The sequence below is a fragment of the Buteo buteo genome, chromosome 3, assembly GCF_964188355.1.
Source record: "Buteo buteo chromosome 3, bButBut1.hap1.1, whole genome shotgun sequence".
Taxonomy (NCBI): domain Eukaryota; kingdom Metazoa; phylum Chordata; class Aves; order Accipitriformes; family Accipitridae; genus Buteo; species Buteo buteo.
Genome location: NC_134173.1, coordinates 73,288,513 through 73,431,044, shown reverse-complemented (window position 1 = coordinate 73,431,044; position 142,532 = coordinate 73,288,513). Strand labels below are relative to the sequence as shown.

The following is a 142,532-nucleotide window of genomic DNA, read 5'->3' as shown; positions in this document are numbered from 1 at the left end:
CAGCGTGGGTCCCCCGCAGGGTCACAAGTCCTGCCAGAAAACCTGCTCCAGCGTGGGCTCCTCTCTCCACAGATCCACAGGTCCTGCCAGGACCCTGCTCCAGTGTGGGCTTCCCATGGGGTCACAGCCTCCTTTGGGCATCCCCCTGCTCCAGCATGGGGTCCTCCTCGGGCTGCAGGTGGAGATCTGCTCCCCCATGGACCTCCTTGGGCTGCAGGGGGACAGCCTGCCTCACCGTGGTCTTCACCATGGGCTGCAGGGGAATCTCTGCCCCGGCGCCTGGAGCATCTCCTGCCCTCCTTCTGCACTGACCTGGGGTCTGCAGGGCTGGTTCTCTCACATGTTCTCACTCCTGTCTTTGGCTGCAGTTTGTTGCACAGTTTTTTTCCCCTTCTTAAATCTGTTCTCCCAGAGGCACTACCACCGTCACTGATGGGCTCAGCCTTGGCCAGCGGTGGGTCTGTCTTGGAGCCAGCTGGCATTGGCTCTGTCAGACACAGGGGAAGCTTCTAGCAGCTTCTCACAGAAGCCACCCCTGTAGCCGCCCCACTACTAAAACCTTGCCACGCAAACCCAGTACACCAAGCTACCACACTGATGCACTGCCTGCAGTAACAGCTTTGCCTGATAGGGTTTTTTTACTGCCTGTCTGAAGCTTTTAAGGTGTGCGAGAGAGAGTCCAGCTCTTTCCATTTGTGGTGGGAGGTGCCCACAACAGTTTTGGATAGCATTAAAATAATAGATGCCAGACATGATTTTTCCCTGAAGCACGAAGGGAAATGTTGCAAGAAAAACTTCTTCTCAGGAGATGGCCAGCACGACTTCTAGAGGAGAAATGAGTTAAATACCCCAAAACACAGCTGCACTTGGTGTAATGTGGCATGGGTCCACTTAAGTCAAAGGAAGCGCTCAGATTCAAACCAGCTGAGTCTCTGGCCCCTGAGAGACTTCATATGAGCTTCAGCTGAGACTGGTTTTGCACTAAACAAGCCAGCAGTTCATAGTCAGGGTGTCTGATTATTTATTTTTTTTTCACAGAGCAGAATAACATTGAGAAAAAAGCTGTTAACAGTGGCATAGAAAACTCTTGCAGCAGGGAAGGAGCCCAGCGCAGGTTCAGCTACAGCAGGGGATTTTAGGCAATTATTGCATCTTGTGTGAGATCCAAGAGGCTTCAGGAGCATCGCGTGGCCTAGCGTAGGACCTGGGGAAGGTACTGCGGGGAACAGGATGTGCCGACACTTCGGCTCAGTGGAAACATGACAGGAGCAGGATTTCAGCTGCTTGGGTCTTTGAGATTAGTATTAGTCCGTGTCACGGGGTTCTGATGAGATGTGTGAAGTTAGTTGCTGTCAGGGATCCAGAAGTATGCTGGGATCCGTTGAAAAAATCCAAAGCCGTAACTGAGAACCAGAGACAGTATTGCTAGTACTGACTCCTAAATATTAACACAGGAGGGTGAGAGATAAGAAACCAGAGAGTCTCGTTTATTGCTTCTTAAAAGAAAGGCATGTTCAACAAATTTGCTTTTTTTTCTCATTATTCTTTTTTCCTCAAGCCGGAGAAACTGTTTCAAAACTATTTCCCGCAGAATTGCAAGAGCCTGAGAAATGGAGTTGAACAGAGGAGATGGCTGTAATTTCCAGCAAACCCAAGTAAAGAATTGTTATCGACAAGGCTTCTGCCAGACCATTAAAAAACCCAGCAGCCATTTTTTCACCCCTGATATTGTGCGAGATAATGGAGTCGTCGGTAGTACGGACAACTCCTGCCTCATTACTCTGACACTGTGCTCAATAGGTTCAAACAAGTAGCTGCCGGAGATGGGACCAGAGGGTCTGCAGGGACTGACTGATGTGGGGGTCTCAGGCTGGAGACCGGTGCTAGCAGATCTTTTTGGGCAGCCAGAGACCAAAACCACGGCAGGGGTGGGGGTGGAGGGTGTTGCAGTTAAGGGATAAAAATGCCCCCGGCTGTCTCACTGCCGAAGTGACAGAGCTGCTGCTTTCTTCCTTTAAGAAACCAGTTTCTAAACTATGAATGGTCTCGTTCCCTCTAAATAATGGTTTAAACTCTTCATAGCTCTTCTAGTTACTTTAGTGAGCTGAATTCTGTGAAATTTCATACGATGGCTTAAATTCTTTTTAAACCCCAATTTGTTAAGAAAACCAAGGCCTTTGCTAATGTTCTAGAGGGAAACTCCAGTAGGAGACTTTGGTGGAGGATGCGCCTGTGTAAGGACAAGGTTTCTGAGTGATGACCAGGGGGAGAAATGAATCACCTGTGGTCTGTGACCCCACCGCATCTCTGACCACAGAGATTTGATACTGCGCCAACTGCAATTATGGAAAACTCCCATTGCTTTCAGTAAGGTTAGATTAAATCCCTAAGGAGAATGGTTTGGAGGCAGAAGTGTGGCCCACGTGGTCCTTTCCCTTTGATGTCTCATTAGGATTCCTTCGAAAAGAGTCTGACATGGGCATTTCACTTTTAAGCCACAATCTTGGAGACAGTTCAGATCAATGGTGACTGGATTGGTTGCCCTCTCCTGTGTGATCAGAGGGTTTTGAGACAGGGACAGATAGTCTCAGGGCATCTCACTCCTTAGACGTCCACATCCTCCTAACCAGAGCCTTTGTTCTAGGCTCGGGGGTGCAATGAAGATATGGCTGGACCTGCATGCTAAATTATCCTCTCATCCTGCAGGTGATCCAATTAAGCCAAATTTGAAGACAACCAGAGAAGTTCATGCTCTGCCTTGCTGTGCATGAAGTCAGCAAGTTAATAATGGACATTGATCTCTAGGGCTGTCAGTCTGTCTAGGGCTGGGTAGAAGAGATTTCAGATTTTTTTTTTTTTATCACATCATTAGGTTTCATACTGCAAGCAATAAACTCTGTAGCCTGCAGCTGTGAAAACACTAATTTGAAAGCTATTATTTTTTATATTTTTGAGAACTTGCTGCTGTATTTTATATATGTATTTATATATTTTTTTATTTCCCCCCCCCCCAAACGCCAGTAGTTTTTTCAGTTTACTTTTCCCCTTTTCTGATTTTCTGGACTTTCCTATAAATTAGGCTATCTCTTTTCACCCCTTCCCTCTGTTCCCCCTTCTCTTTTTTTTCGTCTCCCTCCCTTTAGTTGCTAGAGCAACAAAAACCTTCAGAGCAAAGGGGATTTACCCAGTACAGACTCTAAATACATGGTGACACCAAAGTTTTGCCCATTACCTATGAATATAATACGAGCCCTTCTCATACCTACCCCTCCTTTTTGGGTATGTTAATCTAGTATCTTCTTCCCCCTTTCTAGGACTGTAATTTCCCAGAGCTGTTGGCTTCATTCCTACACCTTCAGCGTTGTAAGATCAAAAGAAGAGCCCTTGGCTAGGGCTGAATGACACTATCCAGAAAAGGAATCATCACCCTTCAGTGGCATGTTCAAGAGTTTCTCCTCTTTCTTTTGTGCCTTCACCCTGTGTTTACTCCCCAGAGATATCTCTGCATTATTGGTCCCTGAAGCTCCGGAGTCCTGTGATAGTTTGTAAAGGCAATCTTTTCAGGGTAGTTCTCCACCTAATGTATTAGAGGGACATCAGTGCAGAAGCTGACCCTGGGAATAGATGTTTTGAAGGCAACAACAATGTTAAATCTTGACAGCCTGTGTCTTTTGTATTTATGAAGGAAGATGCAATACTTGCCCTTCTGCTGTTGTGGGATGGTTATGGTTAAACATGCTGGCATATAGAGCTGGATGATGAAAAGTCACATTTCTGTCTGACTTAAATACAGGCTTGGAAAATAATAACAGGAGTTAAAGTGTGACTAAGCACTTCCAAGGGCTGTCATGCTTGACACTGAAGGCAGCTGGTCATGCCCTTAAAGCCCTTTTTAATAAGATTACTGTGTTGCTCATTATTCGGACGTCTAGAAAAAGCAATAAATTGTTATGTTCTTATAAAGGTAACTAGCTGCTCGGGTATATCCTCATTCCTCCTGCACCAGAGCTCCTGAAGAGCCCTCTCGGTGATGGCCAGGCTGGACCTATGAAATTTAATTTAGGATGCCAACTTCCTTCTCAGAGTTGCATGTTTTGTAATGAGCCTTTAGTTTACCAAAGTCCTTAGGTTTGTGCCTAAACACTTCCAAAGTCAGTAGCACATGCTTTATGTGTGTGACAAAAGACACACCAGTGCTGCAGAACAGCACCTGGGGAGCTTCCAACACCAATCTTGAACGGCATCATCTAGTCACCCCTGCCCAAGCCAGGGCACGGTCGATAGGAAGGGGTGCTTGATCTGCCACCTTGAATGAACAAAAAGAAATGTCTCCCCATTTAAGTCTATGCTGGGCTGGAGAATGAGCCATACAGGAAACCTAACTTTAATTTCCTTTCCAAGCCCATGTTCAAATCTCCATGACTGTGATTCATTACTGAGAAATTACTCTGTTCTACCTTCGCATGTTGTAACTAGATTAGTATAGCCGTTTCGCATGTATTGGTGATGATGTCCAGTGATTAGCACACCTGGGATTGAATTAAAAGCCTTTAGAGCTAAGAGCATGAGTCATACATACAGGCTGAGCTCAGGAATCAACCTTTGTAGCTGGGGCTGAGAAACACATCTCCTGTGGGTGAAGGAGATGTGAGGCCTCTGTGTCGAGCTGGGTGGTGATCTTGGCCTTACCCCAGTTCTGCCTCGCAGAGGGGAGCTACTGGCTCTGCATCTCCTCCACCAACACTGGCACATTCATGGCACCGGGAGCCCAAGTGTGTGGGGATGCTGGGATTGGGGATACCGACTCCTCCCATCCTCTATCAAGCTTTCTGGAAATTTGATATTGGATGCATGAAAAGGTTTGAAGGGGTATCTTTCATTGCAGATAGTCGTTCAGAAGGGTTAGCCTTCACCTGGATACCTCAATTCATTTTCCAGTGCAAGTGCTGCCAGTACCACCAGGGAAAACATGGGAACCATATCTGTATGAAAATACATGCATTGCAGCAGGTTGAATCAAAACTGAATTTCATTTGGAAGAGAAAAGGAGCTGCGCAACACAGATTGTCTTGACTGAGTAGATCAACTTAAGCACAACAACAGCAATTAAGAGACGGTTATTTTGTTTGCCCTGGACAAAGCCACCCTACAGAGATGCTGTATTAGACAGCATTTGCTGTTGGAAAACTTTGCCAAGTTTTCTACTTGTATTATCTCTATAAATAATTTGGATCCAGAGTGCGTCCATGGATTTAGGAAGAAGCGTATGTACTGGGGAAGTCTGGGGTGATGCTGACATTTGGCAGCATGCAATAATTGCTCTGTTAGGAGGGACTCAGCACCTGTACCTTGGTCCACATAGTCAGGATTTAATGCACAGAGACCTGGTCACTGGTGCCCAGCTGGCCGTGGTCAGTGATGCTGGAAACCCTCTGCAGGAGCCACAGGACCGGCAACAAATATTTAACTAGTTTCAGTCTTTGAGGGAAAATGTGCATACTACTAAAAGTAAAAATAAAATCACAGCAGATGGTACCTTGACAGCTGCTGACGTGGACTGGCCAGGCCACAGAGGCTAAACTCCCCTCCGCTGCCACCCAGAAGCACCCTCCTAAACTGGGGCTGATGGGAATTTAAGCACTGTTTGTGTTCATGTTTTTTCTGTTCTGTGGCACACGTCCAATGTTATTCGCAAACCGCAAGCAGCAGAAATCACTGTGAATTTTGAAATGAATTATCTCCTTTTTTTAATGGATTAGGCTGCTTTTGGATACAATGAATTCAGGTTCAGTTTCAGCTTGGAGAATGTGAGCTCAAGCTATCTCTGACTTCTTTGAATCCGTGGAAATAAGAATAAAACATGACCCTTCACGTCCTCGATGGCTCAAATTGAATTGAAGTAGATGATTATTTAAGGTTCAGAACAGGTTAGCTATCTCCTCTGCTGTACTGACAAGTCTGTCTCTCTCTCCAGTGCTTTCTTACTTTTCCTTCCTCTGCATTGTGACCAAGCCATACAAAAAAAAGACATGCCAAAACTAAAAACTTGGATTATATAGATTCTTACACAAAACAGACTGGGAGTACTAGAAATCCAGTAACAAAATATATTCTCAGAGGCCAAGTGATCTGGATAGTCAACAAAGCTTAGGAATTACTTAGTGACTGTTTGATGTTTACTGTCACTATTGGCTTTGTTTGTTTATTTTTTTTAAAGGTGAAGTGTTTGGGGCAGCCTGGACTGGACTTATTTTTGCTAATAAGCAGATAAAATTCTTTTCAATAGGGACATAATGAAAAAAAAATCACTGCTGTGGTGCAGCCCTATCCATCTGTGATGAATACAGTCTACAGAACTGAATCCACTGTTGAATGTTAATATTCCAACACAATTTATTAGCTTTCTAACCATTTTTGCTGTCACTGGGAGCCCCTGGTATTTGGGATCAATCCGTAACAACTTCTAAAATCTGCTCTTCGCATAGATTTTTTCTACTGGCTCTTTCTAGCTCCTGTGTGCAGAAATGGTGTTGAAAAGGTTTTAGTGCCAGTCTCAGCCATCACAGACACAGCCCTTTTTGCAGTAAAAGGCTGGAGCACTTTCTACTGTTGTATTTAACTAGAAGTCACTCTCCCTGTTTTTTTGTGGCAGAAAATCAATGCCATAATAGCTATTCCTTTTTGGCAAGAGACTGATAGCATTGGCCAGAACCCAGAATAATGCAATGGAGATACAGAGTTCTGCCAATGTACCTTAAATCTTCTGACCTTCAGCATCTCAGGATTTCCAGCCCTGAGAAGAGAGCTTTCGGGAGAAGAGATTGATAATTCTGCCTGGCCGTGAGATGGTGTCCAAGAAAGAGCTCCGGTGGGAAACTTGAAAATCTCGTCTGTGTTGCTGCCTCTTTGACAGTAAGGTAAATAATGGCTGATGCCACTGAAGCCAAGGGAACCAACTATGGAAACTAGGGCTAAAGACAGTAAAATCAGTCCTCCTAGGCACGTTCTGGCTCCAGGACTGCACTGTGTTGAGTTTGCTCACAAATGTCTATTGGATGAAAACAAACATGTGCTCTGTGTGATTTTTTTTTGCCCTGCAGATCAGCCTGTGTTTTGGAGAGTGACCTCCTTGTGGATGCTGATATGCTGTTCCCCTGTGGGCCACCCACTTTGGGACAGGCTAGCAGAGGTCCCCCTGATGCTCCAAGGCAGACGGACTGTCCGACCCTTGCAGATTTTCATAAGACCGCAGTTGCAGTTCAGCATCTCTTGGCTTCTGGGAATGCAACTTGTGCTGATTTTACCCTGACTAACCTGCTGTGTTGTTGATGTATCAAGGCAAATTCACCCCATTCTTCAGACATTAACATTTTACTTCTTGCTGAATGGGAGGGTTTGGTTCACTAGTCAAAGCACGGCTCTGGGAGCCAAAAGTGCTGACATCTCCGTCTGCCTTGAGCAATGACTTACCACATGACCTTGTCCCAGATGCTCTTCCTTTATTTTCCCATCTGTAAAAATGGGTTTACGAATCCTCAGCAATCCACCTTTCCAAGACTGTTTACTAACATGCAGAGCGGTAATTTTTCCAGTTTACTGCTCACTTGACTTGCTTCATGAACTAGAGTGAGCTGTTGGATGTAATGATGCAAAAGAAACATTGCCCCAAGCTGAGCCCCATAATATAATTCCACCATGAAATATGACTTCTGAAGAGATATCAAACACAAGGATACTTATGCACTGCTATATCTTTTCACTCCTTTCAGCTTAAAGCTTGCAGTCCTGTTGTCTACAACACGGCTGCTGCTCTAATCCTTCATGTATTACTTTCACTTAATCGAGAAAATTCCTTCAAGGGGACATTGTGTTGTGCATCTGTATCATTTTTTTTTACAGTGAATGAAACCATCCTGCCCACATGCAAACAGACTTCTGAGGAGTGAAAGGGTGCTGTTATTTCATAGGTCAAAGATCAAGTGCATCCATTTTAATTGTTGAACCCGATCTTCTACATAGCCAGACTATTGAATTTTACCAAGAGATTTCTGCATTGGTGTATATTTTATATTATTTTCTTTTCCTGAAAACAAAAGAAGCAGCAGACAGCATCTCTTTAGACACAAGTGTTAGGAAAAAAGGAGAAGCAAGAGTTAAGCTAAACTGGAAAGTGACAGTGTACCAGATGCATTGACACTAATGTGCCTCTTTAGAGTTCACGCCTAAAGGCTTTGTGTGCGATGATAAATATATTTGTTTTGGTTGCTGGAGGTGCCCTTAAATTATTAAAAGACAAAACAGAAAAAGGGCTTTTCATTTTCTAGTCCCATTAACTTGTTTCACTGGCCATGAGAGACTCAAAAAAGGGTGCAGAACTGAAAAATCAAGGCTCAGACAGCCCTAAATTTAGTTATAATTTTCAACCTTTTGTTGTGTTTCATGTTCCTATCTGTCTAGGTCCAGTTAGCAGTGCCAGTTAATCATAAACCCCACAACCTCTGGATGCTGCAACCCCTTTTTATAATAAAAGAGGGAAAATAGGGCATTTTCAATATTTCTTTCTATTGATTTTGTGTATGTGTGCGCAAGAGAGAGAGAGGGAGAGAGAGGGAAAGAGGAAAAAAGCAATTGTGATAAAATAATACAGTAGCAGTATAATTTTAGCTAAAAGAAAAATGTTAAAGGGGAAAAATACTTCTGGCTCTGTGACATTGTTTGACAAAGTCAAAGACATATTTTGGGCTAAACTTTTAAAAGTGGAGATTCACCTCCATCATGTGTTACCTTTTATCTATTTAGGCTGCATTTTGCTTGCTGTTGCCCATTCATTTAACCCTTTGCTCCTGCCATAGCTTTCCAGATCACAGAGCTTTTTTAAAAAGGCAAGACCTCACCCAGATCTTGTGAAGCTCCATAATAACTTTTTTTTTTTTCCTCCAAATTGAAAATAAACCATTTGGTTGCATGCTGCAGATCCTTTTGGCATTCTCCATGGTACACTGCACTCATGGCTCAAGTCAACCTGCTAGTGGCCAATGCAATGGTGTGTATCTGTCAGCTCTGTATGTCCTTCTACACCTCTGTCCACTTGCTCTCAGGTACAGACTGAATGTTGATAAATAGATACCAAGCTTTGGGTCTCTCAGTTCTGAAAATATTAGCCTTAAAAAAAAAAAAAAGTTTTATTCACTAATTACTCTGGAGAACATCACTAGGTACAGCATTATGAGACAGGTAACAACTGCCCGGGCTCAGTTGGTAATCCAGACTGTCTCGAGGTCCTTGACCGTTTCTGACGGCAGCCTCCTGACTGATGTCAATAAACCAATATCCCATACAAAGACATGCACTCCTGGAGGAAAACCAAGTAAATCAGACATGCCTGCTTTCATGAGTTCTGTGCAATGAAGAGGGATGAATCTGTACAACTAAATGCCATGCAGAGTAGCACAGAGGGCTCAGGATCCCTGCAGCCCTACATATTTTGACACCAGCAGGGCCTGTAGCAAATAGATGTGTATGGGACACTAGGTAGGACTGCTTATCTTGGGGCACAGGAAAGCCTACCAGCATTTTCAAAATCAAGGTTAGTGAGATTGTGAATGAGGGCTAAACTGAAGACATGTAGGTGATGAGATTCATGGTTAATGAAGCATTGATTCAAAGAAATGGAGGTGACCTCTTCTTTCTTTCTGGCAGGGAAAGTTTGCTATGGTCTTCACCCACATCTTTGGATACCTTATCTATATGTCCCCCCAACGGCCCCCCTACACATGCATCAAAGGCCTATGGGTCCTACTAGACAAGATCAGTCCTATGGATGAGATCGGTCCTACTGACACCAGCTGATGGGTACATAATGTATACAGGCACAGCCTCTGGTCAGACTAGGACTAAGAATTCAGAAAGTCTTGAACGACGAAATATCAAGGAACAGTTAAGCCTTGGAGGAAGTTTAGGCAGGCACCGAAAAAGGAAATGCCACAGCAGTCAGCAGTAGTCAGATGCCTGGGGCTGGAGAACAGCACCTGCCTACCCATCCTGAAATGAAAAGCTGTTTCAGAACTAAATAAAACTAAAGACAGCGGCTCCCTAGGTGGGTTCAATTGCAAGTAAAGTCTCCCACAAACTTTCAAGAAGCTGGCTTTACCACAGTAAAAACTATTTATTTATTTTTTAAACTATGTTCTTTCAGGCTAAGAAAGGTCCTTAACTATGATGACCTATGATGATCTTTATCCTATTAAACACATAATAAAACAGTATTACGTCTCCCTTGTTAGAGGCTTGCTCAGTATACAGCGTTTTAAAATATCAAGTCCCATTCATTTCATAGGTACCTTCACCACATGTAGTGAAACAACTTTTTAAAGGTGCTGCAAAGGAAAACCTGGGCAATCAAATATAGATATACTTGAATGCAATTACAGCACCAAACGATTGTGTACCAGTGAATCTTGGTTTAATCTAAGCTATGCAATCACCTTCTGTACCCTTTTCAGTACCTTATTATTAACCTCTTGTCTATGGAAAAAACCACTCTCAAAATGAAGGAGCAAATGAAAGTAGTTTTAATGTTAGGCTTTAAATCTTAGCTGGGTCTTTATTCAAGAACAAGCACAGGCAGAGCTGACAGTGAAGCCTATAAAGCTACCTAACACTTTCACTTCTACATGACCCCTCTTTTCAAAAGTTTTGCCAGACTTTCATACAATCATGGAATAACTTTAACTGCTTTGGCTGAAATATTTACGTCTTCCTATTTCTGAGCTACTTCTTTCCGGTTTTTTTTGTTTGTTTGGTTGGATGGTTTGGTTGTGGTTTGTTTTTTTTTTTAATATTAGTTTTTCCCCCCAAACCTATGCCTTAATTTCAGAAAAAATATTTTGGCTTTAAGATATAACAAGGAAATGGAAAAACTGCTTCTTTTGCCCAGGTCCTAAGATTTGTTGGGAAGTCAAGCATCCAGATGTTCCACAGCAGACATGACGTCCCCCTTGTGCCAGGGATATGCCTTCTACTACTCCTGTTAAAATTCATCCCCATTAATTTTAGTTATGAGCTGCTGAAATATCTGTTTGCACATACTCAGAAGGGCTATATTGGAGTCTGCACGCTACATTTTACTAAAATGCCACCCACCCTGACTGTGCTCTACTCCCTCACTATACCTTCTTGTTGGCAGGACTGGGTGTACAACTATCTAAAATACATATGGCTAAATGTGTTAACCTACAATGCAGTCATCTCCATCTGAGAAAGTGACACTTCTTTATAGATAGGGCAGAGCTGATCCATATGGTCAATGAAGTTCAATATATGATACATTTCACCATATCTTTGGTCAGATCTATCCCGAACTCCGAGCTCTCCATGGGAACACCACTAGCTCTCCATGGGAGGTTAAAAGCTCAGGTGCAGACATCTACATTGCGGACAGGTAAACTTACTTCTGATGAATTTTGCCTGAAGTAACTGATTAGTCCAGTACTGTAGGGATTGAGCAGTAATGTATCCTGGGAATCTGTCATAATGAAATATTTAGAGGGAGAAATTACTTGCCTGAACATTTGTTTAGCACCATTTCTGGGTGGAATTTTTGATGCTATTTCTTCCCAAATTAACTCAAGCTACTAGGGATTTCAGGCCCATTCCAACTTCTCTAATGGAATGAGAAGAAGAAGAAAGAAACTGCAAACCTATGCAAGTATCAAGCTAGCCAGATGCAGTGAGGCGCCAGTGGAAATTTTTATTGTGCAAGGATTAAGAGAAAAAGAAACAATGCTATTTAAACTGACATTTTGAAACAAAGACTCGTATTTCTGTGACAGAAGAAATCTCTCTCAAACAAATACAGGTAGTTTTAAAAAAGGGGAAGGACTTTAAATATTTGGAGAATAATTAAGGAAATTAGTTCTAGGAGGAAATATAAGACCTGGACTCACATAAATTCAAGTGGGATTGTCTACTGTTAAAATACATGTCTAACGGGTGGCAGAATACAACCAGCAAATTCAAGTATCAGTTTATATTGTGACTCTGGACTTCCTAGACTCAAATTCTGCTGATGCTCTGGTCTAACAGGCTTGTTAAATTGCTTGGATATGCCTTTAACAGTGGGAAAGCCTGCAGGTAGTCACTCATATGCACTACTGAGCTTCCCTCCCCCATTTGCTTTCATGATGGCCATTACCTAGTGCTCAAGAAGCTAAAATGGCACTCCAGAAGAAATAGGTGAAGATCCAACAGTGTCTCAAGACTCTACATTCTCCTTTCTCCTAAGCTTGCTCAATTAATTTTAATTCCTTCCCCAGCTTCTGACCCCTGCGTGAGTTCCAGAAAAAGCCAAGCATGGGGATGATCCTCTCTTCTCCAACAGACAGGAAAAGCAAGAACTGCAGAGATGCCAGAAGAAATCGCTTTCACTGCAAAAGCTGGACTGAGAAATGCTTGCAGAGAAAAGCCATTCCTTTAGAGGTGGACATACATCTACTCCCTGAGCAGAAGAAATAGCTGTTCTTGGACATTTCTCTCCAAGAGCCAATGAAAGAGGAAAGGACAGTCAATCCACAGAGATACTTCCTAAAACCAGCTACATTGACAGTAAAGAATGGGAAGTTCTGTAATTTTGTGAGAGACTGAGGATGCAGATATGCAAGCAGCAAATTCCCTGGTCTCCAGATATATGCCTTGTGCTTTCCTGGTCTCTCAGTTGTCATCTGTTTGCATTTTAATGCTGTAGGAGCTGGACTCTCAATGAGCAGCATCTGAAATGTGGTGAGAGCCTCGGAGAAGCAATCTCTGGCGACAGACAGTGGGAAGCCTGACCAAATTGGTAACCTCTCTTGCAGCCTCTGTGAACTGCTCATCCAGAAACTTCTCAGCTGTTTGTTAGCTACTGCACTTGAGAACATGACAATCCCTGGTGTTGCTGAAGAGTCTGTTTACTGCTACAACCCTTAATGGGATACAGCATGTCTCTGCTGCGTGTTCTACCAGCCCTAACTGCAAAAGGGAGGAGGGGAAGAAAGGGGTAGGGCTTTGCTCCTGCTTCCTTTTTCCATTAGGAGCGTTAGGAGGGAAGAAGTCTTCAGTTGTGAATGGATGCTGCATGTGGATCCTGGGGGCTGCCAGTCCCTTCAGTATCTCCACACATTGCCCTAAAAAACATGTGGAAGGGCTTGATGATTCAGTAGCACTGGCCAGCTCTAGGCATGGCATTTCCAGCAGCCTCAACAGATTCATTAGTAACTTTATAATGATTGTCATTCTAATATTGCTACTGATAATGATGTAAATGATCATCATGGCTTTGATGAGTTTGTGCAGGGTATCAAGGAAGGAATGGAAACTGTCTGCTGATGCATTTTATTTGGAGGTGCCCTTCACTGGTGGCATCATATACTTGGAAACTTGAGGAGGAATCAAGACTGAAATGGATTGCTGCAGACGGTGAAAGATATCACTTATTGGTCACCACAACTGAAGGATGTATCTCCGACATCTACTCTTCTCTACTGCAGTCGTTGCCTGCTCTCAGGCTTCACAGGTATAGGTGAAGATTATTTATTTGTTATTTGTAAACCTGCAAAAAATGTGCTGAGGAGTTTCAGGGAAAGAAAATTAATAGTCATGACATGGCTTCTACGCTGGAAGACCTTGCAACCTGACTTAATTATGATGCTCAGTGTGAGCAGAGCAAAGAATAGGAGGAGGGTCGAAGTGGACAGAATTTGTGGTGAGTTAGTCTGGTGTTTGTGTCTGTGTGTGTTGCTCGGTCTTTTCCATTCATGAAACGGGCATTCAAAACTAATGAGTTCTGCTAAGAAAGACAGGCTATACTCTTCCTGTCTTTTGAAATGGGAAGGCTGTGCTGTCCACTCCCAGAACAGGACAGTGCATTTGAAAGTAAAAATAACTCTTTTTGTCTGTTCACAAGGAACAGAAATTACCTTAAATTGTATCCTGTTCTCTGGCTGCCAAGAGAGGACTTGCCCCCCTACCTGCCATTTGATCTTTCCCATAGCTCTTGCTACTGTTTTCCTCACTTTCAGGCTCCCTCATGCATCCAAACTTTTCTTCACTCCTTCAGTGTCCTTGGATTTCCCTACAACTCCTTCATCCTTTTTTATTTATTTCCCCCCACCACTAGCAGCATACTTCCCTAATTCCTCGCGCAAGTCTTTCGCAAAGTTCACAAGACTCTCCCTACAACTCCTTTATCCTTTCTTATTTATTTCCCCCCACCACTAGCAGCATGCTTCCCTAATTCCTCTCGCAAGTCTTTCACAAAGTTCACAAGACTCTTCACAGTCCTCATGTCACCATGTCCTCTCTGGTCTTTTCTGACATGGATTTTACATGTCAGTATGAAAACCAGCAGGAGGTGGCAAGTACCTTATAGGTGTAAGCAGGTGTGTTTTCATGGGAAATGTAATAAGAAATCAGCTCCAAATTGCTAGCATAGCAATAAAATAATGAGCAACCTGGCCTGAATACCTGACAACCTACACAGTATAAGAGTGGAGGGTTTTACATCAACATATCTGTAGACTGATTTCATGAATCACCATCTGGGGCTCCCAGTAACTTAGGTGCATTCCCAGAGAACATCTTTTCGTTCAGTTTAATCCAAAATTAAATAATTTTCATGTGCAATTCCATTTTGTGAAGGAAAGTGCAGCAAGTATGACTGAGAAATTAATTTCCAAATCAAGTCCTGATCTAAACTAAAACTCTAATGTAGACAAATCCAGTATGTCCGTCTTGACTACTCTAGTAGAAAGGTGATAGTCTCCACTTAGCTCTGGGAAATACTAAAAACTCTACTATAAAAGGCACTGGAAAATATATTATATGTCAGTCCTGAAGGTTCCAGGGAGCTGGAACTTGCTGGAGTATGTCTTTCAAGACTGTAAATCAGGTTCTCTTGAAAAGACATTAGAAAGGTATCTCTTCTGTTTTCAAATTCAGGTGCCTTGTCGCCTTATGGATTTTCTTTCCATCCAGAAAACAGTGTTTCCTGCTTAGATGAGCTTCTGGTCATTGATCAGGTTTTTATGAGACTTGATACTGGTCTCCAGGTCAAGCAGAAACTCCAAACTTCTCATGAACTATAACCTGGAGACAGATAGGCTTCCAGTGATGAGTTGCTCACCCCACTTGCTTGCTTTCTAGGGCAGAAGCAGCCAAAGGGAGCTACCGAGGAAACATGCTGAGCTCTCAGCTTCCCTGTAGCTATCTACCATTACTTTGATGGGAAGACATGATCTAGTGGTCCTCCTCTGTCTCTCATCTTGGTGAGCCCTGGCTTGGAGTGAACTTCTATTTATGCCTTGTCAACAACCTAGGGACCAGTATCCAGAATTGAACTGGGAGCTAAGTTATCTTCTGATGTAGCTTTACTGACTGACTCACCTACCCACTGACCTACATGTGAAAGGGAATTTTTGGAGCAGGAAATTAGGAATAACATGTTAGAGGATTTTCTGTATTGAATATCTATAGGCAGGGGAGGAGGGACAAACTAAGAAGCAAAGATGCTGTAATGGAAGATGTTTCACTTTTTATTTGATTGGCTTTCCTAGTGGCTTATTGCTGTTTGTCCAAAGTTTGTGCTAGTTTTTTATACCCTTAAAGACCAGTGCAGTGATTCTGCACTGATCTGATGTTGGTGGGTGGCTAAATATAGTCCAACTAAGGTAGCCCAAACCAGTGATATCGTTTAATTTTTTGGAAAAACTTCTGAACATTTCTTTCTGGCACTTGGTGCAGTCCAAATCATCCCTCAGAAGCTTTACACAGAGATGTTACCCTGAGAATGAGGAAGAGCTTGATCTGAGCAGCATGGCTTTATCCCAGAGGATACCATACCAGTGAGGAGAAGGGGGTCCTCTCCAGCTAGGTGGGAAATTGTAGCTCTGAAGAAAGTCACCACATCTCTTCTGTTCCCTGCCAATCGAGTCGGCAGAAAGGATCTGCATAATTACTAAGTCTCACAGCCATCAATGTACTCATAAGGTTATTTTCTAACCTAGGGAGTCCAGTTAGGCGGAAAATATTTCTTTGATTTATGGCCCTGAGATAGTCAGCTCATAAATTAACGTTTGCGTTGGCAGCTTCAGTGTGGTGCCTTTTACATCTGAAGGCTGCAGGTAGCAGAGAGTGACAGGAAGGCATCAGACTAAGATGTGTAAAACATAGAGAAACTGTGTTTATTTTCCATGTCTCAAGTGAGAGGCATTTCACTATAAGTGTTATACCATGGCTCTTTAAATGCTTTATTATTTATAGACATGACTTGGATAGTATTGAAAGCAAGATTTCTAGGTGACAGCGATTGGTGAAGAGAAGTAAATAATGAAGAACAACACAGTTAGACACAAAAGGTCTTAGATCATTTAAATAATTAGGCAAAAAGATGACAAATTCAGTTTGGTGCAGATAAATGTAGAATAATGAGTCTTGAAGCAAAGAATATGAAGAGAGAATATGTTAACTAGGAGAATGCCGCAGCATACTGACTAGCAAAGAGATCTGGGGAGCTAATGGAGAGAAATCTCTTTAATGCTCAGGATATAACTGCTCCTGAATGGGTGGAGTCACAGAGGAATAAGAAAAGGGTCAAGAATTGAATTTTTCATAGACATAAAACTCTCTTAGGTTATCTTGTCCATCCCCTTGCATCAGCTGAGAGACAATTCTTTCTGCAAAGAACCTTATTATGTTGAATTATGAGGACTGTCAAGGTGATTTATAAGAGAGATTTAGTTAGAGTGTGAACATTTTTGCTAGCCAACACAAAAAGCTGAATGTTTTGGATGAGATTCTGACCTCACTGACACAGATGTAAATAAAGTCACTCATGCAATTTTGAGCAGAATCTCTCATGCTATACGGAAGTATATATGCACTTACTTATTCTCAGAACTGGAGTTTTACCCCAGATTTTGCAATACTGGGATCTTAGCTACAGCTGCAGCTGAGACAATGCAGAATCTGGTGAAGATGGGTTTTCTGCCAGGGAAATTCATAGGACCTGTGAAGCCTGAGCTGACTTAAGACTGGTGATTGGAATCCTACTCCCTCTCTTGCATGACTGCTGCATGGTGACCAGTTCAGATGTTGATCTGGATAAAAGGTTATCTGCTTTTCAACAAACCCACTGACTTCAGAAGATACTATTGGAGAGTGAAAAGAGTAGGAGTTGTCTCCGGTAGTTAAGAGTATAAACATGAAAAGCAAGAACCAAAGCCCAAAATTGCAAGCTTAAACCCCTGTGTTCAACTCTGGCTAGAAACATACACATCTTCTATCAGCGAGTATTTGACACCAATGTTTTCCAGGTTCTTGAAGTTCTGCTCTGTTCTTGTTCTCTGCTGCTTGAATCTGCACCAAAGTCCATCTGGGATCCAGAAAAAAGTCTTAATTCCTTGCCTTATCTGGGAAGCAGAAGACTAGGTTATGATCTTCCTCCAAGGGCTGGTCATACACTTCACATTTAACAGGCACAATAGCAGTGAGAGGAACCCAGACCTTCCTTTTCCCCATGAAGTCAGAGCAGACCATAGCCCTCTTGTGATTTTGCCCAATGGGCCAATGAAGGTTGTGCTCCTTTCTTCTTTTGACACAAGGGGTGGAGACATGTCCTTCTGAAGCTTGGAGTTACAGACATGGGCAAGATTATACTTCTTGCTTTGAGGGAACAGAGGTCCTAGCATCTCTGTAAATAACATAGAAATGACACCTGCGAGTGGTACAGCATTGCTCTAAAATGCAAAGAAACCCCTGCTCCTGTCTTTCAGAGGATGGACCTATGTTGCTTCTTCAGGGAGGGTTGGGGATCTTCAAGACTTTCAGTTCTGAGAAGATGGAGGAACCCTCCCACTATGCTATGCTGGGTGAAGGAAGGATGAAAAAAGGATGCAGAGGAACCCAATCTCCCTGTGCAGTGCTACAGGCAATCAGCACCGTCTGCTAGGTATTGGATCTTAAATGCCTAGGATCCTGCATACCAGACAGATATAATCGTGCCTGCATCTTTCCACGGAAAAAAACCTGAGATCCACAAGTTGAGCTTAGTGCAAAACTAACAGGGTAATCTAATCAGAGCACTGTCATTTTGTTAATTCAGCCTTGGAAGAAACTTAGCTCTAGGTAAGCAATAGCTGCAATATCCTTTTTTTCATGTCAATGAGGTGTATATTCTACTACATCATTGACCTCTGTCAGTTCTTATTTCCAAATCTTGCTGGGGGACCAGAAAATGCTTCCACTGGTAAACACAGGCAATTTAAGAAACTAACACACAATTGGAATTTGAGACATTAATTAAAAGTTTGATTTCCTAATCTTTAGTTCCTTTTTTTGTTTTTTTTTTTTTTGTTTGCATTAGGCTGGGCAGTACTTCTGAGGGGGTAAAGCTGAGTTTGGGTGAGGTAGAAATAAGTAATGCAGGGTGGGATGGGATGGGATGGAAGCAGGACTGCTGTGCTGATGGAAGCAAGCTATGCACATTGCACTACGGTGGGCACCAAACAGCTCCCTTTGTATAAACAGGTCCATTTTGATAGGGATTTTCCAAGAGCTGTACCTAAGATGTGGAAAGTGGAGGCAAACCCTTGATCCACCATAAGCTTTCCATACCACCATTGCAACGGTACTTCTGGTTTCACTGTAAAACATATACACACACAAACTTACATCATGTCTAATACAGAGCCCAGGGGCATGATACCAATAAATCTATTAAAACTCCCTATTTCTGATAGCTTGGCCTTGGGAGCCTTTAAAATGCTTGGGAGATTTTTTTTGACACTTAATTCCTTTTTCTAAGAGATGTGCTCTTTCTGTAAAGTGTGTTGTTTGTGGGGAGACACTAGACTCAGCTGAAACCCACTTGCAGCTTTGATGTTTTGTGGAAAAAGAATTCTTTGTGATGAGTTACTGACTTTCTGGAGCAGTACCAAAATAATTCTATTTTATTTATTATTCTTATTTTCTTTCCAAGCTGGGGTTACTGTCTGTGTCTAATAAAGCTGATAACAAGCCTTTATGGCAATTTGTTTCCTTCTGAGGTCTTGTTCGCAAGGCTGTTGAAGAATGTGACATCACATTGGCTTTTCAACATAAAAATGAAATGTTGTTGCTGTTCTTTGATCTGCTATAGGTTCCAAATACCTTTACTTGGTAATCAAATGGATGTCAGTGTTCAGTTATGTGATCACCAGGTATTCATTTAAACTTTTTGACACATCAAAATGTCAAATGCTTCAAGATGCCTTCCTTTTTTGAATACAAGGCTACAGAACTTTCTTTTAAATTCTGACGTGTCTGAACTCTAGGATTCTGTTGTTTTAAATGCTATATATGGCTTTAAAATAAAATGATACCTTGCGTAGTACTAATGAACAGCTCCTAAAGCCTACTAGCTGTATAGACTAAGATAATTACAGTTCCCTCTGATGGGAAATCTCTGACTGTAGCCAAGCATGGAGAGAACAGGATGTTGAAGAGGCTTTCTGGTAGGCAGCTAGTATCCCAGCTTGAAAATTTATCTTCTTGTGAAGCATAAAGAGCAACTCCTGACATGGGGTATGAACAGACTATGACCCTTGGGTTTCTGTGGGCATGGGAGATAACCTGATCTGATGAACAAAACGGAGCAATTCTGCATGAGGTTGCTGTTAACTATCTATCATTTTCTCCGCCAATGAACCCTTTCTGCAGTGCTGCAGATGGCATTCCTCTTTTTTAGAGAAGAGGTCCCAACACACACAATCTCCAGTACATAATGATACTCATATAGTCACATCCGAGATCATATCCTACCAGCACAGACCCTGAATTAATGTCACTTCTTTGAGAAAGAAATTCCACATTTGAAACACAATAAGATTCTTCCTAAAAAAACCGATGTGCCTGAGATGTCTTGGTGCAAAGATATATTGTGCTGAGGGAGCAGGAGCAAAAGAGAATTGAACACACAGGGATGCACAAGATAGTAATTTCTATAGGATTGATGTGTGTCACGTGACACATTTTACTGCAAACAAAAACTGTATCTCTAGTAACTAACTACTAGGGACAGTTCTGTAGAGGAAAAATGGTGTTCTTTTACTTTAGTTTTTTCAGTCAAGAGTAGGTGTCTTTCCAAAAGATATTGCTTATTTCAAGGAAGAAGGAACTCAATGCAGCAGTTGGTGGCTGGAAATCATGATAGCTGGTTACAGTAGTCCCCTCTCAACTTGAAACTCCTGTGTGAAGTCCTGGCTTCACTAGAACAGGAGAGGATGGGATTTTACCACATCAAGTGATGCCTTGTACATTTGGAAGATATATGCACATATCTGTATCTTATATTAAGTCAAAATTTTAAACATAGTTGATTTTTTTTGTATCACTCCGTACAGGAAGAACTCCAGAATCAGCTGCAAGAGGGAAGTACAACTGGAGTTTTGATGAAAAGGTGTCCAGTAGCATCACAGATGGATAAAGATAGAAGTTGCTGAAATGCTGGAGTTGAGTCAGAAAGGCCAGAGGATACTATCTACAAGCCTTGCTTCTGAACCTTGATAAAAGGATCAGAGCAGGACATGAAGTAGTACTGTCATAGAGGAGGAGCAATGTGGGCTGATTTTTGGAAAAAATGGGCTGAGATCAGCATTTAGTGTCAAAGCAAGCCTTCTAAGTCTGGGACTGTAGTAGGACATTATCATGCATTGGCATATTTACAGTGATGGAAATTACTATCTAGGCTTGAAGGAAAGTATATAAAATGTGTTATAAATGTAGTGTGTGTATGTATATGTATGTGTGTGTGTATATATATATAAAAAAATTAGGTTTGCATTGACTATGTGGTGTCTTAAACACCTGAACATGAAATGTATGTACACGGGGCATTTGGACCATTGGAACCTGTTCTGTATGAGAGTGCAGGGTGCTGTGATCCAGTGAAAAGGCAACTGGACAGGAGCTAAATTCAGCAAAAGGGACCTGAATTTTTCTACAAGCTTTGTTGAGATAACTTGACCTATGGAACCATCTTGGTCAAAATCAGTGTAAATCTGTGTGCATCATCTTTGCAATCAATAAAATGGGGACAGTGAAGCATGTTCTGTGAATATAATGAAATCTACAGTGACCAAAACCTTGATGTCAGAGTTAGGAGGCTCAGTATGGATCTGTGGTACATGGCCTTATGAATGAGTAAAGGACACACTCCTCGCACAAAAAGAGGTTTAGAACCTTGTGCCTTTTACTGCTCCAGCAGGACATTGCTATTGGTGAAGCCTCTGATTAAGAAGCAGTACTTGAGAGATAACAAATTTTCAGTGATTACCATGGGAACCACAAACGATTTCATAAGGGTGGAGAAATTATAAAAAGTTCTAATTGAGAGAGGATGAGGCTTAAAACAGTTTCTATGGAAACCAGAGGTGGCATCCAAAAAAAGTGTGTGTACTAATCTGATAGTCTGATTGGCAGGTAATTGGTGCAGTGCTGGAGTGGGGAAGCCTTGGGATGTAAGATGAAGTGTCCATCACACAAATGTATAAAACACATAGTCTTTTGAAGAGGAGCTGGAGCCTCAAACTCTTTCCCTCCCAGCTCATCACTCAATTGGTGATTCATTTTCATTCTTGTCTCTATGCTGAGTGAATCTGGGTTGGCTTTTTTTCTTCTTCTTTTTTTTTTTTTAATTTCAATGTGGAACAACTTCAACAGAGGCGATGGATGGAGCCGGTCCCTCACCTTACCCAAAGGGTAGAAGTCATGAGGGTGCCTTTATGGACAGCAGGAGATAGGGTGCTTTTAAGGATAGCAGATGTAGGCTCCAGTGTCCTTCTTTTCAGACAGAAAAGAGAAATGAACACAGACTTCCAGCCTTCAGTAAGCACTCTGAATAGTTGGATGAGATACTTGCCTGTGTTTTCCAGGACTTCAGTTTCTTCTGACTGACTGGCTAATATCCAGCTAAGCCCAGTTCACAGAATTCAGATTTTTCTGGAGTACTTTTACTAGTCAGATCACAGTGGAAATCCCAAGGACACAATGTCCTGTATGACCTGTGAAGGAACCTACAGGCATACAATAAAAAAGCTAACCTCATATTTGTATCTACCAGAACCATTAGCTTTTAGGGCAAGTGGAAAACTGTTGTCCAGAGTTTTGGGGAAGACATAGGATGAGCAATCAAATCTTTGCTCTCTTTCATGGGGCTACAGCCCAAGTACATTACGATATCCTTCAGCTTGATGCCTGAAGAAGGAAAATAACATAACACTGTTGTCAGTAAATTAGATAAATAACAGGCCTTTGGCCAGCTGCAAGTTGCTGAAGTCCTCAGCAAAATCTTTGCCAGCTCAGTGGTTTGGCAGACACATACTTTCCTCCACTATTCTCTGAGCTCACCAAATTCATCTCTCCATTCAGCAGATGTAGACAGAAAAGCCTAGCATTTTGAAATATTTTATGGATCTGAGGTGTTTTGAAAGACCTAGAAGGCTCGTCTGCAATCTCTGTGACACTGTGGTTCATGACCCTCCCCATTGCTATCCACAATCATGATCTAAATGAAGTATTGCAAAAGTATTAGGAGAAAAAGCATCCCTTAGTAAATGTGCATTTGGAGAATTTACTTTGCCCATTTTCTGATCATAGAATTACCAGTGCCAGCACAGTCTATGCTGGAGCCACCTGCAGAACGGTCACACTTCCCATGGTCAGTGGCCAAACTTTTAGGCAAATTTTTATCCAGGATGGCTGCTATATCATAACCTCTGTATGCTCCAGCATAAATTGGATTTGAAGAACAGTACAAAAAGTACTCAAGGAGATCAGGAAGATTTCTTGCTCCACTGTCGTGGTTTAAACCCAGCCAGCGACAAAGTACCATGAAGCTGCTCGCTCATTCCTCCCTGCCCTGGCCCCAGTGGGTTGAGGAGGAGAAAATATAAAGAAAAGCCTGTGGGCCGAGACAGGGACAGGGAGGGATCACTCACCACTTATGTGCATGGGCAAAACCCAGACTCAACTTGGGGAAAAACCAAAACTAGTTTAATTTACTACCAATCAAATCAAAACAAGTATAATAAGTAAACCCCAGATCTTAAAACACCTTCCCCCCACCCCTCCCTCCTTCTCGGCTCAACTCCACTCCCGGCTCTCTCTCCCTCCTGCCCCTGGCAGCACAGGGGGACGGGGAATGGGGGTTGGGGTCAGCTCACCACACCTTGTCTCTGCCGCTCCTTCCTCCTCAGGGGGAGGACTCCTCGCTCGTCCCCTGCTCCACCATGGGGTCCCTCCCATGGGAGACAGTCCTCCATGAACTTCTCCAACATGAGCACTTTCCTCAGGCTGCAGTTCCTCCCAAACTTCCCTGGCATGGGTCCTTTCCACAGGCTGCAGTCCTTCAGTCCCAGCCTGCTCCAGAGCGGGCTTCCCCAGGGAGCGGTGGCCATCTTGGGGGACATCTATCTCCCTGCTCCACCGTGGGGTCCCTCCCACAGGAGACAGTCCTTCATGAACTTCTCCAACATAAGTCCTTCCCACAGGCTACAGTTCCTCACAAACTTCCGTGGCATGGGTCCTTTCCGTGGGCCTCAGTCCTTCAGTCCCAGCCTGCTCCAGCACGGGCTTCCCCACGGAGCGGCGGCCATCTTGTGGGGCCTCCATCCCCCTGCTCCGGCGTGGGCTCCTCTCTCCCCGGGCTGCAGGTGGGCATCTGCTCCCCCGCTCCCCTCTGTGGGCTGGGGGGGACAGCCTGCTGTCTGGTCTCACCATGGGCTGCGGGAGCATCCCCTCCTCCCCGCCTTCCTCACTGACCTCGGGATCTGCAGAGGGGTTCCTCTCACATCCCAATCCCCTCACTCACTGCAGGTTCCCCTCTTAAATCTGTTCTCCCACAGGTGTTTCCACTGTCACTGATGGGCTCAGCCTCGGCCATCGGCGGGTCTGGACTTGGAGCTGGGGAAGTTTCTAGCAGCTTCTTACAGGAGACACCCCTGCGGCCCCCTCCCCTGCTACCAAAAACCTTGCCACAGAAACCCGAAACATCCACTTTTCGTCTAGCCATTTTAGATTAATCTTCACTCTGTGCCTTATATATAGGACTAAGGTTAGGTGAGTCTTATACATAGCATACCTTTGCAAAACATTGAAAAGTCTGTCTGGATAATAAGCTTAAGCTGTAACCTTTCATGGTTTCTATCTTTATACTATGATAAAAAGATTGTTTTCCATAAATTGAAGGGCTCAGAGAAGCTGTGAGGAAGGTGGTGGCATCCATTTAAGAAGACTTTTAGAATAATGCCACGTTAATTGTTGTCATGCAGCTGAAGGGGCTCTCAGGTGGTCACCCTGCCTTGTGGTTCAGTGAATCCATTGCTGCTTATATCACATGTTCTTTTTAACAGCATTTCACAAAAACAGGGCAGTGAACTAAACAGAGCAGCTGAAGAAAATGACAGGAGATGTAGCTCAGTGCAAGAACACCCAGGGCTCCATCCTGCTCACTCAGCCTGAGTAGCCTTATTGTTTTTTTCTCTCAAAAACTGTACCTTTTTTAATTTTCAGGTATGTTTTTATTCCCATTGCCACCAGTGGGCAAGGAGACAATCAGAGGAACAAACCTGACCCAGCCATTCTTCTGGTTAGGTGCTTTCACATCTACTGTTTTTCTGATTCATTCACGGATGGTGCTGGTCTTTGCCCTCTCTATTATGATCCATGCAAAATTTTCTCGGCAACCAAATCATTAATCCATATTTCATTTCATTTCATTCCAGATCTTGCAATTGCACTTCTCAGAAGTGCATGTCTGTGTGGGGGAAGGTGTGTAATAACCTTATTTATATACATGCTCAATAGAAAGCAATAGTGAAAGTTTCTGGTTTACACAGGTGAACATTTCTGTGTGGGTTTTGCAGGTGGTGCTTCGTCCTTTCCAGTACTGCGTGCCAGTAGTTTTATGCCCCTCTGGAGGCTCTCACATCTTTTCTATGCAAACAAAATGTTCCACTAGCTACAGTGCTATCAGAGTTCTGTAGCTGCAAAAAAGGCAGCAATCCTCTACCATACTGGACAGAAGATAGCATCTACCACCTTATGTGGGATCAACATGCAAGAATAACCACTGGGTTCAGAGCAGGTGAACTAAATGAAAGAACTTTTGTGGAGCTTAGACAGGAGATGCTTAGCCTGTGGAGATTAAGAGATGTCTGAGCATGTGCAGAGCAGTTGTTTATTATCACTTAAGAGCAAAGTTTTGAGGGTAGAATAATACTTGGCATGAAAATGTAACTGTGCTACTCTGTAGGGGTCAAAAATACAAATCAGGTGTTGGAAAAAGTAGCCAACAGCATAAGAGAGAACTTCATCATACCTGTGTAACTCCACATTGCTCACATCCTAATGACTGTATGGAGTTGTGTCCCGTCTGTCTCAAAAAGGTACAGTAGAACTGAAAGGCATGGAAAGGGTGACACAGCGAGGGATAACTGTGTGAGGAATGATTAAAAGACTAAGATTCTTCTCCCTCAAAAGGGAACAGCAGAGGAGGAATTTAAAGAGGCCTTTTAAAACCTGAGTGGTATGGAGAAAATGAAAAAGGAGAGTTTTCTTCATGTCCTCTTTCAGCTCAACGACTAGGGGATAATAGTGAAACTAGCAGGCTGCAGATTGCAGGTCGAGAGCAAACAAGAGGATACAGTCCCTTGTGTAATGTATAATTAGGCTGTGAAATTCCTTCCCATGGGATGCTGTAGACGCTAGAAGTGTACATGGGTTCAGGAAGTGATAAGGCAAATTCATAGAAGAAAATATCTGCTCAGGACTATTAAATACATAGACACAATGTCTGGGTCAGGAATTCCTAGATGACAGTTTACAGAAGTTGGGCAAATATCAGCACATGCTGACTCAGTTCTTTCTCTTTCTTAGGAATCCATTCCTGGCCAATGTCAGGGATGGTATAATGAGCTGAAGGAAATTTGGGTGCCACTTGGAAAAGCTGTTGCCTCATGAAAAGAAGTGGACTTGTGCAGGGATCTAGCTGTGAGAAAGAGAAGCTGAACATGGAATGTGGAGCAGAGGAAACTAACGTAGGACAATGATGATCCACTGATGAGAAATGCAGTTCAGGAGTACCAGGTAGGGGCTCAGAGCGCTGCTTACTTCTGTTTGAATTCAAAATCATAACCCCAACTGCACTGAGAGCCCTTCAGAATTCTTTGCAACATTGTGAATACACAGTCCAATAGATTAATATTTTGCCGCAATTTTTGGAGCTCAGCTAAAGGCATATTCAAAGACCCTGATATTCAGATGGTGGGTAGTCCCATCCCTGTTCAATAATGTCATGAAGCCCAGGAATAACCAGGATCCTGTGAGGAAATTCAATTGAAAGGGGCTCATATCCAGATGTTTGTCTGATCCATATATTCAATGAAGAAACTTTCTTGAGTTTCTTTTTTTGTTAGTTTGCAGCTCTCTTTTAGATCACAGTGCATCCCAGAGTACAACTTCATGCTTTTTGGCATCATTAACAAGTTTTGGGGGAGGGTGGAGTAAGAGCATTTGTAAGATTTAAAGTTCTCATGTAATCTTGGCTTATATAGAACGCATGCATTTAAAATATAAAACCACACTTGTTTATAGTTTTGGTCTGAACTTAGTTGTTATTTAGGCCTTAGTGGCCTAATGACATCATTCTAGATATTTGTGCAGATTTAAGCTAAATGAACAGAATTTGGCTTTTTATTTAAAAAAAAAAAAAAGGGAACATGTGTGTCCACCACAGAAGTGATGAAAAATCAAACTTTAAATTAGAAAATGCCAGTTCTATTTGCAGACATGCCAAGAGTTACATGAGAGTGAAGTCAATGTGCATATTCCTGAAGATTGCTTACAGTGATTTGCTTGCAGAATTTGCAAATATAATAATTTGCTCATTTGTTGATTGACAGTTAATACAGTACCCTGGCTAATACATTAGCCTTCCTTCCTCCAATCTGTGAGGTAAGGTAACATTAATGGAGGATAGGGAACAGGCAGAGCTGGGAGAGTAATTTGCCATCGATAATTTCTCTGATAAATGTTAGCTTTCTTTTTTTTTTCTTCTGTTCACAAACTGTCCATGAATAGGCTATGATTAGAATTATGTGCTGAACAATTTCTGCCACTGTGTCACCATCTATCATGAACTTTTTTCTATGAATGTATGATTGACAAAGGTCAAGCAACTTCGACTACACACGTATGTTACATGGATTGTTTCTTTTCCATCATTGCATGGCAGGAAATCTCAGACTAAAGCTTTCTGGAAAAACAGCTGTAAAAACAAATTCTGAGTCTGCCTGCTGATTGATTCAGTTATATTTTGCTGTTCTTTTAAGCTTTTCGAAGTGCATTACACATTCCCTTCCAAAAGATGTCATTCACAAGGAACCTGGTAGCTCTTCAATTCAAAAGCTGAAGACACTCATGAGCTCAAGTATAAAAGCTGTCAGACCCATCTTTCATGCCATTTAAAATGAACACTATTGCTCTTTGCCTAAGCACTCCAGACAATAACATTTTCTTGCAAATATATTTTAGAATCAGGGTTTACTATAGATTGGAAAGGACCTCTGGAGGTCTCTAGTTCAACCTCCCGCTCAAAGCAAGGCTAATTTCAAAGTTGGATCAGTTTGCTTGAGGTTCCCCCCAGCTGAGTTTAATATATCTAAGGATGGAGATACCACAGCCTCTCTGGGTAACCTGTTCCAGTGCTTAGCTATCTGCATTGTGAAAAATGTTTCCTTGCAAACAGCTGAAATTTCCCTCACTGCAACCTGTGTCCGTTGCTTCTTGTCTTTTCACTGTGCACCTGAGAAGAATCTGGCTCCATCATTTCTATAAGCACCCAGTAGGAGTTACTAAAGTCTTCAGCTTTAATAAGGGCAAACATGAAACGCTGGAAGCAATACTTGTCTGTATAAGGTTATGTGCAAAGCTGAGTTACTTATAAAATTAATAATTGGGATATTATGCTAGCTTCTAATGGCAAAATTCATCAGCACAGATGTCATTGAGATAGGACACATGAAAACATAAAAGTAAAGAAAGTAAACAGAGACATATTTAATGAATAGGATAGTTTCTATGTCTGTAATGTTTCTTATTACAGCACAGTTCTCCTTCTCCCCTCCAAAATACCCAGCCCTCACTCCAACTGCCACTTTTGTGTGTGCATTCAGTGCCCACATAACCTGTCTCAAGTATGCATGACTTTCTGCAATTTGCCAATGCATTAAAAGATTCCCATATAGAACATCACAGGAAAGGAAGAAAAACCCACCACGTCCCATTGAAGCTGCAGTGCATTTATTCTGTGGGAAGTAAATCTGCTCCATAGGCCATACCATATGCAATGTAATAGCAAGATAAATTCAGTGGTTTACACTAGTCACTGTAATGATTGTAATTGCCAGGGAGGATTTTTCAGATGAGATTAGCATAGACACTGGGGATATAGAGTTACAGTATTATGGCCTTTAATGGTACCAGTGGTGCACAGCACCTGACTATTACACACTGCCTACTTGTTGATGCTGGAGCCCTGAGGGATGTTTACTAATGCAGGTTTAAGGTAAGTGGGTGGTGGTTTTCCACCCCCTGAAGGCAGTATGAACACCACGTTTAGCTGTCCAAAGGACTTCTCAGCAATCTGTCCCAGCTCCCCTTTCCCACACTGGGAACAGCAAGACCCCAGTATGGTCATTAACATTCAGATTTGTCTGTATAAAATTAGCTTTACTCTTTATAGGGCATACTTAGAAAAGGATACCAAATCCCTCAGAAGGCATGCTTGGTTTGGATATCGTTATCAGTACTGACTTGTTCATTTCTGACAAGGCAAAGAATATACCAGTATCAAGTGGTTCATTTTTGCAAAGGCAAAGAATAAAACAACTGTTAAATACCAAAGCTCTTATTCTCCTGTGTGTGCTAACCTAGCCCTTCAAGGAAATTTTTGGCACATGTTTGTCACTAGGCAGACCCATTCTCATTACAGTACAGCTGTTTTAGTGCCTTTCCATAACCCTCACGGATCCCTCCGAGGCGCGGAGTCAATACAGTAATTGTAAATGAACTGCTCTATCCAGCGCTCATATTAGGGGTCTCGTGATAGGTCTCATGGGTGAAAAGGATGTCATAGGCAGAGCAGTGCTGCTTGCTGGCTATTCATGGATGGTGGGATGTCTATTGACAATCTTGAATCTGTTTTAACCACCACCAAGAGCAGACAGACTAAGGGCCACCACTAGGATCAAGAGGGTATAAAGGCAGGTTAAAGCAATCTTGATTCATACCAAATGGCTGTTGTGCTGAATTCAGACATCTGGAACAGAAGCTAAGACAATTTGTGTAATATTGTTGAGTGGAGGCACCAGAATACTTGGTCCTGGATACTTAAACTACAGCAACTGGTGTAAAACATTCTTCTTCAGCTCAATGGTGTCAAATGATTTCAGTTAGGTTCAGACCTAACTGGTATCTATTCCAGCTGATGCTGGCTTATGCTAAGTGTTGGGCACCTTCATTGCACTGTATGCTGATGTTAAATTATACTAAAAGAGGGGTTCTGTTAGCAGTCTGGCCGTTGACTTTAATGAAATAGCTAATTTGATCATTTTAATTGTGAGTTGAGGCAAAGCAAGAGCATAAATGTTAAAATATCATTTCATGCCAGTAGAGAGAAAAGTTGACATTTACCTAAACCAAGGCCTAGATTGCTGAGAATGAAGGAGAGAGATAATGAGCAAGTGCAAAGGAAAATAGGAATGAAAAGGTGAGACAATCTGAAAGCTGACAAGACACTAGAAGGACATGACCTGGAGCCAGAGATGGCTGGAAAAGCCTTCAGGCGGGGACAAGATGAGAGGTTTTATGAAAAGGTTTCATGTGCTTCTTTAGTTAGGGAAGAAGAGTCTTGGTGCTGGAAAATGGAGCCTCTATTTCCTGCAGTTCTGAAACAAAGCATTGGATATCACACACACAACAATATATCTGGATTCTCTTCTGAATGGAATTATTTCTGCATTTGTAAAGCTAAATTTGATCAAATTCCCACAGGAAGAGAAGCAGGCACACAGACTGTCTTTTTTTTTTTTAATAAATAAAGCCATACTTTCATTGTGAGAGGCTAACAACTACAACAGGCTAACAACAATGTTAACAGAAAACAGGTTTCTAAGAGAGAAAGAAAAATGGGATTACACAATCCCTTCAATACCAGAAGCAGAGCAGAATTACCAACGTACTGCAACTGCAAACCCTTCCGGCACCAAAGCACCTCCTCCTACACAGGTTGAGTTCTTCTTTTGCTTTAGCCATTGATTAGGTGAGTGGACTTCATATGAATCATCTAAATTCCCCAAGTGAACTCATGGTGCTGCTGAAATCAATGAGAATTTTACCATTGGTGTCTCTGGGGGACTAAGTGCTGGTATACAATTTTGAAAAGGGGGTGTAAGAATATTTACTGACTTTGCAGGGATGTTAGTCACTCACTATTTGGTGTTCATTTAGCACTTGGATGGACATGGTGCTATGGGAACGTTGGCTACGTTTGAAGGTTGATCAACTCCTGCTTTACATACCTTATGCTAGAGCCAGGTTTTCCAAGCTTTTTTTTTTAAATCATTTTTGTCTTTATCAAGAAGAAAATCTGTGACGTGAATAATTGCAGTGGGCTGTGTCAATACCTTTGCCCAAAAGCTGAGAGGTCAAATCACCTTAAGAGCTGGAGCCTGGTACTGTCATTCCCTAGCCAGAATTTACATGGGTCTGGGAAAGTTGCTGTTAATCAGTAAGCTCACCAGGAGATCCGATATGATATCTGATGGAAATACAGAGCTGGAGGAAAGTATCTTCATAAGTAATTTCTCATGAGAACACATTTCCTCACAAAGGAAATTCCCTGTTTCTTGTAAATTTAGTAGCAATACTGTAAAAAGAGAATCCTTGCCTCACATTAAAAATTTCTGTTCTTACCAATCCAGTAGAAAGAAATTCCCTGAGATCTTACAGTCTAGAAGACTGCTTTGATCTTATATTAAAGATATATAATATCTGATAATTTTAGTGGTTTATCATCTGTGTAATTGGATGCATTGAATGAATTGGGCCAAATTCTCACCAGGTGTAAACTGATGTTGTTGGCAGCTTTGAAGCTGTGCATTTTCTCCAGTTTCTGTCAGCTAAAGATTTCAGTATGGCACTGAGATTATCGTGCAGTGGTTTGAAATCTCGTTTGTGTGCGCCTGGCCAGGGAGCAGTCTCAGGGAAATCTGGTCCCCGTAGGTACTAGACAGAGGTACATAGGGAGGCAGATTTGGCTTCTATTTATAGCCTTTGTGTCCACATTGCTTTTGATTGAGGTTTCTGATCTGCACAGTTTTCCTGCGTGCTCCCAGTCAATGCTGCAATTTCTCTTAGATGCAGTTCTCTGTCTGGAAGATGAGGATAGTAATTCAGCACTGAATTTCTCCTCACTCAAGTGATGCAAGGAGAAATCCATTAATGTGAGGCATTTAGGTAATAGACTAATGGTGGCTACGAGCATCACAAATACCTAGGTCTAGTCCTGCAGAGGGATGCATTCTTATATTTATACGGCGATAAGAGCCATGTTTTTCTATCTGCTACCAAATCATTTGATGTTCTGTGTTGAAGAAGTACAAGACAGGGAAATAAATATCCTAATTGCAGTTCCAGAGAAGAATCATGTGGAAATAAAGAATAGAGAATCAGAAAGTGCTGTTTTAACTTCTGTTGTCATTTGCTCTGCTAAGATATGGGAAGGTTTTGAAAAATAAAAGTGCTGTTCTGTGGCTGCTGCTCTCCCTCTGTAATCATTCCCTCTCCTTTGCTGTAAAGCATCATGACAGTGTGGCAGTTAATAGTGATCTTACATAGAATTAAATTCTCCCTCCCTCCTCAGGTCCCTCAGACTCTGCTCCAGGTGAGGTCTGGAGCTCCTGTCCCATTCCTTAACCACACAAGTTGTGCTAGGATGGATTTAATGACATATTCATAATAGATGCTTTGGACTAAATCCTAAACGTCTTTTCATTCATTCTCAGACTCTGCTCATGCAAACTCCTAGTGAAACCAGCCATTTCCACCAAATCCAGACTTTTGATTTACTAGACCTCAAGACACACAAAAAATCAAGCATCTGCCCTATGTGATATTTGGTTATGGCATCAGGTTATAGGTTCCTCTTCCCATATGTGAAGAAACTGAGGGCCGGAGGAGTGCAGAGAGTTGCACCATGCCGTACAGTCACCCTGTGCAGAGCCAGGAACACAGACCTATGGTGGCATCCCACGAAGGGCGTCCAGAACTTTTGGCTTGTGTCATGGCAGAAGTGATTTTTACTGACGGCTTGCATGAGCTGGTGGCATTGGGGGTGAGCAGGCAAACTGAACCCAGGAAAGTGAAAGGCATGGAAATAGGTATGGAGTCAGGAGAGGAAGAGCAAAATAAACAGAGAATGAGGGCCAGAGTAACTGCAAGGTGGGAGTAGAATTTGGACGATGGCGGAGGATGTGATAACAGATGAGGCTGCTATAAGAAGCCTCAACTATTAGTAGTGTATCAGTCTTCTGTTTTACTTAGCAGTGTGCTGGAAAGTGTGATGAATTCAGTCTTGTGTAGCTTGTGGAAAGGCAGCTCTACGTACATTTGAAATGCAGGAGATGCCGCGATCTGGAGTGGATCTCAGCCCCTGTTTTATCTTGCACACCTGACATTTACTGTTGAAGGAAGCCTGCAGCAGGAAATGGAGTGCGGTTTATTTCACAATGTTTATATGAAAAACATTCAATCATATGCCCTGCTGTTCATACAGTTGCTAAGAGGATGAGATTGATAGTAAGTGGTCTTATGAAGCTATCAAGCAGCTTCATATTCAGGGCTCAGATTTCTTCCTTTTCAATCTGCCCAAAACAAGCATTTTCAGGACTTTCTAATCTGCCCAATGGGACTTTTCAATCTGCCAGAAATTATTACCCTTGCCAAAACATGATCTTCAGGGAAAATCACAAAGTCCCAACCCCCTCCCTCCCCATCTCCTTTGCCTGACTCAGCAGGCCAGAAATACCATTTGCCATTTTCTCACAGACTTTTGACCTGTAACTCTTGCCTGCTATTTAATGTAGCTTTAAAGCAGGTTCAGCGAGGAAGAGCTCAGCAGTGCCCCAAGCACACACGCTGGAGAGCCAAGGCCAGCTCCAGCCACGCTACTTGGCCAACGCTAACCACAAGCTTTTTGCTGGCCAAGCGACATTGCCCGGGGGTGTGAGGAGGTGTGAACCGTGACTGTCTAGCTATGCTGGCACCAAGTCCTAAAAGCAGTGCGGTTATATGGCTAAAGCTGTGTGCTGCAAGCAGACAGCTTGTTTTGCTGATGGGGAAAAGCTACTAAGCTTGTGCAAAGCTCTGCTTTGCAGGCAGGCGTCTGCGGATACTTGCAAAGATGCTTTGCCACTATAGTTTAGCAGTAGGGAAATGCATCTAGAGTAGACATAAAATTAATCCTGGGGAAAGTCTATTTAAACAGCAATTTTCCCTCCTGAACAGTGTGTGCTGAGCAGTCTTTTCAGGAGAATGGTGGGAAGGGTTGTTTGGGAGGTGCGTTAGGGTTAATGCCCCTCAGATATCAGCACACACAAGGATTCTCCAGCTGCACTCAGGGAGGCAGGGATCAAAAAACTGAGGAGCTGGTGGAGCTCTGGCTTTTTTTTCCCTCACACCATCAGCTTGACACGCAAGCACAAGCAAAAGTCTCTGCAGTGTTACGTCCATGCAAGAAAAAAGCCTAGCAAGAGATGAGCTCAGAAATCTTCAAGGCACGATGCCTGTTGGAAACACAATTCGGGTCTGAGAGCCCACTTTATTCTGCCAGTACAGTGGTAACTTCACTGAACATAATGCGCTTTTCCCAAGAATCCCCTGGATTTTGAACACTGCATGACAGACTATCTGCTCCCCTGGGGAAACTAAAACGCGGGTGCTATCTGTTCCCTCCTCTACGTTGTTGCCTTCAAGAAAAAATGCCAAGACGATTCAGCCAGAGTCTCCAGACAGCTGGAAAAGATGCAGACACAGCTGAAGTGGACATTGATAAACATTTTCTGCAATTCTGACTGCAATTTTTTTCTGCCTAGTGCCAAATGGCTGATTGCACGAACCATCTCCCACCTAACCCCACATCCTCAGCTCCTAATTCCTCTGTCCGCTTCCTTGCTCAGTCGCCCACACCTTCTTTCCAGTCTGCTTTTTCCCCCCATCTAGGTTCAATCAGCTGCATCATAACCATCACTGTCATACTCTTCGCTCTCTTTGTGCGTTCTGCCCCTACCACTGATCTTTTCTGTTTCGCACATGTATATTGTGAGCCAGCAGTGGCAGCCATCCCTAGTCTTGGCTGGTCCTTCAAGATGGCCCTGCTGAACCTGGTGAGCAGTTGGGCATCTCTAAACCTACTAGTAAGCATAGTTTTTCAACTCCTACCTCAGCAACTTAAATGGAGCATGGATTGTTAAGCAAAACTATGGGTCTCGGACTGATGTGACACCATGCAGGTATAAAGGCAGCAGCACCATGACAATCCTAACTCACTGTTTTTAGTAGCCAAGAGAGACAAAACCACAGAAAGTCTCACTCTGTTTAGGTATTATTACAACCTTATTCAGTCAGTCAGACTGGCCTGTACTAAGCAACCACAAGGAAGAAATGCTGTCCCAAAGTACTGCTGTATGACAGTTAGGATATAGCAACCTGCATTTGGTTCATACTCTGCCACTAATTCATTTGTTGAGCTTGTAACCATATAACAATGCTGTGCTTCAGAGCAACCACCTGCAAACTGAGTACAGTACTTACTGAATCACAGGCATGTTGTGAGGCTTTATCAATCAATTGTGGTTTTAAAGGACTCTCAACTCCTGGCCCAAAAGTGTAAATCATCATAATTTATGTCCTTGTTAGAAATTTTTTATACAAGTCTTTGTCCTATTCTTTTCTCATAACAAATGTACACCAGGTCAATTCTCAGTGGGTTACTCCTGATTTAAATGTGTGTAACAAAGCTGAGAATCAAATCCCTCATCTTCAACCAGAGGAAGGCTGTTAATACTATAGCCATTTACACACCCTCGAAAATGGAAGCTGTTTAAAAGCTTTATTTGACTTCAACAGCAGGAAAATGTGCACCTTACTTTCCTCAGCATCAATCCTTTTCAAAGCATATTGTGTGTTTACAAGCTGTCTTGAGCACTGAAATTGATTTTAGAGCTGGGCAGTTATTAAAGGTTCATTTTCCCTCCCTCCTCCAGTTTCAAAATAAGTGATAATATGAAGTGGTGGGAAATTCTCTCCATGAGATGGTACTGCCTTTGCCCTAACTCTGAGTTTCTCAGGAAAGGTTTTCACTAGAGTATATATCCTGCTTGATCTCTACAAGTAAAACTATAATCTTCCTTTCAAAGAAAGAGTTTAGCCTTGTGTGTACGTACAGGTTGGAATTTATTTTGGAAAATAGCTGTAAGAGGCTCTGGCACAGCTAAATGTAATTGAATTAGCTGGGGTTTAAGCTATTGCTATGCTCTTACTTCCATTTCAACACAGTCAGATACAGTAATAACAATATTTAGCATCAATTTCTTAATTACTAGTTAGTCCAGTCACTGTCTGATTTTGGTGAGATAAAGCTGACACTTCCAGCATGTCTGTGGAGAACAAGGGATGATGCTGTTCTTCCACTTGCTCTACAACAGATTGGCTTGCTTGGCCCTAGTCTGTTTTAGGTACATTCCAAAGGTGCACCCACAATTGGAGTATTCAGGCCTTGGACCACTGAGATAGGTTTGCAAGAGATGCCAGTGGAAGCAGTGGGGACACCCCACAGGATGTCCATCTTCATTTGTGGAAGACCTAGACTAAGGCTGCAGCTGGATACGCAACCTGCCAGAAGCTTTCTCTATGGCTGTGGTAAATCTCTCTCTTCCCTACCTGAAAAATGGTTTATGCAGGAGGAAAATGTTCGCTGGAAACAGTTTTTCCATTACTGGGAGGTGGTCAGGTCATATGTGATGGGAAGAGAGGCCAGAAAAAATGTTAGAACAAAATGCACTCTGAAAACTATGGAGGTATCTGAAGGGTGAGTGTATTCATGTGTCCTCAAACAGGAAAAAAACAGAAGGAGGTGTGGAAAAGCCCACTCAATCTCTTTCAAATAAAAAGGATGTGTATACATCAACCATTTATTCAAAGGAGATAAAAGCTAGGTTCTGCTGCTTATGCAGTCAACACAGAGAAGTAAGGTAAATCAGCACATTTCATTCAGCCTTATTTTAAATATTCCAAGCAATATGGAGTCTTTTCTTCTGGACAAGACAATTCAACAGCAAATACTCATGATAGCTCCTATTTTCCCTTTACAGTGGCATTCCATTAGTAACAGTTGTAGCTTATTGCACTAGCCAGGAAGCCCCCTAAACAGTTAATTTCCTTCTTCAGTGGTGATTTTAACAAAATGCACACTTCCACAAATTCATTCAGAATTTGTTGCATCAAAACACAGTACCCATTGCTACAGGTAGACGTCTCTCGCAGTGCTCTGGATCTTTGTGGCTCCATTACCTTTGGTGATGATGGAGAAGGCTGTACCAGTACAGGGATTTTCCTTTCTACTTTGCCAGGTTCTCAAAGACTTATTCTTATTCAGGGTTATTCAGTTTTGGTACACAAGGTAGTCATCCAAAGTACGCATCAAATATTACATTGAGGCATCTGCTGCAGTAAATGCAAAAGCGACAGTCACACTGTGAGCATTTGGTAATCTACAAATAGATCTGGAAGTCACATTGGCTCTGGAAACTTAGGCAGAGTCAATTCAGTAACAAATGCATCAATAATCAACACCTTTGCTGTATTAATTTCTGCAAGGCAGCTTGTTCCTCTATAGTGTGCCTACAAGACGTGCATACATTACCATCAGTGACTGATGCTGTCCCCTTAGCCGCTCATGTTTAATGAAAGCTTTGTGCCTATATATAAATTCTGTGTTTGAGTGAAACATCTTCCAAATCCTTCACAGCAGTTCTGGAAGAGACCTTTGGCTTGTATATTGAGAAGTGAACTCACCCTTTCTGCCATGCAAAAGCTCTGCAGAATAAAAATTATACATGAATATAAAAATAGAACAGAAGAGACTATTTCGGTTCGACCAGATGCTCACATTCCTGCCACCTAGGTGGATTTAATATTAGTGAGTGTGGGAAAAATACAAAGCGTAGGTCTGATCCTGTTCTTTTTTCTCCCACGTGTGAACTTGCTTCACACAAGCACCCTCTTCCTAAGTCAATGAGACTTTTTGTGCATGTTTTCTGTCACTGCTGATTACTTTCAAGAGGACTGTCATGTTGCAGGCACAGGGGGGATGGAGGCAAGAATTAAAGCATCTGTCCCCTGTTCTACCTTCTTCTGCATAAACACTGCTTGAGGAAGGGAACACTATTGAATCATTTGATACCTGCCTCAGCGTATCCAACAGAGGTTGCACTCCTTTGAACATCAATGGGAAAAAGGTATAAAGAATAAAACGACAGCTGCACAGGGAAGGTTCCCTCCTCCATCATTTTTCCGAGCTACTGCTTTAAGGACACGGGTGTATTCACCTAGTAACCTGAGCTCGGCTTCCTCTTGCAGTCAGCCAAGTAAGTCCATGGTCCATAAACACTTCTGTGACTGTGCAAATGCACACAGCTTGTGGAAGCAAAGGACGTGAAGAAAGCTTGTGAAGATAAAGGGAAATTTGGCTCCTTACAATCCAGTCTCTAATACTTGTTGTGGCAATCCTTGCATTCTTGATAATAGCCTGATCCAAAGGCCAACAGAGCTGATACATACGGCTATGATAGGCTTTGAGTCAGGCATTACATTTTTAAACTGAGACACTTCCCAGTTCTTAAAATTGCAACATTTACCTTGGTGATGCAGCTGCATTGTGAAGGACAGTCTTCATTCATGGTCAGATCATTTAATGAATGAGTTTTGTAGACTTGCAGGGATGAATTTTTATGGGGGACCTCTGGTGAGATATTCTTAATCACTGAAATTGCAGTGTTTTTCTTATGCATTGCCAGTCTCGCTGGGTGTTGGAATTGCTACAGATCTGAAGCACTCCTCTCATGTGAACAGCATGGCAACAACTAGTCCTTGTGTGGGACCACCTTCCACGAATAATTGCCTATTGTCACTCAAAAGAATATCCACAGCAAATTTCAGCACCCATCAGGTGCTGATACATATCTTTTGCTTCCTTAGGGCATGCAGCCCTGTTGAGGACAATGCCTCGTATGGATCTTTTATTGTAGTAATTCAAAGAAACCCCCCAAAGGGCCGGAGACACTTTATAGGGCAAAGTGAGCCAGGGCTACACCTCCGCCTTGCTCACCTGTACACAAGGAACCTCTTACTCTTTACTGCCGTGGCAGATAGATGGGGAAGCCACACAGAGCTGTCATGTTAGGCCCCTGCATGGGGTACAGTGGTCAAAAATGGGGCTACCTTCTTGAACTTCAAAGTCTCTACCAAACCATAAGTGGCATGGAGAAGTCGCACAGTTTGCTCTCTCTTCCAGCACAGGGGCTGGGGACTATTGGAGGAAGCCTGGTGTGAACAAATTAAAGGGAGTGCTCTTCCTGCTCTAAGGAACAGATCCATTGAACTCCTCCTTAGTGGAGGATGAGAATTTTTGCTGAGGATGCAAAAATTTTAGCTGGATTCAGGAAGAGAGAGGACAAGTGCTTGGGAGATCCATCATGGGTCACTTAATAGAGCAACTAAGTGAGGCTCAGAAAATCCCCTGAATTAAAATAGTCTGAGGTTGGGAGAGTATTTAAGGACCTGAAAAAGAATCACACATACTTGTTCTGTTTGCATTTCTCCCTCATGTCTGCTACAGCCTCTGCAGAAGAGAAACTTCTGGGCTAAATGAACCTTGGCCCTGAACCAGAACTGCCATTCCGACCATCTTCATGCCACTGTTTCAAGAAAATGGTTTCTTGATAACCTGTGTAGAAAAATAAATAGGTTGGCTCTTTTTCTTTCTAGTTTTGATCATGTTTTTTGGTTATTTTTTCTGGTTTGGGGGATTTTTTTCCTTATCTGGTTTGTTGGGACTCCTGTGGTTCAGCTGGAAGATGGCTCTTGGTTTGGCAGCTCTCAGCCCCTTCTTGCAGAGAGAGACATTAGAGCTCTCTCAAGAAGCACCTCTCGACAGGTCAACAGAAGCGACTGGAGAGGTCCACAAAAGCAACTCGGAAGCCAGTTGCCTTGCAGCTAGCTCTTGCTTTCGTTGCAGACTGAACTCAAGGTAAAACAGGAGAGCTGCTGTAACACAACAGCACCCACAAACTCTTACCTTGAATGTGGGAGATTTCTAACTCTCGTTGACTTTTTGTGGAGAGAGTAGGTGAAATGTTGGGTTAGCACGGCTGCACCACTACACAGCTCAGGGCTGTTTTCCAGCCTGCTTGCTCTCCCTCAAGTTAGACTAAACTGAGAGGAGCTAAGAAATCTGTTGACACTTTGAGTTAACCTTCCTTTTGGTGACTAAACAAGGTTTGCTGCTCCAGTAGCTCTATCAACAATCAGTAGGTCTATCAACAACAGAAGAAAAGACTTTTTTTTTTTTTTAACCTTATGGAGAAAACTTTCGGCCAGGAAAGATCTTTTTAGCCACCTCTGTCTATATCAAAGACAGAAAAGCTCTTCACTCATCCCTTACCCCTCTAATCCTTTCCATGCCAGCTTTACAAAGATATATTTTCTAGATTCTTCATCTTTATGGTTTCCTTTTCTTTCAGTCATGCCGTACACCCTGGGTCCCAATCCTGCACTCAGGCTGACAACGAACTTTCTGTTCCTGGGTGTATGTGTCTTTGCCTCTCACTTGGGTGATGCCAGCTCAGCCTGGTGCTCCAGAAGAGCCCATGAGCTGAGCCATAGATCATCCTGTCCAACGTCAATCTTCTCCCTGAAGTTTGCTTGACTGCTCTGCTGTAGATGGAAGGATTGAAGGACATGTCTTTTTGGACGTTATTTGCTCTGTGGTTCAAATATGGACTTCTGTTGGTGAGTCTGAATGAGCAAAGACTGGTTCTCAGAGGTGGATACTTTCCTGGCAACAAGGTCAGCATAAAAGAAGAAAAACCCAAATTCTTGTAGATATAAATTGATGTTTAAAAAATGATTGTGATTTTTCTCTAAGCAATGTTGAAGCCTTTACAAGTACACAGAACTACAAATACTTCCAGTTCCACAACCCCAGCAAAATGCTAATACTCAGATTATTTCTCCGGAAAGCACTACATCAATCCGCAGCTTGACACTGCAGCCTGATCAGAGGAAGGCTGCAAGCTCATGGCCGTGCCTATACCCTCCATGACTGTCACGCTACTCTGTGCCCTGAAGTCCCACGGAGACCTCATCCCTTCCCAGCTGCCCACAGGCTCCACTTTGATCCCACGCTAACCACCACTTTCTAGCTAAAGGTTAATTACTCCAGGGGACATTTCCATCCAAGCTGTTGCCCGCAGGTTGCAATCCCTGCCCGAGCGCTATTTTTAGACCAGCTCCTTCGTTGCTATTGATCCCAGTCACCCTCCGTTAATTAGATACACACAACACACACAGCATTTGCAACTCATTTATCAATTCCGTTCAGCACCTCCCTCCCCTGAGATGTAATTTGGAGCCCTCCTTGAATCATGCTATTGATCTTTCCCAGCAACTTTGCTATAGGATTCTCTGTGTTGCAAGCTATTTATAGATTCTTCTTCTTCTCCTGCTCTCCCTTGGGGAATCAGAAATGGGCAACAGTAAACAGACTTCTATTTTTAAGGGGTTGATCGAAACCAGATATTTCCTCTTTTCTCCTTCTTTCCCCTCCTTCCCCCTGTTGCTGTTCTGTACAGGCTTCCTTCAGCAGGCGAGACCTTCCTGCTCCACGTGGTGCTGTAATGATTCTGGTAATGCTGAGGTGATGTGAGGCAGAATTTGCCCTGGGTGAAATCTTGTTTGCTGAATTAATGAATTCCTCCTCCTCCCTGCGTCCAAGAGTTTCACAAAGGGCTTTGTGACCTGTTTTGTCTGCTCAGCTTGAGGTACACCTTTCAGAGGGCTTCAGCCTTGGAGACTGCCTTCTCAGCCTGCAGATTTGATCCATTTGCAAGGCGCTGGGTTCCCACTGACCCCTTGTATCTCAGGAAGTGCATCCAAAGGCCTTAGAAAATTCATAGTCAGGAGTGAAATAGATGGAGTTGCTTTTAGCGATGGAGGATGACAGTAACAAGCCCTGGGGTCCCAGGATTTGAGAAAGACCTAAAACGAGGGAACATCACCTGAGGCTCAGAGAAGTCAGAAGCAGCCCAGCCTTCATTGAGTAATGTTGAAAATCCCAGCTCTAATGCAGGAGGAGCCCTACAGTTACCAGGGGCAAGGCAACACCAGAAGGGACAGTGTTGTCTCAGGGCTTACACGAAAGCAGCCCCAGGCTTCTGTGGTAACACCTGCTGCCGAAAATCTGATGGTGAAGTGGGAGAGGTGTGCTAGGAGGAGCTGGGCAGGATGTGAGGAGGGGCCCTGGTCTGAAGCCTTGGCTTCACAGTGGGCTGGGAGCACCAGCAGTGGGGATTGCAGCCCCCCCAGCAGGGTGGTGGCTCAGGAGTCACAGGGCTGGGCTGTGCGGAGCAGGGCTGGCTCCTCTGAGCCACTGGGAACATGGCAGCGTGTGTGTCGTCTGTGAGGATCTGCGTGTGTGCCTGTGCTTGGGGAGGTTGTGCTGTCGTTGGGGAAGGGGCTGTGTGCGGACGGCTGTGGTGTGGTTGTGGAGTACGCGTGCGGCTATTTGTTGCGCGGCCTGCTCTGGTGTGTGTGATGCTGTGGTGTGTTTGGCCGCGGACCGGGGGGGCTGTGGTGAGCTGTGTGGAGGTCAGCGTGTGGGGCTCCGCGTGTGTGTGGAGGGGGGAAGTCATGATGCGAAGCTGTGGAGTGCGTGGCTGCATGTGTGTGTGGAGGGAGGGCTGTTTTTTGTGGAGCTGTGGTGTGTGGCACTGTGGTGTGTGGAAGTCAGTGTGTGTGTGGAGCTGCATTGTGTGTGGAGGGGGGGGGGTCAAGATGTGACGCTGTGGTGTGCGTGGCTGCGTGTGTTGTGTGGAGGGAGGCCTGTGGTGTGGGGCTGTGGTGAGCTGTGTGGAGGTCAGAGTGTGTGTGGGGCTGTGTGTGTGTGTGGAGGGGGGAAGTCATGATGTGACGCTGTGGTGTGCGTGGCTGCGTGTGTGTGTGTGGAAGGAGGGCTGTGGCGTGTGGGGCTGTGTCCCTGTGGAGCAGTGAGGGCACGATGTGAAGCTGTGGTACGCGTAGCTGCGCGTGTGTGTGGAAGGAGGGCTGTGGCGCGTGGAGCTGTGGCGTGTGGGGCTGCGTCCGTGTGGAGCGCTGAGGGCACGGTGTGAACCTGTGGTACGTGTAGCTGCGTGTGCGCGTGGGGCCCGCGGTGCGTGAAGCTGTGGTGCGTGTATGGCCGTGCGTGCGCGGAGCTGGGGGAGGGGGGCGGTGGTCCGTGGAGCTGTGCTGTGGGAGGTAGACCTCAGCGTGGGGCCGCGCTCCCCCGGGGCGGGCGCAGCGCTACCTGAGGCGCAGCCCGCCCCGGCCGTGTGCGCCGTCCCGCCCGCCGCCGCCCCCAGGAACGCGGCGCGGCGGCGGTGGTGGAAGGGGCAGCCCACCTGCCCCGGCCGTTACCCGCCGCTCGGCCCCAGGGCGGGAACGCCCGGCGCCCGCCCCGCTCCGGGCTGGCCCTGAGGGAACGCCAAGAGCCCGCCCCGCCCCGCCGCCGCCCCCACCACCGCCGCCGCCCGGCCCCGCTCGGCGGCCGGGGCGTGGCCAAGCCCGGGGGAGGCGGGAAAGAACCGCGCCGGGGGAAGCTCGGCGGCTTCTCCCTGACAGGGCGGCGGCGACGGGGTTAACCCGCTCCCCGCGGCGGGCCGGGCCGAGCTCCCGCCTCCCGTGCCGGCGCCGGAGCAGACACGCATTCACACTCACACACACTCACACGCGCGCAGGCGATGGCTGAGGGGCGCGGGCTCGATTTTCCCCGAGATGATGTCAAGAGCTTGGGAGAAGGAGGAGGACGGTTGCTCTTTTTCTTAACGGCTTTGTTCTAAAATCATCCTAAATAAAGCAGCCCCAGCCCCGAGCGCCGGGGGAGCAGCCGTGAAAGTAGCTTTTTTTTTTTCCTTTTTTCCCTTTTTTTTTTTTTTTTTTTTCCTCTCCAATTTTTCTCCTCATCTCTGCCTTTGTGTCCGCCTGGGGCCGAGTCCCCCCCCCCCCTCCCCGCGCTCCCGGGCCGCTCTCTTCCCCCGGGGAAGCCGCCGGCTTTTTTTCCGCTCCTCCCCGGCAGCCCGAGGCCGCAGGCAGCTCCCGCCGCCGTCCCGCCCCGCCGCCGCTGCCCCGGGCAGGTGCTCGGCGGCTGCCGGTTCGCCCGGCGGGCGCTTCCTCGCTTGCCCTCCCGCCCGCCCACCCGCCGGCCGGGGCGGCTCCGCGCCGCTCCTCCCCGCTCGGCGGCGGCTCCTGCGGGGCGCTGGCTCCCCGCCGCCAGGGCCACGCCGCCGGCCCGGCGCCCCCGCCTCCCGCCGGAGCGGCGGCGCGGCCCGCCGCGCCCGGGGATGCTGCCCCCAACTCCCCGCCCGCCGCCTGACACCGCCGCCGCCGCCGCCGCCGCCCTCGCCGCGCCGGACGCCGCTCCGTTGCCCGCGCCGCGGCCACCTGCAGCAGCCCGGCTCCCCGCCGCCCTCCTCGCACCGCGGCGGAAGGAATAAAGCGCCCAGCCCGTCCCGACCCGCCCGGCCGGCGCTCCCCGAGGCAGCCGGGGCCGGGGCGGGTCGGGCCCCCGCGGGCCGCCCCCGACGGGCCGGAGCTCCGGGCGCCCTCCCCTGCCGGCCCCCCCCCTCCGCCCCCCAGCCCTCCCCGCGGATGGGCGCGCTGCCGCCGCCCGGCCCCCCCCGGCCCCGCCGCGCCGCCTGAAGAAACTTGGGACGGCGGCGGCCTCCGCCTCCCCGCCGCGCCCCGCCCGGGCTGCGGGGGAGCCTTCCCCGCGCCGCCGCCCCAAGTTCGCGGGGGGACCCGTCCGCCGCTGGACTCCGGCCCGGGGCCGCCGGCCCCTCGGCGGGGCGCCGCCGCCCAGCGCCCCCTTCCCGCGGCGGGGACCCCCTGCCCCTGGCCTCGGTGCTGGGGAGGAGCTGGGGTGCCCTGGATGGCCCTGCGCACTGGGACGGCTTGGTTTGGGCAGGTCCTGCGCAGAGTTTCCCGGCTCCAGGGCACCTGGTCTCGGCGCTCCAGCAGCCTCCTGTGCCTCTCCTCCTCCCAGGAGCCCGAGCAGGCGGGCGGAGAGCGGCCGCCGCCGCAGCGCAAGCTGCCCCGGAGCGGCGGCAGCGGCGGCGGCGGGCGCCGCCAGCCCCCCCGGCAGCTGCCCCCTTGCTGCGGCTGCTGCGGCCTGTCGGATCCCCGGGCGGCCAGGGGGGGACATGGTCCCCTCACTCGCCCCTTGCTGGCGGCCATGAAGAGGCAGAACGTGCGGACCCTGTCCCTCATCATTTGCACGTTCACCTACCTGCTGGTCGGGGCCGCCGTCTTTGATGCCCTGGAGTCCGACAACGAGATGCGGGAGGAGGAGAAACTCAAAGCCGAGGAGATCCGGCTCAAAGGAAAGTACAACATCACCAGCGAGGACTACCGGCAGCTGGAGTTGGTGATCATGCAGTCCGAGCCGCACCGGGCCGGCGTCCAGTGGAAATTCGCCGGCTCCTTCTACTTTGCCATCACGGTCATCACGACCATCGGTGAGTGTCTCGCCTCGGGGAGGCCGCCCGGGTCCGGGTCCGGGTCCGGGGCAAAAGCCCCCCTGGTTGGGGGAAAGGGACTGGGGCAAGGGGGGGCGTGGCATGCAAAGGGTTAAGTGCTGCATGAGTTTTTTTGGCTTTCCTCCCGTCTTATGTAATTCATTGCTCTTCACGGGCACTTGTTGGACTTGGCGTGTCCCGCACCTCTTCCCCTGGAGATGGAGCCTGCGTCCCCTAGGTGGGACTGGAGAGGAGTGGGGCTGGCCTGGTGGGGGGATTGGTGCTGGCCAGGTGGCTACCATCGAGCTGTGGCTTGGGTGGCAAGGAGGAGAAGAGAAGAGGCGGGGTGACACTCTCCTGGGGTTCCCCTCAGGAAGAAGAAGGCCCTGTTGCCGTGCTCCTCCTTGCACCTTAGCTTAAGAGACACGGGGAAAACTTAGGCAAAAGGCAGTTGGATGAGGATGAAAACGATGAGGGCACGGGAACTGGGTCAGCTGGGAAAGCCCTTGATGTAGCCAAGCGTAGTCCTGCTTTTGCAAACTTTGTTTCGGCGTTGGCAAGGGCTGTCGTGGGGGTTCCCACAGCTGCGGTCCCATCGCGGGGCCTCTCCTGGGCATTCCTAACGCGTTCCTGAAGTTTTTATTGCGGCCGGAGTGTCTGATGTGCCAACAGGTCACAGCCTGCGTCTCCTCTCTGTGGGCACACAGTCCGACAGGCAAAACGATGCCCACTGTCACAGCCGCACTGCCCAGCTGCTCGGCCGTGCCATTTCCCAGGACGGTTGAGGGACAGTTAGTGGACACAGCCAGAGGCTGTCATTTTGTAATTCTCTGCTTCCCGCAGCTAAAGCCAAGCGTTTCACATAAAGTTTGCTTCCCTGCCATAAAAATAAATACCACGGTAACTAGAGGCTGCAGAGTGCACGCAGAACTGTGCTACAACTCTGGCTTTCGCTTGGTGAGCAGGTTTGTTCTTCCTGGTTTTGTATTCATTAAGGTGCATTTGCTGAGGCAGTTGGTAACGTTCTTCTCCCAGCACTTCTAGATGTTCCCCCCAACATCTGGGGGGATCTGAAAAGACCCCTCTAGCTCAGTGGCTGTTGGATAGTGCATTATATTGAACAGGACACGAAAGACTAGTTCTCTTACTAACACAGGAGAACTCGATCTTTTTACCATTTAGGGTTTGTTACAAGAAATTTGCACATTGCCACCTGAAGATGCTGACAGTTTTCAGCAGAACGTGCTGTTCACTGCCCTTTCAGCAGTGTCTACTTATGTTTGTGTTTGACTGTATTATACCTGGGGCAATAAAAAATTTCCTTTGAAAGACCATGTGACAGCATAAAGCCTATTTGCCCTTACAAAGATAAGATTTTTAAGGGATAATTTCCTCTTCTGTTATTAGATATATTTATATAAAATGTATATATTAATAGGCTATAGAATATAAAGTAGAATGTAACTTTGGCTGATGATGTAGATTTCCTGCTGTTCATTGTGATCTCGGAACTCTCCTTCCTCCTTTGGTCACTGATCCTCTCTTCCTCGATCTGTCTCTTGTCGTTTATATGTACAAAGTGAATACTGGACTGTCATGCCCCTCTGGATTACAACAAGGCTTCCACACACACGCCTGTGTACTCACGGTACCCTATACTCCTGCCTCAAGAGGTGGCTGCAATACTTTCTGCGTTCTTAAGCTCAGTTGTGACAGGTAGAAAGGGCTGTTTTTACAGTAGTTTGCTGTTTTGATTGTATTTTACCTGCAAACAAGTACAACTTGCTTGGGAAGCTTCAGCATTTTCTCCTACAAAGAGCTGGGATTTGTTTAGGAAGCTGGGAGCACCTCAGTGTGCAGAGGATAGCATGCATTTCTGTAGGCAGGGGCACTTTGGGATGTCAGAATTGTTTAAATTTAAAATGTGTATAGCAACGGGGAACCACTGGGAGGAAGAGTGATAATAAAGAATGGTGCAGAAAGACAGACATTCTTTAATGGTTGTTCATTTGGGAAACTCTGCTCCAGGAGGATATGTGATCCGTCTTTCAAAAGTTTATTAATAGTTACTATCCGCATCTTGCCAAACGCACTTCTATTTTGCGTATCATCTCTTCAGTACTAAAGTAGCTTTGTGATGTTATCTGATCTACTGGTAGTCTGTAAAAGTGAGCATGGAAGGTTTTTCTTTAATTTCTTATTTATCCTATAATAATTTGGTTTACAGGGGGAAAAAATGACTTTCTATGTTTAACTCCTCAGGAAAATAAGAGAAGATTTCTCCTCTGTGTTTCTTGCACAGGGCAGTGATCTTAAATGTTCATATTAATCTTTTGTGGTGGTTCCTACTTTTTATCTGACTGTATGTACGCTCTCACATACAGTTCCTTCTCCTGCTGAAACCTTCCAGCCAGACTTCAGGAAGCACATGTGGTGGTCTATGCGTTAGTGAGCGTGCAGTAGTCAGTAGGTGCTCCTGCAAAAGTGCATCTAACTAACCATCGCAGGCTGATTTTTAAAGCGGGGTGGATAAAAACCTTCGTTGCCTAATCTAGAGTCGTACATCTCTCTCCGCAAAACTTCTCTTCAGAGGAGCACGACAGGAATCAGCGGACCGCAAAGCCTAGCAACACGCATACGACAGCGGACTCCTTTATGTCCAACTTAATTGTTCTCCCCGCTACCGCCGCGCTGCCAGCGCGTCTGAAGCGAATACCTCTTCGCCGCGTTGCTTTAAACTACCGTGGCTTTCACTCGAAGGCGTTTATCGCTGGCCACGGACCACGAGCCGGCGGCCACCGGTAGCCCGGCAGAGACCGCCTCTTGGCCGGCGGAGCCGGGGAGCGCTGGCCGGGCGGGGCGGGCGGTGGTGCTGAAGGGACAGCTCCCGCCGGCCGCGCCGCTCGCCGCCTCCCCGCCGCCCAGCCCAGCGCCGGCCTCCCCTCGGCGGTCGGGCAAGCTCCGCGGCTCGTTGCTTGCTGTGGAAACACCTCGTTAGAGACCTCTTTGGGAGGGAGGGTGCGGAACGGAAAGCCTCCCGTGCGAGGCGAAGCGCTGAGATTGGGTCAGCTCTCACGTTTCCTCCGCTCTCTGGCTTTTGGCTGGTACTAGGGGGTGGCGGGGGGGGGTTGCTGCTCGCTTGTCAGGCTGAGTACTGAACAAAGAAGCCAGGGCTGATCAAGTAAACGGAAACAGTTTTCTTCACCTGCCACACAGCATTTTTTCCTACTCCCCAGGTGCAATGTTGTTTTTTTTTCTTTTTTTTTTTTTTTTAAAAGACTGACCCAACCAGAAAAAATTGACAACCGCAGGTGCTACAACATTCGATAAGTCTGCTCTTAAAATCCATTAGCGGAAGAAAAATACTCAGCTTTCACAAAGTTTTGGTCATGTTTGAATTCTGTGAAAGTTTTTAGGTGATCAAAAAGAAGTAATAAGCTGTTTTTGGCTCTCACCAGTTGCTGAGTTTATTTCGGGATTGTTCTCACTCCAGAGTTAGCTAGTATCATTTCCTATCCATTTCCAGTTACATAGCCATTTCCAGTTACACAGCCAAAATGATGTTAGAGAGTGATTTAATCAAGTTCTCCATCCAGCTACTTGTCTTCTATGAGATACACTGTAGAATACACCACAGAGTTCATCAAAAGGCTGGATACAATGAATGAAAACACCAACTTTTGAAAATAAAAGGTGATTCCTACTAAGTTTCAGTGCCCTTTCCTACAGGTTTATAAGAGTGAGTAAACTGCTTCTATATAAGCAGGTGTCAACACTGTCAAAATGTGTTATTGGTATTCATATCGCTCCATCATTTAGGCCTTAAAGGGTGATAGTCATACTTGATTTAACACCACCAAGCTCTAGTAAACACTGAATATTTCTGGAGGCTTGTGCAGAATGTAAAGAACTGAAAGCTGTTTATGTCACCCTAAAATGAACTGAAACAACAAACAGATTGAGGATTTTTATTTATTTATTTTTTCCTGAGAAGTGACTGTAAGGGGAGAAAAATTAAGACACTGTGTACTGTCAATTGCTAGGCTCTTTTTCTAGTTTTAGACCTTTGTTTCCAATTTCAAACCTACTACAAGCAGTGACTGAACTATCCTGGTGAACACAGACAAAATATTTTTTAAGAATGTGGTCCAATACCTGTAATGGTGAACGGAATATCCACCTGTTGACAGCTGTTTGGCTACTGAGTAGCTAAACACTCAGGAACTGTCTATGTCCAGATAAGGAGATTGCATACTTTTGGCAGACAGTGGCCTGACAGGAAGTTTGAACCTGCATTAATGAGCTAAGCAAACACATGCTTAAATCCGTTTCAAGACAGTAGTTAAGTTTCCGTATCTTTCTCTGCATCACTTTACCCTTCTGTAAAATGGGTATAAAAATGCGAAGCTGGTAGTGTTGTGATGTCTCTAATTTGAGTTAGAAAAAGACATAAGTGTTTTCACCTGTGAATTATTTTGTCAGTATTGCTCCTCCTTTAAGACCAGCCTCTGTTGTTTTGAGTCTGCTCTTGGGTTTTGATGGATTGTAATATTTAAAGGCAGTCCATTGAAAAGCTTTGAGTAGGGAATCATGACAAATGGACAATTTGCAATGGAAAGAAATAAAAGAAAGGAAGAAAACAAGACATGAAAAGGGAAAGATAGAGAATAAAGATACCAATGCTTTGGTCAATTAACTGCTGCATTCATGACTTTCCAGGGTCATGAAGGTCATATCTCATACACAAAACCAAACAAGCACAGAGTAGATGAAAGCCACTCTATTATTAATAAACTCACATGAAAGTAGAGAGCAAGATTGCTTGTAGATGCACTGAAGTAATGAATCTATTCATTCACACAGTCTGAAGCTTCAGCAGAGAATACTGGATGATCAGGATTTGAATATCTGTTGGTGGTATCTCCCAGGCAAGGAGGAGGTCAGCTTCAGCAAGCTGCGTGAAGATGAACTGTGCGTAAGGTTTTGCTCCCCTGCATAACTAAAATATTCTGCAAGATCTTCTCACACTATATTCTTTGTCTCATGGAGATTAAAAAAAATAAAATATCCAAAATAGTATTCTGCTAACACAGAGAGGACTTTGTGGCTACTTTGCTCACATGTTCATAGAAACAGTTCATGAGTTCTTGAAAACTGGTTTTGCAATGATACCTCACATTCCTGCCAGAGGCACATTAGCAAAAGTTTTTTAAAAATCACTGATAAGCAAGGCAAAAACAAAGCTCAGACTGATGCTGAACTGCTACTTCCCACTGTATGGCTTACTGGCAGTGCAAATGCAATATCCAGTAAAAGTCTGAAAACAGTTTTGGGGAAGCATCGAGAAACCTCTAGCTACTCAGCTGGGTGATGGTGTCAGCAGATTTCCTTAGCGTAACCAGGCTTGAGAAATTACTGTCCTGTAGTTTTTTAGGATCTGGTGCTCTTTCATTTCCTCCTAACTATTCATAACTTCTTTCTTTAACTGAGGCAAGTGAGATTTAGATTAGGCATGAGGAAACTCTTTCCACCTGTCATGGTGGTTGCATGCTGGAAGAGATTGCATAAGGAGACTGTGGAATCTCCATTGTTGGAGCATTTTAAAAAGAGTTTAGACAAAAATCTGTCAGGAGTGGTTGAATTACAGCTGCTTTTGCCTTTGGGGAGAAAGATGGACTGGCTGACCTCTTTAAGCCTTTATCAGCCGTATGTTCTGTGATTTTCTGAATCTTCCTTTTTCCATGTCTTGAGCTCTAATAGTACCTGGGCTATGTTGTTCTTCTTGAGATAGAAACCCGAAGATCTTTGAAATTCCATTTTCTCCACTATATGGTCTTCGCTTACTGATTATTTTTCTATGCAGTAAAACCATTTATGTACCTTTGCAAGTGTCAGCATAGAAATATCTGTGTTTACCTACTGACGAGGCTACAAGTTAGCGGTGTTGGTGAGTCTTATGGGAAAGAAGTTAGCTGAAGAAGAAAATGATCTTGCTGATACAAGGATGGCACGCAGAAATTACAGGGTGGAATTGGGAGGGAGAAGAGGTGTTCTAGACTAAGAATAAGGGAAGAAGTTTAGCTGATAGCTATGGGCTTATGCCTGCTTCAACTAAAAAGAATAAAACCCCCTTTGCTTTCTCTGGGAACAGCATCAGAACTCTGAGGCCTGCTCTGAAGAAAAAATGATTAATGGAGAGCTTGCCTTTTGGACACCATGGGTTTTGGGACAGACGCTGCTGGTCTGGCACAAAGCAAGGACCAGAATGCTGTTGTCTTCCCTTGAAGGCAATCTGAGCTGAGGTGCTTAGTTCCTTCAATGCCAGGGCATATTCCTTCATAAATGCTGAAAGCCATGCTTATGGCTTTGAGCTGTAGTTACACAGCACTTTATATTCAGAATGCTGTACTGACATTAGGTGATTCATCTTCACAACACCTCTGTGTAAAAATTATCCTCAATTTAGAGACAAGAAGATAAAATGAGTTTCTGAAGATTCAGGTTGGGAACTATTTCTAATTGCCAAACAGCTCACTTCTCTGTCTTTCAGACCACATGGCATTAGTTTATAGCCAGATTAAACAGTGAAGTTGAACCAAAGGCAAAGATCTATAATGAATTCAAAGTGATTTTAGAAAACTCCTGCAGCTTAGGTCTTCTGACATGCAATAATAGCAGAACCTAGACCTTTATTACATGAAGGAGCATACACAGTTCTTAGTAACTATCTTTGTTATTACTATGCGTCTTCTGTCAAAGGCCTTTTAGGTTTTTAGGTACCCAGTTTCTATGGATTTTACTGAAGATCCTTGACTGGATCCGGATAAAGGCCACATGAAGTATCCCCTTCCCCTGTAACAGATGTTAGCAAGGACACTTGCTGGTGATGCAGAACTAATCAGTAAGAGTCCTTGCTGCTTCTAAGTTGAAATAAGAAGTTACTGTGGACTTGCAACAGATGTTTGTTGTGTGTAGCAGGCCTGTTCATCTCTTTTTGGCTGGTGGATATTTTTGAGTGAAGCCATGGACTAATTGCGAAATTTCACATATGTAGATTGCTGCAATGCAAATTAATTTGAATTCGTTACCTTCTGTGGATTATAGTCTATGGAATCTACTGACTTCAAGTTAAAATGTATGGATAAAGTCCTTCCCCCGGGTTACCTATACCCTACCAGGTGTCTGTGACTTGATTAGCTACAACTAATATTGATATTGTTGGTGGTGTAGCTATGGCTGTTTCTTTGATTAAAGTGAGAGGGTCTATGCATGTGGTGGGTTGACCCTGGCTGGATGCCAGGTGCCCACCAAAGCTGCTCTATCACTCCCCTCCTCAGCTGGACAGGGGAGAGGAGATATAATGAAAGGCTTGTGGGTCAAGATAAGGACAGGGAGAGATCACTCACCAATTACCATCATGGGCAAAACATATTTGACTTGGGAAAAAGTAATTTAATTTATTACCAATCAAAATCAGAGTATGATAATAAGAAATAACCCCAAATCTTAAAAACACCTTCCCCCCACCCCTCCCTTCTTCCCAGGCACAGCTTCACTCCTGAATTCTCTACATAGCCCCCACAGCAGTGCAGGGGGACAGGGAATGGCGGTTACGGTCAGTTCATCACACGTTGTCTCTACCGCTCCATCCTCTTCAGGGGCAGGACTCCTCACACTCTTCCCCTGCTCCAGCACGGAGTCCCTCCCACGGAAGACAGTCCTCCACGAACTTCTCCAATGTGAGTCCTTTCCACGGGCTGCAGTTCTTCATGAACTGCTCCAATGTGGGACCCTTCCACAGGCTGCAGTCCTTCAGGAGCAGACTGCTCCAGCGGGGGTCCCCCGTGGGGTCCCAAGTCCTGCCAGAAAACCTGCTCCAGCGTGGGCTCCTCTCTCCACAGATCCACAGGTCCTGCCAGGACCCTGCTCCAGCGTGGGCTTCCCATGGGGTCACAGCCTCCTTTGGGCATCCCCCTGCTCCAGAGTGGGGTCCTCTCTCCCTGGGCTGCAGGTGGAGATCTGCTCCCCCGTGGACCTCCCTGGGCTGCAGGGCGACAGCCTGCCTCACCGTGATCTTCCCCATGGGCTGCAGGGGAATCTCTGCTCCGGTGCCTGGAGCATCTCCTGCCCTCCTTCTGCACTGACCTGGGGGTCTGCAGGGCTGTTGCTCTCACATGTTCTCACTCCTCTCTCTCGCTGCATTTTTTTTCCCTTCTTAAATCTGTTCTCCCAGAGGCACTACCACTGTCGCTGATGGACTTGGCCTTGGCCAGTGGTGGGTCTGTCTTGGAGCCGGCTGGCATTGGCTCTGTTGGACATGGGGGAAGCTTCTAGCAGCTTCTCACAGAAGCCACCCCTGTAGCCACCCCACTACCAAAACCTTGTCATGCAAATCCAGTACAATGGATTAGGAGATATCAGGAAAAAAACCCTCAGAAATTAAGGCCTGATCCAAAGTCTGATGAAAATAATGGAGAGAACATTTTGAGTCATAGTAGTTTTGAATCAGGCCATTATTTGACATGAATTGTACAATGCAAGGAGCTGTATTCTGTAGAAAACCAAGTCCTGGAAAATACCTGTAATAGCAGTTTTCAGATTTTTTTTTTAAATAATGAAGGAAACAGAGTTTATGGAGTCAAAGTGTATGTTGACTTTGGCATTTATACTGATTTTGATTTTTTTAATTGAAAGTGAAAGGCTAAACTACATGCCCACTGCATACCTTGAACTTCAAGCAAAGAGAAATCTTGATGAAGAATGTTGATGCTTTTCATTCTATTTATTTGTTTTGGTGGTTTTTTTTAAATTTATTTTGCTTTCTTTCATTGCTGCCAGACAATTAACAACCTCCAGTGATCCACTGAGATGCCTTTTTTTTTTTTTAAACTGTAATGTACGCTTACTTTTCTGTTTCAGGGGAAGAACCTCCTAAGTTTCTTAGGAGTTTTTTTCTTTTTAAGGAGTTAAGTGAACATTTTTTTTTTTTAATGTCTGGCCAATTGCCACAAGAGGCTTATGCAGTCATCAGTTGGTTTAAAGGGTTCAGTATCAGTTTTAACTGCTTTCATTATGGAGATGATTAGGCCATGTCAGTGAAAGACATATCTCTATTAAGGGCTCATGTATTTGTTACTTATTAGGATGATTAGGAGGGAATAGACTATATTGTCCTTTCAATTCCCTGCACCAGCAAGAAAGAAGAGCTTCAGAGAAAAGCAGGCAAGTAGTGGGGTTAAAAGGTATCTAATGGGAAGTTGATTGTCTCCTTGCTCTCCTGTCACAGAAGAGGATCGCTCCCTTTGCTAGCTGCGTGAGTCTTCTCAGACAGGAAAATTTCACAGAGAGCTTTAGGGCAGAGATTGATGAATGAAACCTGCAGCAGCTCTCTCTAATTGTATAGTGCAGGAGATTAGCTGCGAGGAAGTGTTCGAAGACTCCCAATTTAGGGATATTCTTGGCATATTGAAGGGAAGGTAGAAATAAAAGAGATCTATTCCCAAGGCAATTGGCACTGTCAGCAATTTCTGATGCACGCTACCATTAACTCATTACAGAGGTGTTTTGGGTGCAGATGGAATGTTTTATTTCTTCCACTCTCTTTTCTTTTGATGTCCTCTAGAGTATAGACATAGAAGGATGTCTTTCTTCTATGTGTTTAAACCTTCATAGGCTATTGCTATGGGAACTGTATCAGAAATTAACTATTGTAACAAACCTGTGACCACCTGGAGTTTTGAGTTGTCACTTTGCTGCATTTCACATCCATCTGGAACTTTTCAGGACCAGACACAGTAGGAAAAGGTGTTGAATACTCTTGTTTCAAATGTCTAGGCCTCCATTACTTGAACTAATGAACAGTTGCTGTTAGCTGCTGATAATTTGGACTGTATGATGAAATAGGTCTGACTTCCCTCAGTGAAAGTAGTGTTATTGGCAGTAATAATTTTAAAAAAACTGCAGTTTGGTACTTAGGTTACCTTTTCTCTGGAAACTAGGGGACCTGCAATAAAATGAACTTCAGCAGCCAGAAGGATGTGGAGATACTGCATCTGAAATGTTTTAAAACTGTTCATGAAATAAAGATGATTGAACTCGCCATTACAATCTTGCATCAGAGAAACACCTCATACTTGCAGAGGTGACTTGAAGTCTCAGTGCTTCCCCACAGTTTTTTTGGCCTTCGGGAACTTCTTGGGCTTCCAGAGGTAGACCAGGAGTTTTAGAAGACTTCCTTACAGGATAAAGCATATAGTATTTTCTGCTGAGGACTAGAAGCAGTAGAAGGATGCCCTTTCAGCATTATTCAGGATCGTTACATATACTAGGCTGTCGAAAAAACTGGATTGCCCTAGGCTGCCAAAGAGGAAAAGAGCATATTTTGGGATGTGGAAGTCTGGGGACCAACATTTGGGGAGTGAGAATCTCTCCCAATGTTTGAAGGGATCTACCCACCATTACTCTGACACATCCTCCCTAAAAGTCCCTGATCTACTATTTGTTTGCTCCTGGACACCAAATATGAGTTATCATTGCAGGTTTGGGTTTTTTTTTTCAATATTACTTAGGTGTGTTAGAAATGAGATAAAGCTAGTTCTAGGCAACTGATAGTTAAAACAGCAACACTGGATCTGTGCCAGTGGAAGCACCTGGAAATCCCAGTGATTTGACTTGAATTCTTCAGTTGACCTTTCAACTGATATATTAAGAATTCAGTGATCTTCTCAAACTTTCTCCTTCAGACTTTCTCCCCTCCTTTGCTATTTCATGTAGGAATGAACATCCTAAGAAGAGGGAGATGGTAGCTGTTCAGTCTGTACTGATGCCCTATCGACTTTTGCATTCTTTTCTGGTATTTTTGTCTGACAAACAAATACATGATCATCCAGTCTTTTGGCAGCAAAAGCTTAAGCTCCTGATTTGCTCTTAAAACAGATCCTGCCCAGTAGTAAAAGGCCTGTTATTTAAAGGGCAGTTTTCAAAACAATTAGGACTTTAGTAGCAATGTGTTTGCCTTAATGAGCGCACTCTGCCAGTCAGAGGAAACAGCATAAGCTGATACCTACTGATGTAGGCCAGCAGAGGCAAATTAGCAGTATTACAAGTCAGTTCATGAATGTACTGCACATCCAAGAGTTTATTTTAATGCTTGAGAAGTGCTAGGTATGATTCAGAATGGCTTCATTTTTGTTTTCTTCCCAAATAACCACCCCCAATTATATTTTCATTTAGAAACCCTCATACTGCTCCTATGCTTGTTATAGCTTAATCTGTATGGGTTGCCTTTAGCTCTAGTTTGACTTGGACTGGCACCAGAAATAATTTTTCATAAAGTCTCAGTCTTACTTCATTGCTGTTGTTGTATGATGTTTGAAGTCAGTGTCCTTATGATGTAGGTAGGTCAGCTGCTGGCATTTTGGTATGACATAGATTTCTTTTTTAAAGGTTTCAGGAGGTTTTTCTTTTCTCAGGATAGGCCATGGTAAAGGCTGGTGGTACTGAGGGGGTAGATGCATGGGTTGCAAGCTTGGCTCTGAGTATCTGATGATAGGTATCACAATGGAAGTTGCTGGCTCTTGAGCATCTGTGGTTCTGATTCGGTTGACTAGCTGAAACTTGACTGCAGGTTGGGTCATGAGCAGTTAAAAAATATTTCCATGATCGCTTTGAAAAGAATCCAGCCTGGGGAGCTTTTCAAATCTGACCAAAGCTACAATCTGTTCCTGAAGAACTTGAGTGTGGTACGGTGAATAAGAAAAGCTGTGAAACAACAGCAAGGAAGCGTTAGAGTGGCCACAAAGAAAAAAATCTTTCTAGCAATGATACTAGTGAGACACTGAAATACATGGCCTGGGGAGGGTGTGGGCTCTTCTTTGCTAGGTCTTGAAGAACAGGATAGACAAGCATCTGTCAAGAATGACCAATGCATACTGTCCTGCCTCGCGGCAAGGTATGGACTAGCCTTCTCCTGCCTTATTTTTAATGGTTCTGTACACACACAGGCTGTTTGAAGTTTGTCTTGGATCTTGCTTGGTATCTATGTAAGTTTATCTTGTCCTTTTTTGCTGAAGGTTCCTGCTTCCCTTAGGGCTTATCAGTGCATCCTACAATTTTGTCTCCAGCTGAATATCTGGATAAGAATCAAATCTCTTCTCTAAGCAGCAACTGTTCTCTGTCAGCAGTGTCACCAGTTTTTTATGGCTGCTGTTTGAACAGCTCTACCAGTGGCTGTTGCAGGGAAAAACAAACATGCTACCGATCTTTAAAAAAGGGACAGGAGAGAACATGGGGAGTTAATGCTCAGTCAACCTTAATTTGATACTCAGAAAGGCATTTGACCAAGCTGTTAAACAATCACCGTGAAAGTACCTAGGGGATAACAAGGGACAAGCTGGAACAAACACAAATTTTTCTTGAGTAACTCACATTGGACTTCTCTGGGTTGTTTTTTTTTCAATAGATAGCTGATAGTGGGGGAGCAGTAGCTGGTGATGTCTATTAAGTATGTGGCATTATAATAGCATTGAGTTCTCATAATTATGGTAGAAAAACATAAACTGGATTGAATTGTCACAGGTGGGTGCAAGGTCTGGATGCACACGCACTGTGGACTAGAGGTTGCACTGGGGCTGAACTTACCACGTGTGAAAAGCACATAGACTCTGCAGGTGGTTGTAAGTAGGGCAGAAAATACAAACCTAGTTGCCCCCTGCTAAATCTGCCACCATATAACTTCACAAGAGGACAAAAAAAAATGCAAAAATATTTGTCATTAGTTTTCTGTCAAATTGGATGGACATAACATGTACAGTCTTACAAGGGTCTGTCTTGTGGTTGGTACTATTCAATTTTCCTGTTAATGGCTTGGCTGATAGAACAGAGAGTATACATATGAATTGTGAGAGAGCTGGCTAGCACTTTGGAGGGGGGGGAGCATAATACAAAATGATTTTGATAAATGGTCTGAAATCAATGTGATGAAATTCAATAAAGACAAGTGCAAAGTACTACACTGCAGAAGGAGACATCAAATGTACACATAGAAAAATGATATGAACTGACTTGATGCAAGTACTGCAACATCATGCTGATAAAGTGGATTGCAGTCTAAATATGAGTCTATGGTGTGAATTGTTCAAAACAGGCAAGAGTTGGATATAAGTTACAGAAGGTAGTTAATTCTGTTTTGTTGGTACTGGTAAGGCTTCAGCTTGAAAACTGGGTCCAGTTTTGGGCACACCATGTTTTGAGAAGGAAGAGAAAAATCAAAATGCTAAGAGAAAACCTGACCTGTATTCAGTGTGAAGTGGACAGAGATGGTTTAGTCTGGAAAAGAAATATATGAAGGGAGGAATAATAAAAGTCTTCAAATATGTGAAAGATTGTTGTAAAGAGGACAGTGGTAAGTCTTTTCTACATGTATACCCAAGGTTTACTCTTCAGCATGGCAGATGTACGTTCATTGTCAGCTGTGAAAACAGCTGTAACGTGATCTGTAAGGAACCTCCAAAGTGCCAGTAGTAAGATATTTATCTGAACAAGTTAAACAGTTGTCCAACATGCATGGGCTTGGTATACTTCAGCCTGCCTCATGGACTAGGTTACCTGTTGAGGTCCCTCCAAGCTGTGTATTCCTAGGAGTGGACGGCTGGTAGCTGCTATACAGGAGCTGCCTGTTGAGTTGAGTAACCCCTAAGTGATGGACTGAGGATCTAAGCATCCTGAAACAGGTCAAATAATAGTTTATTGAGGTTTCTCCCAGCCCTCAGCTTCTGGGATTATACACTCTATGGATCTTTCTGAGTACAGCGCTAAATGTACAGCAACATTTGCTATCTGGCAGTGGACTTCATTATGGTCAAGGCTGAACTTGCCTTTAAGAGAGCTGTTCTGCTAGAACAGGCATCAATATGCATCTTGCAACCCCCGCTCATTTTGCATTTTGGGTTACAAATTCTGTCATGCTGAAACAAAGAGGTTTCTCCTCTTTCCCTAAATCCCATGCATACAAACCAGCAATTTCCATAACACAGACAATCATCCAATCTGTTATCTTGGCAGACACCAATGCCTTTCTACTTTGGAGGAAGGAAATCTATCCCATAATACACCTGTGCAATATATGGCGATGGTGATTTCGTTGCTAACCCCCGCAGCAATCAGTTTATGCCCTCAAGCATGGGATTTGATTATCCTTGTCATTATCTTAGCTACAAATGTTATTAGCAGCCATAAAATTGTCCATTAAAGTGAGAGGAATTACTTGCCTGCACCAAGGGGAGAACAGATAATTTACTACACAGATTTTAAGCCCAAATGCACTTTTTTCCAGAAGAGCCCTCTAAGCCTTTGTATAGCCTCCATTTTTGTATTCCAAAACCTGCTTCCCCCTCCATAGACTTCGAGTCTGGGTTTTTTACCATGAGAGTGAGACAGGTACATGCCGTTCTTGAAATAACCTGAGAGATTATGACCATATATTTCTACCTGTTCCATAGCTTGGATGAATTCTTCCCTAATTCTGGAAGTGCAGATGCCCAAACTTTGGTTGGGTTCCATAATTTCTAGACTTCAGTGTTGGTCCGGGCTTCATATACACACAAACAATTCTGGATGCCTTGGGCTCACTTGGCACCCATGGACTGAGTGTACATCACTACTTGAGTGTAGGATCAGTTGATCTGCTCCTGGCAGGGTCATTTTTATAGGTTTTCTTGATACTGCAATACTAGATTTTTATGAGAGGAAGACATGATGTATCACAGAGGCCAAGAAAAGATGCTGTGTCTGAGTGGGTGAGATCCAGGGTAGTGTCTGAAAAATTTCTTTGTCTTCACTGGGACTGGCTGATTCATTCCCTTCCCACCACCCTGTTAACTCCTGTTCATATATCAGTTCACCGTAAAGCTGCTTTTTTATTCTCATGTGGTATTGTGTTCCCATCCCCTTCCATCAACAGGGAGTGGGAGAGACCACCTACGTCTTTCCCAACAGACAAAAATGGTGGATCCTGAGAGACTGGGACAGATTCTGATCACAGTTGCTCTCTGTAAGTCCTGTGGAACTTGGTTGTTTCGGTGTATTTGTTGGCTTTAAACTGAGATGCATGTGTGCAGAATCTGGTCTGGAGAGCTTGTATTTTGAAGGAAGCAACCCCTCCTACTCACCCAACAAATTCACACACACACGGTGTAGCATCAGTATTAGCTCCTGTAGCAAATGGAAAATGTGGCAGTAGCCTGAAAGGAACAGAAAATGTTTTCAAACAGGGCTTAAAAAAGTAAATAAACATCATATAACCAACAAAATCAATACAGTTCCATATTAGCCATTACAGATATCTCTGTCTTTGTCTCCATTATACCATGCACATTTCAGTGCTGTGGGAAATGTATAACCCAGAGAACCTCATTTCAGAACTTGGCAATGTTATATTAAATGCAGGTTTTGGGACAGAAGGCCTGACAGAGTTATGTAAAATAACAGAAGAGGTTTTCCTCTTCCACGCCCCGAAAGAACATTAACTGAACCAAAAAAAAAAAAAAAATATCCAAAATGGGTATATATTCATGGGTGTTACAACGTTATTAGAAACAACTCCTCAAAAGCTCTTTTTTCCTGAGTCATCTCCACTGACTTAAAAAATGACTGCAAGAACAAACGTTAGGTTCAGGACGTCCAAGAGGGGACAGCCTTTCAGCTTTCTGCATTGTAAAAGCTTTATATTCCTCAGCTGCTCTTCTGCTTGGAGGGAATCCTAGACGGAGGAATGTCCTTATGCTTTCCAGACTACACCTCATGGCCTTCTTCCTTTACTCTTCACGTCTTCCAACACGATCAGTAATATTCAAGCTATTCTTGCGGGCTTCTTTATTGAGTTTGTTCAAGCCAAGCTGCTCTTGGCTGCTGAAGGCATTACCTCTTCGCCTCTGCCTTTGAGAACTTGATGTCCCTATTGATCCAGGAAGCAAGATGCAGGAGTGCAGACTAAGCATGTAGTTGGTGATCTTCCCGACCAGAAGACTGTGTCATCACCTGTCTCGGTGGAAGTTGTGTTAGATTTAAAAGCAGGAAATACTCCTGTGACCCAGGGCCGTTCTTTGGTTGCTTGCCTAAAACACTTGGTATTGGGGGAACATCATGTGTCTTTTGAATGGTGACTTTTGCTTCCATTCACAGTGCAGAGCTCTTTGCCAAAGAGAGGCTGGCAAGTTTTCCTGCACATCACAGTGGTAAGAGACTTTGAAGAAGAGGAAGAATCTGGAAACATCTATTAGGACAAATGGACCATTGCTTGGAATCCTTCATTCAGGTGATTTCCTGAAACAGAAGTGTCTGGTTTTGGTGGTCTTCAGTCTTCTAGTGTTTTAATTCTGTCTATCAGAAAAGGTGTGCATGCTCACTGAGTCTGCTGGAGAGCCACAGGAGCTGTGCTTCACTGTGTTTGCTTTTCTATTAGAAAGATAGTACTACCTGAAATGTAGATTGATAGGTAGACAGATAGATAATTTATTTTCTTTTCTGCGTAACCTTTTAATGTGACATGCTCCAACCCTTTTACAAGTGTCCATAGGCCCTCTGCGACGTCCATAGCCTTTCATCTTGAAGGGGAGACGGAAGGCTTTGTCTCTCCTCTGGCTTCTCCTTCACTTCCCAGCTGCAGTCCTTGATGTCGATCTTGCTGCTCAGAGTGCCTGCAGCGTGTGTGAGACCTGGGGGCCCGGGTTTCTTGTCTCTTTAATGGCATTCTGTGAGCTTGTGTTCAGAGAGAGACACAAAGATCAAAGGCTGTGCAAGTGCACTGCACTTGATTTTGCTTACACCAATATGAATCGATTGACTTCACTGAGTTATGAGGGATTTACAGCTAGGGGAGAACAGATTCTGACCTAATGGCTCCAAAAGAGGCTTTTCTTGGATGAGCAATGTAATTAGAGCACTGGAACAGACAGCTTTCGTGACTCATCTGTGGGTCTGCAGTCTTTTCTTTGCTTCTAGTAGGGTGTTCACTAATGTCACCACACTTTCATTTCACCCGTGGGCTGATCTAATGAAGGACCAACCTTTGCTAGAACAGCAATCTCTATTCAGCTGCAAACATCCTCCAATCTCCATGTCACTGTGCAAACTTTATTTACTGCAGAGCACCCTAGGAAGGGACCAGAAAGCTCAGGGCAAGACACTGGGGTAGTGGAAAATTTCCACTTTCTTCCTTTGTTGGAGTAAAGCAGAGGATTAAAAGAAATTGAAGAAGTGAGGCAGGGGCCAGGGAGAATGGATTGATGACTGGGTCCACTTACTAATCCCAAATACGTGTCTTAGCAAGGGGCAGAATGGTGGAGCACATGTGCAAACATCAACCTGCTCTATATATCCAGCTGGAAAGCAGTACATGCATTTTGAAATCAGTAAAGCTCCTTTTCAGAGCTGGTTGAAGGTCTGGGGATGAAATTTTTTTTTTTTTTTTGTTAGAAGATACCAGTTCACTGAGACTGCAAGGCATTAATTTGGGAAACTTTGTTGAGAACGTTCCCTAAGTTTGGAGGTAATAATTCTCAGTGTAACAGAGTCTAAGCATGTGTTTGGAACCTCATGAGTTCAATTCATGAGTGTGAACCTCATGAAGTTCAAGAAGGCCAAGTGCCAGGTCCTCCATGTGGGTCAGGACAATCCCAAGCACAAATACAGGCAATGAGTAGATTGAGAGCAGCACTGAGGAGAAGGACTTGGGGGTGCTGGTTGACGAGAAGCTCAGTGTGACCCGGCAATGTGCATTTGCAGCCAAGAAAGCCAACTGTATCCTGGGCTGCATCAAAAGAAGCGTGGCCGGCTGGTTGAGGGAGGTGATTCTCCCCCTCTACTCTGCTCTTGTGAGACCCCACCTGGAGTATTGCATCCAGCTTTGGGGCCCCCAACATAAGAAGGACATGGACCTGTTGGAGTGAGTCCAGAGGAGGGGCACAAACATGATCAGAGGGCTGGAACACCTCTCCTATGAGGACAGGCTGAGAGAGTTGGGGTTGTTCAGCCTGGAGAAGAGGAAGCTCTGGGGAAACCTTCTGGCAGCCTTCCAGTACCTAACGGGGCTTACAGGAAAGCTGGAGAGGGACTTTTTACAAGGGCATGTGGTGATAGGACAAGGGGTAATGGCTTTAAACTGAAAGAGGGTAGATTGAGACTAGATTGAGACTCTTGTAAGGCAGAAATTCTTCACTGTGAGGGTGGTGAGACACTGGAACAGGTTGCCCAGAGAGGCTGTGGATGCCCCATCCCTGGCAGTGTTCAAGGCCAGGTTGGATGGGGCTTTGAGCAACCTGGTCTAGTGGAAGGTGTCCCTGCCCATGGCAGGGGGGTTGGAGCTACGTGATCTTCAAGGTCCCTTCCAACCCAAACCATTCTATGATTCTATGACTGGAATGAGTGGAGGTGAGCATAGTCACAAGGCTTGAGCTTGTCTCCTCCCGGTGTCTGGAGGCTCTGCTGGGCACAAAAGCCTGACGGAGAGGTGGCAGCACTCAGGAGGTGGAGGTGGTGCAGCTTTTGCTGCCGGTTCTCCTTTGATCCCAGTGCAACAGGAATTGGAGTCAGGGGCCAGCTGTTGCAGTTTGGCTGGTGGCCATGACCGTGACAACAGTAGCAGGGTTGTGTCAGGGCTGAGTAGGCAGAAGCCTCTACCCTGCTGCATATGTAGTCCCACCTCTTTCTCACCCATCTCTCTTTTCAGCTGAGCTTGAGCTGTGAGACCTCCAACACCAGGGCTGTTGCAGTGGCAGGCAGCAGCGGCCTTGCTTTAGTCCATCAAAGTAACAAGGAGAGAGTAGTTTCGGGAAAGGATAGGGAGGCAGTGATGCCATGGACTAGAGTTTAGCATAGGATGGGAGAGGTGAAGCAGGGACACCATATCTGGCATCATTGAGGGTTCTTCCAAAGAGATTGGGGGCCATTGATATGGGGAACCCAGAGGAGGTGCCTACCTTACATGCAAGCCTACCCTTTGTGCCTGTGTGCTATCTTCTGAAGCCTTCAAGATGCTGGTGTGCATCTACTCCAAAATCACAACATAATGCTGCTGTACCTCTGCTAGATTTAGCCTTTCTAAGTGGGTTGCTGCTGGTGCGGTACTCAGTACAGATTGTAAGACCCACCTGGGAAGAAGGTGAATTTCTGTGTAGTGAATTGTGTGCCTCACCACTTGGCAGTGACAATAGCACAGCTATATCTGCAATTGGATTTGATGTTGGTTTTCTTCTGATTTGCCACTCACTGAAACTTAGAGCCAGTCATGATGATTGGTCCTGTCCTTGGATTCAAGCCCTGCTGCACTGGGCTCTGTACCAGCATGAAATTCAGGGTAATTTCAAAAAAGTGTCTAGAAGACCACAGAACTAAAGCTCCATTTTCAAAAGTAGCTTTTGCACTTAGGAGGCTAGTTTCCAAGCCAAGTAAGCTCATACCTGCCAAATATGGGTTTAGAAAACAGGTTGGTTGAGGTGTGAATTCATTGAAGAACAAGTGAAAAATATGTCTTTCAGGACAGTTTAAAAAAAAGGGGTACAGGTCCTGGTAACTCCGAGTCCTCTGATAATCTACCCCTTCAGCTACCTGTCACACAAACTTCCCTTGGAAGATTTTCCTCTCCTGTTACTCCCGAGGGAGTAAGTCACCATGTGAAGTATTAATGAAAGCTGCAGTAGGTGGTGGTCTGCTTGTACATAGAAGTTAAAACTCCTCTTTCTGCATGCTTACTCATGAGCTACCAACTCTTGTTGATATTCACAGGAGCTTGATGAATACCTGTAAAACACGGGAGTAAGTCACTGCCTTAGAGAAATTTCTGTTGCTTTGAAACAAGACACAAATGAGTGCAACAAGTAAGAGAACGGAAGCAGAAGAAATAGTGAAAATAATATGTTCTGTTCTGCTAATTGCTCTCAGTTGTCACCATCACTGACTAGCTGAAGAATTTATCCCAAGAAAGATGCTGGCCTTGTGGGTAGTTCAGGGACATCTTTTGTGTCCAAGATGCTGTGAGGAACAATGCCTGGAGACATTTTTTGAAGAAGCCAAAAAATGCTAGTCACAGCTGGCACAAATGGCATTGCAGATGGTGAAGTGGGTGATGAGAAATGGGAGCTGGGAAAGATGGAGCAGGGCTGTGTGGTCATGAAAAGCTTGAAGATGTGGGAAAAAGAGAAGTCAATAGAGAGGGAAGGGTGAAGTTCTTGAGGTATTGTCCTGCTCAGAAGTGTTGACCTTGCTTTCCTTTGATGTTTTTTTCAAGATAGGTGAGGATATCCCACCTGAGTGGGGTAGCCTGCAGGTATAGAACATCACAGCTTATGCGAGTGCTGTTTAGAACAGTTAGGACTTGATTGACCTTCCCTGGGATGCTAGTGGTGATTGGACTTGGCTGAGGGCTTTGTTTATGCCTTGCATGGTCATGGGGATCTGGATGTGGGATGCACTGTCCTTTCTGAAAGAATCTGAAGCTATGTATTTCGTTTTTTAAGCCTCCGGAGATAAGGACTACCATACATTCCCAGGTTATTTGAACTGCACAGCTATCTGTAATATGGTCCAATACAGCATAAGAGGTTCACACAGCTCACAAAGCTGTAGCGTAGGCAGGGTTAAAGCATTCCAGCACGGAATTGCCTGAACCTACAGGTTTTGTGTGTTCTCTGCACTAGGTTTAGCATCCTAGCATTGGCCTCATGAATAGCACAGCTCTTTTTAATGGTCACCAACAGTTTTCAGCAAACTTTGGGGTTAAAACTCTGGTGGGAGAGTTGTAAAACTCTTCCCACTGTTCTGACCTGTGGAGGTATTTGGCTGTGGAAACAGTCGTACCTCGGCAGGGTTAGACAATGCCTGAGTAGAAATGCTAGACCTACGGCGTTGAAGCCAGGTTGTCGGTCAATAATCTGCAATCCTAATTTTCCAAGACCAGATACTTCTTAATGACTTCAGCTGGATTTGTGGACACCTTCCAGCTTTGGGTGTCTTGAAACAGACCTCTAAGGAGGGAAGCCTCTATCGCAAATGTGTGGCAGATACGTTGATGCTTCTGTTTCCAGTCTGGGGGCAGGGCCACGTAAGCCTTCCTGGAGCTGTTCTCTAGGTTAAACCACGCTCTGGGAGTACTAAATATTGTCGTTATTACTTGTGTGACTGAAGAGAGCAAAATTACCTCGGGGAAGAAGGAACCGGCCAAATCCACTCTCCTGGCCGCATCGCCCCGAAGAAGAATGTTGATTGTGAGCAGCACAACTCCAAGCTGCCGTGGTGCTCAGCTGCTGTCATTGTAATGCTGAGACAGACGTGCTGCTTCCCCTCCGGATTGTGTATTTTGAGCACGTTTCAGTAGTGCTCTGAGTTAACATTTTTTTTCTCTTCCTCTACAGTGCCAGTCATTGCCTTTTCTTCATTTTAGTGATTAATTGCTCTAAATACTCCTGCTCCTGGACTGCGGGAGTACAATTTCTGAGCTGTATTTCATTTGAACTTGCTATGCAAGTACAAGTGAACTTGGGGGAGTGCACACACCCACGTATTGCTAGGTAGAGATGGTTGCCAAAAGGACACCAAGTAAAAGAACAGTTAGTTCTTAAACAAGGGTATAATCTAATAAGCCAAAAAAGAGAAAATTACATACTGGAATCTTCAGTGCCTTCCCCCTCCCCCCAGTTTCAAAATTTACAGCTAGTACAACCCCTGACTAGAGCAGTGATTTAAATATATATAGGCATCTGTGCTTCTAAGAAAAGGAAGTGTGTCTGTTTGGGGAGCTGTGTGGAATGAGTTGGTGGATCTCAGTCCAACTTCTGGCAGCCAGGTTTTCACATCACTCAAAGCCACCCCCTCACCCAGCCCCCCTCCAGGGCTCGTGCCAAGCTCTTCATCTCTTCCTCGTATGATCCCACCTGCCTTAGCACCTTCTGCAGAGATGAAGTGTTTCTTATTTTCGATTGTGATCCTTCTGGGCTGGCGCTGAGACATGCTGCTGGCCTGTCAGTCCTGCACGTGGAGGGTAGGGTTGGCTGTCGTCTTGCTCTCTTCCCCCAGTGCGGCTGATCCTTTGCACATAGCTCCCCGCAATCCCCATGTGTCAGACACTTTTAGCCATCCCCATGACTGGTTTTGCCTGGCACGTGGCATCATCTTTTCAGCATGCTGAAAAGAGGCCAGCTAGAAGGCACGGCGCTGTCTTGCGTTAGGACCATGGCACGTCCCCTGCCATGGGGTGGACATGGTGACATGCATCTCTCCTGGGTCTGGTGTGCCAAATGTATCAGGAGCACGGATGCCATCTGGGGTGTGATAGGACAGCACTTCTTCACCTTTTCTATACCGTGGCTCTGTTTTGTTGCAGGCAAAAAGATTCAGGACTTGCAACAAATTTAGCAGCTCAGAAATAGAAGATTATTTCGTTCTGCCTGGAGGTTACAATTTCCTTCTCAGTTCCTAGGTGGAAAATCCATGGCTAGCTGCTGCCCTCCTTCATCTGTTCTTAGGATGTCCATTGCCAGGATGCTCAATCTGGTCTTGTTTATGTGCTGCCTTCCAAACCTCACTGTGCAAGTTATTTCTTACAAAGCTGTTGCTGTGCCTGGGTGTATTTAGCTGTTTAATGATTCTCTTGTGCCCCTTGAAAAGCACAACAGCCCTTTCTGATGAAAGCGGCACTCTGCAGGCTGAGTGCTTTTACCTTGACTCAAAAACTTAAAAGGAAATGTTAATTGCTTTAGTGGTGTTATTGTCGAAAAAGGCACACCGGGTAGACCAGCTCCGAAAGATGAGTCCTGGTGCTGATAAGGGAGAGAGCAATCTATGCGAGTCTGTGAAAAGTCAGTAGTACCCAGGGCAAATTCAAAAGTGGAATGGAAATATCTCGGTGATTTGCTTCCTTTTTGCTTTTGGCTGGAGATGGCAGAACTGACTGGCATCTCAGGGCTGTGTTAACTTCTGCACTGCTTTGTCACAGGCTCTGGGCTTCTTTGGTGTGCTGTCTGTGCTGCTTTTCTCTGTAATGGCAAGTAGCCAGCTGCAATGGAAATGCGAAGGGGAGAGGGAAAAGAGACTCTTTAGGGAATGCATTGGTTACAGGAGTCATGAAGGGCATTGGCAAGGTGCGTGCTTGCTCTTCTGCTAGACTCGGAGATGCTGTGGATGGAACAGCATAATCCAATATTCATCCAAGCCTGGGGGATTGAATAAGTCACGGAAAGGTGACACAGCTCCTTGGAAGCCTGGGTTCAGAATCGGGGCATATGACCCCAGAAACACGAGGATGTCCCAGTGAGTTCCCTTTCCCAGCTCCTGTTTGCCATAAAGCCAAATCAACACGGCCTTGTAGTCGCTGGTGGTTTGAGATGTAGATGATGTGTCTTCATGTCTCAGGCTAGCTCTCTTTGGTGCTCAAGTGACCTAACCTATAATCTGATGCTTCTGCTGGTTTGGGGTGTTTTTTGCTTGAATTTTTGAGCTCTCTTCCAGTTACAAGAGTTGCAGTTTTGCATGTGTGCAGAACCACCCCTCTCTTAATCATCTCAACACCTAACACATATTTAGGCATTCCCGGGATCATAAATAGAGGTTGCTTGAAGCAAGAGGAGGTAGGGAGTGAGCACTTTCTATCTGTGCTGTTAAAAATCAGCTATTCTATAGAAAAGGATCCAGCAAGAGAGAGTAGAAGGGAGGGAGCAAGTGGTGCTGTAGCATGGTGATCAGATGAGGAAGAATTCTTTGACTCTGTTTTTTGTTCCCTGCACTGATTCTAGATGTTTTATTTGAATAAAATACTTTAACAGTCCTGACAACCACATCTCCCAAGCCCCTGAGACAAGGTTTTGAATTTTACTCTGTGAACTTGACACATAAAGCATACGCATTGCTATACATCTGTTCTGGGTGCCCAAGGACCTTACTGCTCCTACCCTTAATTTGACTGTGTCTCAGTTTCCTACAAGTGAAATAGGTATAACAGTGCCTCCTTCTTCCCCTACATGTGCAGTCTACACTGAGAAAGAATCCTTTGCTTGTCTTTTACTACATTGGTGTGGTACATAATACATAGATGCTTGGCTGGGGTTTTAAAAGCCCAACTCAAATCCAGTGAACTAATATGTTATTTCAATTTCTGTCTGCACCTGTTATTGTTCTCCAAATTCCTGGATTATTTTTTTTTCTTTTACAAATTCATGCTCATTCTCCCCAAAGAGGTTTTAATGGGCAGAGACAATTAAGGTAGACAGCCTGTAAAAATCCAGACACTTAAGAAAGAGCAGCAGCCTAAATTACCCTCTCAAGTTATCGCTGTACTGTGTTGCTGCTTACGCTACAAAGTGCTTTGAGCTGTGAGGAAGCAGCTGGTTTGTAATAGTGGAGCTGATTGGTATCAGGTAGAATCAGAAATACACCATTGTGTGCTATGTGGTAACGGTGGTCTTCTGCATGAGAGCATGGTGGAAGGTCTCCTATATCAGAGAAATGCCTGCTGTCTTATGTGGCCACAAACTGGCTATAAATGGCATTTATTTAACAGAATCTCCAACTCATACTACAGAATACTCAAAAAGATAGCTTATAATCAGTTAATATTAGTGCTGGCTGGTGGGTCAGGAATAAAACAACGTAAAAAGCATCCTACTAGACAAATGGGAAGGGAAAGAAGCTGTAGTTTGTAGAGTAAGAAATAAATTGGCCTGAGCCAATCTTGGGAAAAAAGTAACCTTATGCTCTGCAGACTTTTTGGCTGCCAAATCATCCCCTCCTTGTTTTTTCTTGCTCTAGCATTCACTGATAGGCTCAATCCCTTTGCATTACTCTTTTTTTTTTTCTTTCTTTTACTATGTCTCAAGCTATCCCCCGCTCCTTTACTCTCTTTTTGATCCTTAGCCCATGTTATGTGTAGTTCATGGAATATCTACCCAGGATCTGATGCTGAAGGGTTATACAGCAGGCAGCTGTTACGTATCAGAACTGTTGCTGGTAGGTGAACAGTGATGGCTATTAAAAAGTGCCAATTAATGCTTGTTTGAGCTATTCAATAGCCTCCAAAACTGGGCACTAGCCTGAGACATTCATAACACTCTCAGAAAGACCTAGGCTTCAGGTTTCACAGGCAACTGAGAGTATTTAATCCTAGCACAGGATTATGTTTTGCTTGCCCTGTGACTTTTTATTCACAAGTAATGAAGACCGTGGCAGTGTGGTAATAGTGCTGTGGCAGAATGTGGCTGCTTGGGTTTACCACCACAGTTGTGATGGTGTTTGTGTGGGTTTCCCCTGGTTTTCAAATCAGTCTCTTTTTCTGGGGTGGTCCTTCTTTGTCCTTGTAATTGCTCCTAAGAGAGCAAGTATTCAAGAGGTGGATGGACTAGTCTGGTAGACTTTGGTTAAATTCATGTTACTGCTCTGCTAATGGCTCAGTAAGATGCAGAGAGAAGAGTAAGTCCAAGGGAGAGGGAAGGAAATAGCGTTATTGGAAGCTTAATGGTGGGATGCCAGGATTCAAGTCCTTCGTGAATGAAGCTGCATCACTCACTCTAATGATGGTGCTTTTCAGCCTGAAATTTCATCCTGCTCCTAAGAAATGCTGTATGCCATTCTTAGTGTGTATTCCCAAGCAGGGGGGCAAGGGCTGAATTGACACTTTTAATAAAAAATACAGGAAAATTACTGAATATTCAGTATCCGTCCTCACTGCTGCAAAGGAATCCAGCTGGGTGTCCTGTGTGTGTCCCAGGAGAAGCAGCAACCCTCTCTCCAGCACTGAAGTTTAGCACAATCCCAGTGCAATCAGTTCTGTTCCTAAAGTGAGTGGGGGGTCCTTAATATGTCCCTGCAAATGCAATGGGAACTTCAGAAGTGCATCCCGAGATCTGCATCCTTTAGTAAAATCTAAGCAGGCAGAGAGGAAGAGAGAAGAGTGCATGTCTTGTTCGGCTCAAGTGATAGGGACAGGTCTGTCCTCACAAATTCGCTTCAGATATGTGTTGTAGGCAGGAGAGTGACTGCTCCCCACACTCTGGAAGAGTTGTTACTGCTGGGCAGCCCCAGAGGGTAATCTAAATATCTGTCACATTATTACGGCTGCTCGAGGAAATTAGCTTTTTTGGCCATTTGTAAGCCAGGCAACAGTGAAATCAGCCTAAGAAAACTGTACAGTATTTTAAAAGCTGTGGATGCAGTCGTAGGCATCCTGGATAGTGGGGAAGGCAGCTGGCAGGTGGGACCTGATGGGCAGATAAGGGTTCCCCCAGAACGTACCCATGGCTGTTGAAGTAGGAACTTCGTTACTGAAGACTTCAGGGAGCGCAGCATTGTGCTTCAGCCAATTCGAAGTCATCTAATACATTTTCCAATATCCTGTGAGCAGGAATAAGGTAACTGTAGTGCTTTTTCTTTTATCCCTGACATTCATCACAAAGACGAAAGCAATGATGTTGTGACTCAGCCAACCTGAACGAGCCTGACAGTTCGTCTTTCTGATGGGTTGAGACTGGGTTATGATACGGAGTCATTTACTCTTAGTTGGTTTTCAAGTAGTAAGGACTTCAGAAACATCCCTGGTGAGGTAGGGATGAGGGCACTTAGCAAAAGCCAGTTCTTATCTAACTGACAAAAAAACCCTGGTAGAAACGTAACATCGACACAAAGAAGATGGAGTTGGAAAAATGCCTCATTCCAAAGTGTGTTTATCCATGGTAAAGTGCTTCTATAAAAGGCATCTTGGGACTCCATGTTTATTCCCCCTCAGTGACTTCTAGACTGGGTTTGCTTGATTTTCAAGTCAACTGTGGGTTTTTTTTCCTACTGCCAACTGTATAAACTCAGCTGGGTTCTGGAAATCAAACAGTGCTTTCTCCCTCACAACTCTCGCCTCCAGTAATATCCTGCAATCAGCACATGGGAAACAGCTTTATTGGCGATACGTGAGCCAGTTTAGATACCAGTTCATTCCCCACCGCAGTGACCCTGTCATGCTAAGAATAGTAAAAACCAGTCCCTCTAAACAAAATCAGAAGACCTAATTTGGGGACATGCCACCTTGAGAAGGAAGGGTCTGCTTTTTTACTTCGACATGGTGGTAACTGTGGACTTCTACCTTTATTTTCCTGGTGCCCAGACTTATATTTAAAGTTTACTGTGGTGAAAAGCTGATGCATCTGTGCCTGTTTTGTGGTGGAGAAGAAGAAAAGCCCATGTATGTACATATTTTCCCTCTTTTCGGAGGATCATGTGGATTCCCGACTTGTATGTTACAGAATCTGTAGGTTGGGATGTGCTGTGTCCTGAAAGTAGTAGCTCGGAGAGTGATTCCCAGAGGGGAGCATGCAAAGGTGGCATTAGATTTCCATTTGTATCTCTGGGATTTTGGGTGGATGTCTGGGCCAGTTTTGGGTCTTCAACAGTGTAATGAGGAGGGGAAGAAGGAGAGTGATTTCTGTGAGTTTTTTCTGATGCAGTTGTAAATCCATTTTGTGCTTCTGAGGGCTCTTGCTCCTGATTTCACTCCCAATTTTTGTTCAAGTGAGCTTCTTACATAGAGCCACAGAATGGCTTAGGTTGGAAGTGACCTCTGTTGGTCATCAGCCCAAGCCTCTCCTCAAAGCAGACCCAGTCCTGAGTTAGGGAGCCTTGTCCAGTTGCGTTTTGATATCTCCAAGGCAGATTTTTAACCAGCCGCACAGCTTCTCTGCCCCTGTTCGGCGTTTGTTGTAAAGATTTTTATCCTAAAACTGAACTTGAGTTTCTCTCTCTGCAATTTGTGACCATTGCCTCTCATTTTGCGATGCACCTCTGGGTATACAGCTCTCTCTTCTCTTGACCCGTCACTTACGCTTTTACTAATGCAATCCGGCGTGGTTGGCCCTTGTTGCTGCAAGGGCGTACTGCTGACTCCTCTTCAGCTTGTCCACCAGGACCCCCAGATCTTTTTCTGCAAAGCTGCTCCCTGTCCAGCCATGATGGTGTTCAGGCCCCTCATGACTATTTCCAGCACTTGCACTTCCAGAGGATCATAGGGGCAACAGCAAGGGACCGGGTGTCCATCTAGATGAATATTAGAAAAAAAGGAACGGAAAACCTTCAGCGAGGGATCTCTTACCAAGGAGCAGAGCAGAGCTGCTTCCTTTTGTAGCTAGAGTGATGTTTTTTTCCTCCCTTAGTGTAGAGCTGCTAAAAAATTGCACAGTATCAGTTGTAACAGCAGCGTTACAATTTGCAAACATGCTATGTTAAGCAGTTAGTGTGAGGCTGCATGCTGGAGCCTGCAGGTTCCTCCACTGATTTCGGCTGAATCCTCGCAGATGTCAGACGGTTCTGAGAGACTATGTCCGTAGTAAATAAAATCTTTGCTTTTTCTGGGAAAGATCACTTTCCTTGACAGACTGTTCCACTGATGCCTAGGCCCAGCATTTACAGTGAGGTCCTAATTTTTAGCCTGCATTTTGTGTTTCATAAATTCCTTCAGTTCTTGCTAGTTTTACTGGCTCAAGTAAAGTGTTCGCATCCTTCCAGTATTTACAGACTGTTATAAAGTCCTCACCATAGGTTATATTTAGTCAAACTATATATTTATTTGACTGTTTTAATCTCCCCTTGTTGGTCAGTTCTTTCCAACATTGAAATAATTTCTCGTGCATTTCTTTGGATTTCTTTAACTCGTACAATTAGTTATCCTCCCTTTCTGGGCCAGGGAGTACTGTGGAGAAGCAATCACAGGTGAGCTTTTCACCTCTCGTTTTTTCACGAGAACGTTCACGTCAATTATATTTCATCAGTGATTTTAGTTTTTAATTTTGCCTTCCCTGATGAAAGTGTGAATGCAAGAGTGGTGCAACTACGTCAGCAAGTACCGCATTGAACCGGGCACTTCTGGAACCGAAAGCCACATCTATAACTGAGGCTGCAATGGAGGAACAACATGCTGACCGGCTGCCTTCGTATTTCCCTTTGCTCTTGAGAAACATGGCTTTTCGCAAGCTCAGCTCAACTGACATCAAGGACCATCACAGCTAAAAGCCCAAAGTCACACCGGCAAGGGGGATGGGGACAGGAGTGACACAGGTTCACCTCCCCTATGGAGTGAGGGGATGCTTAATGTATATTCCTGGTAGGCTTTTCTGAGCAAGAGGTGTTCAAGAAGCTGTGTTTTGCTGAGGCATACGACCAGACTGCTCTAGTCCTCAGTGATAATACTGATGGAAATAGCTGGGACGGGTGCCAAGTGACCAAGGTAGAAGATTTTGAGATTAATTAATTCAGAAGCCGTTCAAAATGCCTGAGGCTCTGAGAGATCACACAGGAGCGGGCGGATAACCAACTTCAGCATCGCTGCTGGTACTCACAGCAGTGCCTGGGATGCCTTGGCCGGGGATCAAGCCCTTACGTGTGTGATCCCATACACAGGTACAACTAATAGCACCCCAAAGAGACCGTTGTTGAGAGCAACGTTGCCGGGCCTGATACGGGTTTACTCAGCCCTTGTCTTTCTGTTTATTTTCAAGCTAGCTGACAAAACGCTGTGCAATAGATACCTCCGTTTCCAAACTGAATTTCCAGGGGAGGAGGACGCACGTTTCTCAAACGAGAGACAAAGGGGAGAGAAGGTTGCTCTCCCCTCCTCTCCTCATTTCACAGCAGAGACAGGGAGATGGAGACAGCCCCGGGGGGGGGCGAACTGCGGTTCCCGAGCTCCCCCCAGAGGCACGCAGGCGCCCGGCTCCCCGCCAGCCTCGGCAGGTTTTCAAAGATTCTTTTTCTTGTTTTTCCACCTCTTTTCCTTTTATTTCTTTCCCCAAGAAAGCCGTAGATAGGTAAAGCATTTCTGATCTTCAGTGCGAATGTGCCCCCCTCCCTCCGTTTCCTTGCCCTAGGTGGATTTTTTTTGTTAGAATAAGGTGTCCACCGCCATCCGCAATGCAAAAAAACCCTGCAACCCCAGGTACTCTCTGATCAATCAGTCGTTAAGCCTGTTGTGGACTCTGGGATAACAACAACAACAACAACAAAATAATCCCAGAAAAGGAAAGAAAACTCTCCAAATATAATTTTAAACAATTTTAACTTCTTTATTTTTGGTGTTAGCTTTTTAGGAGAGACTTCAGGTTAAAAGAGATTTGCAGATGGCTGAGAGTGTACAAACACTTCTCATTTAGGCTGTCTGTTTTAGTACAAGCCGTTATTGGAGAGAGGGTGTAGAAAGCAGAAGGCACACTTGTGCATAGTCCTTTGAAGGATGTGGTTGTACTTGGGTTTCGCCTGGTGTGGTATTTGGACATCCTCATATTGGATGTTCTATTGATTCTGGATTCCTGGCCAAACCAAACTCCCACTTTTTGGGAGTGCAGTCTTATGTCTCTAGGTAACGCTTGTTTCTGGCTGAGTTGTTAGGACTACTGCAAGTTTGAGGGATGTGCTTGATTAAGCTTGTGTTTTTCTTTTGATTTTGCTGGGGAATTTTGGATCAATTCCTCCTACCATCCCACTCCTCTTCCTTTCCTCCCCAGAAGGGTGGGTTACTGTGATAAAGAAAAATGAGCTGCAGAGAATAGCAACATCAGTTAGACTGCAGTGTGGGGACTCTTTGGTCAACCTTGTGAGTGGGTGCTGTGGAGGAGAGGGATGATACAGGCATTAAATTGGTGTTTTGTAGGGGTTCTTCCAGTTACATGGGTTTCATGCAAGTGATTATAGGAGGAGATGCTAATGCTTTGTCAGTACTCATCCCCAAGCCTGTGTTACGGTGTTTGGTTAACATTATGGTGACATTTGGATGGTCTCATTAGCCTCTCCGAGATGAAGGAGGAGAAGACAGCAATCTTTTCATTGTCAGCAAGGCCTTGGCCAAGTCCTGGTGAGTCAGTGAACTAAAAGGAAAGTGCAGTTGGAGAGCTGTGGGGATGCCAATTTATTTGTAGAGAGTTCCCATTTCAGGATGGTGGCTTTTTGACTATCCTTTCTCAGCTTCTATTTGTTTTGCTTGACACTCCATAGACACAGTCTTTCCCCCTTCTAAATTTATTATGTATTCAGCTGGGGCATGCACAGACTGATGGATTCTCTATTGGATTTCTTTTTGGCACCTGGACTAGATTTTTACAATAGGCTATGTACTTAGCAAGGATTATTTTCTGGTATTTCCCTCTTCATTTTATGCACTCTGACTGTATCTGTCCTGCTTGAGCACAGGCTTGAAATCACTCGCCCAATGTGATTCAAGTCACTTAACTGCTTGTAATGGGTAGGGAGTAGCATTTGAGGTGGTTTCTTCTTGTCCGGTAAGGAGTTTCTTCACTTGATAGCAAACTGTTTTATTCCAGATTTGAGGCAGAGTGGGAACCAATGGGAGACCATTTGGGATGTCTGAGCTCAAGCCCTGAGTAACCCTGTCAGTGAAAACATTCTCAGGATACTTGCGCGTTTCACGTGGCAAGAGGATCTTTTGTGGTGGAGACTGCTCCATGCTGTGCGCGTCACCCAAAGTAAATCTCTTAAGGTGCTGTCAGGAGGTTATCCATCAGCATGAAGAAAGAGTATGTACATTTTTATGCATTATGCTTTTCTAATCAATGGGATTTATGTAGGACTTTTTTGTCCATTTATGGCTTGAGTGCTAAAGACTGGGGCAAGTTCTTGAGCAACTACATTTGGTGTCAGTTCAGCTCCCCTGAAGAGTTGTGCCCTGGGGTCACTGCAGCTACTGGACAGCATAATAATACCTACCGGTGGACATCAGAGAGGATTTGGCACCTGTTACAATAAAACATCTACCAGAGCAGACCTGACCTGAAGTTGGCTGGTCTGACATTTCTTACCACCAAACATGCCTCCTTCTCTGTAACCATGAATTTCAGTGGGGATGGAATTGGAGTGTCTTTCTTTTTCTTCTTTAAAGTATAATTTCAAAATTTTTGGTAAATGATAAAAAATTAACAAGCTTTCAGGCAGTGATGTGTAAACAAGAAATAAATAACTGATGGCTAAGTCCTCCAAATGCCATGAGTAGTAGTGCTGTGTTAGATTAAAAGGACAATGATACCATGTAAAATCTTTTCAGTATGTGTAGATCTCATTCATAATAAAATATTACATTCAAAATGTGCTGTTTCTTAGCCAATATCTGGTTAAATTTGACCTGTTTAGTGACTATGAAACACCTAGAAAATAAAAAACCCTGTACCTCATTGAATGTGTCAATAAGTAAATACGAATCATATTATGTTCTGGTTAATAGGTGTTTGATAAAACAGGATAAGCAAGTGCTGCTTTTGTACTTTTCATGTCAAAGACTATAAAAAACATAAAACATTGTGGAAAATACACGTGTTTTGGATAGATGCACTGCTTCTAACTCAAGGAGGTTTTAGTACCAGGAGTCATGAGAAAATGTACACCAAAGTACTTTTAAATATATAGTAAAAAAACATGTTCAAAATGATCAAAGAATTCCACAAGAATGATGCAGAATTAGGTCTCTGTTGATATTTTGTTAAGGTAATGAATTTTATTTTACTTTCCAGACTATAACGTTTCAATAAAAGAATGTGAAATTGAAGAACAACAGTAACATTCACATTCTGATGGAATTGACTCAAATAATCAATTCCCTTGTCTGAATCATTCAACTTTTCATCAACAGATTCATGTCTCTTCTTTTTTCCCTTGATTTGACTATTCAGAAGTGCCACTACTTTATCATAATCATAAGAGAACATTTTTACTATCTTCAGCAAAACGGTGTTTGGTGGGAAAAGGAAATGAAATAGTGAATCCTAGGGAAGACAAAGGGGTTTTTTTTTGTTTTGTTTTGTTTTTTTTTTCTTTTTTTTTTTTCTAGTGAAGGTGCTACTAACATCTTAGTTGAAAATTACGAGATTTTCATGGTTTAACCCCGGCCAGCAACTAAGCACGACGCAGCTGCTCACTCACTCCCCCCACCCAGTGGGATGGGGGAGAGAGTTGGAAAAGAAAGTAAAACTCATGGGTTGGGATAAGAACAGTTTAATAGACCAAAAAGGAAAAACTAATAATAATAATAATAACAATAATAAAATGACAATAATAATAATAATCATAAAGGCTTGGAATATACAAATGATGCACACGCAATTGCTCACCACCCGCCAACTGATGCCCAGTTAGTTCCTAAGTGGCGATTCCCCCCACCCCCACTCCCTCCAGTTTATATACTAGACGTGATGTCACATGGTCTGGAATACCCTGTTGGCCAGTTTGGGTCAGCTGTCCTGGCTGTCTCCTGTGCCAACTTCTTGTGCCCCTCCAGCCTTCTTGCTGGCTGGGCATCAGAAGCTGAAAAATCCTCGACTTAGCCTGAACATTACTTAGCAACAACTGAAAACATCAGTGTGTTTTCAACATTATTCTCATACTGGATCCAAAACATAGCACTATACCAGCTACTAGAAAGAAAGTTAACTCTATCCCAGCTGAAACCAGGACACAGGTGTTTAAAATTGAAGCAATACTTGCTGTTTGCTTTTTCAGTTAGGAGTATCAGTCAGTCACTACCTAACTTCCACTCCAAACCCTCAGTATGAACCAGTCACACACATGGGATCAATAGTCCTAGAAGTACCTGCATGGACATAGGATCATAGAATAGAATCATAGAATATCTCAAGTTGAAAAAGACCCATATGGACCATTGAGTCCAACTCCCTGCTTTTTGCAGGACTACCTAAAACAAAACCATACGACTAAGAGCATCATCCAGATGCTTCTTGAACTCTGACAGGCTCGGTGCTGTGACCACTTCCGCGGGGAGCCTGTTCCAGTGACCAACCACCCTCCCAGTGAAGAACCTTTTCCTAATGTCCAGTCTGAACTTTCCCTGATGCAGCTTCATTCCATTTCCTCGTGTTTTATCATTGGTCACCAGAGAGAGGAGATCAGCACGTCCCCTTCCACCGCTCCCCTTGAGGAAGCTGTGGACTGCAATGAGGTCACCCCTCAGCCTTCTCTTCTCCAAGCTGAACAAACCCAGTGACCTCAGCCACTCCTCCTAAGTCTTGTCCTTGAGACTTTTCACCATCTTGGTTGCCCACCTCTGGCCACACTCTTAATAGTCTGATGTCCTTCTTATATTGAGGCACCCAGAACTGCACACAGTACTTGAGATGGGGCCACACCAGTGCCGTGTAGAGTGGGACAGTCACCTCCCTGGACCGGCAGGCTATGCTGTGCTTGATGCGCCCCAGGGCACGGTTGGCCCTTCTGGCTGCCAGGGCACACTGTTGGCTCACATTTAACTTGCCATCAACTTGCCATCAACCCAAACCCCTGGATCTCTTTCCACGGGGCTGCTCTCCAGCCTCTCTTCCCCCAGTTAGTATGTATAATAATCACTGCTTCTAAGACAAATGTGTGATTAATTCATTTTTACCTTATAGTCTTTATTTATTGGTGCTATCTGCCTAGCTCAGGAAGCCTCCCAGGCCTTATGGCTGCATACCATGGGGTCCTTTCTTGTGACTGTAGGACTAGTGAAGGGGCCTGAGGGCAGCTAGAGCTGCTTTATGCTCCAGGAAATCTGCCCCTGCCTATAACAAGAGCCTCCTGTACCTGCAGCAAAATTAAACTAGTGCTCAAAAACTGGAAGGAGAAGGTTTCTTCTGGAAGCCACGTGAGAAAGTAGCCACACTAGTGTTGTCCTGGCTTTATCTTTGTCTCTAGGAACATTTAGAGGGACAGCCAAACCTCCCTGAAAGGTCCATCCCTGACCTGACAATCCAGTTCAGTGGGTATATTTGGGGTGCAGATCCTCTTAGTTTTGCTCCTTCTCTCCTTTGTTTTGTTGGGTCATTCTGGGCAACTGGCTTAAATTTGCTGCCTCAGTTTCCTCCTCTAGCGGCAACGGTACCCACTGGCTGCCTTTCTGAATCCTTGCTGAGGATTATTTAGTTAATGTTGGTACAGTTCTGTGGGAGTGAAGAAATACCTCCAAAAGTGCTAATTGTTAACTCAAGTGATGAAGTGCTGTTGTGCACAATAATGCATTTTTTTTTGCTGGATGAATTGGCTAGTGGCAAATTAGCTAATGTTCAGAACAATTCACTCCAAGGTCCTGCTTAGCTGGGTTTATCAGCCATTGAATTATTAGCCCAGCTTATTGTTACGTATTACACACTGAAGCCATCGAATATGCATCAGCAAAGCCTCTATTAGCAAGACAGGATGGGTGTAATGCTGTAAGTTGCAGCCAAGCCCAATTACCCCACGGGAACGCCTCTCCTGTTTGGTGGCTGCCAACTATTTCGGTTGCATATTAATGGCCTTTACTCCATTTAAGTGGCTTTGCCATCCTGTCCCCGGCTCCCGTTTCTCTGGCGGTGCTGCACGGCTGTAAGCAGTGGCAGGCATGTTCAGAGGTTGTTTCAGCTTAAAGGTGGGATTAATTGCCCTTTGAAGACAGGGCTGAGGTTGGGGGTTGACTGTGCTTAGCAGCACCAGTTGCTGCCCCAACCACCTCTGTCATTTGCATGGGGTAGGAGTAGCACCCTTGGTCTGTAGCCATCTCCCCCCAAACTTTCCTTCCTACCCCCATCTTCCCCCAGCTTTTAGTTTGGCATTCACTCTGAAGTGCTCCAGCTTGGCTTCTGAGCAGAGAAACCTGTGCAGTTGGGCTTGTCCATACCAGCTTTTTCAAGCCAATGTGAGATGACCCATATGATGGGGTTTCCTTTGTCTCAGCCCTCCAGCTCCTGGTAGAAAAGAGGAATTAGGCCCACGCCCGATCCTCCCTGGTGATCTGAGGCCAGACGTGGTCTTTTCTTTCAAGAACAGTTGCTGGAAAGATTTTAAGGATGTTGTCACAGCTACACTCATGGGCAAATGGAGCAGTTTGGCTGCTTCAGGCTGTGAAGATTTAATTGAGCTCTGAGGGAAGGCTTGAAGCTGAATTCAATCTTTTTCTGATGGAAGGCAAGGTCTGCTACAAAGAAATTCTCCTGATGATTGCCTTCCCTGTGTGCTGGTTTTACCGACCCAGGACCAGTTCTGACCCAGTCCAGGGCAGAGTTTGTGCTGAGAAAGGGGCTGTTTGCCCTGATGGAGTTACATCCCACAAACAAACAAACAAATTTATTCTCTGTTCAGCATGTGAAAAAGACATTCAGAGCAATTGAACTGCCATTTTTAATTGCTGTTACTCTGTAGCTAGAGATCGTGAAGTATGATCTTGGAGTCGAAACGTCATAGCAAGATTGTTCCTTGTAATCGTGTAAGAAGAAACAGTGTATGTGGGAGAGATGGGCCAAGAGAGAACAGTTAATCTGTTTTCCTTAGTAATATAAGGATGACATGTGTATTAATTTTGGAGCAAACTGTGGAGATTTGTTGTAGGACCTCATGGGTTTTACTGCTGAATAAATGAATACTCAACCTCTAGCATGTTTTGAGTCTCAGGTCAATTTTTCAGCCTCCTTACTCCCAAAGATACCTGGTTGGTCCATCCTTGTAAGGATTACATTTGGAGATCCTAAGGGACTAATCTTATGCTGATTGCCTGGAATCAGTTCCCCTGGATTTCTGCACAGTAAACACCTCTTAAAATGGCTTTTAAAAAATGCTTTCAGCCCTGTGTTGCTATGGGTAGGTTTGGCAAAGACATCCTTAGCAGCCAGGAGTCTACTGCTGGAACATGGGTGTGTGGGATCCTCTGGAGATGGACAAAGGCTTTACTCCTGAGCCTGAGAGACCCTGTGACATCTTTAGGGATACTTCAAAAAGTGCTTCCATGGAAGGGGATCTTTATGCAGAATATCATCAGCTGACACCCTTGGCAAGTTTGCAGGTGACACCAAGCTCAGTGGCGTGGTTGACATGGCTGAGGGTTAGGATGCTATCCAGAGGGACCTGGACAAGCTCGAGAAGCAGGCCCATGTGAACCTCATGAGGTTCAACAAAGCCAAGTGCAAGGTCCTTCACCCGGGTCGGGGTAACCCCCAGTATCAATACAGGCTGGGGGATGAAGGGGTTGAGAGCAGCCCTGCAGAGGACTTGGGGGTACTGGTGGATGAAAAGCTGGACATAACGTGGCAATGGGCACTCGCAGCTCAGAAAGCCAAATGTATCCTGGGCTGCATCAAGAGAAGCGTGGCCAGAAGATCGAGGGACATGATTCTGTACCTCTACTCCACTCTGGTGAGACCCCACCTGGAGTACTGTGTCCAGCTCTGGGGCCCCCAACATAAGAAGGACATGGACCTGTTGGAGTGGGTCCAGAGGAGGGCCATGAAAATGATCCAGAGGGCTGGAACACCTCTCCTATGAGGACAGGCTGAGAGAGTTGGGGTTGTTCAGCCTGGAGAAGAGAAGGCTTTGGGGAGACTTTTTTTTGGATAGGCCTTTGAGCAATCTGATCTAGTTGAAGATGTCCCTGCTTATTGCAGAGGGGTTGGACTAGATGATCTTTAAAGGTTCCTTCCAACCCAAACTATTCTCTGATTCTATGACTTTGGTTTGCCTGTGCTTTTTAAACAGGAGAGTTTGGGTTGTTCTGCAAAATCGTATGTTTTTGGTTAGGATCTGTTTTGGGGGTTTTTTGAATGAGGAAAAAAATACTGACAAACTCCTTTAAAAAAATCTATCCCTTTTGGGCTCTTTGGCAATATCAGAGGGTCAGATGTCTGAGTAAGGATCAGAACTGCAGGATACTGATGTGAATGAAACTTGGGAATTTGTGAGGCACTGCTTTTTGTTACTTACTATAGAGCAATGCTTGCCGAGAAAATATTTTTGCAATCACACAATCTTTCCATGGATTTAACAGGAATTCAGAGAGGTCTCCTGATATCAGATCAGTTCATTAACATATTCCCAAAATTCAAGTCTCCTAAAGGCTTTAGCTTTCTTTTTTTTTTTTTTCAGAGATCCTCCCTTCTTGTAACATGTCTGAAAACATTTTCATTCAGATGTAACTGACCTGAGACCAACACTAAGGTGCCAGAAGTATTTAAACTAGAAGAGAGTTATTACAGAATTCAACCTTGAACTACCTGGGGTTACAGGAAAGCACAGAACTAGGCATGAATTACGGGGAAATAGATTTGAGGTGAGTGATAGGTAATATTCTTGGAGGCTTTATGATTCCAGGAAAAAGGGAAATGTGAAATGGAAGGTGAGCCAAAATTAGAGACCCTTCAGAGACACTAATAAATCTGAGGGGTGCTGATTAGTGCAAGGTTTGTGAAGAGCTTCCCATCTTTTGTGCAACTGAGGGAGAATTCTTTCTAAATCAGTGCATGCTAACTTGGTTCTCACCTTGTACCATCATTTACACAGGCAGAAAAGGTGACATAAATCATAGAGTTGATCGGTTTTGGTAGTGTTTTACCAACCTTCTGGACAGATAAAAATGAAAGCAAGCATCATGGGGGCTATACCAAATTTTCCCTGTGACTGTGGGACTTCAGTGCACAGTTATGGGTCTTAATTCTTTTGCATTTGTGTGACGTGATAAAAAGAAAGGAGTCTAAACCAGACATAGCCTCATCCATACCAAAACTTGAAGCAAATGTAGTGCAAAAATGAACAGGCTGGTGGCTGTGACTGAAGCTTGTGGATGCCTCACCCCTTCTTCTGCTAAAACGGCACTGGGAAGGGTTTGCCTCTCCTGTAGGAGATCCGGGGTCCCGTTGCACTGTAATTCTTCCTGGTGATTTAGGCACTGCATCAAATAACACTGCATGTAGCTTATTGCTGGATCTAAGGCTCTCTGTGACCTTGGTGAGGTTAATCCTCATGTGCGCTAGCGTGAAAACAGAATCCAGTCCATATGTTCAGCCTTGCATGTGGCTCCGGGAAGTGCCATGGATGGGTTCAATATTAGAGTCATATCTCTGTCTCCTTGGGTAGATGGAAGCTTGCCAGGACTAGAGGGGAAAATGTTAGCTGATACTCATAAAAGCAAGGACATTCGTCATTTTTCCTTTTCCCACCTACATTAGACCCCTGGAGAACCTGAGGACTTTTCTGTTTTATTTTGTTTAATGAGCAAAGGGATGGAAAGATTGATTTTGATTTAAAAGTTGGATGACAGAATTATAGCCTTGCCAATGCCTTGGGTGCCCTTTTATTTAAAAGAAGCATCTGCGCAAGAATTGGTACCTACAACAAAGCCAAGGTCTCAGACAGCAAAATTAAAGTGACTCTAACCAACTGGTAAATGCAAAGCACAAGTATGCTTGAATCTGCCTCAGAAACTTCAACTTCTCGTCAAGCTGCAGGATAGGGGCAACAGATTTTCCTAATCCTCTGACTCACATGCCAAATCATTCTGCAAAGCCTGTGAGCCATGTGATGTATCGTTGTCCCTGGGAGATGAAGGGATGGGAAGATTCAGGAATAGTTTACAGTGGGAAATAATGGTGGTTTCTCAAGGGTTGGTTACTCATTTGGCTCTGCTGGGTAGTCTGATGGAGCAGGTCTCAAGAGTCCTGGGTTGTCTCAGGGGTCCTGTGTCCAGTTCTGGGCTCCCCAGTACAAGAGAGACATGGACTTGTTGGAGAGAGTCCAGCACAAAAGACCACAAGGGTGGTTAAGGGACTGGAGCATTTCTCCTATGAGGAAAGGCTGAGAGAGCTGCGACTGTTTAGCCAGGAGAAGAGGAGGCTCAAGGGGGATCTTATTAATGTGTATAAATACCTGAAGGGAGGGTGTGCTGGTTTTGGCTGGGATAGAGTTAATTTTCTTCAGAGTAGCTGGTATGGGGCTGTGTTTTGGATTTGTCCCGAAAACAACGTTGATAACACAGGGATGTTTTCGTTACTGCTGAGCAGAGCTTACACAGTGTCAAGGGCTTTTCTGCTACTCACACTGTCCCACCAGCGAGTAGGCTGGGGAGTGCACCAGAAGCTGGGAGGGGACACAGCTGGGACAGCTGACCCCAACTGACCAAAGGGATATTCCATGTCATATGATGTCGTACTCTGCAAGGAGGACAGAGCCACACTCTTTACAGTGGTGTCCTGTGACAGGACCAGAGGAAGGTCCATTTGAACATCAGGAAACACTTTTTTACTGTGAGTATGACCAAGCACCAGCATAGGCTGCCCAGGGAGGTTGTGGGGTCTCCATCCTTGGAGATGTTCAAAAGCCATCCAGACACGGTCATGGGCAACTGGCTCTAGGTGGCCCTGCAAGGGGGTGGGGTAAGATGACTTCCAGAGGTTCCTTCCCACTTCAACCATTCTGTGATTCTGTGATTCTTTGTAAAATGTAAGGGTTTGATTTACTGAAAGCTGTGGTTCGCCTGGCCTTCTTCCTGAAATGTGAGTGGCTCTTGAACTATTCAGCCTGCATGCTACTCAAAAGCCAAAGCCTGGCCTGACCTTTCTGGGGTTAGAAGTAGACTTCGCCAAAACCCAGATTTTAGCTATTCCAAATGGGAAGGAGAGCACATTTCACACCTGGCAGCCCTTGCAAGAATAGACCTCGCCACCTGTAGAGAAGGAAATACACCTAACCGCAGCTGTATGACCATACCAATATCTTTGTTCAAGAAATTTCTAGTAGAGGGTATCTCAGTTTCTAGAGCTCCACCTGGAAACATGAAGCTAGCCCAGATTACAGGACAAGGCTGTGCAGGCTGGTGTTGAGGCACGGGCTCTGTGAAGTGACGTTTCACCGTGCTTTGCTCCTGTAAACGGGTTTTGACAGAGGGAGGTCCCTGTGGTGGGAGAACCAGCAGGTCTGGGTAGTGGCAGTGTCCTCATCCGAGGGGTGAAGCTGCAAACTCTCAACCTCTGTCCCAAGTGGGCTTGCTGGGAGCTTTGCAGCATAGCCGAAACAGCAGCGCAACGTGTCTGACTCACCTCATGCGCTGCTGAAATGCCGCGCAATGTTGCAGGTGACCCAGCAGGGGTTAAATAATATCTGCAAGCCCACTGATGTCTCCTGGAGAGGTCTGAACTACTGGCACCATGTAGTGCAGCGGAATAATGGGAAATGAGTTTTGATGGGAGGGAGGGTAACAATGAAGACAAAAATGCCTTCTAGATCAAGAGGTTAATACTGGCCAGGCCAGTGAAGCGTTTCTGGTAGAGGTGCGTCTAGGCCATGAAGAATTCACAAGCTAACATCTTGAGCCCCTGTCAGACTGCAAAATGTTGACCTTAATCCCCCGAGCCCGTCATTCGATTGCCAGCCAATAGATGCCAAGCCTTTGCAGAAGTGCAAGTTTGGGTGCTGCTGGTCAGTCTGCTTTCCCTGCAGCGTTCTTCCAGGATCTGCTGATCTCTGTGTCCCACTTGGTGTCATCCTGAATATGGCTGGATGTCTGATCCGTTTGCTCTGAAACCGCAGAGCTGAGGCCTCACTGGAGGGTTGGCAGGAAGGTGGGGGCTAACTGGTCTCTGTGCTGGACCTGCTGAACTTTGCGCTTCACTGGAAACATGAAGAACACATCTAATCCTGAAAGGTCCTAAATATCTCCCATTCCACGTCAGGCAGGGATCTTTTTGGCATAGCAGTGGCATTGTAACTGCTTAACATTTCTTTCTCTTCGTTGATGCTTTTTCTTCTTCATAAAATTACTGAGCATGCTTCTCTTCATCTGAAGGAAGGGAAGACTCACCAGCTCTGCTCCGTTAGATGAATACGTTGTTCTGAGGATACAGATTTAATACCTTGAGCCCTGTCTAAGCCCTGGGTGACATGCTGATGGAAAACTAGGAATCTCCGAACATCTCAGTCCCGATGAGGAGAGACTGGTTGGAAGACCAGGCTAAAAATTAACTCAGCTATGTCTTCCTCCCAGTTCTGATCCTGACTTGCTGTGACAGTTGTGTAAGCACTCTCCTCCCCCTCCAAAGCGGCTCACTGTCTCGCCGGTGTCAGAAGGTCTGATTGCCTGGTGTTTATAAAATGTTGGAAATCCTCCAGTGAAAGGCTGAGTGCTATTTTACTCCTTTAACAACCCACCATCTTGCGTGAGCTGTAACCCCAGGGTCAACGGTATGTCACTTGTATTTTAAGCCTAATCTGATTTAAACTTGCTTATACAAAAGCAGAGAGAGAGAGATGAGGTGAGTTGACCTCATACATACCTACCTAAATTTCCAGTTTAAAGGCAGTGCAAGTAAAGAGTAAAATCTGAGCAGGGTCTTCAGAGCTCAGCGCCTAGGGAGCCTTTTTTTTCTCCCATAGAACGAACGTAGCTGTAATGGGAGTCCCTTCTTCCACATCTCTGGGTTCACCTCTTCATGTGCTCTTGGACACACAGGTTGTTCCTACTTCTCTGAGGTGCAGCCCTCTCCACCGCGCGCTGTCTCACCTGTATACCATTGAGCCATGACAGAAAAAAACAAATCCAGCTGATGCTTTGAGGTCCATCAGCTGGCAACTTATACTTGTCAGCACTGAAAATGTGGTGGTCTCCAGCTGGTGTGCAAGGCACTAGCACTGGAGATTTTGGCCATGCTGCTTGGCAGAGGGGTAAATGGGTGCAAAGGATACAACCCAAGCCAGCTGGGGTCTCCGTAAGGGTCTGCAGTCCTGGTAGTGGTCAGGCAGCTGTTTGTCTTGTGAAAGATGGAGTATCTACTTGCAGGGTAAATCAAACAGATAGATGTGAGATAGCCAGCTGAAAAGTCTCCTAACATATGCTGATTGAGTATCAGCTAATAAAAGCACAGATTGCGTGGCTTCCATTGAACTATGTGACCGTAGACCTCAAAGATTTTACTGCTGGAAGTCAGGGGAAAATTTGGGTACATAACATGGTAATAAATCAGAGCCTTAAAGGTTTTTGGATTTGGTGGGTCAGTGAACAGCTTGGAAACAAGACCAAATATTTCCCCAGCTTCCATATCTCTTTCTCTCCCCCTCTCCTTTCAGCTTTGTGCTTTGCCATAAGGAAGTACTGAGGGAGGCTGCACAATATCACTTTTCCTAAGATGAAGTCCCCAACTGTTGTTTTTTTTTCCATTCTGCAGACACAAAATTTACGATGACAATAAATCAATGGTGGTAATATACTCCCTAATTTATCGGTGAATTCATATATAAAAAAGAATGTGAAATACAGCATTCCTACTGCTGACTTGTAGTTTTGTAGCAAGGCAGCCAGAAACTATAGCTCCGCTTTCCATAGAGGAGGTGACCCCTCCTACTGGCTTCATTCATGCAGACGTGATCAGGCTTCTCATAAAGCTTTGTGGGCTTCCAAGTGATGCATCATTTTCAAATTCATTTCCTGCTTGGGTTAATAAACAGTTGATTCATCTCCTTCTTCCTAGTTACAGGCTAGTTGCAATGACTCTAAATACTAGACCGTCAAGGTGAAAGGGAGGCAATCATGGGCAATAAACAGACTGCAGAGGAGTTCAATTACTTGTTTGCATCAATCTTCACTCCAAAGCTGTGTTCACATTGAATCAGAAAGGGTTTGGGCGGCAGGGTGAGAAGAGATGTGTGGGAGGGAATCCCTTTCCTCTTCTGAGTTTTAATTTCTGAGTACCATTGAACTATTCCCACAAGAAGAGCTCTCTGAGCCAGAGTATTTCTGACATAATGTCTCCCCTGTGAGTGTATCACATCAAAGCAACTAAAAGACTATCCTGACACTGGGGTTGCAGGTAATCCAGGATCCCATTTTAGAGATTTTTTTTCCTTTGCTCATGCTTTGCCAAGAGAGTAATTAGAGGGGGGAGGGCAACAAAGAGACTGAGGGGCAGCCAAAATCAACATGGCATTGGAACAAATGGGCATTGTAAGGCTGCAGCGCAGTAAGGAGCACATCATGGGCACATCTCTGTTATACCCTGCTGAAGTTGGCTGGGCGCAAGTTTTGTTCCTAGGGACCAAGTCCCAGAAGGGCAGTGGGGAAAATTTACATGCCTTGAAAGAGCTAAGCAATTCAGTATTACATGGGAGATGCATAGCCATGCTGTTTAGCATCAAATCCAGCTGGAGAAACAGAATTATAACACAATTAAAATAAAGTTTTTGGGTTTTGTGACTGGGGTCTTGACTTCACTATGCTTTGCTTAGTTTACTTCATGCTGTTTGCAAGTATACTGAGAGCCCCAAAGGATTTGGGAAAGCATCTTCCAGTCTCCAAAGTCCAGTGAGGATAAATCAATTTATCATGGATCAATAATTTTCCAGTGTAGTGTGCGGCTTCTCTAATAAAGCAGTTACAAAAGACCATGGACATGGGGAACCAAGTAGGAACCAACCATTAAAAGTGAAGAGTCAAAGAAAATTGTTTGCAAATAACTTAAAGTCTATTTGCCAAGTGCTTATAAACAATCAATACATTTAAAGAAAATCAGGATGGTTCCCAAACATTCTGCTAACCAAAATGGGACTTTATTCATAATAAATACTGTTTATGATGAATAATTGGACTAGGGAGGACTGGAGAGAGGCCAATGTATCCATCTATTTAATAGGAACTATGGGTGATCCAAAGAATTATATACTTCTCAGTCCTACTTCAGTTGCTGAAAGAATAACTGAGAAATTAATTTAAAAACAGGCAATAAAACACCAGGGTAAGTATAAACTGAAAGTAGCAAAACTCCATGGATTTTAAGGGTAAAATCCTGCATGCTTTCATTCACATTTTCTAAAGTCGAGGTAAAAAATTGTTCCTTTCGCTGGCATTTCTGTATCTACTAAGATCATGAACAAACAGAGATGGGGACTTTCACTTGGTGTAGACAGGGCTTAGCACATTGCCACCTAATCTTTGCTGATGTCTTTGAACACTGCAGCACTTGAATACAAATAATAAGTTATGTCTTTAATGTTAATAACCCCTCAATTTCTTTGGAAAGATTAAGAGCAGGGCAGATAAAGGAGGACTGGTAAATACAGTTAATTTAGATTTTCAAGATGTTTTTGAAAAAGCGCCTTACAAGAAGCTATTAATGGGATTTGGTGACTATAGAGTGAGAAGGAGGGCAGAGGCATAGCTTCAGCAGTGAAGAGGGACAGAAAGAGGAGGGCTAAGAGTTCAATTCTCAGCATCGGAAGAGGTTAATAACAAGGTCCGCCCAGAATCATGTTCGTGAAGACTAGCGAGGAATAAAAGCAACTCCATAAAGGCCTAATAAACCTCAAAAATTGCCAACATGAATTTCAATGTAGCCAAGCACAAGGCAATGCTGCTCAAGAGGACTGATTTAAATGCTTCATACATGCTCATGATTTCTGCATTTGTTTTAACCCTTCAGATCTCGAGGCATCATTGCCAACAGCTGAAGGAAGGGATTCAGGCAGCACGCAGTGGAGGCTTGCAGCGGTGAAAAGACCGCTCAGCTGAGTTAAGAAATGGGTGGAGGAAGCTGTGTCTAATAATAATGATGTGCCTAATAATAATCTGATGAATTAATGCTTCAACTGTACCACCTGCTGTATTGGGTCCTGATCGCCCTTTTGTTGAGAAGAGGAATGGTAGTGCAAATAGGAAAAAAATGAGAGTGATCAGCAGCATGTGGTTCCTCTGTACGGTGAGAAGAGAAAGTGATGGGGTTAATCTGTAGGGAAAGAAGATGAGTAAGTTAGAACAGATGTATTTTACAGGGTTAATACTCATAGGGAAGAGCTTATCTACCACTCTCTGGTTTTGCTTTTTGTCTTTTAATCCTTTTCATGAAGTGATGGGTACAGAGAAGTACAAAGAAAGCTAAAGTCAGTTTGTTTCAGAGAGGAGAAGTGTTCAGAGGCTGCATGAGAACTATTTTCAGTTTGTGGACCTTGGTGGGGAAAGAATTTCGTGGAGGTAGCTGTATATTTTTGTAATATGTGCTTATATGTATATTTCTAGTTAAGGATCTAGTACTTTAAGGATCTAGTACTTCAGTACTCTAAAGGAAAGAAAATGTCCTGGGCTGTGAATATTCAAGGTGCATAGTGATGTTGAACTGGGAATGAAAAGGGATGTCACACTGTGGAAATACCACCCTGTTCACAAGTGCTGCTATACACGAAATCCCTTGCATGCAGCAGCAATTGCGATGTGGGTTACCTCCTTCCAAACCGCACATGGTTCAGATTTGATGGCAGTTTGGGGCTCTAGGTAAGCTATCTAGAAGTTGCCTGTGCCCAGTGTGTGGTGCCCTGGACCAATCTGAAATGACTTGGGCAGGGGTGGGAGGCTTTGCCTGTGTATGACTGCAGCTGGGAGAGACCCAGCAGTTTTGGTTCAGTCTCAGACTCAGTTTTTGAGCTCATTTCAACCCCAGCAATGAAACACGGGCAGGTCTGTTCATCCCAGCTCTCAGGCAGCAAAACTCCAGATCGATTTTCCTGAAGAGGTGCAAAGTGAAATCCCTCCAAAGCTGAAGAGTGCCTTGAGAAATTTCCTGTGACCTGACACTCCCGTGTGTGCTGACACAGGCTGGGACACTGCTGCTGTGCACGCATGTGCTGGCGTAGGAGGGACACCAAGCTCCAGGCAGCTGCGAGATGCTTGCTGATGGGTAGGACTCCTGCTGTGAATGAGATGTCGGTCCCCCACACCATCGGTGAGGATGGGCTGCTGGAGGACTGAATGTGGGCTGTCTATTCTTTTTCCTGAAGCCACTTGATGTGCATGTTAAGATGTGACCACCCAAGGTACTGATACATCTGCTTTGCCCATAATGGTGCTTGCTGCCCCAGCCTTATGCTAACTAGAGTGCTCCAGCTGGTGCTGAGAAGTCATCTGCTGTCCTCTTGCCTCACCTCCTTTCTCTGCAGCACTGTTGCTATTGCTGTTAACAGCAAAGGTAGCAAAAAGGACAAGGAAGGTCTAGCTGGATGTTAAATAAGCACTTAGGACACTGATCAAATGTGACACAGGGAGCACGTCTCCCCTTTGCTTGAGAAGGCAGGGAAGTGCTCCATCCTTCAATTATCACCAGAGAGCTGAGACACAGAAAATATCCTGGCCACATGATGAAGAAATTCAGTGCCAGCAACTGACTCTGGCTTTCCTGGATCCCAGCCCTGGGTGGAAAGCAGAAGCTTGACCCTTCAACAAGGCTGTCGTCTCCGCTCCTGCCTGTTTGTCACCATGCCTTACTGCATCATGCTTAGCATTAGCATCCACATGTGCTATGGACAGGTCAGGTCTTTCTGGGGTGCTCTGTGGGGAGTGAGCCTCACTTCAGTGCTATTATGCAAATTCATAACAACAATGATCCAGAAATAGTAATCCTTAATCATGCGTAATTTCTAAAATGAATCAAACACATTCTTTCCAGTGAATAATTCTCTTAGTGCTGAGCATTGGTAATGATAAGGACTTTGTAATGTCACTACAATATGTTTTTAAAAGGCATCGGTCTCTCCTTTTAATGAATCCCCTTTGGAAATGTTCTGTTTAATTTGAAAATCTTAGAAAAAAAGAAGGGTCTGGTGGAAAGCAGTCACTGCTGTTCAGCCTTAATCACATCAAGATGGTTTTCATCTGCAGATTTAATGCATGTGTGTGGATGTGTGGCTCAGAGCCTTCCTTAGGCATCCACTGACTTGATAAGCCTTAATGGCCATGTCAGTGATCCATGGATGATAGGTTACCGGGAGATGGGGCATTTTGAAACTGCACCTTTCAAACCATGCTTCAGTGCCTTTGGGGGGGTTCTGAGGAAGCCACAGGAACCAGCCAAGAAGCAGTGATTTTGTACCCATCACGGAGCATTCTAGAAACACCTTGGGCAGTGACTTTCATCATGCCCCCGGCCTTTGAGGAGCTCTGAAGGACAACTCTAAACTGCAGGAAGTTGAGCAAAATCAGAAAGCCAGGCCCTATTGCCCTGCACTGATACTTCTTTGCTAATTGGGGATAAAGCTGCTGTGGGCCTGCTGGATAAGCCTAGAAGTAAATGCATGAGCATAGACTGTCCTGGAGGCAGTATGTGGAGTAGGTGGAGGGATGCCAGGAGGCACCTGGCTGGAGATGTCTGCCTTGAAGTGCTTGGACTTTAAGAGGGGACATAACTGAGCCAGGCAGGAGAGATACAGGCGGTCACACACGTGCAACATGTGCACATGCCATTGGTGTCAGGAATGTAATGCTTTCAACTAATATTGACCTTTCCTTACTGCCCTTCTACTCTTTCGTCCTGCCAGTCTAGGTGAAAAAAAGCAGATTGTTTCCTTAGAGCTGCAACAAGGAAAGACCAAGGGAGGAAAGTTTAATGCGTATCATCACGGCTTGAAATGCAGAATGGCTATCAAGATAAAACACGGATGCTTGTGGCTCTGCAGATGATATGATAACTGCATATTCAAAATGCCTGCGTGCACCAACGTGCCAGCTGTCCCACTGCGTGGGGAGGCACAATTTCATGCAGTTCCCCACTGATGTGCCCACGGGACAAGTTTGTGAGCACTGTGGTTGTGAACACTCAGTCCCATCTTCAGGAAGACAGAGTTACCCTCAGGAGTTCCTGGCACTTTCATTCATACTTCTATGGGATGCCCTATCCACCTGGCACAGTAGTTATTTTACAAACTTATTTATTTTTGGTAAGTCAGAAGCAAGAAGGGATGGAATTAACAGCAGAAAACCTTTATCCCTTTCAGGAATGCGTTTCGTCAGGAATTGAGAGCTTGTCCCAATGTGCAGTGCCCGAGTGCCAGAAGTCCATTGCCAAGGGTGCAAAGCTTCCTGCTCCTGCAGCGTGGTTACACTAAATACCTAGCACAAGCAGCTGAACTTGTTTTTTCCCTGAGTTTTCAAGGTTGTCCCACAGACAGCAGTGAGATCTCTACATGGGAGATGCAGCATTAGATTTGAACTCTTACTCTATGTCACTATATAGTTCACTCTTGCATGAAGACTATTTGGGTAGGGGGGATATGGCCTCATGTTACAGACCCAGCAATGTAAATCTGAGCTTCCCTTTATGCCCCTACTGAAGGTTAAGCATGTTTCACAGTGGTGTGAAGAAAAAAACACTCATCTGAAGAGCTGATGATTCAGATGGACAGCATTCAAAATCAAGGGGAGCGAGGGAATTGAACATGCAAACCAAGAGCTGAATAGGGACACTTACTGCCTTTCTAGGCTGTCCAGTGATGGTTGGATATTGGTGTCAGTGCTTGGGTCACTGGAGCTGGTAGTCTTTGATAAATAAGCTATAGAAAAGTGGCAGCTAGCTTAAAAAATTCATATCACTGTGTTTAAAGGTGAGGAAAAGGTAAGTAGCTTATGGTGAAGTCTCTTGGTGTGACTGACTTGGTTTTTTAAACATATTTGTTTACTTATCCTTCTAAAAGCGTGGGTGCTGGACAGATGAACTGTGGTGTATATGGATGAAGGCAGGCAGGCAGGAACATGTGGTTGGGGACATGGGAATCTTTTAAACTGGATTTTCCTCTGGAGATGTTGTCATATGAAACTCCCCCCTTCAACAGCAGTGTACCAGGATGATCATCCTCCTTCCCTATATCCTTTAGGATAACCCAGCTGATTTTGCAGTAGTTTGCTGCAGTTAAAGAGCAGCTGCTCCTTGGCTTTCCATTTGCTGCTCCATGCTGCACAGAGTATGTAGATCATGGGACAGACCATTCCTGGGCAGTGCCCTGTTCTTCTCTCAGTCCTCTTGCAGCTCTGTTCCCCTTGCCTGGGATTGCAGTCCCTGGGCTTCATGTGACTTCTCCACCTGGGTCTGCTCTCTTCCTGCTCTCACCCTGCCTATGATGAAGAGGACCTTTATCTATGCAGAGTTCGTGGGGTAAGTTGACTGAAAATTATCCTCTACCTGATTTGGATGTCATGCAAGACCCAAAGTGGCCCTTTGCAAGAGAGAATTACACTCTTTGTGGGAGTCATGGGTAAAGTAATGCATGGGGGCTTAGAATTGCAGAAGGCAAACGTCTACTGACAAATTCTTCCTATCCCGTCCTCTAACATGCATTCCGTACATGCTCTCTCACAGAGAAGCTGTTCTGCAAACGTTATAGAGAGCTGTAATGTATTAAAATGAAGTTTAGATTAGCATCCTCCCACCTGCAAATCCAGGTGCTTTACTTATCATGAGTTGAGCTCTCCAGAGCTTGGAGACAGCCATAAAGCTTCTGTGAACATCCTTAAATAGCTGTTCTGCATGTATAAATGCTGCTCCTTTGAAATCAACTACCTAATTTCCAGAGCAAGTGATATGTATTGCTGTATGTAGCTCTCTCCTTCCCTGGGTATGAATTGCCCTATTCTTCTGCTGAAGAGCATGGGCCGGGGCCCAGAGTGGCAGTTTTTGTTTTACATACTTCTGTCTGGTCAAATTTTCCTTCTCCATTTAGTGGAAGGTCCAAGTGGGCAAGAAAGAAGAAACGCTATGTTGGAGAGAAAAAAAAGAAGGAAACAATGTGTGGAAGATTTAAAATAAAATAATCAGTGGTAGCCATTTGGAGGTGTCCAGATAAGATGGTGGAGGGGTAACATCACATGTATCACTGTTCTTGTAATCATCAGTGTTATCCTAATAACTCTCCAGCTCATCACAGGGGTATCATTTTCCCAGGTGTGGAGTATATCAATTATTTTTAAGGGCACCCTGAAATCTAAGCAGTGTCTTCAGCTGTTGTGGGGTGGCATAACTACATGACCTCAGCAAAGCTCTGAGGATTTATTCCAGCTGAAGTTCTGGTTTATTGTCCAATTCCCATAAACCACCCCACACGTTGGCTCGAGGTGACGAGTACAGAGTGCTGCATCCAAGGGAAGTTTTAGGGGAAGCAGAAATAACACAAAACTCGCTCGCCACAGCTAGCGCCCTGCCGGGATGCTGGGATTAAGCTGGTGAATGCTTATTAACAGCACGGCTGGCCCTGGTTGTAGCTTTCCCTTTAATCCACATGGCGTGGTTCCTCCCAAACAGCCTCCTGAACCTTCGAGTCAATACCGCTTCTGAGGAAGAAAAGCTGCCGATGAAGGGGCCGGTTGCCTGGTGTCCCCTTCTTCTGGCTTCTGTGTTGGGAGGCTAATTGAAGAAAGTTCCCACCTTAGGGGGAAAAAAATTGGAAAAGACAAATGGGGAAAGGATGATTGGATTTTGCTGCCAGCCTGAGGAGGTGAATAGTTGGAGTGCGGAGTTTATTGTGAATCGGAGGCCTAACCAGTGGCCTTTGAAATCAATAGAAAGCCTCCAACTGGCTTCAGTGTCTCTTTGTTCTAAGCAAGGGGAAGATCATGGAAATAGGAAAGCAAAATGATAACAGCCTTTAGAACCGCAGAATGCACACTTATCCTGGGCTCTGCAGAGATGCAGTTACCTGTCTAGGCTCATAGACAAAATAGTGATGTTTGCCTTAAGGGAAATGATTTTTAAAACAAACAAACAAAAAAAGAAGTAATGCATTCAGGGGAATTAGATAGGGGTGTCTGCAAAGGATGAGGATTAAAGTCTTGCTTCTGCCTGTTGCATTCCTGCCCAAACCTGAGCTTAGAAGCAACGTAAAATAGTGCAAGGAACAGAGGAGCCAGTTCCAGTTCTACAAGGAGATGGTGGGTATCATTAGCTGAAAGATAAAGGAGACTAAATAAAAAGCGACCAATAACTTCCTATTGTAGAGTCAAAGAACTGAAAAGATCTGTTAGAGAGTGTACAGGAGGGAGCAAACCCAAGTTGGCAATGAATTGAGGACAGACAGGTTGTCTTGGGAGTCTTCAATCTACCTGGGTGTCTGTGCACATATCAGCCATCTTGATGGGCATCCTATATGGGACAGCCTTTAACTACAGTAGAAAACCAGAATAGTCCATGAGATGTACTGAACAATGCCTGGTTACTACGGCGATGGGCACTCCCGAAAGCGTTCATATGGATTCCTTGGCAATTTGTAATTCAGTGGGGAGAGAGCATGGTCTGAGAGGAGGTCTCTGCCAGATGGATAGCCTCCAGAGGGCTACCCCTTCAGGGACTAATGGGTCTTCACTGGAGACCTTTAATCATATGTTGATTTTATATTCTTTAAGAGAAATAAAATGAGCTCTGAACACCCCACCTCTGCAGCTAGGGTCTTTGGTGGCACATGGCTAGACGTTGTCTCAGAAACTTACAGACACCTGACTAAATACTCTGGATTTTACATTTAGTGAGGCCCATCAGGTATTTAAAAGCGTATCTGCCTTTAAACAGGTAAATCCATTATGTAGGTGATATTAATATCCTTGAAGAGCCAGTGAACTGGGGTGACACTCATGGAATCACAGAGTCATGGAGGTTTGAAGGGACCTCTAGAGACCATCTAGTCCCCAGCTCAAGCAGGGTCAGCTAGAGCAGGGTTGCTGAGGGCCACATCCAGCTGGGGGTTGAATATCTCCAAGCAAGGAGACGCCACAACCTCTCTGAGCAACCTGTTCCAGTGTTGACCACTCTCACAGTAAATAAGTTCCTTATGTTTAAATGGCATTTTCTGTATGCCACTTTCTGCTCATTGTCCTGTCAGTGGGCACCACTGAGAAGAGTCTGGCTCCATTCTCTTTACATTTTCCTGTCAGATATTTATACACGTGGATAAGATCCCCTTGAGCCTTCTCTTCTCCAAGCTGAACAGTCTCAGCTCTCTCAGCCTCTTCTTGTGTGACAAATACTCCCATCCCTTAATCATCTTCGTGGCCCTTTGCTGGACTCGCTCCAGTAGGTCCATGTCTCTCTTGTATTGGGGAACCCAGCACTGGATGCCTAGGCTACAAGCACCGTCCTTTGGAGAGCATCCACATTATCCATCAGAAAATGATCAAGGGAGGCAGGATCTGGGCCCGTGTGTCCCAACTCCTCGCTCTGACAGCAAGGCCACGTTTTCTAGCCAGGCTTGGAGTGGTTCCCTTCTCTGGCTCCTCTTCCTCGTTGTAATGAAAACCCGGTTGGATTGATTATCAGAAGTGGAGAAGTTGATGAGTCACTGTCTTGTAGAGCAGCGCAATTTTGTGTGGAGCGCTGTGCTGATCTGCCTACCCATCTCAGGCAAAGATTTATTTATGGTGCTTTCTGAAGTGATACTGTAATATCCTTTTCTAGCCCACATTCCCTCTGGTGCCTGCTCACTACGAGATTTCTTTTTTTTTTTTCCCCCAATGTGTTAAATAAGATTATAGAGTATTGAGGTTGAAGGGAGCAGGATATTGTTAGGATTTTTATCATCAAATTACTACTTTAAGCAAACTGGAAGTCTCTGATCAATCATGTAGAGCACAGTGTACTGGTCCTGGCCTTGACGTCCTCTCTCCTCTCAAAGCCCCAGCAAGATTCAGTGAGGATCCAGAGGTTACCTGAGGTAAAGGTGGAAAACATATCGGTGTGAACAGCTTCTCCTGGTGCTGGCTCCTTCACTCTCAGGGAGACTTCAGAGGCAATAGATTTGTCTCAGTGAAACATTTCTCCTGCTTAGTAAGTCGTGCTTCACTAATGTACTCATCTACCAGGAGGCTATTTTCAGTTTATGCCCATTCCAAAAATAAGAGCACATCTCCCCACTCCTCCCCAGCCTCCTTGCTCTGCCCTGGGAGGGCCTCGAGGGGCTGGTGGAGGCATCTGATGCCTGCAGGGAAATGTGGGTGCTTTGCCATCTTCTTCTTCTTTAATGCAGCATAAGAAAAGTGATCTGCTGAAGGTGTCTGTGGCAGGCAGAGCTGGCTGGCCACTAGTTTCTCTTTGTCTGTTGCAGGTGTGAAGGTGATCAAGTCACATTTAACTGTGATATAAAATTAGGATGTGTTTAGAGGCAAATTCAGTGTGTTTCCTGGCAGGGGACCTGTGTTGCCCTCAGCACTCCAGATTTTAGATTACTAAGTGCAAGTGATGAAGTGGTACATTCTCTGCTTCAGAAGAAGACCAGCATCTCCCTTTCTACAGTGGGCTAGTGGGTACATGGTGGTGATGTTCCTTTCATCTCCTGAAATACTAAATTTGCCCTATTTTGACTCATGCTACCCTTCAGTCAGTATACAGAGATTACTGATTACTCAGAATAATACGCAAAAATTTAACCCAGAGGCGCAGCAGTGAAATGGTTAACAAGAAGGGCAGGGGAGCACAGAGAGATGGAGATGAAATGGAGATGAAATGGGATTATCCAGGACAAGTTGTTTCGGTTTGCTGCAAGGGATGAGTCACTGGTGATGGTGGCTAATGTAGATTGCGAGAGATGTGCATCTTTTTTTCTAGTGAGATTTTCAATGGAAAATATGGTTTAAATGTGGACTAATGTCAAACGATACAACGGGGACAATAAAGTGCATATGTTAAACTGAGCAGGTCTGCAGCCAGCCAACTGGTGAAAGTATTGATGGGTTATTTATTGCAGATTATATGACAGGGGAAGAAATCTGGCTCATCAGGGGCTAGGGAAATTAAATGTTATTCTCCTGTCACGGTAGGTGCTGAAATCAGTCTGTTACCTCCTGTTACCTCTTTTGATGTGTGTGCAAGGCAGCCTGTTGCTGGGTGGATGAGGCCAGCTTTTTAGAGTTGTAGCTGACCAATTTTGAGGGCAGCAATAACATTTCTGGTTACGAATTTCAGAGCACAAAATGTTTTCTGCATAGATCAAGAAAGATGACATCCCTGCCAGGCAAACTATTGATTACCCATTATGGAAGTGTTTTTACATAAAGAGAGCTTCTTTGAACCATCAAATAATGGTGCTACTAGAAGCATGATACTGAAGCAGACCTGCCTTTTTTTCCTTTCTGTGCAAAATTTTGACTTCCATAGGCTTCAAGAGAGATCACCCATTTTACACCCCTACAGGGCTTGACGCTGGTTCCATGTCATGTAATTCTGTGCTATTATGTCAATACTGTATCTCTCCTTCCCTGTGGACATGTAATAACATTTATCAAAGTCCCAAAACACGTGTTGGGAATGTTAGCCAGGGCAAATTTAGTCCTGTGCTTAGCATCCAGTCAACGATACTTCTCTCCAAACCCTTCTTAGATCTTTAATCCTGGTTGTGGTAAGGGTTCTTGTTACGGAGGCACACACAATCAAATCCAAGAGGTGTTAAAAATCAGATTTATTCTTCAATAAAAGGTTAGTTAGTACTCCGATAACATTAGTGAACCACAGGCTCAGTGATGTAAGGGGAAGTAGTACTACACGGCTGACTTAAGAATTTTTAAGGCTTAGAAATGATGACTCAAAATGCGCATATCACTCACCTAAAAGATGAGGGCTCTCAACCTCAAGGAGTTAGCTAGGGCGGCATCCTGACCCAAGGGGAGAGTCCCTGACTGCAGACCCGCTGCTCCAAGGAGAACTGACTCAAAATGTCCTCTGGCAGGGCCCCATTTGTACCCTTGTCAGATCTGATCTGTGGTCATTTTAACCCCCATTGGCCAAAAGGTCAACACTTCCATGTTACTGATGTGTGTTGGATTGGTCAGTTTGTCAACACGTGGCTCTAGGGTTTGTTTTTTTTTCCTCTCCTCCCTGTCCAGAGAAGTTCTGTTTTCTGTCAGGGTGGGTGTACTCGCCATACAGTTCTGCACACACAGTCGGTGCCGTTGGTGACTGGTTTAGTTGGCCCAACTTTTCTTAAAGCAGGAAAAGATATTTCCTGCTTTGAAAACAGTAGTAATTTCTTTCCTCATCTGCCAACATCTGTTGGTGTGTGCCAGTCACAACTTATGTGACTTAATCCAAAGTATACCATGCTCTAACACCTACCAAAACCCAGCCCTAAAGAGACTTGGCTCATACCCGTGGCTTTTGGGGACCATTGCTATACAAATGATTAATAGTTACAGCATACATGCCATGGCCCTCCATGGGTGTTAATACCAACATTTGGCAGATTTTGGCAAGAGTGCTGAGCATTGAGGGTTGCCTTATGGCCATCCTTGATGTGTTACATGGTGCAGATAAGTGCTAACAAGTACCTAAGCAGGTAGAGCCGGAGAGATGAGACTGCTGCTTTTCCAGTGGAGGGACAGACTAGAAATCCAAATCTACCCTGTGGTAACATACAGCAAAGTTTTTTGTGGACTTTATGTGCAAACTGATTGCTTTTTACTGGAGAGACATTTCTTCTACTACAAAGAACCTGGTGGCTAGTACCTCGCAATGGGGTTCATTGCATTTGGCTTATAAAAATATTATATATATATCAGCAAAGATTAAGGACCTGAGTCTGTTCCTACTGAGACAGCTGTGAGGTTACCAAGCAAAGAGCACTCAGCATTATGAAGCGATTTGGTAAATCTGAGTGAAATCAGGAGTCGTTGTTGAGAGCAGCCTAAAAAACACCACAGATGAGGCAATCTGAATGCAAGCTGAATAGATGGGACATATTGCTTTATGCAAGAGACAGTCATATGGAGTCAGGACATTGGCAAAAAGCAAGGCTAACCAGCTTAGTAGACAATTAGGCTGTGGCTGAGCAGAAGGAGATAGTTGTGTGATTTAAATGCCGGCAGAGCTGTCGGATCGGGGTTCTGCTCTTAACCCTGTCGCAGGCTCACGGGCTCCTTCGTTTGCTATTGATGCTCTCCACTGCACAACCTTGTTTCTGCTTCAGAGCTGCCGAAGTACAGGGGTGGCCATATGGGGAGAAAAATGTTTTGCTAAAGACTTTGAGCTCATTGCAAAAACAGTCAGATCCTGGTTGACAGAGGGATGCTGGCAGCAAGGCTGGTTCCTACAGTATCTATAGCTATATATGCATATATATGCATATATATGTATTTATATAGCTATGTATGTATGTCTAGCTGTAACACGGTCATTCTTGCCTCTGCCTATCACAGACTTGGAAGTGCTTTTTAGGAGGTGGTAGGGAAGGTAGGAGCGTAGCTGTACTCTCACCTTCTCCACCCTGATCTCTCCTGATGTCTCTGGCTGGCCACAGAGAGAAGATGAAGGGAGCTGCACCATTGTCCCCAGCAGGCTAAAGCAAAAGCTGAGACTCTCTCTGCTTTGTAGCAAAAAGTATTTTAAAACAAGGAGTTGGTGGTCTCTTGGGTAGAAGAAACTGCTTACTGTGATTATCTAGAGGAATGGTGGCACTTTTGAAATACCCTTGCTGTGTGGCAGACCCGTATTGGGAACACAGATCAATCACCCACTCAAAAGGCAGTATTTGCCAGCAGGTTTTATGCCAAAGTGTCTGAGTCAGTGTTCTACATGTGGGGAGTTTCTGGGTTTCCTGACGCAGCCCCAGTGGCTGGTAAAGCCCAGCGGTGCAGGAGCCAGCACTGGTCTTTGGAAGTGGCCAGTCTTCCTGCCACTGCTCACCAGCGCCGTGGAGGGGCTGAAACCTTTCACACAACAGCCTCAGGAAGCTCCAAGTCATTCATGCATGCCTCGTGCACGTGGAAAGTTCTCTAGGAGCACAGAGTTTGCTGTGGAAAGGGGAAGGGAAAGGGAGGGACAGATGGGAAAGAAAGTGGCAGGTGGGAGAAGAGAAATAGGACAAGTGCAAGACAGACTTGGAGACAGTGGTGGCCAAACCTGCTAGCCAGAATGTGCCAGGAGGAAGCAGAGATCATGACCAGCCATCAAAACACCTCTGGGATTCCTTGCCAGTCATTTCTCCCTGGAAAGACAAAGAAAACAGGAGACTCACTGACTTCATGTCATCCCAGGAGCCTCCAGGACAGTGTCATCAGCCACAGCATGCCACAGGCCGACCTTCTCTCCCCTGAGTCAGACTTTGTCCTCTCTTGGTTTGGAATCCCTCTCTCGGATGGGCCAGAGAAGATCAGACTGCCAGGAGCCAGAGTGTGAAGGACTCAACTGGCTCTGACGGCCGTGTCCTGCATGGCCAGGAGCAAAAATGAATGTGACATGGCTCTCCAGCCAAAACACAAGAAAATGTGAGGAGCACTGTCCTTAATTTGTCAGTCAGGCGGAGCTCTGGTGATGTGAGGAATGGGAGGTAACACCCAGTGGCACAACCACCGTTAGGGAGGAGGTTGGTGCGTGCATATGCTCAGCCCTGCTCTGCATCAGTGGGGCAGTTATTTTCTACCGGTCCCCCCTCGCACAGACATACCAGAAATTTCTGCTGAATAAACTGTTTGACTACAAAAGCCAGTGAAATAGTAATTTTGGCAAAGAACAAGTTTTTTTGAAATCAATTACCTAAAATTCAACCTCCAGCTGGGTAAGGTCCTGCAGATTCCAGTATAGCGTTTGTATTGCCTGATGGATTTCTTGTGTTGGGGATAGCTCTCTCCTCATTTCAATTACGGCCACTTTCGACAAATACAGCAAGGAACACCGTTTAAAACCAAGTCAGGCAGCTCTTCCCCATGCACCTTTCAAATATGGGCAATGAGGCCATTGATCTTGCCACCTTGTTACATCCAGAGATCATAAAATGAGACTGGTGCTTAAGTGGATTAGGTAGTTTTGCTCAGTGGCTTCACGTGGAGAGCAGAGACCGTGAGCCAAGATATCTGGTTCCCTGCATTGCCTGTTGGCAATGGCTGGGCTCTTCGGCAGCGTGTGACGTGGCCACCTGTTTCATTATCTGGTAGAAAGCTGGGGCATCCTTTGTGTGCACCTTCCTAGGGGCCTGTCCTGGATCCCTCCCACAGAGCTGGATTTCTTCCCTGTTTACTTCTTTCCTCTTTTCTTTGTATGCTTCAGCCTTTAAATCTGCAGAATGCAGCTGGAAAGATGCTATGCAGATGAGCTTAGAGATTGCAGCTTGCGTGTGAATCCCCCTGGACTCTTGGCATAACCTCCAGATACTCTGTAGGTGCTAGGAGCTGAGTAGATGGCTTTGTGCCACGATACAAAATGTGCAACACTTCCTGCAAGCAAAAAGAAGAGAGTGAAGGTGTTGTACCCTGTTAAGAAAGGGTAGTCCCCCACTCATAGCTTCAGTAAGGGCAGATATTCAGACCTTGTTATGCTCTACCAAAAAAAAAAAAAAAAAAAAAAAAAAGTGGATTACCAGGAAATGCACAAAAAGCAGTGGGAAGGCAATGCAAAATATTAGTGGAGGGTTAACTCTGGAGAGCTTGTCCAAGGGATGAGTAAAAGGGCTTGTGCTACCTAGCTACAAAAATTTAATGGATGTAAAAACTGAAGAAAGAGGGAAAATGATTTGGCTTAGTCAAAGGGCATAGCACTTAGCAGTAATGAGGGAAATTATGGAAGGTTAAAATCCAGGTTGAGTACAGTACAAATTTGCAGTCAGATGTGTTAGTTTAGAGAACAACCTCCCATGGAGATGTGTGGCACTGAATTGGCATTTTGTAACTAGGTAAATGCACAGAAGGGATAAGGGCAAGTGAGCATCTGGATAAAGGAGTGATGTGTGAGCAGGTCTGTTGAGATATGAATGCATGTGAAGCTGTGTTGTGAGGACTCATGGCTATTTTGCCCATAAATAATTCGAACAGAAATGCTGGGAGAATCTAGTGGGATGGCTTCCCACCCAGCTATCCCAAGGAAGACTCTTACGGGAAAAATCACAAATCAGCAGGGTTTATTGGAACGTTTTTATGTCCAGTGCTTGCTGTTCAGAGATCCCACAACCTTTTTCACTTGCTGATGGGCAAGCACCACTATTCCCAATTTATGGAGGCAGTAAAGAGAAGACTTGGAAGGCCAAGACTCTCTGTGGTCACTTAGTCGGTTCGCAGCTGACCTGAAAGAAAATTATTTCTTATCATTTAGGCTTTTCTCTGAAGCATGCCATCTCTGAAGCTCATACCTTTTTTTTCCCCCCTTTTCCAGTCGATACTGGAACCTGCTGAACCAAAGTGCTGCTGGGAAGCTGTGTCTTGGGAGGGGGTAATTGCCAGCTGAATCACAAGAAAGCTTGTACCTGTCAGATTTACATCACAACTTTTGAAATTTTCTAAAATGCTTTTAAAAAATATTTGGGTTCTCCAGACCCAAAAGGAGAAATGTGTAAGGTCTTTCAGCAATCATGCTGGCAGCTTCATCCAGGAAACAGCAGCATTCTTGGCTTCTTACAGTGCCTGTTGTTATACCCTGTATGAAGGAGCTGCTATATTCTAAATTTACAGGAAGCCGCAAAGTTCATGTGTTCATTCATTTATTTTTCATCCATGCACTGAGCAGGAGGCAGCCAACAGCTGTTGCACCAGGATTCAGAGAGGGAGGGAACGACAGCAAATCAGGGATTACAAATAAGTCCCTTGTTCGGTTGGAAGTGTAGCAGAATTTCCAGGTGAACAAGTCAGAGACAGAGACATCTGTAATTGTTAAGGAGCCGGTCCAAGGAGCCGGTCCCTAGCTAAGAAGTTATTCTAGTGAAGAATCAGTCTGGAGCTCCAAAGAAATGTCCAGAGAACCACAACCCTTTTAAGTATGCAAATCTTGGAGCAGTTGGGAATTTGTCCTGAGACAGAGAAGTCCAGTGGTGACAAGAGATAGTACATTTTCTTTTCTTTCCCCGCTCATTTGATTTTCCTGTTTATTCCTAGCATCACATACAAGACATGGTCGTTTTCCCAATCTCTTTAAAGCCCTAGGATCCAGTTCCACTCATTCTTCATTCTGTATTTATTTAATATGTGCAAGAAGAAGTTGGTTGATGAAACATGCTACTGAACTGAATGAGGCCATCAGAAGAGGAAGTGGGTTTATTTTTCTCCTTAATGGCAATTCAGATAAGTACGCAATGACTCCTGGAGGATTTTGCATTGAGATCATGGACTTACAGGCAGCTCTCCTTCCGTAGTTCTCCTCAAAGCCTCAGCCTTGGTCCTAGTGTGTCACGTTCATATGCTTTGACCTCTTGGTACCGATGATGTTATGCAGTGAGATGCATTTGGGACTTGGAACAAAGCAGCCAGCATGGCACTTGATGTTCAAAGATCCCATGTTGATTACCAGACCCACAGACGTCAGTAAAAAAAGTACTACCCAAGCACCACACCTCTAAACCTGAACAAAACCATGGAGCCATGCCCTTCCTCTCAATCTGTGTGTAGTGTTGATTGATGACAACGAAGGAGGCAGTATCTCTCACCTAAGGCCCCTGTCTGAACACAGTGGTCTCCAGATTAGTACCTGGAGAGACAGTGCCTCCAGGTCCACGAGCATACAAAGGTGCTAGTGTGACGGTGGTGCAAAGACAGGCTTTGACATACACACAGATACCTGCTGCACTGTGATGGTTGGTAGTTGGTGTCATGGCTAACAGTCCAGGAATTTAACCAGTTACACAATATTAGGTTAAAGAAAAGCTGTGTAGTGGTAAGACTTCCAGGACTGGCCATTGAAGAGGATATATAACACACAGTGGTATGTTCCCAGATCTGCATATGACCATATCTGACACCCTTTACTGCTTAACTTAACTTATAGACTTTGTAGGAGCAAGTATCTTAGGCATGCAAACAGAAAGATCTCCTTCCTGTCTGAGATGGGATTTTTTTTTCTAAATTGGTTAATGCCAATTGCCTGTGCTTCCTGATAAGCTAAGTAACTGCAGTTGGGATCATCTTCATGGAAATTTCCATATGCCCCTTGCAGAGAAGCCAATAACCAGCTGTCAAGCAATGAACCTCAGCCCAAACACCCAACCAGGACAGCTGCTAAATGGGTATGGAAGGAGCGATGACTCCACATCCGATTCCTGCCTCTGTGTGACGACAGGATTGCAGGGTTACATGACTGCTTGCACAGTGGGCTTGGGCTGCTGCAGAGTGGCTGTCCCAGCTATGCAAGAAGCTCCCAGGTGGAGATATGGGAACTGCTGCTGTCGGACTGCCCATAAATTCAGCCCAATTAGGGATGGAGACAATGTCTTCTTTGTTTGGAATGAAATGCTGTGATCGTCAGTGCTGGGTTGTTGTAGCTCTTCCTTGGTGGCCAGCAGTCTTTAAAGGTGGTCTTGCCTCCTCCAGCCCCTACAGACCTCCCACAATTGATAGCGGGGTGAGCTTTGCTTTTGTCACTTACCAGCTCCACAGCTATAAAATGTTTATTGCAGTTTTGTTCCTTCTTTCCTTGAAACGTAGGCTAGTGTCTCCTGTTATGCTACTCAAGGAACAGTAGAGATGGTGTATTTGGAATATTTAGAGCAGAAGTTTACAGTTAGCTAATCTGCAGCTTGAGAGAAGTAATATACGTCGTTCAGGAGTATAGAGAGTTGTTTTGTTATTATTTTATTAAAAGTGCATTTTTTGGTAAAGGGGATCCTTAGCCAATAATCAAATAAGAGAAGCTGCAGATCACTAGGAAAACAATAAAGGATCAGACTAATGACTCTTAGGGCCTCATTTGCTCTCCAGTTAATTAAACAGACAACACAGATGCTGCTGCTGTTAATAATATCATTCAATTACTGTGCTGCTAAGTATTATGGTCCCTAGGAAACCATTACCCAGTGCTGATTGAGAAGGGGAGCTGTGAAGGGCTACTTAGGGGACAATAAACCATGTCTCTGTTGAAAAGGGGGCTGAAAGCAGTGTTTACTGGAGACACTAGGTGCTCTAGTACAAGTAGGTGCAAAGTTGTTTGAGGTGATGGAGGAGGTGAAGGGCTAATCTGAAGAGGTACGCTCCTACCCCACGTGTGCTAACAAAGCTCAGAGCAGCTGGTCGGAGGTCAATGGGAGGCATTTTTATGAAGAAGGGGCTGGGAAGGAAGGCTCTTTGCTTGTGGAAAGAGGGGAGTATGTGCGTACAGCAGTTGGGAGATGGATGGTGAATAAAAGGGAATTGGAAATGGAAATGAATGTATCTCAACACCCCAGAGTATACTAAGCATCTCTTAGAGAGGGACAGGGGATATCATAAAAGCCTCATTGAGCAGTGCAGGTAGTAGATTCACTTGTCGAATATTTCCACTCTCCTAGTTTGAGGGCGAGTGTAAAATCCAGGGCTGGCAGTGGAAGACCTCACCCTAACCCTTGCAACTTTATCAAACTCAGCTTTCTCGTCGCAGGCATTGCAGCGACACGGACTATCGAGCTGAAGGAGAGCAGCACAGCAGAGTCCCAGGTGGCTCCCGTTCATCACACAAACCTGCTTCCCCCGGCATCCCGGGAGTGCGATGCACGAGGGTGTGAGGGGGCAGAGGATAGGTGTTGAAAGGAAACCTGGGCCTTCCCCAGAGCCCTGATCTCTCCTTGCACCATGTCCTCTGTCCCAGTCCGTTCGGTATCCCTCATGTCCCCCACAAGGGCCAGAGGGTGCTAATTTTTTTTTTTCTTTTTTTCTCCTTTTCCCTGTGTTTGCTTGTGCAAAATGAGCTTTCATAGTACTTATCTATACTGGGGTAGCAGCTGGAGACCCTGACCAGGGATATTGGGGGCCTTGTATGCTGTGATGCTCAAGCTGGTAGGTAACAATAGTCTGGGGTTAATAGTCTGTGTGCTTGGTACTTTTAGCTCTTCTCTGGTCCCCAGGAAATGCCTTGGGTCACGGTCATAATAGCTTAAGTAATATGAAGAAATGTGTTGGAAAATGCTTGGCAGTAGCTCTGTGTAAGAAAACCTCTCCTGCATGGCTGCACTGACATTTTGAGCACAATGCCAAGGAATTTGCTCTGTATCAATCAGGCTACTTCTTCACGGGTTCTCAGGATAAGCGAGTGAATATGAGGGTTTGGGGTGCTAATACTCCATCCATAAGGAGGTGTCATAGTGTCGGGAGCTGCACTGCCATGTGGTGACACCAAGCTGCCTTATAACTGGTTTTGCTAGTTGCAGAGGGATCCTTTACTGGCATCTCCTGGAGCGCTGTGCCAAGATCAGAGTTTCAGTTTGCATGTTAAAGGCTAAAAAGATGTATGTTTGTGCGTGGATTTGCCTGTAATACAAAATGATTCAACCCCAAACCAGTAAGACGGGAACTGTATTCAATTCTGAAGGATGCTCTGGGGAAAGTGGTCCATTTTTTAAAAAGCTCAATTTAAAAACAAAACAAAACTATGGGGTTTTTTTTACCCAAACTTGCATTTATTCATTCAGGTTCTCCTTTGTCACTATCTTAATATACTATGCCAAAATAATTTCAGATGGCTTTAATGCCACAGACACCCATGCCCCTACTGAATTATTGTCTGAGCACCTCAAATCCAGAATGCAGAGAATGTTCTGGCCTTTGGGACTTGTAGCGTGACCTGGCAATTAGCATCTCTTTTCTCTCCGGCCATGAGCAAGGTATGGACTTGGGAACACTCTGGGATCTGAGACCTGGGCATGCACCAGCATCTCACCAGCCCTTGGGTTGGAATGAGGCCATGAAAGACCAAGGCCAACCCAGATCTGGTGGTGTTGCCAGGGGGTGGACCTGCTACTTTATCCTCAGACTGGTATGATCCAAATATTTTCAGCAGCTCGAGCTCACCGGGGCTATGTGGCACCTCTTTCTGGAGAGTGGGGAAATGTTTTGGTGGTGAAGACACTGTGCTTTCCTTGGCCCAAGGCAGTGGCCAAGGACAGTGCAGTATAAGACTGAATCTCTCAGGATGTGTCCTAGCACTGTGGCAAACTCAAGCGGAGAAAAGTTTGAATAGGAGGATGTAGTGAAGCAGTAGCAAGGGAAATTTGGACTCCGTTCTGTGTTTGAAACACGGTAAATTGGGACTAATGTCAATCAGGGGAATTAAATGCAAGAACAGCCCAGCCCCTTACAATCGCCACTTCTGAGAAAGGAGATTTATTGTGAATTAAATCATTCTCCAAGGTGCTTCGGTGTAAGCAAAGCATCTCCTTGTTTCTGTACAGTTTGTCTCTGCTGGCACTGACCTGTCCAAAGGCAGCTCCGGATCTCCTTTGCATCAGCAGAACGGGGATCAGCCTTGCAAGGCAGAGTCACGCCGCTACGCTCGCCCGGTCACTTGGGGTGTGTGAGAGGCAGGGGGGGCTGGCGTGGCACAGGTGAGCGGGGCCAGGTCCATGCTCCCAGTTTGGGGAGATGGAAACCTTTCCATGACACTCTTCCTTGTGTTTCAGCTCTTTCCCAGGCCCCTGGAAAGGTGCTGGCAGCCTGTGCCCTCAAAGACCCTTGCCTGCTATATTGTCAGGGGTGCTTGGTGACCGTGCAAACCTTCCCAATGTTCCCGTTTTAGTTTGTGGTGACGCTTCCTTTATTGCAGACGTGTTCGTGACTTGCTAGTTGGCAGCAAAGCTGGTGAAAGGGCTGGAAGGCATGTCCTGTGAGGAGCGGCTAAGGACTTTGGGCTTGTCTAGTTGGCAGATCTCTTCTCCCTGGTATCCAGTGATAGGACGCATGGGAATGGGTCAAAGATGTACCAGGGGAGGTTTAGACTGGACATCAGGAAGCATTTCTTTACTGAGAGTGTGGTCAAACACTGGAACAGGCTTCCTAGAGGGGTGGTCGATGCCCCAAGCCTGTCAGTGTTTAAGAGGCATTTGGACAATGCCCTTAATACCATGCTTTAACTTGGTCAGCCCTAATTTGGTCAGTTGGACTAGATGATCGTTGTAGGTCCCTTCCAACAGCAATATTCTGTTCTGTTCTATTCTATTTATTGGCATCCCACTTCTGTCCCAGGAATGGAAATATTGATTAAGACCAACCGCACTGTGAGGAGCTCCATGTGTGCTTGCAGGGATGGGACCTCTCTCCAGCAAGGCTTTGGCTTTGGTGCCTCTGCCAGTCGCCCGGCCACCATCCCGTGTCTGCAGCCCGCTGAGATCTGTGGATCTCTGCCCCTGCCTCAGCTGCTCCTTCCTCTGACGTTTCTTTGCTTACCCGTTATTGTACTAAAAGCTTGTTTTTCTCATAAGCTGCCACAGACATCTCTTTAACCACGGTGATAAAACACGGCCATTAACTCTTTTTGGGCCGATCTCCCATCCCACACAACGTGTTGACATTTTTTATTTAATTCTTCAGCATTCCTCATTTTCACGAGGGATTCCCTCTGGGTTGTACTAATTTATCTCACCGGATTGCAGCAAGAAAAACACCTGCAATTTTTTCACCCACTTTAATTAATTAATTAATTAATCAATTCTCATATAAGGATATTTAGTTTCTGCATTCGAGGATGTGACGAGTTGTTCAGGACCTTTTACTAGTTCTCTATCCCAGTGGCTGCTCTCTATCTGGACTTTGCCTGAGCATTAAATAACCTCCTTTCTGCTGAAAACCAAAGCAATGTGTTCTTCTAATATATGGCTCATTCTCATCCTACCCTTGTTCCCTAGCTGCCTTCTTTCCTTACGCATCCAGAGAACCCTCTTCCATTTGTTTTAATGTTCACCAGGCTGTTCTCATCTTACCCCCACATATAGAAACTTAGCAGACATGGTTTTGTTGATTTGTCCTTTTCCCTTTCCTTTTAAATATTCCTGTCAATTCTTCCCTTGCAATAAATATTATTGTAATATTGCAATAAGTTGCAAGTTCTATTGCAATAAGTATTGTAAACTAATTCTGATATTCTTTGTGCATTTGTCATGGAGAAATTTTAAGCTGCTTTTTTATCATCCCTGTGTTCTTCATACCAAGTGATTCACTTACTAATCCCTTTAATTTTTCACTATTGTGCTTTGGATATTAAGGACTTGGATACCTGCTTTTGCTTATCCTTCTTTTTAATTTAAACAGTACTGTGAACACTTGATCAAACACTTTCCATAGTGTCCTCACTGTTCATCTAAACCAAGTATAAATTAGAATTGCTTTTTGCTGGCTCTGGTGCTATTTCAGGGGGGAAAAATCTATTGCCTATCACATCCAGGAAGGATGGAGCTCAAGTATCACCAGTAACAGTAATTCTCCACTTGCCATCTAGAAAATTGCAAAATGACACATTTCCCAATATTATTTATCTTTCTAATAATTTCCCAGAGATCTCTTGTCATGCCTGGATCCAATGGCAGAGATCTGCAACAGCTTCCCAGAAAATGAATTGTATTCAGATGGATCCTGTTATAACCATGGCCTCGTTTTTTAAATCCTTATGAGCTACCGTGTTATTCGCCTGCACTGCAGTTTTGCTGTTACAGCTTTTATTTCTCTCTCAGATCATATCCCCCAGTACCATGTACTGATTCTATCTTGTTCCTGTTATCACAGAAATATACTGTTTCACATCTGGCACCAGGAGTTCTTGTTCTTCCAAGCATTCACGTTGCATATCTGCCATTTTCTGTGGGCAAGTTTTCCTCGTATTTTTATTTCCTTCTCACTTTGTCTTGTTCTCTCTCCTTTCTCTTTCTTCATATTCTCCTTTCTCTTTTTCACCTCTTCTCTGTGCTCATTTAATCTCTTTTTCATACCCTTTCCCATCTCATTTTGCTTTCTTTCCTCCTTTCTCTTTCCTCTCTCTTGCTGTGAAATAGCTCCCATGTCCTTATAAATCCATTTGCGCTTGTCTCCCTGCTTTAGGTTAGCCTGCAAAAGAGTCGCAGGGAACCATGCTCTAAAGACATTTAAGATGTGCTTAGTCTATAAAATATGGAGTGTGCTCGAATACAGTTAATCTGTCTTTGCTAATGTCCTAGTACGTCAGCAAGAGTTAAACAGTCAAGGTCAGTGCAGTTCGGGGCTTGTGTGCACACTGGATTACTTAAAGCCCTGCACATAATGACACTTGTTATCTCTGCTGGCTGCGTTCAACTGTTTTGCTTGTGTTCCCAAATCCTGCTAATTTATACACCGAACTGCCCACTCCAGGCTGCAAGTGGAGGAGGGAGAGGATGGTTCCAGTCTGGAAAATGGGAGAGAGGGTGTAAGAGTTGAGAAAGGCTGGGAGGTATTGAGGGTGGAGAGAGGAAAGTTAAGAGGGTTTGGGGGGAACTGTGGTGGTCAGGATGGGGTAAGAAGGACTGTTTAGGTACCCAAATGATGCTGGAGATGGTACACTGGCCAAGATGAGCTCCAAATCTGTGCTGTATTGTGTTTCTGCATGTGAGGAGAGGGAAGGAAAGGGGACACAAAGCGAAGGGGAGCAAATGTTTGAAGAGAAAGGCATGGAAAGGGACTGAGAGTTACAAAAAGTACAGAGTGGGCTGGAGGTGGAAGTGGGGCACCCCGATCCCCCATACATGTTTCTCTCATAGTTCTCCCCACACCCCGAGTCCCAGTTGGGCTCTGGGGAATGCTGGCACCACCTTGGCATCGCCTGCCTGCTGCACCCTACGAACGCTGCCTGTCCGAGGCTTCAGCGTTCGCTCCCTGGATCAGCATCAGCAGCACTGGCAGCAGCAGCAAAGTAACAGGGTCAGCTGCTGGCAAGCTGTTATAGTTAAAAACCAAAACAACAACAAAAAATTATATACATAAGAAAAGGAAAATGAAGCAGTGATGGGTTGGGCAATTAAGCTAAAAGCATTTGAGAGTGTAATCCAGCGCTCTCTATCAATAATTGAGGAGTCCAAGATCAGTCTAATTGATTGAACACCTTCCACAGTAGTCAGCCACTAATAAGACAAATGAAATGTCTTTTTTATTGTCAAATCTCCATCTCACATTTGTGCAGGCAAAATCCTGCAGGGCTTTTCATTTGAGGAGCTGGGGTATTTTTTCTGTTGATGGAGATAAATTGAGGGCCAGCATCTGTTTTTAAACAGCAGTAAATTAAGCCAGTCTGCTCCTTTGGCTGTGGGTGGGTGAAGGAACAGAGCTGTGCTGAACAGGATTCACACTAAAACTTGTGTGGGTCATCAAAAGTTGAAGCCAGTTCCCAGGGAACATGTTATCACTGTGTAATGATTTGAGTGCCTGAGACACTTGGCCTTGACAGACTCCAAAGAACTACAGATCTTCCCTAAAGCCACTGTTTCTTACCTCCCTTCCTCTAAAGAAGAACCACATTAAGATCCTTGGTTTCCTAATAGTGGAATTGATGCTCACCTTTTGACATTGCATAGCTGTTTAAAGGGGGCTGGACAAATGTTTAACTTTTCCAATTTACATGAGCAAACCATGTTGCAGGTTGGGGGGGGGGGAAGTTGGGTTGAAACTGTTCTGGTTTTTATAGCTTTCTTCCAAAATCATGCCAAATGCAGTGATTTGGGGGCCCTCTGTGATGACAAAGTAGGGCATGCTCAGCAAATTTGCTTGCTTTTGTTCCTTTGGACTGTATCCCTGAGTGGGGGGGAGATTGCCCCAGCAGGATGGAGCTAGTGGACACCAGCTCTGGAGCATTGCCCATCGCTAACCAAAAGCTGATTTGGAGAAGTGAGGCTTGAGTTGCTACTGATGCATATACAAGTGTCTAACTGCATGGTGACAATCTACGTGTGAGCAAGGCTTCTTTAAGCCCAGATACTCACCAGTTATGCTAACACATCCTCGTGTACACACAGAGGCTCTGGGACTGGATTTTTAGCCAACATAAATCAAAGTAGCTCCTCTGGGGCATTCTGCTGACTTATACGAGCCGAAGATCCAGCCCTGGGGTGAGGGAGCAGCTCTGATTATGATGTGTGCATGTGTGTTTAATTAGGAAAGGCTGCAAGCTATGTGCATGCTCCGGAGTCCCCACCGAGTTAACCTTTTTGCTGGTGTGGCACAAGTTACCTTATGAGCAAACCCAAAGTCTGGAGATCTGGTAGCGACTTTCCTCATTTGCTATTATTAAATGCATTTCCCTGCGGCTTGGCTGGGGTAGGAGGGAAGGTGCCCAAGAGCAGTTTCATTTTGCCTGTATTCCCTCTGAAACATTATATAATGTGTTTGAACGCTTGATCTAACCAAGGAGTAGTTGTTTTACTTCCTAATCTAATAACTTCATGATGTCTGTCTCCTCTTAGCTTCGCTCAAGCTTGACTGTGCAAATGCCATTTAATTGTGTTCTTGTGAAAACTAAAGGCCAGTAGCTTTGCCAAGGATGGCTAATTTTATAATGCACCATGCCACAATTAATCTTGACTGCAGAGATAAGGCTGATGGTTTATAGTTGGCAATTATGGTCATAGAACAACTGTTGTATAGGGTGGTTATAGGCTATGAAGTTCTCTTAACTATTGTGCATTGCCTAAGGAGGCAGGTGTTTGCCATAGTCAAGACAGAGGACAATGAAGAAAGGGCAGATGGGAATGAAAGTGGGCAGGAGAGATGTTTGAAATAGGAGAAAAAAATAAGGGGACAACCGCAAATGAAAACAAGTGGGGGAAAGGCACGAGAACGGGATGGGAATGACACGTAGGTGGAGCAGGGGAGGAAGAGGAATGGATATGGCCAACAAGAAGGGAGAGGGTATGGAAAAGAAGTAGGAAGAAACTGGTAGGAGAAATAGACCAGTGGGTACAGAAGTCTATCTGAGATTTGGTGTAGTCAAAGAAGAATTATTTTTTCTTTTGAAGGATATTTTCAGCTTCTCTGTCTTCAGGCCATGTACCACCTATCTGCCTAGTAAGAAAAGCAACTTGGCTGCCCAGTAGGTGTGCTGATCCTTATTGGAGTCTTCTCCCTGGGACAGGTTCTTTCAGGCTGAGAGCCGGTCCTCTGCGGATTTAAAGACAGCATAGCCCAGGTTTATAATTCTGCTGCTGTTACATACCCAGGAAGTCAGGAGGTCTTCAGGACTCAGAAACAGCTTTGGCCTCAGTGTGAGCACTTGAAGCTGGTGACAACAGCTCTGTGAAACCAGTTATGGTTTTGCAAAGCAAATGACACCCAGCAGCAAATGAGGTAGCAAGTCTGAAAGCGGAGTTATTGCTTCCAAGACTTAAAAGCAACCAAGCAAGCAAATAAAAAATACCTATTAATCTATATTGGGTTTATGTAGCAAGGTTTTGGTAGCCAGGGGCTACAGGGGTGGCTTCTGTGAGAAGCTGCTAGAAGCTTCCCCTGTGTCTGATGGAGCCAATGCCAGCCGGCTCCAAGATGGACTTGCTGCTGGCCAAGGTCGAGCCCATCAGCAACAGTGGTAGCACCTCTGGGAGAACAGATTTAAGAAGGCAAAAAAAATGCAGCGAGAGAGAGAAGTGAGAACATGTGAGAGAAACAGCCCTGCAGACAGCAAAGTTGGTGAAGAAGGAGGAGGAGGAGATGCTCCAGGCGCCGGAGCAGAGATTCCCCTGCAGCCCGTGGGGAAGACCATGGTGAGGCAGGCTGTCCCCCTGCAGCCCAGGGAGGTCCACGGTGGAGCAAATATCCACACTGCAGCCCATGGGGAGGAGCCCACGCTGGAGCTGGTTTTCTGGCAGGACTTGTGGCCCCGTGGGGGACCCACGCTGGAGCAGTCTGCATCTGAAGGACTGTACCCCATCATAAGGACCCATGCTGAAGCAGTTCTTGAAGAATTGCAAGCCTGTGGGAAGGACCCATGCTGGAGCAATTCATGAAGGACTGTATCCCTTGGGAGTGACCCCACGCTGGAGCAGTGGAAGAGCGGGAGGAGGAAGGTGTGGCAGAGATGAAGTGTTATGGACTGACCAGAACCCCCATTCCTGATCCCCCTGCACTGAATAGGGAGGGAAGGAGGAGGTAGAAGAGTTGGGAATGAAAGAGTGAAGTTGAACCTGGGAAGAAGGGAAGGGTTGGAGGAACTGTTTTTTAGTTTTGCTTTTGTTTCTCACTATCCTACTCTGTTGTTAATTGGCAATAAATTCATCTTCCCCAAGTTGAGTCAGTTTTGCCTGTGATGGTAACTGGTAAGTGATCTCCCTGACCTTATCTCAAGCCACAAGTTTTTTTATCCTGTTTTCTCCCCCTGTCCAGCTGAGGAGCGGGGGGTAGAGTGTGGCTTGGTGGGCACCTGGCAGCCAGCCAAGGTCAACCCACCACATGATGATATATATGGATTCCCCGAAATGTGCAGTTGAGGAAACTTGACTTCCACAAAACTGTGCTAAGATCCTTACTGAGAGTCCAAACTTGAGCGTGTGTCTGCAACTCCAGTCCCAAACTAAAGACTGTGAGATAATACCACACTGGAAGTACAGGACATACATGGGAGGGGTAGTGCAATGGAGGGTGGTTATGTCTCATAGACAAAAACTCTAGTGGACCCTCAGCAATGCTGCTCCTTATCTATATAAGCTTCAAAGCTTGCAAGTGAAGCTGAAACTGAGACTTAAATCCCTACAGGAATGGTTCTGGAGGATGTTAGCCAGGGTTTGTCTGAAACAGTTTTAAATAATCCTCCTAGTGGGTTTTCTCCCTTGTTGAACAGATTAATAATTTTCCTCATTATATGGCCTTTTTTCAGGGGGTGTCAAACTCTTGGTCTGACCTGTATTCTTCATGACTAGGCCCTCTCCCTCTCTGGTATCCATGTCTGGAAAGTGCAGATGGCAGTTCCCAGTGTCAGAGGAGAATTGTGAATAGTCAGGGACCATCTCATGTTACTCTGTGTCATTTATATAGCCCCTGCCACTGTAGGGTCTTGGACCACAATGGAGATTCTCAGGTATAAAAATTGTGCAAATTATGATTATGACTGCTCAAACGTGTCACATGAAGTATTTTGTCGGTCTGATTTTTCGAGCTACCTTGTATGGAGGAGTTCAGGGATGAAATAAAATGAAAACCACTTGGTTATGATATTAAAATAATATAGTAGGACACTGTCTTCCACCCAGCAAAAGAGAAATGGTGAGAGGTAGAGGTTTGAAGAAATTTTGGTAAGTGGCTTCCCATTTCTTCCCACTCAGTTTGACTATTCCAGTTGGCTGGGAATAGAAAACTGAAGTGATGGATTGCTCTGATTATGCCTAGTCAGGTGCATTAAATGGTGTCTCACTCTACTGCCTCCTGCAATCTTCCTGCTCAGTGTGCTTATCAGGGCTGACGTGGAAAAGGTAGATGTCTGTAAACAATAAAGAAATAAAAGGGGAGGTGAAAGATCTCGGATTGGTCTCAGCAAAAGGATTTGTTGGGAACTGGAAATGTGTTGAGGAGATTATGCTACACCACTTTTAGAATAACTAATTGGGATATGCCTGTCAGCTTCAAGACTCAGTAGAGCACATGAACCCCATCCTGCTTTTCATGGGTCATTTGTTGCAGAGATGCTTGCAGTATATGGAAATTTTCTTTTTAGAATCCATCTGTTCAATACTAACATGGAGCTTCGCTCAAACTCTTGTCTCTAGTTAAACCATGAGCTCTTGTGTATTTGAGTTATAGTGCTGTGACTTCATAGTCACCAAGAAAGATTACTCTGTTTTCATCAGTGTGAGACAAAATAAGATCCCATGGATTTTTAGTACTGCGAACCAAAGACAGGTAGGTTTGAGATGCAGTGCTTTATTTCAAGTTTTGTGTCAGTGCTGTCTACAAGAACTGTCTAAAATTGTATGAAATACTATTCAAAGTCTGTAAATGGAGCATTGAATTTCTGTGTTTCTGTATCTAAATTTGCATTGTTGGTGTACAAGAAAATGGAATTCAAGCTGGAAAGGTGCAAAATGCTGTGAAACTGTCTAATGTAACAGACTAGCAGTGGCTGGTTTATTCATCCTAGGGAAAAAAAAAAAACAGGCTGGTGAGATATGGCTGATCTTTATTAATCTATGGGAGCAGGGAACACAAACAGGGAGGACTGTTGTTTGAGCTAAGGACTTTACTTTTACTAGAACAAACAGACCACGAACAAGTTTGGATTGAAAATAGGAAGACTTTTAGCTGTAAGAGCAATGAGTTTAGGGACAGCCTTACAGCTTCATTAGTGGAGACAGAAGCCCTAACTGAGGTGGAGCTCCATCTTTTTAGGAAGGGGTTTTTCATTGCATGGGAAAGCAAGTTCTGAGTTTAATATCTCTTAGCCTCAAGTTCCTAAAGCACCTGATTTCCTTGGACAGTTTCTGCTGGCTGGAACAGCATCCCATGAGAAATGCCTCTGGTTTCATCTTGGTGGAGAAAGGTACTGGCAGTCTCTACACTCCTGGTGTGTGCTCGCTTCTTTGAGATAAATGTTGCTATGAGAAAAAAAAAATGAGGTGGCTTCATATGAAAGTGCCAACCCAATGAGTTAGACCCAACTAGCTCCAGCGGTGTAATTACCCTCATACCACAATTCCATCAAATCTTCCTGTGAAGAACCCTGAACAATGTTGCAAAACTTTGACCTTTGCTTTTAGCTCAGCTCTTCTGTCTTCAAAGTGCAAGGATAAATGTACTTCAAAGTTAGTACAGGACAGTAGAGTTGGGCAATATATTTCCATTAACTTTCTTGGTTTCAACTTCCAAAAATGCTTTCTCAATCAGAATCGAGCTTTGTCCTTCACAGAAGTGTTTTGGTTGAATTATTTCAGTTTTTCAAAGACAATTGACAGAACACACTTAAAATTTGTAAAGGAAAATTGAAAAATATCTCTTTGCTTGTATTTTAAAACGTAAGTCTGTTTTGGGAATAAGAGCAACAGAAAATCCAAAGCATTTGAACAAAATGTTTTTCTTTTTTTTTTTTGTCTTTTTTATTTTTTAAATGAAATACATGTACCCCTTTGATGAGTTCTATCTATAAATCCAATTGAATCACTGCTCGGTCTATATGTGATGTAATGGGGGAAATTATGATGGACTCCACTTGCTTTGGCTGTTAGATCACTGAAGCCAGGTTTCAGCTAATAAAGCTACTGGAAAATTAGAGTGTCTGCAGGGAAAAGAGCCTTGGCCAAAACTGCAGCCAGCCAGAGTCAGAAGACGTGTTTGGGAGTGCTTTTTTCAGAGAAGGGTACAATAAATGCTGTAACTGATATAAAGAAGTCTATAATTGCAAAGATCTAGAAGCATGAAAACTTGTGTCCATCTGGCTAATTCCTTATCATGGTCATGAAGGGACAGAGAATGAAAAGCAAAGGAGAGGGAAAAGGAATTGATGGTTCCCCCACACTAGACTGTTCACCTGCCGAGACTACCCTGTAAGAAGTGCTTCTGTTTCTGTATAATTTTGTCTAGATCAGAGCTTGTCTCACTTTATCGGTATTAGTAGAAGTCGTGTCTCCTAATTGGTTTGCTGGCATGTTTTTCTAGCTCAACTGAAGTTGAGCACAGTGGGAATCACTAACCATTCCTTTAGCTGCTCTTTTGGATGGGGGGAAGCCCTGGTTTCTCAAACACCAGAAGGGAGAATCTGCTCAAAATACCATGTGCCTATTAGTATTTTCTAAAAGTTTGAAAACTGTCCTTTTTTTTTTTTTCTTCCTCATGGGAACGATCTGCAGTAGATACAGCATGAAATAAAACACAGCTGAACTGCTTCCCTGACTGTCACCCCACATCTCTCGCTGGATGTGCTGTGTTTTACCAGACCAGCTCTGACAGCATTTGATGTCACACTGATTTGCAAACAGAGCTCTCTGGACTGCAGTGGATAATGACATCACAGGTTCAGAGGATGTGATTACTACGTCAGGAATGATTTGTGCCTGAAGTTTCGAGCCACCCTGCTGCTTGCCAGCCTTCGGTAATGTTTGTTTAACAGGATTTTTGTTGAGATCCAGCTTCTCAAGCCCTGTCTTGTCAGACGGAGAGCTGTCTCAGGCATTCAGCAGGTCTGAGAGGAGAATCCCGTTAACCCTGTGAACGCTCAGAATTGATGTGGTTTTAGTTTGAAAAGAACTAACCCTTTGAACAAAGAGAAATCAGAGATTTCTCAAACCCCTTTTCTGTCATCACAGCACAGTAAAGGAAGAAGCAGCCCATTCATTTTTGGCCTCTTGTTAAGATGTGAGCCCCTACGCTTCTTCCTAAGGTACATTTCCCTGATCCCTCAGAGTGCTGCTTGGATCATCCTGCCAAACCTGCAGGTGGTGAGTCCTTCATCTTCCCCCCTCATGGAGAGGTCTCAGATCATTGCCAATAAACTGAGAGCAACCAAAATCACAGTTACAGAAAATGATTAAAATGGCCCAAAAAGGCCATTTATAGAGGGGATTGAGGAAAAATAATACTGCAATAATGTATGTGCAGTAGAAGGAGCCTTTGGGGTGTAAAGAAATGACAGCATCAGGAAAAGTCTGCAATGCAATAAGATCGTTATGTTACAGCGTTGTCCAGTCAGACCTACATACCCAAAGGGGACATTTGGCTGTCTGGGGAACTGATAACCCTGCTACCATGGTCCTGCATCTATGAGGACTGTGCACAACTCTAGCAAAGATCCTGAAAGTTTCTGAAGAGCAAGAGGGATCTCAAATAAGTGCAATAAAAATGACCCCATAAGGAGCTGCTTCTGAAGAGACATTTAAAATCTCAGCCTAGGTATATTGTCTTTTGATGGCTGCAGGACTCTGCCCCAAAGAGCTCTGCTTATAGCTTATGTTGACTAAAGGATAAAGCTGTGACTGTCTTCAAGAAGTGTAAAGGAGCGAGTAATGATGGAGAGAAATGGGGTGTGTGGGATTGAGGACTATAAAAGAGCACTGTGATAAAAGACAGCATAGAAAAATACAGGCTGTGTATCAAAAACCCCTTCCTAATAGCTGGATCTGCTAGACAGGGGAATAATTTCCTGAGGGAGAGAGCAGAAACCCTGTTATTTCAATCATTTAAACAAAACTGGACAAAGCCCTGGAGAATATATTGTAGGGAACAATCATATGCCAGCCCCCAGGAATGGATAACATGACCTGATAAGTCTTTTCCTAGTGGTTGCTATGATTCTCTTCAGATTGAGAACTTGTTCTGGGCATGATCTGTCTTGGGTGATCTAAGCCTCAGGTCAGTCCTCTGACTGTTTCAGAGAACAAAATGGAGAGGAGGAAGTGGAGGAAAGGCATGCAGGGGCAGTCAGAAATAGAGAGCATGGGAAAATGTTGACTCAGAAGTGCTACAGGGCTTTGTGCAGTCACATATCTAAGTGCCTGCAGAGATATAAAAACACACTCCAGTCCCGATGCAAAGGTTTTATGCTGAGCTGGTTGTGTGCAGGCTCCAGAAAACCTGATCATTTGGTGCTTACCAGCAAGCTCCCAAGATATATGAACTCAAAGAATCACGGTCATCCTACCTCTTCTTGAACTTAGGAAGTTGGTTTTTCTTGCTGTTACAAGAATCCAGCTTGTTGGCCAAGCTGTCTTGCTGCGTCCCTGTGATGCACACACGCTCTCCTGATGGTGTGCCTGGCTACTGATTTGTACCGCTGTTGATTTCTTCAGAAAGGTGGCCAGGCTCTGCTGCAGTCCAGGCAACTGTCAACTACCGCCCAGCTAGAAATCCAGAACAGAGCTGTTGGTTTCGGGAGGAGTTGGGAAATGGTATACCAGAAACATGACCCAAATCACTGCTGTTTTCAATGCTAGTCTCCTCACAGAGCTGGAGAGGAACCTCTTCCCTCTTCCCAGCCTCTTTTCTGAAGCAGAGGAGGTCACAGAGATGAGTAGAGATAATGTTGTCATGTCTGGACAAAATTAACCAGCAAATGTTGGCATCCTTGATTTCTTGGGGGGTGGTGCACTAGGGGGCAATTACCTCGGACGGTCTGTCATTCAAAAGAATTGCCAGTGATTGCAGACATCTCTTATCTAAGCAGTAAAAGTAGAGGCTGTCTAAGTTCAACAAGAGGAGGTTTGAGATAATCAGGTCTTCTGTGTCACAGAGATGAGCAGGAAGATTGTCAGTGGTTTCATGTGGCCATTTGAAAATTTCCACTTTGCCTCATTTACTTTTTTAGTAAATCCATTTATAGTGTAAATTTTACACGGAAAACATGGAAAAGGTTCATGTGCAAAAGAAAAAAAAGAACAACAAACACAAACAAATGCAGAACTCTCAAATATTTTGGGTTTTTAAAGCAATATTTTTCAAGTTTTGTCTTTTGGTAGAAACGAGTCGTTTCTTGAGCAGCAGCAGCAGCAGTAGTCAAGCCTCGTTTCCTGTGAACTCCAAAACATCCCCCAGTTCTCTTGAACTCTGATCTGCATCCTCATCCTCATAGGCAGATAGGTATTCCATCACAGGTGGTATTATAAGGTGACAGAGACACTCTATTCCTGGAGTTCTCTCCCATGCCCCTATGTCTCACCCCACCTTGCAGGACCTCCAGCTCCTGTTTCTTTCCTGTAACTGGCCAGAGAAAGCTGATCACATTGCAGCTGAGTCTGCACTATGTGTGTGTTGATTTTTTGGCCCTTTTATGTGTATTCACAGATTGCCAGATGGCAGGCCCAGCAGAACAGATTATTATCAAGTTCACATTACAGCTTCTTCTAAGTGGTGGAAATTGGTGAGCAGCTTCAAAGCTATTGGGGAGGAAGGACAGATGGGCAGAGAGATAGATATAGGTGGCTCATCCTTATCAAGAAATGAGAATAAACCCAGTACTATTTAGAGAAAGAAGAGTTTCTTATGGCTTGGTTTAAACTTGTAAACGTGCTCCTTTATGCAGTAACACTGGGTATCTGAAAGTGCCAAATGTTGTGACTAAACCTGTTCTTCCCTGTTAGGTAGAAGCAATATCTGTCAAAACAGGGGAGCTGTGACCCATTGGGGTATAAGTTCAGGAGGAATACAAGATCTTTTCCAGGGGAAGCAGAGAAGCCCCCAGGTCTCTCCAGCTGTGGGGAAGGTAGAAACTGCCTGGGTACACACCTCCAACGGGTACACAACTGAATGAGCAGCACTTCCAACTAGTCTGCCCCAATGAACTGAACTGATTTGTCCCTCACTGCCCCAGGTAGGCATCCAACAGCACAGAGGAAAGATCATCCTGTGTATTGCTGGTGGTGGAGTCCAGGCAGGGAAGGAGGAGGAAAGCTCAGTCTAAGCAGTCTGAGAACCTCTGAAACACAGTTCTTCAACATGTCCCGTGGAGGTGACCTTACTGAAAGCCTTACTGGGACTGGATCCTCTAAGAGTCCAAAAGAAGTCCCCTCAAGAGGGTCAACTTCTTATGGGGAATGCCTGACTGTATTGCATGTGATCCTCAGATGAAACCAGCCAAACCTGAAGTCCTAAGTCCTACCCTGAATCAGAAATGATGATGGCAGTTCATGACTGTGTTTCACTAAATTAAACTGCTGCCTTTGAACCACTATCATTTAAGGTAGTGTGAGAAACATATTGTCTTCCCAAGCTGGACCCACAGGAGGACTACCCTGAAGGCTGTCACAGGTGATGGCCTCAGTTCTTGCTCCATCATAGCTGTAAGAATTCAGAGCTGTGTTCTTAAGCAGTTGCCCAAGCATGCTTGATGTAATAGTTTTCCTATGGTTCTATCTTTCAATGGGACATGGTTTAACAACATCTGGTTAATGCTCAGGGGAGGGAGTTGATGCCAACAGGCAGTTTGGGCAATACAAAGCATTCACCATGCTGGTATTTACTGCAGCTTGGTGTGGCTGGAAGAGAAGGTGCAGGGAAAAAATTACTATCAGTAATGCACCAGAGCAGGAGGTTCAGGTTTCATAAAGCAGGAGGTATTGTGTGATGGCTGCAGACCAAACCAATGGAGAGAGTGAGGAAATGTGGTGGAGGGATGAATGGCACGGAAGCTGGCATTGTGCTGACTCAGCAGTAATTTTCTTTCTTTTTTTCAGTCTTATAAGTTGTTTTGGATAAGACGTGCAGCTCTGCTTCTGGACTGTCATATATCGAGTTTGCTGACAGGCAGTAGATTCAACATGCCTGGTGAGCTTACAGAAATCACTGAGTCAGGGGTAATTTCCGAGGCCGAAGCAGTTGTCTGTGTTCTGACTCAAGATACGCATGGGTCAGGGCTGGCCTCCCACCTGCAGGAAGGGTGTCTTTGGCTGTGCCCTCACCTGCCAGTCAGCGGATCACAGAGAGAAGCCGTTTCTTCTCCTCCGCATTTCCTTGTCGCACACCACCTGTGCATATGTGTGTGCCTGCCTATGTGGTCAGAGCTGCTTTTGTAGCTGTTTTCCCTGAACATCTTGAAAGTTTGGTTCCAAGGTCAACAAGAAAAGACGTCTGTGCTTGTGGTGGGGAGAATAAAGTGAGGGAAGCCTACTATGTCCCTGCTGCCCAGAACAGGAGGTCTTCTGCAGGTCTTGATGCAATGCAAAGTGAAGAGTGTAATGTCCAAGGTAGCATGGCCTTACCTCTGCAGTCAGGACGTGGAAGCAATCATACCAGACCAGGGAAGAGCCAGGGTGAGGGGCTATGCCAACTATGTCGAGGAATTTTGGATTTGAGGTTGAACGTGGGTGTTGGCACATCATTCCTTCTCTCACACGATGTCCATGTCTTCACAACACAGGGTGGTATCAGCCCATATTGCTGGGTGTTCCTGTAGGGAGTCATGTGCCAGACTTTGAGACTGTCTTTTGAGCATGGAAGGGGACACCCGTCTTTGAGGATGGAAGGGAAAGCTGTGCAGAATAAGAGAGGTTATAGAGACGATGTGCTGCAGTGAAATCAACTGACAAGGGAATGAAAGAAAAAGGGGGTCCTGGAGGTGTTTGGGGAGAAAGGCAGCAGGATTTGGGGAGAGTCCAGACGTGGGAGAGAGAAGAGGGAGCAGTCGGTGGTGCTCATGTGCGAGGAGGCTGGTGGAGTTACACAGCAGCTTTCATCCAGATGCAGCAGCATCTGTGATATGCTCTTGATTTCCTTACAGGAGAATGCCTTTGCCCTGGTAAATGAGTTACTTCATCTAACTAACTGGTAGTATCTCCCTGATCCCTGCTGAAACCTCTTTTCATCTGCACCATGAAGGCCATGTTGTTTCTTCTCCCCGCTGAAAACACGAGCAGCAAATCCAGCGGAGAGCCACCCTGTTCTTTGTGGCAGTTCCTCTGACGTAGATAAACCTCTGAAGTGAAGTGTGTGACATCAGGAAGATGTTTTAACCTGAATTATGTTTGCCCATCTGAGTAACAGGTGCCGTTATCCTCTTTTCATTATCTCACGGCCAGGGCTGATGCCAGCATGAGTAAGAAAGGTTTGAGTCACGGGGATGGAGTAGTTAATTTCTTTCTGGAGGCTGTTGTCAGAGGCGACCGGGCCCAAATGTCCATCACGGAAATGAATGATGTGTAGATGAATGAGGGGAGAAACCTACTCCTGAGAGAAATAAAGCATCCCTCATGAATAACGCAGAATGTTGCTTCGAGATTCAAGACATCTAAAACCTGTTGTATATTGAATGTGAATGTGAATGAGGCTTAGCTGCTCTGCAGCTACACACTGGCCTGAATGTGAACTATAAATAACTTACCACTGCCACAATTCATTTTTATTTTTTAACACTGACCATGTATTTGGCTTGGTACCAATGCACATCTAGAGACAAACCTCTCCCAATCTCTGACAGAGCCCAGTGTAGAAAAACACCCTGTGCTTTACACCACACGGTCTCCATCTATGCTTCTAAGTAGAGCAGGACCTATGTTTTTTAAGACACAGAGGCATGAGCAGAGATGGCATGGAGAATGCTGGTAACAGCTAAACACGTGTACTGCCCCAGAACGGTGCTTAGCTGCAGTGGTCCCTGGCCAGCATTAACCTCCATGTGTGGACCAGGCATGGAGATTGCCTGGGACAGTGCTGGTTGGTGTAGGGTAAAGCCATGTCAGGAGCTGGGCTAATGATTTAACACTGTGGACAATCATGGGTTGGGGTGGTAGAATCCATCCCATGTCCCAGTTTAATACGTTAGAGTCGATATCACCTTGCAGTCTTGGAGGTGGTCACTATGTAGTTGTAACGCTCTGAAAGTATTCAGGATTTTTTTCCCATGAAGTTTTATTTTTGTTGCGGATTTACTTATTCTGGGCAGTCTGCATTGTTGAAATAGCATGAAATTCTTTATTGAGACCCTTTTTGCCCCAGAAGCAAAGTGTTATTCAAGAGGCTTCATGGGCTGTCTATGCCCTGCAGCTGAGCATGGTGCAAAGATTACTGATGTAGATCTAAGCAAGCTGGTCTGTCCACATGAGGCTATACAGTGCCAGAGATACTTGCTTAGGGCCTGAATGCAGACATGGCATTTTTGTTGATAAAATGTCTATAAAATCATGAGTGACACAAAGAAGGGGAGTAGGGAATGGTTGTTCCTGGTCTCTTCCATAGAGAGAGTGGGGACATCAGATGATAGTAATCGGAGAGAAGTTCATAATAAAGAAGTGGTGGTGATATTTTAAAGAACACATGGTTGATCTATGGACCTTCTTGCCACAGGATGTTGCAGTTTATACACATTCAAGGGACAATGCTCAAGCTTATGGAAGAGAAATCCATTGTGTGTTACTAAAACCAGTGAAACCATATCTGGCTTAGGAAAACCCTGAGCTCCATATGATGAAGCTGGGTACGTGAATACTCGGGGGAAATGTCATGTATCATTATACCATTCCTGTATTCTTCCCCAGCCATCTGCTTGTGGTCACTGTTGGATTCAGGGTAGCTGTGCATGGTGTTCCACTGCACACTATGTTTATGGCCTGGTACCCCAGCACAATATCCCTTTAGAAGCGAGAGAAAGGTATTTGGGTTGTCCTCCTGAATGGACCTCACATAGATTGTAATGAGGAGTTTCCCTCTGTGTCTCATCTGAAAAGCACTGTGGAAAAATAAGCTTTGAAGGAGACTGAGTGGGTTTTCCCCAGACTTTCATAGCTACACTGTGGCAAACAAGAAAATAGTATTCTCTTTTTTTCTAGAATTACATATATATGCACATGGTTTTTGAGAGCTTTTCCACCAGATAATGGACAAGGCCTGGAAAAATCAAAAGCAGGGAAGACCTCAACAGAGTACACATTTGGTGTCAGCCCTTACGGTCTGACCTTTGCCTCCCTTGCCTACACCTTCCTGCAGTTCTGCTTGATGTCTGTAGCCCAGCCCTTCCATAACTGGGAGGAGACGGCTTTTGCAGTGCATTGGTGCTCTGCAGTCCAGAATTGGAGTAATACTCTGAGACATGACATTTCCTCATGCCAAACTATTCTTCTTGGTGCCAACCCAGATGAGCTCTGTCTTGAAAGCCTAAGCAGCTGGGAGGTATTATAAAAGAGAGAGAGAGAGTACTAATGACATCACTTCCAATCAAGGTGAAAGTTATTTAGACTGTCCTTGATCATTCAAATTGTATCTCATGAAATATAAGACAAACCTGCCTGCTGTGGTCATATTGCTGTATTGTGGGACCTCAGCAAACTGGTTGGTGTACTGGAGTAGTACAGGTGGTATTTACCTAGGTGTGGTCTAATGTAAAGCTCTATCTATACCTTTCTCATTGTTATCTCAGCCCCATGGCTTGTTAGGGGCTGCATTTGCGATACCTAATTTTAAGGTCTTCTGTTTGATTGTTCTTCTTCACCACAGAAGAGTGAGAAATATCAATGTCGTGCTTAACCTTTCTATTTCTCTTTAAGCCTTGTGTTTCCTGTGGTTCACATGGAGTCATCACTTTATACTCTGGTAAAGGGCAGCGGCATTCACGTAGAGGAAGTTAGGCTGAATTTTGGTAGCTGAAATCTGCTACCAAGGCAGTTGCTTCAGCTTTTGCCTTTACTTGACACAAGTAAAACTCAACTACTTGGAGACTGACCCAGAGGGCACTGCGGAGGGCTGTTCCCTGATGTTAATGATCCTCTGTGCCCCTCTTCCTCTGGCACTTACCGACATTCTCATTTTTCCCGGAGGCAGTCTCTGTTGTTAAGAAGACAGTGGCTTGTTTTAAATTTGAGATTTACTGAATTTCAGAGGACATGCACTGCTGGAGTTTGCTTTTCATGCCCTATTCTGTGTATTGCTGGATAGATTCTGTAATGCTAAAGTAATGGAGAGTTAAGTCTTTCTTTGGTGTATTTTGAAACCCCTCATTTCAGAGTGTTGAAGGCAATGATTAAGGTGCCTATTCCTTAAAGCCATGTTGTACTGGAGAAATATATGACTCTAATCCCCTGTACATGAATCTATTTGTAAAGTCTTATTCCAGCTTCATGAATAAAGTCCTTTCTTTACCCCAGCTTCATGGTGAAAATACAGTAAAAGACATTTATCTGATATTGTGGAAAGTGAGTATGACATGGGGCAGAATAGAAATCAGAATTTCTGAATATTCTGTCTACCTGTGTGAATTGGAGAGAAATTATAGCCTGCCGGTGCCTGTGCTTTGCTATCTGTAAAACAGGGATATGGATATATTCCTATCTTATGGGAGAGCTGTGAGTCCTGAGTTAATTACAAAGTCTGTGACAAATCTTAGAAATTCAATTGTGAGATAGTGTGTAAGCATATAATATTAATGTTTTATAATCTCCCTAAACTGTCTCTGTGGATAACTTCAGTGAGAGGGATATAGTGATATCAAAAGAAATCTTTCTTCACCCCAACCATTTTCTTTAGAACCAAAAGCGAAAGCTGTTTTCACCAACTGCCATCTCTGCAACCATCTGGAAAATCACATTTTCTGAAGCTTTCCTTCTCTTTATCAGCTGTAACTAAAGCTATAAAATGGTAAGATGTCCCTAGTTTAATTAACACCCCTGTAGTTCAAAAGCTGATCTTAGTAATGTGAGGCAATTATAGCCTTTATTGAGGGACAGTCAGGTGGAACAAATCCAGCATCAATCTATTGAAGACACTTCCCTTTCCAGGTAATTTGGAAACTGCTTTTTATGATGAACCCAGTACAATGGCTTTTTATGATGGCCCAGTACAACAGGTGAATCTCTTTGTTTTGTAACCTGAAAAGAACTTCCTATTTTGAGTTACGTGCTTCTTTTGTAAACTGGTTTTTACATCCTATCCATCTGCCAACAACTAGCAACTGAGCTAAGAAAATATCTGTTGCTTTCTGGAGGGTATTCTTGCTGGTTTTCTCATTTTATTTTCCTTGTCCACTGTTGCTTTTCATTTTGAAGGTTGCCTGGTGTTCATATTTTTGTTTTAGCAAAACTGCGGACTCCGTGGTGCACCCACACCCTGAGGGCTATGCAGAGTTCTGGTTTCTGCACCTCAAAAATTATGTGCTAGAGCTAGAGAAGGTCCAGAGAAGGACACTGAAATGATCAAGAGAATGTGATTTCTGCTATATGAGCTAAAAAGGCTGTGGCTCCAGTTCAGACAGGAGAAAACTGAGAGCAGAGATAGAGCTGAGTTTAGCTGAAGTCATGAAGGTGGTAGATAAGGTAGATGTAGGTCTTTAATACTAGAGCTAGGGGGCACTAGCTGAAACAAGATTTGCTTGAAATGATTAAGTGCCTTTTTACACAGCAGATAGTGAACTTCTGGAATCTGTTGTCACAGGAAATTGAGGAGGTGGGCAGTGTCAACAGTTTCGAAAAAAGGATCAGACAAATTCAGAGCAGCAGGTTCATGACCTGAGTCTAAAGGTGATGGGCAGGGCTGAGGCAGTACGAGGGCAATGGTCTGGAGAGAATGGCCATGCACTTCTGGTCTGCCTCAGTAGTATCTCAGGCGCTGTCTGGCCTCCAGCTTCTGATCCATAAGAGTGTGGGTCTGCTGTATGCCCCGTGTTTCATCTGCCAGCCCTCTATGGTTATCCTGGTATCTCAGGGTCTCAAATGGTGCTAGATGCCTCCTTCTGGAAAGCTGATATAAACCCTCAGTGTCTACAATGCAGGCACCTACATTGGAGCTAGTCACTGAAGGTAGAGCTCTACTCATGATTAAGATGCTCGCATCTGGCTGTTTGCACGTAGTTGTCTGCCTGTGCAGTAGGTGTCTAAATTCTTCTGCAGTCAACAGACGTCTAGTCTGTCTAACGGGGAGCTAATGAATACAGTCAATGGAACAGTCAGGACTGTCATTTCATCTTGCCATAAGGTAGACTTGGGATGGTCAGTTAAATAACTCACTACTGCCTGTTTTCACTAAATCTTTGTTGACTATAATGGGAGCTTGGACACCTAGCACACACGTAGATACCAAACTTTAGGTATATTAATCTTGAACTGAGTTCTGTCCCAAGATTTCTATTATAATGACCGTAGAGAAGTAGGTTTCTCCTGAGAATAACTCATTGACTTGTTTTAGACATCTAGGTGTAGATGAGAGGAACTGCACTTGTGAAGTGCATATTTCTATTCATTGACTTTAAGGTGCATCTAGATAGCGGTACCCACATGGTCAATGCACGCCATGGCCAGATGAGTCCCCAGCCATCCCATTTTGGAGACTTTGGTACTGTCACTTAGAATCTCAGCTGTAAGAAATGTAGATTTTTAAAGCAGTGTGGTGTGAAAAAGTGAAATTATACTTTCAAAACAGCCCCACACACTCTTACGGTTTGATTTAGAATAAAGGCTTAGCCTTTACTGTCTGTAAACTATGCTGTGAAACATGCTACATCCTCTGTCCTGGATTAGTTTAACATCCTGATGAAACTGCCTTTGCCAGACTAGCTGTAAAAGCTGTAAAACTATAAAACAAGCTGGTAAGTTGTTTATTCTTCAATAACTAAAGATAGAACAGGCATTAAATCCCTAAAGTCCTATGGCGTTCCAGCAGTGAGTAGCTTTCATAGGGTGTCCAGTAGAAAGATTTGTTCAGTATGGAAGAGTTTTAAAAGGAATTTCTTTGGTTGGTGGGTCTGTGGATGTTGTTAACTCCATGCTGCCAGCAGACACAGAATTTGGATGCCATCAGTGTACTCTGGTTTTGGGGCAGGGCAACACAAACTCCTCTCAAAAATACTGTGGAAAAGTCCACCTATTTCCAAAGTTTCCACTATTGCATGTGGTACAGGATGGACGTGAAATTTCTTTAGAGAATGAATGCGATATGATCTTGTTTAGGAGTCCGCACAGTTATTTGAGGTAGGATGGATTGCCCATTCTTTCATCTTTCCCACTTCTCTGTGTACAACTTTGTTGTTCTGTGTCTTATTCGCTTCGGATACAGGATGTGGGCGAGGAGATAGGAGACGGTGACTGTAGCATTCCTGTAACTTTGGATCTGGCTGTGGCATCAGAGTCTCTGCGATTCGTGTGGCCTGCATGAAGGGGAAGCTGTGGTCATCACCTGCCTTACTGACTGTCCTGTCTTTTCATTCCCCCTCCCAGGTTATGGACACGCTGCCCCAGGGACGGATGCAGGGAAGGCCTTTTGCATGTTCTATGCGGTCCTGGGGATCCCACTGACACTCGTCATGTTCCAGAGCTTGGGCGAGCGCATGAACACCTTTGTCAAGTACCTCTTGAAACGCATCAAAAAGTGCTGTGGGATGAGGAGCACCGAGGTCTCCATGGAAAACATGGTCACTGTGGGTTTCTTCTCCTGCATGGGAACACTCTGCATTGGAGCAGCAGCCTTTTCCCAGTACGAGGAATGGAGCTTTTTCCATGCTTACTATTACTGCTTTATAACGTTGACTACGATAGGGTTTGGAGACTATGTGGCCCTGCAGACCAAAGGGGCCCTTCAAAAGAAGCCTCTCTACGTGGCTTTTAGCTTTATGTACATTCTAGTGGGGTTGACAGTCATTGGGGCATTTCTAAATCTGGTTGTTCTCAGGTTCTTAACCATGAACAGCGAGGACGAGAGGCGGGACGCCGAGGAGCGGGCGTCCCTCGCCGGGAACCGCAACAGCATGATTATCCACATCCAAGAGGACTCCCAGCGCGGTCGGCCGCGGTACAAGGCCGAAGTAACAGACCTTCAGTCAGTTTGTTCCTGCATGTGTTACAGGTCCCATGAGTACACCAGCCGGGTGGTGTCCCACCAAAATTCGTTCAGCTCTAAGCTGAACCCCCAGTACTTTCACTCCATCTCTTACAAGATTGAGGAGATCTCGCCAAGCACATTAAAAAACAGCCTTTTCCCATCTCCTGTCAGCTCCATCTCACCTGGGTTGCACAGCTTTACAGATAACCACAGGCTGATGAAAAGGCGAAAGTCCATTTAAAGGGATTTGTCTTCTTTTGCTTTCCTTGTTTTCCCCAGTTCTTCTCCGTTGTTTCGGTTTTTTTGTTCCTTGAGTGAGACGGAGCGAGGCCAAAGGGAGTAGAGAAAGCCAGTCCTCCTCTGAGACTCAGCTCTTGAGCATGAAGCATGGATTATTACTGTTCCAGCAAAGTATGCCTTACATTACCCCCTCGGTGGATGTCAGAGGATTCAAGGTGACGTGAAGTGGGTACCAAATCCAAAGTTGCACACACAGCTGGGAGCCTTCATGTGCCACTGGCACTCCTGACCTAATAAACTATTTTCCTCACGAGCAGGTTGCAGCGTGCGTGCGTGCTTGTGTGTGTGTTGGGTGTGTGTGCGTGTGTGCGCGCGTGCAATTCCACAACTAGTGCCATGTGACAAAAATTAAAGCATCAGGTATCATTTTTTTTCCCTTGAAGCAATTGTGTTCCAGCCTGCTTTTAACTTTTAGATTGCTTCCAAAAGGAACGGGGAGGGTGGGAGGGGAGCCAATTTGGTTGGGTTTTTTTTTTTGCCAAGACACGCATGCGCCATAAGCAGTCAATATACCAGGTGTATCATGATAAATTTTTTAATGCTAGATTTTAGATTGTATTAACATTAAAAAAAGGCAGGAAAAGATGGATCATTTTAGCTTGCCAGTTCAAAATTTAAAAAAAAATAAAATAAAGCATGCACTTTGTAAAACTGGTATGCATAATAAAAACACAAGAAAAACTAGCAATGGAATTAATAATCAAAAGCAAATAATCCTATTGATTTAACTATATTTACTTTTATCATTTTCAACTGTTCCAACAATTTGCAAGTAGAATTTTTAAGAGAAATTGGGACAATTGTTGGAACTAAAGAGTGTATTTTGTTATTTTTATTTTATTTATAAAATTATTATTATTATTATTATTATTATTATTATTATTATTATTATTATTATTATTATTATTATTTTGTGCAGCAATTACCTGCATGAATAGGAATTATATTTTTTGGAATGCTTGGATTAGGATGGGTATAAATAGGTGGATGTATATTTTTTCTTATATAATAGTGACAGGGCATTCCTTGTTTTAAATAAAAAACATAAAGATGATTGTCTCTAAATGCTTTTGATTTGTAAATAATGGAAAGCCTTTGTTGGTCTCAGGAAGAATTCAAGGGACAGTATCTTGTGTTTGGCTCACTGGGAACTTGTGAGATTAGATGTGATACTGCTTTTTTGCTAGGCGGAAAGGCAAAATGCATTTAGCAGTAATGGGCAAAAGCAGTTTTACTCCAGTGTTTGGAGGATAACATTGGGAGTGATTGCATTGGCAAGTTGTACTGGAGGATGTTGAGACCATGTCGTAGAGTTGTTCCTTCGAGATTGTCCATCTCTCGGTTGTTCATCTGGACCAAACAGACTTTACAGAACCAAATTAGAGGCCTAATCCAGCTCCCTTTTAAAACAATAGGAATTTGCAATGATTACATGGGATTTAGTGCTTTGGGAGATTTATCCTTGGTTTGACACGGGTAGGACTGGGAGTTTTATAAACCTGCACCTTTGTCTCCAATTTAATCCTATCTTTTAAATCGCCTTCTGCGTTAATTCGCCATACAAAACCCATCTTTTTTTGGCACTAATCACCTCCTGCTGATTCTACCATTTTGTGCTCTCAGTGTAAAAGCAATAATCCTTTTTTTTTTCTTAAAACTAGATAGTATGTTTTTGTACAAGCCCCAGCTCTGAGCTCTGTGTGCTGATGGATATTGATATCCTTTCAAAGAGGCATCTATAAAGAGCATTAATAGGGAGAAATAAGGAATGTCATTCCTCCTCTGTTCTCTTCTCCCTGGCTTTAAGTTATTAGCTATATCAAATATGTTCATGTTCTCCTAATTTCCATATCTGTGTTTCAACAAGTAAATGAAAAGCAAGTGTCCATGACTGACTCCCCTGTGCAGCTTCCTTTGGGATTATAAATTGCTGTGGCATGAAAACCTCCATTAAGATTACTGAAGAAATAATTTAGGATTCTTAATGAGGATGGACGAGGATGGACTTTTTCAGCCTAACATGTGGGGATAACATCCTTCAACAAAGTAGGAGAGCATGCTGGGTGCATTAATGCTCTGCTGCTGGTACCATGTCCCGAGGCAAATGCTGATGGCAAAAGTGTTGAAGCAAGCGTACCTAGAAAAGCAGTTTTGGGATGTGTTAAACCACCTCAGTGGTGTCCACCTAGAAGCTGGTTTCCTCAAGGCTGGCCCATAGGGTTCACAGTGCTGTCAAAATTTGCTTTCTTTGTCTTTGCTGGTGGTATCCCAGAAGTGGAAGTAAATGTAGGTTTCTTTTCCTCCTAAGGAGGTAAGAAGAATGCCTGCAATATATACATCTGTATCATGTACGCCTGCTGGGTGTATTTGACGCTGGAGAAAAGCAGGAAAAGTTTGGGATTTTGCAGAACTCGAGTGAAATTCTCTCTGCCTAGCAAAGGAGAACTTCTGTAACAGGACTTTTAGCAAAAAATTTTAAAAGTTTCGTGAAAAAAGGTTACATCATATAAAATATTGGTTAGCTTTTTCCTTTTTTTTCCTTTTAAAAAAAAAGAGGAAAATTCTATTTCTGCTGCATATAAAAATAATCTTTAAATGTCCTATAAATCATGTCAAACCCCAGAAGTTCAAAGCTGTTACATACTTTAGCTGATTTGTTACTAAATCTTCCCTCTGGAACCATAAATGAAGAGTAAATTTTAATATATGGGGTATTTAACCAGGGGAGCAACTTACCTCAGCATGTCATGGGCGATCTGCCACTTAGAGTCTTCGCATTAAAACTCAATGGCTTTATAAAAGCTCTGCTTTAGCTTAGTTGAAGTTTATAGACGTGATTGAAGAAATTTTTGTATGTTGATATGAAGGAGCCAGAGTAGATGTCCGTAGTGATACTTTTAAGTCTGAAAGCTGTAATGAGTGTGTATGTGGGAAAGAGTTTTTCTAAAATGTATCTGCATTCCTTAGGATTTCAAAATAGGTTTATTTATTTTTATTTTCTGCCTGAAGAACCCACAATTCTGTCCAATCTATGTTTTTGCTAACACAGGAGATTTTAAAGTGGCAAGATGTTTCCTTTGCAAGCCTGCACACATTCAGACGTTTGTTTGCATGAGCTCTTGTAGGATTTTGCTTTGTGAGCAGCCACAAATACAAGAACTCTCATGTGTACACATCAGTACACCAAGCTCAAAATGCCTCTCTCTTTCATTGTTTTTGTGGTTCTTGACTGATGTGTGAATAATGACTTGGGCTGTCTGGAACTGGAACAGACAGTATCGTGACAGGGAAGCTTTTGTCCAAGGTTAATCCCAGCTTTTCAGTTACACATGAAAAATCAGTCAGTGAAAGGTGAGCTGATTTTTGTCTGTTCTATCTCTGACTTCTTATTGCCCTATGTGAATACCAGTTTTCTTCCCACAACATTGTTTTTCACAGAATATTTTCTCTGGTACATTATTAGTTTTATTCCACTAAGACATTATTTCTTTCAGAAAAACCTCTCTTGCTCACCACTCGTGCTTTTGAAATTCAGCTAGAAGCAGGTAGTAGTGGTGCTGCTTGTGACAAGACATCCTAATATCCAAAATACCTAACCTGTGTTTCTGTAGCATACAGACATCTGCTATCACTTTGTGATGCACTCTTATTCCCCAGAGTCTCATTTCCCCTACCCTTCCCTATTATTAAGCATTAGAAATAATAATAATAAATCAGATTAGTCTATTTATGTCACACTAATGTGCTCTTCATCAAAACAACACAAATTTAGCTCCCTGCTGTCGACTTTGATTATATAACAACCCTATTATCCTATCATATTTCATATTATCATCAAAGGGAAAAATCAGTTTGATCAGTGAAGCACCAAAATAGCTTTGACTGAGCATGCTGTGATATGGAAACGAAAGAGGAAACTTAATAGAACAATGCAGGCACAAGTGTCCGCTTGGTCTTCATTACTGTGTAAGAAAGATCTCGACTGATCTAACAGGGGCTACTTTGCCAGAATTTTGTATATATATATATGCTTTACAGAGATGACTGTAATGGGACAGCTCTAGAAGGGATGTTTGGATGTTACTTCAAGGGTCCAAAATAGCTTCTTGGTTGTTAATGAATGGAGAAGATGTACAGTGACCTTCATCAATAGACTTCTGTTTGGATTCTGCTGTAACAGCTCATTAGGACAAAATCAACATTATAAAAAAAAGAAAAGAGGGAAGTGACCAAGTTAATCTACTGTATTGTAGTTTGTCTCATTAGTTTCCTAGTGCTTCGATCGAAGAAATGCCAGGGCAGTAATCAAGATTATTGTGAATCAAACTGGAGCAAGGTAATTCCTTGTTTTCTCTGACAGATTTGAAAGCTTTTGTTATGGAAAAAAGCATCATTTGTTGCTAAAAGCTTAAAAAAGAGCAGTCGGTGGAACCACGATGGAGAGTGAAAATGTTCCAGAACGATTTGGTGTGTGCAGACCAGAGGGCAGGGGCTTGGGTGGAAGTAGCTTTCAGCTGAAATTTATGTCCTCATTCAGCTTTATGTAATATTCCTGTTAATATTAGGATCTAATTAAGACAGTCATTTAAAATCTTTATGAGGGAGCTAGACCAGAGAGATGTGTTGGAGTGTGTCCATTACACTAATGTTATGGACTTTTTAATGCATATTTCAACAAGACACTATTATTGACTGGAATATTGCACAAATTACAATGAGAATCACACCACCACTACTTTCATCAACTAGAGATGCATAACACTCACAGAACTGAAAAAGAAATATTGCCTTTCTGACCAGCCTGCCTGTCATCTAACTTTAATATCAAACTTTATTTTGGGAACTTCAGCAAGATAAAGCGTATGAAAAGGATTAGCCATCATAACAATACACCAAAATTGAAATGAATGGAATAATGACATTGGACACAGAGAAATTGATTACAGATGGAAGGCGCTCTGGGACTCTTATGCTAGTTAATCTGAGCTCAGAGGCTGAATTAAAACCATAAAAACTGATAGTACCCTTTGCCAAAATGCAGTTTTCAATTATTTAAGATGCAGATAATGAACATGGCAAAGGAGCTTTCACCCAAAAAAGGTAGTAGGAGGGCAAAAAGAAAGTTTGAAAGAAAGAAATTGTTCTCAACAGAAGGAATGGTTGTGTTATTTCTAGTTGAAATTACTGTGAGGTGATACTGAAGACTGTTGTGCTTTGATCTAGGTAGAATCAGTCTGGGAGACTGACTGTCCTCTGCTCAGTCAAGGTCTTACACCACAGTGTTTCACTGATTACTGCTGATAAGGAGATTCATGGAGTTCCTGATTCTTCAGTCAGGTTTTTGCTGCTGTCTTCACTGAAACCAGGATTTTATTCAGCTAGCCCATAGTGAGCAGTGATATATTATTTTAGTGATGCTATTTCCTTTACTGGTGCTCCCAAGTGCAAATGCAAGGATATAAGCAAATTCTTTCCTTCTCTAAAGCCTGGGGTGGCACGACATTCCTCTGAAGCCCATGGACACTTTACTGAAGCTAAACTTGTTCAGACTGGCCCTAAGTCTTCCATTTAATTGGAAATTTTGTGGTGATTGTTATTCTTATTTTTCCTTTTCCCTAAAGAGGCTTCTCCAAAGCCCCTGACTGATTCTCAGTCAAACTATCATCCTTTGCACGAATTCTGAAGTCATATACATGTACACAATAGTACCCCTTTGGAGGAAAAGTCCAACATGAAGCTTCAAGTTGAGGAGCTTTCAGCATTTGTGTCCTGGTTACACTGGGAGCTCCACAAAGTTCCTCCTTGTGTGCACTGGAGAATGCAGACATGGCAAATGCTTGATGGTTGGGTTTGCACATAACCTAGGTGGATGTTCCAGCTGCTGAGCTGACTCTTGCTGGGCTATTTTCTGAGGTTGGTGGGTTAATATTGCTGTGAATATAAGCAAGCTACAGAGAAATCAAAATGCTGTAAGGCTATTTTTTTCTCGCACAGATTTCCAATCTGGTAACCTAACTGATTTGGGTGCAGTGAGTCCTGGTTTATACTCCTTTAGTGAAACTGGAATGTGAGTCTTTTTCTATTTACTGGTAGACACTGTATCAGTGTCTCCAACTACTGTTTACCATGAACAAACTTTCCTAAACCTAATGGAGAGCAGAAAGACATAAAGACAACAGTCAACCTGTATAATTTATGCAACTGTATTTTGCTTCATGGAATCCAGTAATCCAAAGCTGCCTGCTAATTTTAGACTGGAAATACTATCTCTGGAGCCTTCAGGCTTCATTTGTCTCTCCTGCTGTGAAAATCGTAATGAATAAATATCCCAAAGCCCTCCCTCACCTTGCTTTCTGACAGTGTAAGGAGTGCTGCCATACATTAACACCCACAACAGATTGGGGGGGGGGGGGGGGGTTGGGGACGAAAAGGGAAAAAGAAAGATTAATGCTGCAATTTCATTGGTAGTTAATATTCACAGTTCCAAGCTGTGTTGTCTTTTAGTTCACTTTGAGAAATGCAGAGCAAACAACAGCATGATAACATTTATCATAGCTGGCTAATTCACAAGTGGAGCTAGCAAATATAATAATTGAAACTATGCTCTATAATGCATCTTCCTCAAGCATGAGTTCTGATACCACTAGCCTGGCTTTGATTCATTGTTTATCTGGTCTGCGGAACAGCTTGCAGTAATTGCTGTATCCAGAGCACTATACTTGAGGCTAGAAGAGAGATCCATTTCACAGACAGCGGCCCTCTGGCTTTCTCCATATGCCCTCCCCGCTTTCCTACCCAGACATTAACTCATTAGCTTGCCATTTCATAGACGTATGTTCAGACCCAAGATCACCACATTCTGTACTTTCCCCCTCATCTATTAATGAAAAGCATTATGCTACAGAACTGCACCCTGGGGAAGGAAATGTTCCACTCTAATTACTACTGACAAAGGAAATCTACAGATTGATTAAAAACAGTATGCGGGGAATCATATAGGAAATGCAAAGTGCATAAACCTGCATGGGTGAGATCCACTTCTTTCCTGGCTGGGATGCAGTGCATTAGCCTGTGAGGAGAATTTGGGAGCGTGTTTGAGAGAAGACCATCAGGAGAAAGGGTAGCACAAATGACATGAGCAGGCAAAGAGACACAGCGGTCTAGCTCATTGTCTGTAGATCATGTGGTCTGTGGCGTGGCTTCAAGTAAAGGAAGAGCCTTTATTTGACTAAAGAAGTGGGTCTTCTGGGTTTAGTCTGTTTGCTAGTCACCTGCCAGCATCTTCCCAAGGAGGAGTGGCAGGAGGTGTGGGAAGGATGGACCATGGCTGGTTCATGGTGGAGTGGATTGTCCTTGGTGGGACCATATTACCGATGTTGGTGTCAAGCAGGAAGCAGGGAAAGTTGTGTCTTCTAGAGCATCTTCCCTCTACTATTCCTTGGAAGACATCAATTAAACCATCCCTCCTATTGCCTGCAGCAAATCCGTACTGTCACTCGGCAAGACCTGGATTGTGGTATCCTTGCCTGTCTTTGAGAGCATCTCCTCAGAGCTGTGCCATAGAAATGTGTGGGAAATGCTAAGCTTCTCCAGATGGGTTCAGGAGGTCACAATGTAGTAAAGAAGCCTCTTCCTATTGATTGTGTTTGGACAGTTTCTACATGTCAAAACATGATCAAAATTGACCTTTAGAGAAATGCCATTAATTCATTATTGCTGGCTCTCCCTACAGCATGGGTATGCAGCTCTTTAATCATAATTATTGTTAAGAGGCTAATTAATCTGATAACAGTATTTAATTAGATTAGCTGAAGTAGAGTATGTAAATGATTTTGGCCTCCCAGAGTCTGAAATCACAAGTCTACAAAATGATTTCCAAAAGGCCTGTTTGGTAATATCACTGCTGACATGGGGACATGCCATGGCTGTCCTATTGACAAGCATCGTCTTGGCATGTTGACTAGAGCTGGTCATGGGAGTATCTTAAGAAAGGATTTTAGCTCGGATCCGATATATGCTGTGAGGCTCTTAATTCCCACTGAACTAAATAGGTGCTTAAATGTCTTTGTGAAAATAGGCTTTGGAACTGATTTTGTCTCACCTGTAGAGGAAAGAACCAGTGTTGTGTCTTAGAGAGATGGGAGGATGCAGATGGATGAGCAAGGGGCTGTACTTCAGGATGGAGCATGGTTCTAGTACCCATGTAGTGCAATGGCCAAGGTGTCTCAGCTGTGCTGTCTGGGATAGATTATGCTTCTAGGAGGAAGGGTTGCTGGATACATGTCCAAACCTGTCTGGACCGTCTGGGGAATGGGGAAGATACAGCTGACTTTCTGGTTCACAAGCTGGATTGATGAGGACACTGATGCTATGGCATATCCTTCTCCCAAGCCCCCTCTGAGCAAGCTTAAAAAAGGCAGAGCAAAAGACTGGATTTCTTCCTGGCCTCTGGGTGAGGATGATGGAGGACGGGGCTGATATCTAACTTGCACACTAGGCAAGAGCTCAAGGCAGCATTCTCCTTAGGAACCAAGACAAGGAACTTCAGTGACAGAGCTTTCAGATGGCTCCATAGTCATTTCTTCTAATGTTTCCTTTAAAGTACCTAGCACATTTCTCTGATCAATCTGATTTGAAGCCCTTCTTCTGAGACCCCCTTCTGAACGGTGATGTGGCTGAATTGGAGTTTCTTGTTCAGCACACAGCAGCGGGCACATCTCATTATCTTCTTCGTGCCACTCATCCAAATGGATCTGTGGGGCAGCTCACAGCTATTCATCGTGGTTGTGGCCACCAGAACCTCGCCAAATTCTTCTGGTTGCTCTGGTAGCTGTTGTTTTGCCAAAAGATTGGCCAAGTGCAACACAGGAGCAAAGACATATATATGGAGATCCTTTTAGCAATGCACAGTTAGTTGTTGTCATTTTTTTTTATCTTCACTGTAGATTCCTTTCATGTTCTTCAGCATCTAAGCCCTAGTTGCTCTACGGTGACTTATCTTTCCATGTGACTTCTCTTTTCTTTGAAGAATTCCTTACTGTCACACATGTTTTCCAGAAAAGATGGATGCTATATTGCTCCTTTTTAGCATATCTTTTCAATTCCCAACGTGGAGAGATACTGCAGTCAGAGGCAGCAGTAGGAAATTGCTTTTCATTGTTGATACTGTTCCCTTTTTATTATCCTGGGAAGATTAGTACAGCAGAGTCTGGTGTGGTCACCACTGAACACAACTGGTATGCTCAACACAACTTAGTGATCTTCTCATGCCAGTTTACCTCCTTTTCGACTGCTCAGCTGCATTTACATTGTGGCAGATACTTTTTGTATAAGTTGTTAGTGCAGGAATATTCTTCAGATGTTGGAGGACAAGTATACTACCTGCATAACAAGAGAGGGATCCCAGTGTCCTGGTTACAACAGGTTTAAGACTCTGCTAACCTAGGGGTTGGCTTTATTAAGTCATTTCCTGGCTACTACTCTGAGCACCGCTTTTTTGGATTTTAACAAATTTGGTTAATCCACACAAAGTTAGTTTGTGTGTAAGTACTGTTGGGTTGACCCTGTATGAAAAGAAGGACTAGTATATGCTTCAGAAAGAGTCCTGTCTATGACAAAACTTTCTAACAACTAACTAATAAGCAGAAATTATGAGAGACTGCTCATTCTTTAGAATGCAAACCTTATCTGTCTTTCTTTTATGAATGTAAATTTCCTATAATATGCTATACAACCAATAATCCATCTGTTTCCTTTTTTGCAAGGTCAGGAGCGAACTGTGGAAGAAAAAAATGTTTTCTTTTTCCTCTTCCCTTGACTTGTTAAGATTTGTGTGGCTGTTTGTTGCCATTGAGGAGTATTGACTAAAATTTTTGATCCTAGTTATATGACGGCAAAGGAAATTATTTGGA

General features: G+C 44.3%; 1 protein-coding gene across 1 annotated transcript; it reads left to right on the top strand.

Annotated features, from left to right (window-relative positions):
* The first annotated feature begins 44,368 nt into the window (after positions 1–44,368).
* KCNK9 (potassium two pore domain channel subfamily K member 9) lies at positions 44,369–132,562 on the top strand. Its single transcript, XM_075024405.1, has 2 exons — positions 44,369–44,954; positions 131,721–132,562. Exons 1-2 carry the CDS (start codon positions 44,369–44,371, stop codon positions 132,560–132,562), a joined length of 1,428 nt encoding a protein of 475 aa, XP_074880506.1.
* Positions 132,563–142,532: the final 9,970 nt, after the last annotated feature.

What these genes read in the sequence shown, in the direction of transcription:
- KCNK9 (XM_075024405.1), top strand. Translation starts at nt 44,369, where the DNA reads ATGGCCCTGCGCACTGGGACGGCTTGGTTTGGGCAGGTCCTGCGCAGA. An exon ending in CACGGTCATCACGACCATCG is followed by an intron (nt 44,955 to 131,720) that starts GTGAGTGTCTCG and finishes TCCCCCTCCCAG; the next exon opens with GTTATGGACACGCTGCCCCA.